General features: G+C 42.6%; 3 protein-coding genes and 1 long non-coding RNA gene across 10 annotated transcripts; 2 read left to right on the top strand and 2 right to left on the bottom strand.

Moving 5' to 3' along the window:
* The first annotated feature begins 52,826 nt into the window (after positions 1-52,826).
* On the top strand, positions 52,827-94,821 carry WDR48 (WD repeat domain 48). 4 transcript variants are annotated; one of them, XM_079115612.1, is made up of 20 exons: positions 52,827-52,894; positions 65,051-65,191; positions 67,597-67,675; positions 68,283-68,365; positions 68,480-68,609; positions 70,435-70,523; positions 70,895-70,996; positions 75,144-75,368; positions 77,186-77,260; positions 78,150-78,252; positions 79,460-79,557; positions 84,069-84,176; positions 84,490-84,586; positions 85,010-85,105; positions 87,190-87,295; positions 88,228-88,315; positions 88,971-89,006; positions 90,584-90,660; positions 92,001-92,193; positions 92,825-94,821. In XM_079115612.1, exons 1-20 carry the CDS (start codon positions 52,847-52,849, stop codon positions 92,918-92,920), a joined length of 2,070 nt encoding a protein of 689 aa, XP_078971738.1. In that variant the 5' UTR covers positions 52,827-52,846; the 3' UTR covers positions 92,921-94,821. The 4 variants fall into 4 exon arrangements, with proteins under 4 accessions (XP_078971738.1, XP_078971741.1, XP_078971739.1 ...); XM_079115615.1 differs by lacking the exon at positions 88,971-89,006 and adding an exon at positions 68,691-68,804; XM_079115613.1 differs by lacking the exon at positions 88,971-89,006.
* A 764-nt stretch (positions 94,822-95,585) lies between these two features.
* GORASP1 (golgi reassembly stacking protein 1) lies at positions 95,586-107,061 on the bottom strand. 3 transcript variants are annotated; one of them, XM_079115624.1, is made up of 9 exons: positions 106,930-107,061; positions 103,275-103,355; positions 102,586-102,789; positions 99,220-99,306; positions 98,953-99,083; positions 98,424-98,709; positions 97,598-97,748; positions 97,003-97,155; positions 95,586-96,760 (listed from the first exon to the last, which is right to left on the bottom strand). In XM_079115624.1, the coding sequence occupies exons 1-9, from the start codon at positions 106,990-106,992 to the stop codon at positions 96,492-96,494; spliced, it is 1,425 nt and encodes a 474-aa protein (XP_078971750.1). In that variant the 5' UTR covers positions 106,993-107,061; the 3' UTR covers positions 95,586-96,491. The 3 variants fall into 3 exon arrangements, with proteins under 3 accessions (XP_078971750.1, XP_078971751.1, XP_078971749.1); XM_079115625.1 differs by lacking the exon at positions 106,930-107,061 and adding an exon at positions 106,617-106,862; XM_079115623.1 differs by lacking the exon at positions 106,930-107,061 and adding an exon at positions 106,371-106,597.
* Positions 107,062-107,184: 123 nt separating this feature from the next.
* Positions 107,185-141,456, top strand: TTC21A (tetratricopeptide repeat domain 21A). Of its 2 annotated transcripts, none has more exons than XM_079115611.1 (29): positions 107,185-107,316; positions 108,441-108,570; positions 109,470-109,580; positions 110,357-110,502; positions 111,648-111,770; positions 114,596-114,753; positions 117,658-117,742; positions 119,307-119,405; positions 120,327-120,519; positions 123,226-123,323; positions 123,462-123,662; positions 124,368-124,497; positions 126,247-126,404; positions 126,632-126,847; positions 130,798-131,036; positions 131,954-132,026; positions 132,126-132,236; positions 132,558-132,696; positions 132,836-132,939; positions 135,473-135,661; positions 136,799-136,909; positions 137,521-137,602; positions 138,831-138,981; positions 139,204-139,365; positions 139,469-139,661; positions 139,750-139,974; positions 140,525-140,645; positions 140,807-140,874; positions 140,960-141,456. In XM_079115611.1, the coding sequence occupies exons 1-29, from the start codon at positions 107,290-107,292 to the stop codon at positions 141,035-141,037; spliced, it is 3,921 nt and encodes a 1,306-aa protein (XP_078971737.1). In that variant the 5' UTR covers positions 107,185-107,289; the 3' UTR covers positions 141,038-141,456. The 2 variants fall into 2 exon arrangements, with proteins under 2 accessions (XP_078971737.1, XP_078971736.1); XM_079115610.1 differs by having other exon boundaries at positions 110,357-110,523.
* Positions 110,533-124,352, bottom strand: LOC306646869. The gene is made up of 3 exons (XR_013759989.1): positions 123,748-124,352; positions 117,419-117,565; positions 110,533-110,899 (listed from the first exon to the last, which is right to left on the bottom strand). It is a non-coding gene; the product is annotated as an uncharacterized lncRNA (long non-coding RNA).
* Positions 141,457-144,179: the final 2,723 nt, after the last annotated feature.

Here is a 144,179-nt window from a genome sequence, read left to right as displayed (position 1 = left end):
GCGCTAGGCTCTGAACACCATCCACATGTCAGCAGGGTCTCACTCTGATGTCTCTTGCCCTGAAAAAAAAAAAAAAAAAAGTTGAGTGGCCTCAATAGCAGATTCAATCTCTGTTCAAAAACTTGAAGTGTGACTCTCACTTTCCTGTATGTATGTATACTGAGCTTTCACTAAATGATGTAATGCATCAAATGGGTAGGGGTCAAAGGAGACCTGCAGAAATGAGGACAATTTCTACCTTCACTCACTTAGGAAGACAGATATTATCTTATTGAATTCATTGTGGGTTGCATAGTGAAAAAAATCTTTCTAACACTTAATTTAAGATAAAGAATCTGTTAGAGTCTGGGATTTTATTAATAACCCCATGGCCAAAAGGAAGGAGAGGCAGGCAGAGTGAGCCTGATAACAGCATCAGCAACAAGAGAAATTTAGGAGCACCCAGAATGTGTTACAGAGAAGAATCTCACACACAGGATCTTCATGACAGTTAATTAACAAGGCTTGGAGAGTTTTAGCAACAACATCTAGGAGAAAACATTAAAATGTTGCAATCGCATGTCTACACAATAGTTTAACAAATACTATCAATAGGTGATTTTATAATGATAGAAATGGAAAAAGGATTACAAGAAGAAGCACAAGAGCAAACTTGAAGACCATGCCACTTTTTCTAAACACACACTAACTTTGTATTTAATCTTATATTTAAAGACTAGTCTCAACTTTCACTGTTATAACTGCTACACTTTCCTTTTCTTTTCTTTTTTATTTTTACAGACTGCATTTTGATTGTACACAAATGGGGTACAACTTTTCTGCTATACTTTTTTGAATAAAGCTTTTGACTACATGTTTTCTCAGGAGAAAAAGTTTTTTCACAATTCTGCTAATTAGAGACTCACAGTCTGTCTGTGCAATCAGAAAACAACACCAATGCCATATGCATAGGATGTTGGTATATATGTATGTATATATATACACACACACACATACATACATACATATATATAATTACTATGCACATATAACAAAATCAAAGTGCTAACAAAGAAAGGAATATGTGATAACGGTTTTATATTAAGAAACTGTAGTGTTTAAAGAAGAGCCTAAAATAACATTTCCTTCAGTACAGAGAATTAGAATCCTTGAATAATTCTTGTAATCAAAACAACTAAAGAAAGGATAAAAGTATTAAAAGAGGAACATTTAAGACATTTAAAAAGCTCTGATGATTCCAAAGTTAAATAGAAACAGAAACCCTTAGATGGGAGAGAGTGTCGGAAGAAGCTTTTACCTGACAGATCTCTGCCAGGCCCTGTCGACCCTATGCTTCCCCCACTCAGATATTGCAGAGGAGTGGGGGCAGGGCAGAAAGCCCAGGACCCATCTAAAGAGGAGTCCAGCGATAAGCACCAAAGGGCTACACCAAGAACGTAAGGTAAATGAGCAATAAAATGTGCCTCTGGAAGGCTACACACATCCTTTCTGGAGGAGTCACCCTGATTCAGACCTCAAGCAATTCTCACACAAGAGATTTTAATGAAAATTAGCAGCTCATGATCAAAATCACAAAGCATCCAAAGAAATAAATTACCACGAGTAAGAACCAGCCAAAGCAACAGACAACACAAAGACTTTAGGTTCTGGAATTATCGTTACAGAAAATTTAAAAACTAATAGAAAAGTTTAAAAATATGAGTGTACAAGAGACCATAAAGAATGCTCTCAGAAAATTTTAAAATGAAAAAAAATGCAACTTTTAGAAATGAAAATTTAGTAACCACTACTAGACATGTAATACATATGTCTAATGATATGTCTAATGGTAGATTAGACATAGTTGAAGAGAAAAATTAATACTCTAGAAGGTAAACATAAGGAAATTAAATGAAAATATAGCACGGATATACAAAATAATGAAAAATATATGTAAGAATGGTTAAGAGACATGAAGAATAAATTAAGAAGGTCTAACATAAGTCTAAAGGAATTTTCAAAAGGAAATAATAAAATAAAGAAAATATGATGTTTTATGATAATGTACATTTCCAGAATTGTTAGGAAAACACCTATCTCCAAATCTAAGAAGTTCAAAAAATCTGAAGTAAGATGAATTTTTAAGAAATTAATAACTAAATATGTAAGAGTGTAATTTCAGAACATCAAAGGAAACTAGATTGTGAAAGCCAGCACCAAGAAAACAGATCATGCTCCAGTGAATGGCAGTTTAATTGATGGCTGACATCTCAATAGCAATAAAGGAATCCAGAGAATAATAGATTAAAATCTCTAATGTACCAAGAGAGAGAGGAAAAAACCCAAACTGTCAACCTGACATTCTGCACTGATAAAACTATCTTTCAAGAACAACAGTAAAATATAGACAATTTCAGACAAAAACAAAGAAAAGTTTAATCACCAACAGATCTTTGCTAAAGAAAATTCTGAAATAAATACTTCAAGCAGAAGAAAAATTTTCCATCTGGAAAGTCTGAGAGACAGGAAAGGATGGTGAGTAAAAATAGAAGTTAATATGTGAATATAGCTAAGCAAACATGGACTCTAAAGTTCATAGTAATACTAACAATAAGAATATCTCATCTGAGGGTGAGAAGGCAGGCTAGAAATAAAATAGTGAATAAGAGAGGCTAATAAGTAAAGCATCCTCAGATACTTGCATTGTGTAATTCAGCAGGAAGATTAAGACGTTGATTGATTTTTGGACTACTGTAAGCACACTAAAGTAACTTGCTAAAGAAAAAGACATAGTGTATAACTCTTTCCCAACCAAGAGGGAAATTATAATAAGAAAAAGACAAGAATAAAAGAGATTGTTAAACATTATGCAAAGTGAAATAAGTCAATTACCAAAAGACAAATACTGTGCACATCCGCTCTTATGAGATAACTAGAAGAGTCAAATTCAACAGAGATAGAAAGTAGAATGGAGGTTGCCAGAAGCCATGGGGAAGGCAAATTGGGAACTATTTAATGGGTACAGAGTTTCATTTTGGAAGATGAAAAACTTCTGGAGATGGGTCTTCAGATCATGTGCATGTACTTAACAGTCTTGAACTGTATAATTAAAAATGGTTAAGGTGGTAAATTTTATGTTAGATGTATTTTACCACAACTTAAAGCTATTTTTTTAAAACCCAGAAAATGCAGAATAAGATAATACATAATAAGATAGTAGAAATATATCATATATCAGTAATCACTACAAAGGTAAGTAGACTGAACTCTCTAGTTACAATACTATCCTATAAAATTTAAAATAAAAATCCAGGCTCTGAGGGTGTAGCTCAGTGATAGAGTGCTTGCCTAACATGCATGAGGCTCTGGATTTGATCTCCAGCACAGCATAAATAAATAAATGAATAAAAATCCAAGGGGAAGGGAAAGATAGTGGACTGAAACAGACATTATTACCCTATGTACATGTAGGATTACACAAATGATGTGAATCTACATGGTGTACAACCATAGAAATGAAAAGTTGTACCCCATTTGTGTACAATGAATCAAAATGCAGTCTGTAAAAAACAAAAAAATAATTTAAAAACATCCAGTTATGTACTCACTATAAGACAATTAAAATACAAGCAAACAGAAATATTGAAAGTCAAAGAACAGAATTACATATACTGTCATAAACCAAGTTTCCATATTTGTGAGGATTATATCTCAGTTTTCACACACTCAGAATATCCCACAAGACACTTCTGAATGTGGCAGACTTTACTAAGGGTCTGGAGAGATGATGGCAGTGGCCTTTCATCACAGAAATACAAACCCTTTCAAATCCAATATTGCACCTCATTGGCTCCTTCCTTCTTCCTTCCCAACTCTCTCTAATGGCACCCACCGTCTCGAATTCTTCCTGCTTTCATGCCAAGCAATCTGGCTTTCTCCAGTCCCTCTACCCAAAACCCAGACCATACCCAAGCCCTCACACGCATTCAGAATAACCACTGGGCCTTTTAATTAACAAAAGCCTTCCTTCCCGGAAGATAGTGATTTATTGTTATGCATGGAACTGGGAGTAGCCAGGAAAATATTTCAATATCTAATACTGCTCAGTGAGTGGATCATTTGAAAGCAGTGGTTTCTAACCAGCCGTGAGAATCAAACCTCCAGCAAACTTCTCTACAGACCCTCTTAATTAGACCTCCTATGTGGATTTGGATCCACATACATCTCTATTAAACAGAAGAGAAAACATAAAAGAAATGACTGCTGCTGAGTATGTTGTGATCACTACAAAAAAAAAAGCCTGGGTTTCTGCTCCACTCTTGATTTGCACCAGCCTCATCCAGCTCTCATAATTTGCCTGAAATGTTGCCACAGTTTGTTCTCCGGTCACTTGCCTCCTGTCTGTCCTCCCCCTCCACCCACCCTGCACTCACCACTTCTGAGACTGTTCAGAAGATTTGAAGGTCTCCCATTAGCACAGAATAAGAGTTACGTAACCTGAATGTTATGTTTGGCTCTGAGGTGTTCCACAAGAGATCCTGTCGATGCAGGAATATTCAGAGGTGAAATGATGGGATTATAAGAGCTGTAACTTAATCAATCCACCGTGTTTTGAATAAACTGACTGGGCGATGACTGTAGGCAGGTGGGGCATGGCTGAAGGAGGTGGTCACTGGAGGCATGCCCTGGAAAGATGCATCTTCCCTGTGACCCCTTTGCCTCTGACTCTCACTCTCTGCTTCTTGACATGAGGGGAGCAACTTTTCTCCACTGAGCACTTGCCCTCTGATGTGGTGCCTCACCTTGGGCCCAGAGCAATGAAGTCCTCCATCTGTGGACTGAGAACTCTGAAATCATGAGCCCTAAAAAACTTTTCCCTCCCTAAGTTGTTCTTATCAGCTCTTTTGGTCACAGTGATACAAAGCTGACTAAAACATGGAACAACTAGCTGAACCCTTTAATGCCTCAGTTTCTGTCAACTATAGATAATTTGCAGAAAGTCATGAGTTTGATAAGAGAATGAAGAGTCGATGTTCAAAAAGCCTTTAGAACCTTGCCCAGGGCATTATATGTACTCAGTAAATGTAAGACATTACCACTTAGTGTGGCTTTGATTTTCTCTTGTTTTGATCATATCTCTCCACCCTACAGGTGAAGCTGCACAATATGGCCCCATCCTCACCTGCCTCTCTAGACTCACCTCCTACTGCAATCCACAATGGATTATCTCCATAATTCACAAAAATGCTGATGAATTCCAACTTCTGCATTCTGCTCACTCTGTAACTTCTAGTTGAAATGCATGTTTTGTTTTCTCAGCATTTGAATTAATAGATAGGCTATGGTTTATATTTTTGTTGTTTTGTTTTTGTTTTGTTTTGTTTCGTACTGGGGATTGAACCCAGGGGCGCTTACCCACTGAGCCACATCCCCAGTTCTTTTTTATTTTTTATTTAGAGACAGGGTATCGCTAAGTTGCTTAGGGCCTCTCTAAATTGCTGAGGCTGGCTTTGAACTTGCAATCCTCCTGCTCAGCCTCCCAAATCACTGGGATTATAGGTGTGTGCCACCCACATTCAACTAGATAGGCCATTCTTTAGTGTCATAACTCAAGTTTACTTCCTCTATGGACTTTCCTCTTCTTGACACCAAACTGTATTATGTCTACATCATATCTCACCAGGAATATTTCAATAATCAAACCACCCTTGGCTTCTCTCCACTAATATCACCATCTTCAATGCTTCCAGAAAATTCTTTCCCCTTAGAAAAGCAAGGTTTCATCAATTGCCCATGATATGCCAAGCACAATTAGAACCTTCTACCATATTTCATTGCATATGACCACCACCCACAAATTACCATCCTCATGGTCCAGACAAGGAAACTGATACTCTGTGAAAGATCACAGAGGTGGTCATTCAGGGACCAGGATTTCAAACCAGATCTGTTTCCTCCAGCACCCACACTCATCCACTACAGTCATCTTTTCACTGTGTTCACAATTTTTGCCAGTTCTGTCTACCACCTACATATTAACTATTTTTATTTATATAAAGTCCATTTTAATTTCAAATATAATTCTTTCAAAAATCTATCACTACTGTCCATTAATACTTGCCATAAATAAAATGTAATACTAAAAATAATTCAGTGACGATAACATGATGCAATTCAATTTTAAATGTAATAAGCCAGGATGAAAACAAACATCCTAATGAGGTTCACAGGCCCAGGGTGGTGTGGTCCTGGCCCCTTCCTCCAGCCTATCCCTTCCACTCTTCCCTGTCCTTTCTGATCTAGCCCACAACAGTTTTCTTTCTGCCCTTACTGCTTGCTGGGCTTCCTGAGGCCACAGGGTATTTGCATATGTCATTCTCTTGCCTAAAACTCTCTTCCCCATCACCTTTGCTAACTTAACTCCTTTCTACTCTTTGACATCAATGTATGAGTCCCTTCCTTGGGAAAATCTGCACAGGTCCCCTGACTGGGCAAATCCTTACATCCTCAGACCTCAGGGTACTGTGAGTCTCTCCTTTATCGCCCTTATCCCAGCATTGTTTTATATTTGTTTATGGGATTAACTTCTGTTTCTTTTAACAGATGATATAAATTCTGCCAGGGCTATGACCCTTCCTGGTTTTGCTCACTGTTGAATTTCCATACTTGAGCAGGGTGCCTTAATAGCCTTGGCTGAATGGATGAGTAAATAAGCAGTTTCCCAGATTTTTGAGGTATAAAAGCAGTGGAGACCTGCAATCCTTGAGGGTAACTTTCTGCTTCCCTATCATAAGTTTTCTTTAGCAGAGCCAGAACTGTTTCCTTTAGCCACAGCTGGATGTTGTTCTCTGGTTTTGCAGATCAGAGCTTTCTGACCTTTCTGAATCCTCTTCTCCTGCCAATTCCATGGTCCAATCTCTGCAGACTGGGCTCTTTCATACACATGAGATTGTAACCAACAGGGACTTCCACATGGAAAAATTGATTACACAACTAATGAAGTTTAAAATGGACTTCCATGAACCTTTTAAACTTCATCCTTCATAAACCACAAGAAATCTGGTCACTTCTCTGCCAAGTCTGCAATAGTGTTTCCTCCAAAATCTCTCCAGACTTTGTTTTCCCATTTCTACTGCCAATATTTAACTCTCCATTTTGTCGCCTGGCACCCAGACCCCTCCAGCCCTTGTCTACTTTACTTGGTTCTGTACACGGTGAAAAATTCATATATGAGCAGGTTGCCTCTTAGCAGAAAAAAGTAAAACAAAACAAACAAACAAAAAACAGATTTCCTAGCTTCCTACAAAATTCAAAAATTTCTATTCAACATTAAGGCCCTTATCAGTGTAGCCTCTAGTATGCCCACTCAATCTCTTGACTCGAAAGGGAGAAAGAGGCTCCCTGTTCTGTGGTCACACTAAGATTCAACCTAGGCTTGCAGATCCTCTGCATCACACCCACACCAGTCCTGGCCCCAATGACCAGGCAGGAGTGAAAGAGCAACTCAGAGTATGTGGCCATACTTGAGAAGCACTCGGGGGAGCAGATAGCACTTGCTCCTCAATGCACAAAAACAATGCTGGGATGTTGGGTGGCATCATTTTAGGCATGACTCTGTGGATGCACATGAAAGGATCTCTTTCTCCTGTCTTTGAGAAAATAAAAATGCCAACTCACCTTGAAAAAATAGAATCATTTACTTTACACAGATCCTAGAAAAAAAATCATGGAAAACTGCACTCAGAGAGAAGAATGGAAGAAACAAGGGGAAATCACTCACAGAGGCAAAGTGGTTTTAAAAACAGCTCTCCAGGAAGGGAAGTTAATGGGTGAGCAATCCAACAGAAGACCCAGAACCACGGCAGGCAACTGTGAGCCAGTGATCTCAGTCATTAACGGGAGTTTGAAGTTGCAGCTCCTACACAGTGTCACAGCGGGAGCACAGGCCAGTCACAGAACCCGTGTAAGTCTGTAATGCAGACTGCAAATTGAACACCATTGGAGAGGTGGGAGGAAAAGGAGCTGTATGTGAAAAGGTGTTATAAACTGTAGCCAGGCTCCAAGTGTACCTGCGCCTGGAAGTAAGATGTGGCCACTGAAGTCACCTGGGGGTAGTTTTTCCTGTCAGGGAGGAGCTCATAAATGGGTCAGGTTAGACCCAGAATCTTGTTCCCAGCTTGGGTGATTCAGAAGCATTTAATTTATTTAATAAAATAATTTTTAACAAATTGCTATCCAGGGAAGCCTCTTCCCAGCATCAGAATACCAAGGGAACCAAATTCATAACCAAGGGTTCACTTACTAGAGTGGAAAATAAGCCAAAGGGGACCATAGTCATAGACATATTATTTTTTAACCAAAACTTACACAGACCCTAAAATTTCCAATGCAAGGAAGAAGTGATCTGTCTCAACATCGGGGTACAAAATACACCCCAGACACAAGACCTCACTCCCTTGGCAATGGCTGAACCAACCCTGAAATTGGTTTTCTCTAATCCTCCTTCATCTACTCTGTAGGCTTCTACCCTCTGCCTTCACCTGTCACTAGTAGTTCACAGTTTCCTAGGTGACAGTGTATTTTACTTGGTTTTGGGTTTTCGTCCTAATCTCCCTAATTCAGAAAAATGCTAATCTGATCACCATGTGTTTATAAGCCTTCTCTGAACTGCACTTCTCATATATTATGGAAATTCTTATTATCCAGGAATATCACTTCCTGACCAGATGGACGAATTCAGTTGAACTGTCTCCCTTTGTACCTTAATTATGCTTTCAAGAAGTAGCTCAGAAGGCTGGAAAATATCATTCCTCTGTATTTGTCCTAAAGAATTAAAGTCATCATACTGTAGCAACACATGCATACCCACGTTTATAGCAGCACAATTCACAATAGCCAAACTATAGAAAGAAACTAGGTGCCTGTCAGTGGATACATGGATAAAGAAAATGGAATACATATACACAATGGAGTTTGATTCAGCGATAAAGAAAAATAAAATTATGTCATTTGTGGAAAAATGGATGGAACTTGAGAACATTATATTGAGCAAAGTAAGCCAAATTCAGAAGGTCAGAGGCAATATGTTTTCTCTCATATGCAGAAACCAAAGAGGAAAAAGGGAAAGAAAGGTTGGGGGAGGGTGACATATCTCATAAAAATTGAAAAGAGATGAATAGAGTAGGGAAAAGGGGTCAGGGGGAGGGGAGAGGGGAAGGAAAGGGGAAATACTGAAGAATGATATTGACCAAATCTTATTGTTATATTGTTTGCATGTGTGAATATGTAACAATAAATTCCACCATTATATAAAACTATAATGCATCAATTTAAAATGCAGGGAGAAAAAAGGTGGAAAATGTTTTAAATTTGGCTCCAATATGAATGTAGCTCTCTCAGCTGGGAAGGATGGAAAAAGTAGCCACATGGACACCGTGGCGGGCCAATGCCTCCTGACCCACCCAAGGGTTGATCTTTAGGAATCCATTTCCAGTTTAGTTTTTGGTACTCTTCATTCATGGTCTCAGAAAAGGGCAGCAGGTCATCTGATTTATGGCAAATGTTTGAGATAAAGTGCCACAGTGGCCATCCCAAGGCAAAATACAAGACTAGCATTACAGTAATCTATAGGGAGAATTCTAGTTCAAAGAATACAGGGAAAAGGGAGAGGGCCCATTCACTTTTTCTAGCTTTCCAATGGTGGAATGAAACTGACAGGGAATAAAAGGTGAGACAGCATTAACTCAGAACCAGCAGAATGAGCAAAGGCAGAAAACGAGCTGAGACCAAGACTAGACCCTGTTTGGAGCTGTGAGGTCCAAAAAGTCAATTGCTAAGGAAGAAGTGGTAGCTCCTGCTACCTGCTCTGTAGGACCACATCTGGACCACCGCATGGTGCAGAATTCCAGGTGCTTTTAATGGGTGTACATGGCCTTTGTTTCTGCAGAGCAAGAAGAAATTAACTTTGTTCCAACAAAGTGCACAAGACTTCCTGACCCAGGGAGACACCATTTTTTCTTAATGGTTTAATGGGGCCTGGGTAAACAAACAGTAGGCCACCCCCGACTTGAGTGGAAAAGTCTGAATTTATGTAATCCAGGCCTGCAGAGCTAATAAGACAAGTAGTGGGAGCTGCCATAAAGCTGCTACTTCCATCTGAACCTAAAGGGAGATGAAAGAACCCTGCAGATTGTTCCACTGGACTAAGTTTAAGAAAAGGGTTTATTAATTAAAGGAAGACAATGTCTCCAAAAGTAAAAAGTTTGCATAAATAATACAATAAAAGATATCGTGGTAGACTGGGGTTGTGGCTCAGTGGTAGAGAACTTGCCTAGCACATTTCAGGGACTCGGTTTGATTTTTAGCACCACATAAAAAATAAATAAGTAAATAAAATTAGGTTATTTTGTCCATATACAACTAAAAATATTTAAAAAAAAAAAAAAGATACAGTGGTAAAGCAGTATGTAGTTAGCTAAGATGTGTTACACCACACAGTGACAGCAGCGATGGCTTGGGAGGGGATTGGGTCAGAAGGAAATCAGGAAGTAAGAGCCCTGGACCCAGAGCCAGGATGATGGTGTGACCTCTACCACCAACTATGATCTTGAGGAAACTCCTTCTGGGCCTGGGTTTCCACATCCATGAAGGGTTGTAATTTTAAAAACCAGCAAATATTGAGAGCTTCCTCCATAAGTCAGGCACATAGTCAAGCACTTGATGTGAGTGACCTTCATTTACTTACCACAGCAACCTCATGAAGTAAGAGAAAAAGAAATTCTGACTTCTCTTCAAAAATCAGAAAATTTCACAATGTTGGACATCAGTCCCACACAGCAGCAATAAGCCAGAGCTGAATGGAGCAGGCTGTTTTAGTTGAGACCATTAGTCACAGACCTCACCGCTCTTATTATCACTTACTTTGTGATTCTGAGTGGTTCTTGAAGCATACACGTTTGTGGTTCCTGCATTAGATGGTCTCCGTGATTCCTCCTCCACCCCAACGTTCTTTGCTCTGTGTCACCGTGCCCAAGGTGATCAGGCCCTCCCTCAACATTTAGACCTCAGACACAGGGTGCGTGAACTTGGATGGTCCAGGTCAAGGACTCCAAAGAAGCAGGGGCATTGCAGCCAGGGAACAGTGCTTACTGTGCCCTGTGAAATGGAGTTTCAGTAGACACTAGGCCCTCTGCAGCCCATTCTCCACTGCATCAAGAACTTGAATCTCACCTGAAATGGGAAAGGAAGTGATGGAGGAATAAACAAGAAAATTCTAAAGACCCCAGGTCAAACAATAATCCTCCTATCCCAGAAACGAGACCAGGGGTGACCCAGAGGCAAATTACTAAACCCATCTGTGCCTCAGTTTTTCATCTATAAGTTAATAATGACCCCTACTTCTTATAGAGGTTGTGAGAGGCAAAGCAAGAATCTCTTTGGGTTCTAACGACTATCGAGTTTCTGGTCTAGTCCTTTGGCCATCATGGCAGTCTTGTGGGTCCCTGAAAGACCTCTTTTTAAAAAAGCAAAACCCATAAAGCCTTTTTCCGCTTAAGCTAGCATGTATTGGTTTTCACCCACCAGGAAGTTAGAAACAGAAGTTACTTAGAGATAAACTTATACATTATAAATCCTCAGTTCCCTGTGCTTTCTGAAACGTTCTGTTTCTAAATGGGCCTCTGGTGAAGATAATGATCAGTTCATTGATTTGTTCCCAGGAGGACAGGGTAAAGTGAAGTCCTGCTGATCACATTTCTAATTCTTTTTAGTCCCATTGCTTTGGGGAAGGTTTCTACCCCATCATCCTTCTCCAGCTCTCCTCTCCGACATTGTCCAAGCTGGAATTACTACTCATTCTTCAATGGAGAACCCTCCAATGAGGCAGATGCCCTATTCGTCTGGAGATCAGCATGTTCGGAGTGGCCTGTATCTGTATCTTCCTGACTCTTCAACATTGCTTTCCATCAAATGAACTCCCAGCCTTCCCATAATTGCTATTTCAGTTTAAATAGGAAAAAGTTGGATTCTGTTGCTTGCAACCCAAGAACTCCAATATGGAACCTCGGTGGTGAGGACAAGGTGGTAGATGATTTTTTAAAATGGGCCATTTATATTGGGTTTTCAAAATGACCTTTCTGAGGAGGTGAAATTTTTGCTGAGTTTTCTGTGAAGTATGGGAATAAGGTAGAGAATCTGGGGGAAGGAGTATTCCAAGAAAGTAGTGACAAATGCAAAGATCTTGAGTTGGGAGCATAGTTAAGGAGTAGTAGGAGGCCAGTGTGGCTAGAAGTGAGCAAATGAGCAAGAGAGCAGAAGGACATGAAAGCAGTTAGGCAAGAGCTGGACTATGTAGAGTCTCCAGGTTATAGTGGGTGATCTAGGTTTTATGATGTGGCATGAGCAGCCATAGGGCTTTAACACAGGCATGACATATTCCTATTTTTTAAAAATGTCTTCCTGGCTGACTGTTTTAAGAATTGACTGTTAGGGACAAGTGTAGAAATAGAAAGATCAGTGAGGACACTATACCAGGAGTCTAGGCAAGAGGTGACATGGCTTGTGTATGAGTTGTGACACAGAAGATGGGAGAAGACAAATTTGTAATATGGTTTTAAAGAAAATCTTCCTTAAATAATTTGCTAATGTTGGATATGAGGAGGAAAAAAGAATCAAAGTTGAGTCTTGGATTTTGGATTGAATGATAGAGCAAATGGATTTACCATTCGCCAGCATAGTAAAAACTGAGAGAGAGAGACTTGTCATTTAACAATCTGTGTGTCATCTACTGTTATATGAAAAATGACCTCAAAACAGTGACTTAAAATCACAATAGATGCTTATTGTCTTTCAGTTTCTGGGACCAAAAATTCTGAATGGCTTAACTGGGTGCTTCTGGCTTGTGGTCTCTCATGAGATTGCAGTCAAGATGTTAGCTGGTTGATCTTGGTTGGGACCAGAGGGTCTGCTCTGCTGATGGCTCACTCCTGTGGCTGTGCTGGCCACAAGTGGGAAACTACGAGTTCACTCAACCTAGACCTTTCCACATTTGGTTTAAGTATCCTACAAGTGATGTTGGACACTCAACTGGAATCTGCCTTACTCCAGTATGATATAAGAAATAATGCAAAGGCCACAGTGTCTTTTATGACCTAGCCCTGGAAGTTACACTCCCTTATGGCTACAAAGTCCTGTTGTTTACACAAGTCAGCCCTATTCCATGTGGGAGGGAACTTCTCAGGGGTGTAAATACTAGGAGGTGAGAATCACTAGAGTTGGTTTAGGCTAGGGTTTCAACTTCACTTCCATATTTAACCTCTCTGGGCTTCAATTCCTCCTCTCTAAAATGGAAGTTAGGAAGTCATTTCCACTTAATGAAGCTGTGGGAAGATTCCAGGAAAGCAAAGTTGTGGACATGCTCTGAGAACTTTACAACACGTAAGGATGGTCATGAAGGCCCCCTACGGTCTGTTCCCTGTGCCCCTCCCCTTGTCTTGGCACCTGGTAGACACACCCTGACTCTGTCAAAATAATTCTCCCAGCCCAAACCATTAGCTCTCCAAAGTCTCACACTGCTGCCTCCTCCCTCTCTAGTTTGCACCTTTCCAATAAAAGCATTGCCTCTTGATTACAGGAGAATTCTCCACCCTAATTGACTTCCAGGCATTAAAGTTTTACTGAGATGATCTCAGAGGCTCCCTGGGGAGCAGGGAAAGTGCCGAGCATTGCCGCCCTCAGGGCCTTGGTGCTTGTGAGAGTCTCCAAATCTGTTGGCTCTAAATTTTGACAGAGCACCTTCTGTGGACCATAAGGAGCAGCTTGAAGCAAGGGAAGCGCTCAATCTCCCTCCCAATCTAGGCACTGTAGGGAAGGAGCTGGCTCCCTGGCCTCTACAACAGGAGCAGAACCGACAGAGACATGGAAACCCTCACACCTGCATTGCTGTCCCAAATCAGTCCATGTAAAGCCTCTGTGGGTCACAAAGGAGTGAAAGGCCCAGTGTCTACCCTCAAGAGGTCAGTAATGCACTGCACCGCATTCTTCTAAGGGAAAGAGCTGCTCAGAAGGGGAAACAGACCAAGGCAGAGCCAGGCTTCAGGTATATGCAGGGAGGATGAGCATCTAGATTATTCCCTCCGTCAGAGGGAGCTGGGGACCATCCTCATATAGCTCAGAAAACTGCTTTAGGCCCATGATGCCAGGCTCACCTCTTGCCTTGAGCTTCCCCAACTTCCCACTCAATGCCTTGAGTTTGCAGAGATCACAAAAAGACCTGTAGATGCATTTTTTTTGACACCATGACATTTATATATATGTATATATGTATGTGTGTGTATTTATTTTTTATTTTTTTTAGGTTTTGGCAATTAAACCCAGGACAGTCTAACACTGAGCTCTATACTCCAGCCAAAATGCTTTGCAGTTTTTTAAAATTAGTTGAGAATTAATTTTTTTTAAAAAAAAAGGACAAAATTTATATAAAAAGAAACTAAATTTTGGATTTTTGGATTTCCTTCCATAAAACCAGAAGGCCTAGCAGTCGTAGGCCTGCATTTTCACCCAGCAACTTGAAGGCTGAGTCGAGGTTACCCCTTTCAACAGGACATGTGGCGACAGTTTACCTCTGTCTTTACCACAATGTATATTCTCACAACATTAAGGTCAAATGTCATTTCTATTGCACCTGTGTTATTGTTTGTTGTGTAATAGTTGTGCTTCCTGGTTGTGTCACCTGCTGGTCCTGGTGAACAGCTGAATTTGCAGTCCATGGTTTTGATTCCAAATAATTTTAAGTTGTTTCATAATTCTGTTCTCCCCAGGATCCTGGGATGCAGGAACAAAGTCCAACACATCCTTTGCAAACCACACAACCTCTAATGGTGAAGCTTTTCATTGAAGGCCTGATGAATTTATCTGTCATGATTAAGTTACAGAGCAAAGACTGGGACTTCACTCTATCCAGGACTGGCTGTAGCCACATCATCTGTGCAGTTCAATACTCAATCCTCCCCAAGAATGCTCTGAGCTTTTATGCCTCAGAACACGATACACAACAAGCTTCCTTCCCTGAGGCCTATAGTTTTACTACACATAACTTCAGATTTCTGTTATCTGCCTTTATATCCCTTTGGTTGATCTATCTTCCCCCCTTGACAGTCAACTTTCCATTATGTCTGTCTCCTGCTCATGCATATTATATGAATGGTTCATGTATCATTCAAAGGAGGAATCCCTTTACCTTCTACCTAATTTTTTTTTTTTATGCTGGAGATTGAACCCAGGACTGAGGGCTTTGCTCACATGCTCTACTACTGAGGACCCTTATTAGGCTCTCCATGTGAAAGTGACACAAGGTTGACATATTGGACACCTCATAGGAAGGGTGGTTCCCACTTAGTCATTTAAAAGCAACTTGTACAGAAATTAACTAATAGCAACTGTGCTTACTTATGAGCCAAGGTCAGTTGCTGGGTGAGAGCTGGGTAGGCTGCATCTTTACCAACTGATGGTGAGGTTTAGATTGTATCTAAGCCCCATTATAAGACCAGGGTAGGCAGTAATGGACATCAGATCAGCATACTACAGAGATACAGCCACATCAATGTTCATAGCGGCTCAATTCACAATAGCCAGACTGTGGAACCAACCTAGATGCTCTTCAATTGATGAATGGATAAAGAAACTGTGGCATATATATATATATATATATTACTCAGCTATAAAGAATAATAAAATGATGGCATTTGCAGGCAAATGATGAAATTGGAGAATATCATGTTAAGTGAGATAAGCCAATCTCAAAAATCCAAAAGACAAATGATCTCACTGATAAGCACATGATGACACATAATGGGGGGTGGGAGGGGGTAAGAATGGAGGAAGGAGGGACTGTGTAGAGGGAAAAGAGAGGTAGGTGGGTGGGAGGGGGTAAGAATGGAGGAAGGAGGGACTGTGTAGAGGGAAAAGAGAGGTAGGGGGTGGGAGGGGGTAAGAATGGAGGAAGGAGGGACTGTGTAGAGGGAAAAGAGAGGTGGGAGGGGTGGGGGGGAGGAAAAAATAACGGAATGAATCAAACATCATTACCCTATGTAAATGTTTATGGTATGCTGTTACTCCATGTACAAACTGAAACAACATGTATCCCATTTGTTTACAATAAAAATAAATTTAAAAAAAAGAGGGCACAGTAAGTCAGGATATGACTCTCAGCATACTGACAGTTAAATTAATAAGACTCAACAGGTTGGAATGAGACCCATCTGAAAAGGAACAGGAGTTCATTGCAACCTGATTATAACACTGCAATGATCTGAATTGTGACTCCAACTCAAAATTCATAAATCAAAGCCTGTGGTAGTCAATGTTATGTGTCAATTTGGTGCTCCGTGGGATGCTCAGTGTTAGGGTTTGAATAGGAGATGTCCCCCCAAAAGCTCATGTGTTAATGCAGGTATAGTCAGAGGTGAGATGTTTAGGTTGAGATCTGTGACCTCATCAGTGAATTCATTCATTAAATGGATTACTACTTTGAACTGGTGGGTTACTATAGACAGATGGGGCATGACTGGAGGAAGTAGGTCACTGGAGGCAGGCTCTTGGGGATTATATCTCATTTTAGACTCCTCACTCTCTGTTTCTAAGCTGCCTTGAGCTGAGCAGATTTCCTCTGCCATAGTTCTCACCATTATGAACTTCACCTCAGATCCTGAGCAATGCAGTTAACCGACCGTGGGCAGAGACGCAGAAATCAAGAGCTCAAAGTAAACTTTTCCTCCTCTCAGTTGCTCTTCTCAGTTCTTTTGATCACAATGATGAAAAGCTGACTAACAAACCCAGATTTAAAAATATTTGGGGATATGTCTGTGAAGGGGTTTCTAGATGAAATTAGTATTTGGATTGAAAGACTCAGTAGATTGCCATTCCCATTATGGGTGGGCGTCATATAGGCTGCCCGTGGCTTCAATAGAACAAGATAGAAGAAAGAGAAATCTACCCTTTTTTCACCCCACTGGCCTGCTTGAGCTCCTCTGGTTCTCAGGCCTTTAAACTCTGACTAGAATGGTATCAGCAGTTTTTCTGGGTCTCCAGGTGCAGACTGAAGATCGTGGGGTGTCTCAGACTCCATGATCATGTGAGCCAATTCCTCATAATAAATATATCTTATTGGTTCCCTTTCTCTGGAGAACAGTGATTAATACAAAGCCCCAGTTCTCCTCTATGACCATACATATAGGGCCAGTAAGGACATGATATGGGGTAGATAAGATTGTAAAGGAGGGCTCCTAATCTGATAGGGCTGGTGCACATACAAGAAGAGGAAAAGACACCAGTGTGCACATTCTCTCTCTCCTCTAGCCTCCTCTCTGCTTCCCAGGTGAGGCTGCAGTGAGAAGACAGTCACCTATAAGAAAACGCTCATCTCACCAGGAATTAAATTTGTTGGCACCTAGATCTTGAACTTCCAATCTCTAGAACTGTGAGAAATAAATTTCTGTTGCTTAATCATCCAGACTGTGATAATTTGTTACAGTAGCCTGAACTGAGTACTACTTTTATTTGTAAAAAAGAGTAGATGGACAGATTGGGTTTGTGCATAAAGAAAGTATAATCAAAAAGTGGACTCTAGGGATGGGATATAGCTCAGTGGTAGAGTTCTTGCCCCGCATATAGAAGACCCTGGGCTCAATCCCCAGCACTGAAAAAAAAAAAAAAAAAAAAAAAAAAACATGCAGAATCTATCAATTTTGAATCTAGCAAAAACATATTAGGTGCAAGAGGCACCTAGAAGTTAAAGCATTTCAATCTACTTAGAAAGTCTGTAGTAGCAAGGTGAGTGCATCTTGCTGTTAAGTTGCATAGCATCACCCATCAGTTACCCACTTAGACCCTTAACAGAGATCCAGGGTTTTAAGATTAGGTGGCTTCCAGGAAACACTTCCCTAAGGAGGACACTAGGAAATTGCCATAAGGATCTGTTCTCTTGGCAGTTTTCTTGCTCATTATAAATGAATAAATCAACATCAGCCTGATACAGGTTTTGAACTTGAAACTTTATTTTTGAAAAAACTGAAGTACTCAGAAGAAAATTTCCCCAGAATCCCACAACTATATGAACCCACCTAAAAGTATCAACATCCATAATCATTGCCTATAGCATATTACAAAGATGTTCACTAATTCTTCCCCTATCTGAATCTATACCCCATTTTATGGTAACTTTGTGCCTTCTCCAATTAAGAGGTAGAATCTATTCCCCTCATCCTTGAAACTGGGCTTGACCATATGACTTGCTTTGGCCCATACAACATTAGTAAACTGATGCAAAGAGAGACTCGAAAAATATTTGTGTATTGGCTGTTGCCATCTGTTGTACTTGGAATTCTGAGACCACTACATGGAACAAGCTTGAGGTAGCCTCCCAGAGGACAAGAGGTCCTGTAGAGAAAAACAGGCAGCCCAGCTGACAGCCAGGCAACTGCCGGACTTACCAGTGACATAGGTGATATGAGATCATCCAACTTCCAGCCAACCCACCAGTGATCACAGCAAGTCCAGGAAAAATCAGTCAAGCTAATTCAGACAAGAAGAACCAGCTGGCTTGACCACCACATTTTGAGGTACTTCGTTATATATCAAAAGCTAACAGACATGCCTCCTGTTGCTTTAGATGAATTCTCCATGGTCCTGCCTAAAGCCAGTCTCTCCACTTCTACACATCTCATCCCCTATCCTAAATCTAGAGACAGTTTCATAATTACTCTCTTCTCTCTTCTGCATCATAAGTGAGTCCCACTTCAATAAATCATTCCCATTAGCTAACAAGCATGCTGATATTCCATGTTTTAAAAAGCCTTTTTTTTACTCAATTTCCCTTGTCGGTTTCTGTTCCAATCTGTACTCCCTTTTGCAGAAAATCTCTTTTAAGGATTGCAAGTTCAAGGCCAGCCTCAGCAATTTAGCAAGACCCTAAGCAACTTAAAGAGACCCTGTCTCAAAATATAAAATTTTTAAAAAGACTGGGGATGTGGCTCAGTGGTTAAGTGCCCCTGGGTTAAATCTTCAGTACGAGAGAGAGAGAGAGAGAGAGAGAGAGAGAGAGAGAGAGAGAGAGAGAGGAGAGAGAGAGAACCTTCTTTAAAAGTTTGTCTATTCTTGCTATCTCCAATTCTTTTCATCCTGTTCTCTCTAAAACCCTATCCAATCAGGTTATTACCTCCACCCCTCTAACAAAACTTTTCATTTGAAGGTCACCAATGATGCTAAGTTGTTAAACCCAAAGCAAGTTCTCAGTTCACGTCTTCCTTGATCATTCAATAGCATCTCATGTGGTCCATCATTTGTTCCTGTTAAATGTAATTTCTTCTCTACACTTCCAGACCCCATACCCTTTTGTTTTCTCTTCTACCTCTTTGGCAGCTCCTTCTCAGTCTTAATTTATGGGTCCTAATGTTTTTCCCAACATCTTAACATGTGAATGCCTCCAGACTCCATCCTGAGCCTCTTCTTTATTTACCCCTGGTGATCTCATCCATCATTGTGGCTTTGAATACTCTGTCTGCTGATGACAATTTGTATCCCCAGTTTACATTTCTCTCTTAGTCTTGACACTCATATTTTCAGCTGCCTAGTAGAAATGAATGACTTTACACCCATCTCCAATTTCCCATTTCCAAAGATTCAGAAAGGGGTGTAAAGTTTTTTTTTTTTTTTTAAATTTCTGACTGCAGCATCACATATATCCGTATTTATTATGAACACAAATCAATGTCTGTTAAGGTCCATGTCTATGGACTGATACTTACAATTCAAGCTCTCCTCAGTTGGGACAATGAAGGTGTGTGCTGATGCAAGAGAACCCGATTTACAAAATAAAAACATTAAATGTCTATCAATAGAGAGGAGTAAATTTTCTTAATCCCCTTTTAAATAAGAAGGGATTCTTTGCTTTAGCAACTCTATCCCCTAAAAGGGATCTGCTATTTAAACTTCTCCCGTGTTTAATTCCTTAAAGGAACTGAGTTAGTGCAGCTAAAGCCATGTTCATAATCTCTACTAATCAAACATACAACCTATCTAAGATACTTTCATGCCTACTAGACCCTAAAAGTTCTTAAAGAGAATTAAGGAGTTGCTTAGACAGAGCCTATCTGAGAATAATAGGTGCTGGGGAAAGGTCACTTACAGTGAATCCACTTAAATGGGAAGCAACACTTTATAAGTAATGGTAGTGAGGTAACTCAAGGTTTTCTCTTAAAAAACACTAAAAAATATGAGAGTTCATTTTATTTTGTATTTAACCACATTTTTATTATAATCATAATTATGGACTAATTCTTAGGACTGGAAAATAAATCTAAACTTGTTTTTTATGTGCTTTTTTCTTTAAGGAAAAAAAGGTGTAAGATAGTAAAACATGGCATTCATCACCTCTCATTTGACCTTCACAGCAAGATTTTAAAGACTGCAAATTTTGCAAAATGGTCCTTAAAATCAGCAAGATTTTAAAGAAGGCAAATTTCGCAAAAAGGTCTTTCTCCCCAGGACCTCTCCTAACCCTTTGAATTCCCAATCATCCCCTTGTGAAGGTTCCATTCTGTCATTATCTTCGCTAATGTTCTCTTCTTCAGATGTAACCAGACAAACTCTGCCAGCCCCTCGTTTCTTGGAGGCTTCCTAATAATTATTGCACCACTCCTGCCCCATCGCTTTTATTGTCTTGGTTAAATCCTGCATCTGTTGAAATATGGGCAATTTCACTTTGCAATTGGTTGGCATAGTAATCACAGTGAAAGTGTCTGACATTAAGGTTGGATAGGAGTAGATGCAAGTGGTGAGCCGTAAGGAGGTGTGATGGGGACCAGCTTTATAAGGATCTGTTTGTTAGTGAACATTTCACGTTGGGGTGACCTTTGCTTCTCAACTTGCAATTACGGGTACTCCAGTAGTAAATACTCTGATAATGAGATTCCTTTGCACCCGAAAACAGGAATTAGCATTGCAGGGTCTGAGTAAAAGGACTTGACAGAAAGTGGTCAGCTGTAACATATGTGATGCTGACTGAAAGTGACCAAGGTCCCCTCAGGTCCTGGTTCCTAGATCTTGTAGGTTTAAGCCCTAAAGCTGTGATCAAAACTTAAAGCTAGAATACTGAAAAGATAAAGTAACACAAAAATCTGCTTTGTGGCTACTGCCACCTATTGAATTTAAGCTTAACTTGCAATGTTGTTATCACTGTAACTCACTCTAGGGAGCAATGCAATTGCACGTGGTCTGTGAGCTGTATAGGTTAGCTTAGCTTTAATAGGTCAGGGGAGATTTGTGAGAGCTGACCAGGCTTCAAATCCTCTACTCCTCATTGTAGTCTATTGAAAGGTCCTGGGTTTGAGTCTGATCTGGTTTCAACTGGGTGGAGTCTGACTCTGCACACCCTCAAAGCCTGAACACTAATGGTGAAATCCTCTCTTGGAAGATGGCTTGGTCTGTCCTTTGATTTTGCAGTTCTTTCCACGGCTGGCTGGCTCTTCCTCTTGGCAAACTCTTCTCTTGCAAAATCAAGTTCAAATGTCCCATCTAGAAGGATGTCTTCAAATCTCCCCAAGTTGTTCTCACTTTTCTTTCTGGACTTTCAGATCAAATTCTACTCAGTACTGTCACAACACTGGCCACACAAATCTTAAGTTATTCGATAGTCCATTTCCCCCTCTAGACTCATGCTGTTTGAGGACAACTGTCATGATTTCATCTTATTAGTATGTGTTCCACTACCTGGGACATTGAAGATGCTCACTAAAAAACTTATTACATGAGTGAACTCATACCATGATCATGCCAAATAGCCCTTGGTTTCACTGAATTTACACCAAATTCCCAAACTCAGTATTTTTTAAATGAGGTAAAATTCACACAACATAAAATTCACCCTTTTGATGACTTAAAATGTACAAATTAATATTTTATAAGTATACACTTGATTTTATTCAACTGACTGTTTTATTCAATTTAATGTATTTTGAATATATTTTATTCAATGTTTAGAAAAATATTTTGATATATTCAAAATATTGTGCAACCATTACCACTACTTAATTCCAAAACATTTTCATCACTACAAAAAGAAAACCCAGGACTGGGGATATAGCTCAGTTGGTAGAGTGCTTGCCTTGTATATAAGGCCCCGGGTTCAATCCCCAGCACCACCAAAAAAAGAAAAAAGAAAGAAACCCCACAGTTTAAGCGGTTGATCATCATCCTCCCAAACCCCTTGTTCTTGGCAACCACTAAACTTCTTTCTGTCTCTATGGATATGCTTATTTTAGATATTTCCTATAATTGAATCATGCATTATGTAGCCTTTTGCACCTGGCTTCTTTCACTTAGCATAATATTTTCAAGATTTATCTATGTTGTAGCATATATTGGTACTTCATTTTTTTTCTAAGTTTAAATAGTATTCCATTTTAAGACTATTAGTACATTTTGTTTATCCAAGTATCAGTGTACATTTGAGTTGTTTCTACTTTCTGGCTAAAATAAATAACACTTCTATGAACATTGTGTACAAGTGAACATATGTCTTCTTCTTTTAGGCACAGCCTAGAAATGAAACAGATGTGTTGCTATGTTTAACTTTTGGAAGAACCACCAAGCTGTTTTCTACAGAGGCTACACCATTTCACATTCCCACCAACAAGGTTTGACAGTTTCAATATCCCCATGCCTTTATAAACATTTGTTATTTTCTTCTTCTTTTTTTATTATAGCCATTCTAGTGGATGTGTAGTGTTATCTCATTTTGGTTTTGATTTGCATCTCTTTAAATGATGCGAGTATCTTTTCCTTGCTTTTTGGCCATTTGTAGACTTTCTTAAGAGAAATATCTTTGGGGTTGTTTGTATTTTTGTTGTTCAGTTGTAAGAGTTTGTTTTTTGCTTTTGCTTGTTTGTTTGTTTGTTTTCTGAATTCTGGCTAGTAGGCCTTTATCAGATCCTAAGATTTACAAATTTTTTCTCCAATTCTATGAGTTGTCTTTTCACTTTCTTGATAGTGTCTTTGTGGGTACGTGGTGTTGGGGATAGAATCCAGGAACACTTTATCACTGAGCTACATCCCCAGAACGTTTTGGTTTTTGTTTTTAGACAGTCTTGCTAAGTTGCCCAGGCTAGTCTTGAATTTGCAATCCTCTTGTCTCAGTTTCCAAGTCTCTGAGATGACATGTGTGTATCCCACCCAGTTTGACAGTATCATTCGATGAACAAAACTTTTTCATTTTGATGAAGTCTAGTTTATCTACTTGTTCTTCCATTCCTGGAGCTTTTGAGAATCTATTGCCAAAATCAAGGTCATGAAGATTTACACTCACATTTCCCTCAAAGAACTTTATAGTTTTCCACTTCTTACATTTGGGGTTATGATCCATTTTGAGTATATTTACAAAAATGTATTAATATACAGAATGTGTGAGTGTAGAGTCTAACTTCCTCCTTCTTCATGTGGCTACACAGTTGTTCTAGCACTATTTGTTGAAAAGATTATTCTATTCCCTATTGAATAATCTTGGCACTCTTGTTGAAAATCAATTGACCAGTTTTGTGGGACTGAGCCCTTAACCTAATGAATCTGCATTAACTCTACGTAGTTAATGTCAGAATTTAATGAAATTGGAAGACACCCAGTTGGTGTCCCCAGAGAACTGGAGGATTGCCCACACATTTGGTATCAGAAGTGTTCAGAATGAAGAAACAAGTTTTTCTTTTAAGGAAATGAAAGTTTTTTGAGGGTAAAATAATAGGATCAGGAATCACAATGGCTGTGGACTTCTTAGCACCAACATAGGAAGTTAAAGCACAATGAAGCAATGCATTCAAAATAATGAAGAAAAACATTTCCAAATTATTATTATAAATTCAGCCAAACTCTCCAGGATATGTGAATAGAATAGTCATTTTAGACATGCAAAGTCTAAAAAAATGTATTCTTGTCTATCATTTCACAGAAAGTTATGGCAGAATGGGGTACATCAGAACAAGAAAGAAGTCTTGGATTACAAGAAGCACACTATATAGCACAGGAGAGAAATGAAGAGAATCTAGTGAATATTAATGAAGGGAGATCCCAGGATTCACTGCTGAGCACCAAATGTAGAACTAAACCAGACCAGACTGAGGCAGTCAGAAGGATCTTTGATCAATTTCTTTTTAAAAGATTAAATTATTAAAACACCCAGTGCCTCAAAATACATTTAGACCAATAATTCTCTAAGTGAGGTTCAATGACCCTAGGGATCCCTAGAGATCCTATCAGGGAATTTTTCAAGGTCAAAATTATGTACATAATACTAGCTATTGTTTTCCTTTTAAAACCTCATCCTCTTACAAAAAAATGGTGGAATTTTCCAGAGGCTAAATGGCATGCGATACTACAACAGATTGAATGCCGCAGCAGACATGAGAAGCTAGCTGTCTTCTAACAGGCCCAACCTGAAAAACATGTGAAAATATACCAAAAAAATTTTTCACATTAAATTTGTTTTGTTTTAGAAAATAAAGTTATGATTTATTTTTAATGTTATTTAATGATAGCGTGTGTTAGTTTTTTGTTGCTGTGACCAAAATACCTCACAAGAACAACTTATAGGAAGAAAAGTTTATTCTAGGCTCACAATTTCAGAGGTCTCAGTCCATGTTCTGCCAATTCCATTGCCCTGGGCGCAGGGTGAAGTTGAACATCATGGCAGGAGTACATGTTGGAGGAAAGCTGCTCAGTTCATGGCAGTCAAGGAACTGTGAGAGAAAAATGGACCATGGACAGATACATTCCAAATCCACATGCCCAATGACCTACTTCCTCCAACCATGCCTTATCTGCCTATACTTAACACCTAGTAGTTCATTGAACTGTCAGTGAATCAATCCAGCAAGTGGATTAATCCACTGATGAGGTCAGAGTTTTCATCATTGCTTAAAAGTCCCACCTCTGAATCTTGCTGCATCGGGGATCATGCTTCAGCACAGGAGCTCTGTAGGTCATTCCAGATCCAAACCATAATAGCATGAAAGAGGTTCAATATTTTTAATGTATTAATAGGTAATTTTTTTAAATCCCTCAGTTTTAAATTCTACTTTGGTAAAAGCAGTATGACTCACATAATCAAGAAATTGGATGCTCCATAATGTTAAGAGTGTAAAGCAGTCTTAGGACCCAAAAGTTTGAGAACTGTTGACTTAGACTAACTAGTGAGGAGTATGGGTTGAAATAGTGTTGAGCAGACTGAAATAAACAACACAGTTAAGAACTCCAAAGAAAATATCAAGTTGAACAGAAAAAGAAAAATAACCATAGAACATTGTATGACTCAATTGAGCGGAGCCACTAATGTAAGTTGATATTGTCTAACCAAAAATATGACACAAACCAGCCACAGTGGCACACACCTGTTATCCCAGCGACTCAGGAGGCTGAGGTGAAAGGCTGAGACAGGAGGATCATAAGTTCAAAGCCAGCCTCACCAATGGTGAGGCCCTAAGCAACTCAGTGAGACTCTGTCTCTAAATAAAGTACAAAATAGGACTGTGGATATGGCTCAGTGGTTAAGTGCCCCTGAGTTCAATTTCTTGTACCCCACCTCAAAAAAAAATTTCACTTAATGGGGTAGATGTAGTGGCCAACACAGAGGGGGAATGAAAAAGAGGTTAATGTTTCCCCAACAAGTCCTGTAAAACTATTTGACTCTAATGTATAATTTTGTTAAGAATAAAAGCTAAAAATAGAAAAAAAATTAATACAAATAAAATTTTTGGCACTCTCTCTTGACCTCTACTTGGAGAACTTCTGCATTAACCAAAAGCTTCCCTGGAATAAGATCCTGGGACCCTGGATACATCACAGAGCCTGAGCAGCAATCTGTACACTGTAAACTTGTAAAAGAATGAATGAATGAAGAGGAACAAATAAAGAAGGTTTTCCCAAGCACAGGCTTTTCAAACTCTTTTTAGACCCATCACAGAGGCATGATCTAATTTGTTTAAGATTGACATGAGATGGCCAAGTCATTTCTATATCTTACAAATCTATATTTTTGCCTGTGGAAAAGAATAGTAACTGGAAAATGGAGTAGGTTCATTTGTAAGAGGTTGCTCCTTAATTTTTTGATTCAGAGACCATTTTCATAGTAAATTTAGGATTATAGATTTTGGTTTGAGAAATAGAAGGTGATAATCCATATTTGTCACCTGGGGGAGGGAACATAGGAGAACCACAGGGGTAGGATTGTTGAGCAGGAGTGTGCGTGGTTTGAAGAAAGAAAAAAAAAAAAAAAGCACTTCTGAGAACTGCTCATCTTGTTTATGAGAGCATGTGAAGGTAGAGTCAAGAGAGTGATTTGTGGTTCCAGCTCTGCTACTTGTTCCCCCAACCATGTACTTTGTCTCAATTTCCTGTTAGATAAAAGGCTGTACTTGATAGTCACTAAGATTATAATTAGCCTAAAAATTATTGTATGTTCTACCAACAATATTCTGAATTGCAAAGGCAGGTTAGACTGACCTAGACAAGGAAACCCTTTTATCCTTTAAATAAATATTAAAAACGTTTTGGAAAGAAGACCAATATTTAATTTGGGATTTGACATTTGCAAACTAAATAATATGGAATTCTGTTGATGGAACAAATTGGTATAGTGGGTCAGTTTCTTCATATGCAAACACCATGGTGTTTTTATTTGAGCTCCTTGCCCACAGCTTCCCTGCTTCATAAATTCCACTTGAGATGTTGTTTTCTCTTCCTGGTCCCTGTGTAGGTAGCAGTGCTTAAGTAATAAGCAATGACGCTCCTCTTGCTTTTTCTTAGATTCATTTCTATAGTTTCTACCGCAATTATGTTGCTTTACTGAGGATGGCTAAAAATGTACCTGCAGCTAGAGCTTGTAAAGGCAAGATAAATGCTTGATTAGCTGCAATTAGGGGTTCCTGAAAATAAATACCAGGTGACAGTTCGCACTATTCATCAAAGAGCATTAACAGAGGTGAGAGGGGGCATACTTTTTTCTTTTAAAAAAACAACCGAATGAAGAAAAGTCATCAATAATGCTACCATTTAGAGATAACTACCTTAGTAGATTGCATCATTAATAGTGTCTTGCAATCCGTTCTCTTGGCAGATGTAACAAATGAGACCTATTTCAAAAGCTTAGCACACAAGCTTTTACACATATAAAATTCATATTGCCATTAACTGGAGCTGTGGAGGAGACCCAGCTCCTGCTGGAGATGATGCCAGGGCAGAGAGGAAGAGGAAGAAATTCCCTGACTTCTTCCTTCTCTTACTCTCCAGTCTCCCAGTAGTGTCTCCTATTGGTGAAACTCAGCCAGAAAGCCAGTTGACAAGCGAGCCTGGGAAAGGCAGCCTGCAGTGGGCAAGCCGCAGACCATCAGCAGGAAGGAGAGGCACCTACAATTACAGAACCAGCACAGTCTGCCCCTTTGCTACTCAGCATCCGTTCTTATCCTTCTACCCATACTTAACTCTCATAAAACAACCTGATGCTTCTACCTTTATTTGTGCAACGAATAAAAGTATTCTCACCCTCTCCCCAGCAAGGAAAAATATGAAATCCCATCTTTCATATTATCCACATCAAGTCTAGGATCTCTAAGAGATGTGTCACCCATTAGGTCTGGTTTTGTCTCCTCATACCTGATTGTCACTGAATTAAAGTTGAGCACCACCAAAACTCCTTAGGCAAAGCCACAAGGAAAGGGCGGAAAGGCTAGGGATCACAGGTTTTAAAATATGTTTAACAGCCTCATTCCTCAACTTTGAATCTAATCACAAAGCTAGAGATAATTCTTACCACATCCTTCTTCTATTTCCTATTCTTTGTTACACCTGCCTCCAAGCAGAACTCTGACAGACTGGGATTCTTTACCCACTGAGGTGTCCCAAACTTATTCTTAATGCATCTCAGTACTTAATGTAAGATATAAAGCCACCTTTCTCTCCCGTGACAGGAATTTCCCACCTCCCAACGACCTGTCAATCTGTGTTCTCCCCGCCTCTCACGTTTCAGGAATTTCCGGCTTATGTTGCTGTAATCTTCCTGCCTCCAGCATTACATCCTAATATGTCATTGGTCCATCAGTCAGTCTGTAAGAATTCTCCTCCGCGATTGGTTCCTCTCAGCCCGCGAAATTCCTATGTCTGAGAGAAACCATTCGCCATTTTTCTCCTTTTTTTTTTCCCCTTCCCCTTGCAGACGTGAATTCGTCTGCGCAAAATAAAGGGTTCCTTGTGTGAGACCTGTATCTGTGGAGAGTTTCTGGGAGCTAGCGACGAACCATAACTGTGCCCTTTTTTTACCACCTAACACTTAATCATACTGATATTGGGGCAGTTGCTATTTTCCCCCTTTCACACTGATCTTTCCTATTGAGCATGGAAATAAAAGATGCCCAGTGAGTCCCTGATTCCACACATAGTCTTCTCTGTCCCCCTGAGGAGACATGGCTCCACTTTCATGGAACCATTGTTGGTTGTCTTGGTGGACACTTTCTATTCATGTTAAGACTTCTAGGCCAGAGGACGCAAGGTTACAGAAATAAGAACTCTTGCACGTGGGTTATTACTTGTGAGAAAGAGCTCTTCCTACTTCTACCCCTTGGTTCTCCGCCTGTGGAATTTTGCCACAAGAGAAAATGCAACATAAATGAATTGTTGACTCAAACCACATCCTGTAAGACACTGTCCTAACTTGGTAAGATGTTGCCTCCCAGCTGGTGCCATAATTGAGTCTTTAGTAGGACATTTCACTATTTTATCATGCCGGCTGCTTTTGGATAGAGGCTATTATATAGATATAGAAAATGAAAAAAAAAAGCAAAACAAAAAAAAAAAACAAAAAACAAAAAACAAAACAAAACAAAACAAAACAAAAAAAAAACCCAAACAGTGAGGCCTGAGAAATGGGAATGAAAAAGAAAATGGGGGGGGGGGGGATTCAAGATGGCGGACTAGAGGGTGGCTGCGTTTCGTGTTGCTCCAGGACTCAGGACTCAAGAAGAGGAGATATAGAGAGCCTTGGGACCAACTCAAAGCAGCCGGGCGAGAGTATCCCACTGGGCAGGCGTCCCGGACGGGGCAGGAGTCCTGGACGGGGCGGTAGCCCCAAAAGCAGGGATCTTTGCAAAGTAGAACGGCCGGCGAGGCGCCCCTCCCCCCGCCGGAGCAGTGATCGCAGACACCTGGGAGCATTGGAGAGGTGGCTGTTCACCATAGCGCTTGGACTCGGCGCAACCCACCCGCGCTCTGGGAGGCTGCCCAAAGGAGAAGGTGCTTGGTGAGCTGTTTGGACTGAACGTGACCACCCCTGAACACAGGGGGCTGCCCAGAGGAGAAGGAGAAATACGGGCTCGGCACGTCGCTTGGAATTGGAGCAGCTGCGCCAGGGCTCTGGGCGGCTATCCGGTGGAACAGCGTGGTGAGTGGTTTGGTCCCAGAGCATCCGCTCCTAAACATAGGGGGGTTGTCTGGAGAAGGAGGAGGAGCGCGGCGGGGTGCTTGGGCTCGAAGTGACTGCACCAGGGCTACGGGAGGCAGTCGGGACAAGAAGGTGCACAGTGAGTTCTTGGGACTCCTGACGCACCAGATCTCTGGGTGACTGCCTGGTGGAGAAAGTGGTGCGTGGTGGGTCACTTGGTCTTAGAGCGACCGCACGGAACAACAGGTGGCTGCCGGAGGAAAAGGCGTGTGGCGGGTCACTGGGACTCGGAGCGATTGTAAGGGGCTCCAGGTGGCTGCTCAGAGGAGGGGCCGCATAGCCAGGCGTAAAGTGCAGAGCAGGGTCCTAGACGGCTTCTTGGTGGAAGGACCCCACAGACAAACTGAGGGGCGGAGCGAAGGCTCCAGGACTGCAGGCAGCTTCTCTGAGGAGAGGCAGCCGAAGGAGATTCGTTTGCGAAGGGTGAGGCTTCCAGGCCCAGGAGGTAGGTCCGGGTCCCTGGGAACATTGCAGAAGAAGGCTGCCCAGCCCAGGTGGTAGTTGTGAATTGAACGGAACCCCTGGGAGGAAAACCGACCAGCGAGACCTCCCCACCGGGTGACTCCTCCCTGTTGGGTGAGGTTCTCCCAAAAGGACCGTAAAATCAGAGACACAGGCCCAAACTGGTCTTGCATCAGCCCACAACCTACTTCCCTTCTGGATGACCATTCATCAGCAAGTGAAGGTACCTCTGCCCACTAGCAGGGAATATACCCCACCAGAAGGCCACCACCCCTAGGGAGTCAGCTCCCTTGTGGAGCACTGCATTATCAACTTCCTCCAAGATTTCAGGCTACTGAAGACTAAGAGGGGATATAATAGAAATCTTCAGGGATATTACAAGACAATAGAGGAAATCTGCAATATCACAGCGGTCAACTGATACCTGAACAATATGAGAAAACAAGGAAAGAAAATGCTGCAAACAAATCTAGATGTTACATCAATGAAACCCAACGACAGCATGGCAGAAGAAATGACAGAAAGGGAGTTCAGAATGTACATAATTAAAATGCTCAGGGAAGCAAATGACGAGATGCAAGAGCAAATGCAGGCACTGAATGATCGCACCAATCGACAGTTAAAAGAGCAAATACAGGAAGCAAAAGATCACTTCAATAAAGAGTTAGAGATATTGAAAAAAAACCAAACAGAAATCCTTGAAATGAAGGAAACAATAAACCAAATTAAGAACTCCATAGAAAGCATAACCAATAGAATAGAACACCTGGAAGACAGAACATCAGACATTGAAGATAAAATATTTAATCTTGAAAACAAAGTTGAACAAACAGAGAAGATGGTAAGAAATCATGAACAGAATCTCCAAGAACTATGGGATATCATGAAGAGGCCAAATTTGAGAATTATTGGAATTGAGGAAGGCTTAGAGAAACAGACCAAAGGAATGAACAATCTATTCAATGAAATACTATCAGAAAATTTCCCAAATCTGAAGAATGAAATGGAAGATCAAGTACAAGAGGCTTATAGGACTCCAAATATACAAAATTACAACAGACCCACACCAAGGCACATTATAATGAAAATGCCCAACATACAAAATAAAGACAGAATTTTAAAGGCCGCAAGAGAGAGGAATCAAATTACATTCAGGGGGAAACCAATATGGATATCAGCAGATTTTTCAATCCAGACCCTAAAAGCTAGAAGGGCCTGGAACAACATTTTTCAAGCCCTGAAAGAAAATGGATGCCAACCAAGAATCTTATACCCAGCAAAACTTACCTTCAAATTTGATGATGAAATAAAATCCTTCCATGATAAACAAAAGCTAAAAGAATTTACAAAAAGAAAGCCAGCATTACAGAACATTCTCAGCAAAATATTCCATGAGGAAGAGATGAAAAACAAAGAAACAAATCAGCAATGGGAGGAACCATCCTAAAGGAATTGTCAAATAAAGGAAGAACCAAGTCGTCTCAAAATAAATAAATAAATAAATAAATAAAATGAACCAAATGACCGGGAATACTAATCATATCTCAATAATAACCCTGAATATTAATGGCCTGAACTCATCAATCAAAAGACATAGACTGGCAGATTGGATCAAAAAGAAAGATCCAACAATATGTTGCCTGCAAGAGACTCACCTCATAGAAAGAGATACACATAGACTAAAGGTGAAAGGATGGGGGAAAACATATCATGCACATGGACTCAGCAAAAAAGCTGGGGTATCCATCCTCATTTCAGATAAGGTGGACTTCAAGTCAAAACTAGTCAAAAGGGATAAAGAAGGACATTACATACTGCTTAAGGGAACCATAAATCAGCAAGACATAACAATCATAAACATCTATGCCCCAAGCAGTGGCTCATCCATGTATGTCAAACAAATCCTTCTCAATTTCAGAAACCAAATAGACCATAACACAATAATACTAGGTGATTTTAACACGCCTCTCTCACCACTGGACAGATCTTCCAAACAAAAATTGAACAAAGAAACCATAGATCTCAATAACACAATCAATAATTTAGACTTAACGGACATTTATAGAATATACCATCCAACCAAGAGCGAATACACTTTCTTCTCAGCAGCACATGGATCCTTCTCTAAAATACACCATATATTATGCCACAAAGCTAATGTAAGCAAATACAAGAAGATAGAGACACTACTTTGTATTCTATCAGATCATAATGGTTTGAAGTTAGAAATAAATGAAAGAGTAAAAAACAGAAGCTACTCCAACACCTGGAGATTAAACAATATGCTATTACATGATGAATGGATAACAGAAGATATTAGGAAGGAAATTAAAAAATTCCTAGAGGTAAATGAGAACAAAGAAACATCATATCAAAATCTTTGGGACACTATGAAAGCAGTACTTAGAGGAAAATTTATTTCATGGAGCACATTCAATAAAAGAAGTAAAAATCAACAAATAAACAACCTAACACTTCAGCTCAAAGCCCTAGAAAAAGAAGAACAGACCAACACCAAAAGTAGTAGAAGACAGGAAATAGTTAAACTCAGAGCTGAAATCAACGAAATTGAAACAAAAGAAACTATACAAAAAATTGACAAAATAAATAGTTGGTTCTTTGAAAAAATAAACAAAATTGATAAACCCTTAGCCACTCTAACAAAGAGAAGACGAGAGAAAACCCAAATCACCAAAATTTGGAATGAACAAGGAAATATCACAACAGACACGATTGAAATACAAAACATAATTAGAAGCTATTTTGAAAATCTATATTCTAACCAAATAGAAAATTTCGAAGACATCAACAGGTTTCTAGAGACATATGAATTGCCTAAATTGAACGAGGAGGACATACAAAATTTAAATAGATCAATTTCAAGTAATGAAGTAGAAGAGGTCATCAAAAGCCTACCAACAAAGAAAAGTCCAGGACCAGACGGGTTCTCAGCCGAGTTCTACAAAATCTTTAAAGAAGAGCTCATTCCAATACTTCTCTAAGTATTCCATGAAATAGAAGAGGAGGGTACCCTCCCAAACTCATTCTATGAAACCAATATTACCCTGATACCCAAGCCAGACAGAGATAAATCGAGGAAAGAAAATTTCAGACCGATATCATTAATGAACATTGATGCAAAAATTCTCAATAAAATTTTAGCAAATCGCATACAAAAATATATTAAAAAGATAGTGCACCACGATCAAGTGGGGTTTATCCCAGGGATGCAAGGTTGGTTCAACATCCGGAAATCAATAAATGTAATTCACCATATCAATAGACTTAAAGTCAAGAACCACATGATTATTTCAATAGATGCAGAAAAAGCATTTGATAAAATACAACACCCCTTCATGCTCAAAACACTAGAAAAAATAGGGATAGTGGGAACATTCCTTAACATTGTAAAGGCCATCTATGCTAAGCCCATGGCTAATATCATTCTAAACGGTGAAAAACTGAAAGCATTCCCCCTAAAAACTGGAACAAGACAGGGATGCCCTCTTTCACCACTCCTATTCAATATCGTTCTTGAGACTCTAGCCAGAGCAATTAGACAGACCAAGGAAATTAAAGGAATACGAATAGGAAAAGAAGAACTCAAACTATCCCTATTTGCGGATGATATGATTATATACTTAGAGGAACCAGGAAATTCCACCAGAAAACTGTTAGAACTCATAAGTGAATTCAGTAAAGTGGCAGGTTACAAGATCAATGCTCATAAATCCAATGCATTTTTATACATAAGTGAGGAATCCTCAGAAAGAGAAATTATGAAAACTACCCCATTCACCATAGCATCAAAAAAAATAAAATACTTGGGAATCAATCTCACAAAAGAGGTGAAAGACCTCTACAATGAGAACTACAGAACACTAAAGAAAGAAATCGAAGAAAACCTTAGAAGATGGAAAGATCTCCCATGTTCTTGGATAGGCCGAATTAATATTGTCAAAATGGCCATACTACCAAAAGTGCTATACAGATTCAATGCAATCCCAATTAAAATCCCAATGACGTACCTTACAGAAATAGAGCAAGCAATCATGAAATTCATCTGGAAGAATAAGAAACCCAGAATAGCTAAAGCAATCCTTCGCAGGAAAAATGAAGCAGGGGGTATCGCAATACCCGAACTTCAACTTTATTACAAAGCAATAGTAACAAAGACGGCATGGTACTGGTACCAAAATAGACAGGTAGATCAATGGTACAGAATAGAGGACACGGACACAAACCCAAATAAATACAACTTTCTAATACTAGAAAAAGGCGCCAAAAATATGCAATGGAGAAAAGATAGCCTCTTCAACAAATGGTGCTGGGAGAATTGGAAATCCATATGCAACAGAATGAAACTAAACCCATATCTCTCACCCTGCACAAAACTCAACTCAAAATGGATTAAGGACCTTGGAATCAGACCAGAGACTCTGCAGATTATAGAAGAAAAAGTAGGTCCCGATCTTCAACATGTCGGCCTAGGACCAGACTTCCTTAACAGGACTCCCATAGCACAAGAAATAAAAGCAAGAATCAATAACTGGGATAGATTCAAACTAAAAAGCTTTCTCTCAGCAAAGGAAACTATCAGTAATGTGAAGAAAGAGCCTACAGAGTGGGAGAATATCTTTGCCAATCATACTTCAGATAGAGCACTAATCTCCAGAATCTATAAAGAACTCAAAAAACTCTACACCAAGAATACAAATAATCCAATCGACAAATGGGCTAAGGAAATGAACAGACACTTCACAGAAGAAGATGTACAAGCAATCAATAAACATACGAAAAAATGTTCAACATCTCTAGTAATAAGAGAAATGCAAATCAAAACCACCCTAAGATTCCATCTCACCCCAATTAGAATGGCGATTATCAAAAATACAAGCAACAGGTGTTGGCGAGGATGTGGGGAGAAAGGTACACTCATACATTGCTGGTGGGGCTGCAAATTAGTGCAGCCACTCTGGAAAGCAGTGTGGAGATTCCTTAGAAAACTTGGACTGGACCCTCCATTTGACCCAGCTATCCCACTCCTTGGCCTATACCCAAAGGACTTAAAATCAGCATACTACAGAGATACAGCCACATCAATGTTCATAGCTGCTCAATTCACAATAGCCAGACTATGGAACCAACCTAGATGCCCTTCAATTGACGAGTGGATAAAGAAACTGTGGTATATATACACAATGGAATATTACTCAGCCATAAAGAATGACAAAATTATGGCATTTGCAGGCAAATGGATGAAATTGGAGAATATCATGCTAAGTGAGATAAGCCAATCTCAAAAAGACAAGGGACAAATGATATCGCTAATAAGTGGAGGATGACACATAATGGGGGGGAGGGAAGGGTTAGTGTTAGGGTTAGAGTTAGGGTTAGGGAGGGGGGCAAGTATGGAGGAAGAAAGTACTGTATAGAGGGTAAAGAGGGGTGGGAGGGGTGGGGGGAAGGGGAAAAAATAACAGAATGAATCAAACAACATTATTGTATGTGGATTTATGATTACACAAATGGTATGCCTTTGCGCCATGTACAAACAGAGAGGCAACATGTATCCCATTTGTTTACAATAAAATAATAAAATAAAAAAAAGAAAATAAAAAAAAGAAAAAGAAAATGGTACATTGATAGCTTTCCCAGTGTATTCATTCCTAGAAAGGAAGCCAAAGCATTGATTCTTCCCCAAATAAATCCTTTCCCAGTGACAGTACAAATGGGACTGAAAGAGATAAACACTGAACACTGACCCCAGACCCTCCATTGTCCTCCACATAAAAAGCAAATTTTCAAATTCTCACAAACGTTCATTAATTGTCACCCCTCAAAATAACCTGCATAAACCCAGTCCCTTTCTTTGTTCAATGGCTCATTTTCCACCAGGAAAGTGGGTCCATTGACACCACTTCATCCCTACATCCCCCGTTCCTGTGTGAAACTCTGTTCCTGAATAAACAGCTGAGATGATTTGTGAGGTTTGCGTTCTGCCTGGTCTTTTTGTGCTAACAGTGGGGAACATAGTAAGACCAGATGAGATCCTGTTTGTGCTTATCTATAGTACAATGACTCCTTTAGTTGGAAGCTTTGTTGTGTGGGATACCTTGATGATGACTAGGAACACCATAAGCCCAAGAATAATGCTGCTGATTGAAGCAAGATGGATGGAGGAAAATAATCCATATTCAGAAAAATATCCAGTGAATAGGAATAGGAAAGACAGTAGAATGCATCAGATGTAACTTTCCTATGTTCATATATAAATACATGACCAGTGAAACTCCACATCATGTTCAACCACAAGAATGGGACCCTAATTAGATTAAGCTATACTTTGTGTATGTATAATGTGTCAAAATACACTCTACTGTCATGTATATTGAAAAACAACAAATAAAAATTAAAAAAAAAAAAAAAGAAAAAAATCCAGTGAGGACAAAAGACTACTACTTAATGACAGAGTAACTTTAACACAATTGACCTACCACCAGGTGGTTGGCTGGTTCCCCAAGGGAATGATGCCATAGGGGTGGTTGAGCACTGGAGTGCTGGCCTTTGCTCTTGGGCTACTGCACACGTGCCAGCAGCAGTAGGCAGTCTGGGTATGGGAACGTCCATGCGACTAAACTCCTGTCCTACATTCTTGATGAACGCTATATACATGAATCCACTGAGAAAGTAACGGGGTTGATGAAAAAAAGGAGACTGATGCGTACCCTCAAGATAGTCATATTGTCTCTCTGATTATTGTGAGGCTCCACTAACGTGGACTCCTTCTGGTGAACATTTACATTGGACATAAATGCCCCTGTTGTGGTTTGGATATGAAGTATCCCCCAGAAGTTAATGTTAGATAATGCAGGAATGTCAGGAGTGAAATATTAGGATTATGAGAGCTGTAATCCCGTCAGTGACTTAATCTATTTGATGAATTGATAAACTGAAGACCTGAGTTGTAACTGTGGGCAGGTAATGTGCAGCTGGAGGAAGTAGTTGGGGAGGGGGCGGGGTGTGCCCTTGTCCCTGGCCTCTTGCTCTCTGAAAGGAAATGAAAGAAAATACAAAAAAAAAAAAAAAAAAAGAAACAGAGACTTTATTAAGCAGTGGAGGGGTTCATTTTCAAGAGGAAAATGGTGACTGGCTGCAACCAGGGTCTGAGTTTTACAGGGTTAGCAGGGCTCTATCATGGGAGGAGTATGTCAGTTACTTTTGGGGGCCTTACTTTTGATAGGCAGAGGAATTTTGGCGGGTAGAGGAATTGCAAAAGGTCAAAGTCCTTATTTCCTTTTCCCCCCAGCAGGTTGTAAGTTTCCACCTTCTTCACTCTCTACTTTCTGACTGCCATAAGCTGAGCACCTTTTCCTCTGCCCTGTCCTTCCGCCATAATGTTCCACCTCCTTGGGCCCAGACCTCTGAAACAGTGAACCCAAAATAAATTTTTCCTCCCCTAAGTGGTTCTTGTTGAATATTATGATCACAGTGATGCAAAGCTGACTAGCATGGTTCTGATACTCTGTGTCCCTCTTAGGTTCAATATGCATATTATCTCTTTATTTATGTATTTATTTCTATTTGGTATGGGGGATTGAACCCAGGGGCTTTACTGTGGAGTTACATCTCCAGTCCTTTTCATTTTTTTATTTTGAGACAGGATCTCAATAAGTTGCTTGGAGCCTAACTAGATTGCTGAGACTGGCTCAGTCTCCTGAGTTGCTGGGATTACAGGCGTGTGCCACAGTGCCCACCCGGCTCAAGGTTTAATTTTAAAGCACTCTCAGGAGAAACTGGTAAGGGAGTGAGGGAAACAGAGTACAAAAGAGAAAGGAGCTATGCAAGAAAGTGGTAAAGTCTAGCTTCATCCTGCTCCCACAGGGAGCTCTAAGGTATGCATTATAATGCAAAACCTGTCCATCTTAGTCAAGGGCTTTTACATCCCCTTTATAATCAGTTGTTGGCCATGGCCTGCCAGGGTGAGAAAAACAGCATAATTCTCATGTACTGGTAGGTAAGACAGCATCAATTGTTCAGGGGCAATCCCCTAAAGAAAGTCACAAGAATGAGGCATTGCCTGGAGCACCTGCATTAGTTCAGAGACATACACACAGACAGAATCTTCAAAAAGGATCTCATTTCTTGTGGCCTTTTTGTGTAAATCCAGATTTCTGTCTGGTATCATTTTCCTTCTGCCTGAAGAACACCTTGTGGTGTGTCATGTAGTGATGATGAATTTTTTCAGATTTTGTTAAGTCTGAAATGTCTTTATTTTGCCTTCCTTTTTGAGAGGTATTTTTACTGTGTGTAAAATTCTAGGTTCACAGTATTTTTCTTTCAGGAAAGAGAGAGAGAGAGAGAGAGAGAGAGAGAGAGAGCGCTTGCTGCTTCTCTCTGCTCTCTGACAAGTAAGGTTACAAGGAGAATATGGCCATCTGCAAACCTGAAAGCAGGTGTCATCAGACACCACATCTGCCTGCTCCCTAGTTTTGGACTTCCCAACCTCCAAATCTATGAGAACTAAATTGTCCTTAAAGGTTATAGGGAAGCCTACCACACAGGGGTTAATAGCTTGAATTCTTGACTAACAAAGTAGAGCTTTAAATCCCTGCTCTGTTATTTTCTGGTTATATGACCTTGGGCACTGTATTTAACCTCAGGTTCAATTTCTTCATTTGTAAAACTGAGATAATAATACCTACTTCATATGGTTGCCCTGAGAGTTAAAAGAAGATAATATATGTAAAGCCTTCAGCATATAGTAAACATTCAACAAATTTTAGTTAGAATTTTTATTTGGGGGATATCATGGATTTCTCTCAGTCAACTTTTGCTATTCAATTAGCACTTGAAAGAAAGATACTCTCAGTAGGTGCAAAGTTTGACCAGGAATGGTGGCACACACCTGTAATCCCAACACTCCAAAGGCTGAGGTAGAAGGATGGCAAGTTAGAGGTCAGCCTTGGCAATTTAGTGAGAACTTATCTCAAACTAAATAAGTCAGAGATTCAAGATGGCGGAATAGAGGCAGTCACGTTCCTGGCTGCTCCATGCCGTGAAACCAAGAAAGCAGACAGGAAGCTTCTCCGCAAAAGTGGGTAAACCAAAAAAAGAGGGAGGGGGAACTTCACTGGAACCTAAAATGATATTCAAAGCAGACTGGGGACACAGGAAGTTGGATATAATAAAGTAAGAAAAAAATCCCCAGCCACACAGCTGATGCCCCAGCTGGACCAGAAGTTCTAGCCAGAGATGTTCCTCCAGGAGCATAGTAGAGGCACAAGGGAATTAAAGGAACCCGCATTTTGGGGAAGCCAGAGGTGTGTCTGGGAGACAAGGACATTGCCCAACAAACCTGAAAGATGTGCTGCATAATATTTGTGTGTGGGGAAAGAAGCCCCCATCTCTACAGGCAGCTTGTGGAGGTCAAAGGAAGGAACCATTTTGCAGGGGTGGGGGAGCAATAGAGGAAAAATTCCTGGCAAACCTGTTTATCCCAAAATACAGGCCCAGTAAACACACACTGCACAACATAGAGTGTACTTAAGTGACCAGGAGAAACTCAAATGTGGAGAGAGGTTTACCCAGTGGACAACTGGTCATGGAAACCCACTTGGTTCTACCCTTCCACTTGCAATCTAACTGCTTACAGAACCAGCTTGGAGAGACACATCTGGCCAGCAACTTGAAAGGGCGGAGGCAGGAGAAATTGGAGGCTGAACCTGAGACCAGGAAACATGAGGTCTGCAGGTGATGTGGGGGACTAAGAATTGGCTCCCCCACCACACAAGTGGAAACCAGAGGAGATCCCTGGGGTATAGTCTTCCATTTTGAACCAGCAAGTACTGGGCCCTGGAGGTGTGCTGATTTAAAAATCTCCAGACCATAATTGGTCATAATTGGCATTTAGTGGAGAGCCTGGAGCCCTCCTAAGCCTAAACCGTCCAGCAGTCCAGAGGGTGGAGCACCACACTCCAGTAGACTCCACCAAAAACTGCTGAGAAAAGAAGCTGACAATATTTTGAACTCCAACAAAAAGAATTCTTTAATTTTTTGGGTTTTTTTCTTTTCTTTTTCTTTCTTTTTTTAAAAATTCTTTTTCACTGTTTAATTGTGACCTTAATGGTACATGAATATTTATAAAGTTTCTTTTTTCTTCTTCTTCTTCATTTCTAGCATTTTTGAAGCCAGATATTTTACATGGATTGTTTGTGGGTGTGTGTGTGTGTGTGTGTGTGTGTGTGTGTGTGTGAACTAGGATGTTTGTTCAGTATATTTTAGTTTTGTTTTGTATTCTTTTTTTTAATTTTCTTTATACATATTATTTCTCTTGTTTTCCTTGATTATTTCTTTTCTTCTGCTAACAATCTCTATTTTTCTCTCTTTCACTCTTCCTTTAATCTTTTACTTCCCTCATAATCATCACATCCTATATCTCTTCTGTTCTCTTCCTGATCACCTTTTAAAAAATGTAAACCCTTTTGCAAACTTGGTGTTTTTATTATAGGCAATAACTGATCATATCATTTCTGTTTATTGTGATAATATTGTAGATATCACAGTATAAACTGTTTGGTTTAATGTTGTATATTGTTTGCATTAGTTGCTGTTATTATTTATCTCCCCCTAAACAGTGAGGTACTGGAAACCTTCAGGGACACTGTAAGTCCACAGGGTATAAACTCTACTGCCTCAGATCCATACTGTTAGGTGGTAGACACACAAACAAAATAAAAAAGCAAGGGAACAAATTGCCCCAAACAAACCAAGATACTCCAATAACAGAATCCATTGACACCACAGTGGAAGAAATATCAGAGAAGGATTTTATAATGTATTGAGTTAACTGATCTGCAAAGTAAAGGATGAGGTACAAGAGCAAATACAGTTAGCAAAAGATCACTTCAGTAGAGATAGAATCTAAAAAAAAAGAGAGAGAGAGAGAAATTCTCAAAATGAAGGAAACAATAAACCAAATAAAAAATTCAATAGAAAGCATCACCAACAGACTAGACCACTTGGAAGACAGACCCTCAGGCAATAAAGACAAAATATATAATCTTGAAAACAGAGTTAACCACAGAGAGAAGATGTTAAGAAACCATAAACAGAACTCCAAGAATTATGGGATACTATGAAAAGACCAAATTTAAGATTACTGGGACAGATGAAGTTCGGGGATACAAACAAAAGGAATGCACAATCTTTTCAATGAACTAATATCAGAAAATATCCCAAACCTAAAGAATGAAACAGAAAATCAAATGCACGAGACTTACAGGATCCCAAGTGTACAAAATTACAACAGACCCACATCAAGGCACATTATAATGAAAATGCCTAGCATACATAATAAGAACAGAATTTTAAAGACTGAGAGAGAAAAATATCAGATTACATGTAGGGGGAAACCAATTTGGATCTCAGCTGATTTCTCAACCCAGACCCTCAAAGCTAGGAGGTCCTAGAATAACATGTACCAAGCTCTGAAAGAAAATGATGCCAACCAAGAATCCTATATCCAGAAAAATTAAGCTTCAGATATGAAGATAAAGCAAAAACCTTCCATGATGTTAAAAAAAAGAATTTGCAACTAAAAAACCTGCCCTTCAGAATATTCTCAACAAAATTGTCAATCAAAGGAGAAACTAATTCAAATTAAAAACTAGGAAAAAAAAAAAACCAAAATGAGTTGGTACACAAATCATATCTCAATAATAACCTTGAACATTAATGGCCTAAACTCATCAATCGAAAGACATAGACTGGCAGACTGCATTTAAAAAAAAAAAAAAAAAAAAAAAAAAAAAAAAGACCCAACAATATGCTGTCTCCAAAGAGACTCACAGACTGAAGGTGAAAGGATGGGGAAAAAATATTTCACTTACATGGACCATGTAAACAAGCAGGGATTTCTATCCTCATGTCATATAAAGTGAACTTCAAGCCAACTTTAATCAGAAGGAACAAAGAAAGACATTTCATACTGCTTTAGGGAATTATACATCAAAAAATATAACAATTGTAAGTATTTATGCCCCAAACAATGGAGTGGGTGTTTGTATATCAAACAAACCCTTCTCAACTTCAACAATCTAATAGACCACAACACAATAATACTGGGTGACTTTAACACTCTTTCAGTACTGCACAGATCTTCCAAAAACTAAACAAAGAAATTATAGAACTAAATAATACACTCAACAATTTAGACTTAACAGACATATATAAAATATTTCATCCTTCAATGAGTGAATGCACTTTCTTCTGAGCAGTGCATGGATCTTTCTCTAAAATAGACTATATAGTATGCCATAAAGCAACACTTACAAATACAAAATAGATAGATAGATAGATAGATAGATAGATAGATAGATAGATAGATAGATAGATAGATAATACCCTTTATCCTATCAGATCATACTGGAATGAAATTAGAAATCAATAATAGAATAAAAATATAAGTTACTCTAACAACTGAAGTCTAAATAATATGCTATTGAATGATGAAGGATAACAGAAGAAATCAGGAATGAAATAAATATACTTAGAGGTAAATGATACAACATATCAAAATCTCTGGTACACTATGAAGGCAGTGCTAAGAGGAAAGTTCATTGCATTGAGCTCATTCACTAAAAGAATAGAAAGTCAACAAATGAAAGACCTAACATTACATCTCAAAGCCCCAGGAAAGGAAGAACAAATCAACACCAAAAGCAGTGGAAGACAGCAAATAATTAAAATCAGAGCGGAAATTAATTAAATTAAAACAAAAGAAACAATTCAAAAAGTTGACAAAACAAAAAGTTGGTTCTTGGAAAACATAAACAAAATTGATAAACCCTTAGCCTGCTAATGATGAGAAAGAGAGGAAAAACTCAAATTACTAGAATTTGTGATTAAAAAGGAAATATCATAATGGATGCTATTGAAATACAGAAGATAATTAGAAACTATTTTGAAAATTTACACTCCAATAAAATAGAAAATCTTGAAGACACTGACAAATATCTAAAGACATATGACCTACCCAAACTGAATCAGCAGGACTTAAATAATTTGAACAGATCAATCTCAAGCAATGAAATAGAAGATGCCATCAAACGTCTACAAACCAAGAAAAGCCCAGGACCAGAAGGATTGTCAGCCAAGTTCTACAAAATCTTCAAAGAAGAATTAACACCAATACTTCTCAAATTATACCATGAAATAGAAAAGGAGGGAACACTTCCAAACTCATTCTATACCAAAACCAAACAAAGACACATCAAGGAAAGAAAACTTCAGATCAATATCTCTGAAGAAAAGAGATGCAAAAATTCTCAATAAAATTCTGGCAAATTGCATACAAAAACATATCAAAAATATAGTGCACTACAATCAAGTGGGGTTCATCCCAGGGATGCAAGGTTAGTTCAACATCCAGAAATCAATAAACATAATTCATTACAACAATATAATTAAAGGGGAAAATGATATGATAATCTCAATAGATGCAGAGAAAGCTTTTGACAAAATACATCACCCCTTCATGTTCAAAACACTAGAAAAACTTGGATAGTAGGAACATTCCTCAACATTGTAAAAGCTATCTATGCTAAACCTAAAGCCAACATCATTCTAAATGAAGAAAACTTGAAAGCATTCCCTCTAAGAACTGGAACAAGACAAGGATGCCCTCTTTCACCACTTTTATTCAACATTATCCTTGAAACTCTAGCCATGGCAATTAGATAGGAGAAAGAAATTAAAGGGATATGAATAGGAAAAGAAGAACTCAAACTATCACTATTTGCCAATGACATGATTGTACATTTAAAAGATCAACCAGAAACATTCTAGAACTAATAAATGAATTCAGAAAAGTAGCAGGATATAACAGGATATAAAATTAACACCCATAAATCAAATGCATTCCTATACATCAGTGATGAAACCACTGACAAAGAAATTAGGGAAACTACCCCATTCACAATAGCCTCAAAAATAAAAATACTTGGGAATCAATCTAACAAAAGAAGCGAAAGACCTCTACAAATGAAAACTACAGAACACTAAAGAAAGAAAAAGACTAGACAGAGGGGAGTGAGGGAGGGGAGGAAGCAATGGGGTCAGAATGAGAGTAGAATGAATTGGACATTACTACCCATGTGCATGTATAATTACATGACCTGTGTAACTCCACATCATGTACAATCAGATGAATGAGAAGTTATACTCCATTTATGTATGATGTGTGCATTCTACTATCACACACAACTAATTAGAACAAATAAATTTTAAAAATTGTTAAAAGGGCTGGTGTGTAACTCAGGGATAAAGTGCCCCTGGGTTAAATCCCCAGTATCACAAAATAGATAAATAAATAGGTGCAAGGTTCAGCGTTTTAGCAGGTGCCACGTGCTATGGTTTGGATTGTAAACGTCCCCAAAGACCCATGTGTTAAAGGCTTGGTTGCCAGCCTGTGGCATACTGGGAGATGGTGGAAACTTCAAGAGGTGGGATTTTGTGGAAGAAGTTAGGTCACTGGGAATGTGCTCTTGAAGGGGACATTGGAACCCCAAACGCTCCCTCCCTCTCTCTTTGTGCTTCCTGCCGTAATGAAATAAGCAGCCTCCTCTGCCACTCATACCTCTACCTTGCCCAGACCTGAAGGAAATGGGACCAAGCAACCATGAATGGAAACCTTCACAGTTCATGAAGGTTTCATGAAACCATGAGCCAAATAAATCTTCCCTCGTTTTAAGTTGGTTTTCTCGGGTATCTTGTCACAGTGACAGAAACCTGACTAGCACACTTTTGATCCCCAACTCTGTGTCCCTGTGACCCACGGACACATCTTCTGTAGCACCTGAGCATCATTCTGTTTCTCTGACTGAAGGTGCCTTAAGGACGGTCCAGCAGTGTCTGTGATTTAAGACCCTCAAAATCATTCTCAAACAGTGAGGCAGGAAATAAGGGTTACATACCCCAGCTTTGCCATCTCTTGAGAGATCGACGCTAAGGGACGTGTTGCTCAGAAAATCCCTGGAGGGACTGAGCTTCAGTCACACACAGGAGGAACCTGCTCTGTGGCATCCTGGATGGGCTTTTCCGTCCTCCTGTCTGCTCCTGTTCTTCCCCTCGAGCTTCCTGAGAATCCCTCCTAAATAAACCACCACGACCTCATCTCAGAATCTGCTTTCTGGAGAAACACAAACTAACACATATCTGAGTGTATTCGCTGACTCTAGAAATTATATTGTTCACATCTTCTAAGCCATGGTTCTCAAATCTCATTTTGTATTAAAATCAGCTGGAGAAGAATATACCAAATCTTCTGGAAATTGTGAAATTTAAAAAATTTTCAGATTTAATAAAGAGAGACTATGATTATTATGAGGGAGAGGGGCTACTGCAATAGTGAGAGAAGAGCTATTATAATAGGAAGAACCCTCTGACCCTAAGACTGGCTAAAAGATAAACTTAGGTCCCTTTTGAATGCAACAAGGACCAGTGGAGATTTAAGGCCACTGAGCAGGGGGAGAGTGGGTAACTCAGAGGAAACATCAGGGATAAGAGAGGTCTAAACTGACTCAGCAGGATTCTTGTTAAGGCTTGTGATAAGATGTTGAAGGTGGGGATGAGGAACTTGATCAGATATCCAGGGTAGTCAGATACTGACTTAGTAGTATTCTTGCTAAAAGGAGTCAACACAGAATAAGCAGATCAAAGACAGAGTCCCAGGTGAGGGCCTTGAAGACTTACTTACGAGAGCCTCGCTACAGCTAGGTCAAAGAGAGAGTTTTTCACACCCAGATACCCCTACAATTTCCAGAGGTAAGACAAGTCCTGAGAACTGGCATCCCCAATCTAGATTACCTGAAACCATCCACTGTCATGAAGGCCACTTCTGGGGAAGGGTCATGCGACTTGAACAGCAATGTAGAACAGAAACCCTGACCCCAGCCACACCTCTTCATGATAAGACAGGAAGATGGGGAACATTGACAGTCACTATCTTGCTTATCTGCCTGGGCTCAATAAGGTCTATTCCTCAACCAATGTTTGTAACACTGTCAGCAAACAGAAAGGGGCCCCATCTGGCAGGACAGATCCTCATTTACCTTTATTAAACCACCAGATTTGCCAGAGGATTGTTATTTGGTCTCTGGGGCCATTTTCTTTCCAAAGTTGACACCAAATTTTCAAAAATTCCTGGTTTTTGTCCAGGGGTTAGTGCACTTGAGATTCAGAACATGTCTTCTTCCATAAATTAGAAGCTCTAAAGGGTAGGTGGGAAAGAGAAAACAGCACGGGCATTCTGCTGTGGACCAATATCTCAGGCATATATATTTGGGGGCGGGAGGGACTGGTCTCTTAAAATTTAGTCCCTTAAAATTACCTATGACACTGAATCCCTGAAACATCTCATTAAAAAACAAAACAAAAAAAACAAAAACTCAGTCCCAACCAGACCAGTTGTCTCTGCCTGCTCCCAGCTGCTGCTTCAGACCCTGCCAAGGTTGAAGCAGAGCTTGGAGAGGTAAAGACATAGGACAGTTTTTCCTTAGTGGTGCCTTTGCAGCCTCTGGAGCTGGCACGTGATTGAACCTAGCATTTATCTTCTCGGGGTTTTCTTGGGTTCTTCTGGGAACGCCAGCTCTCTGGAACTCTTCTGAAGAGCATGATGCTTTCTACTCCCTGGCCCAGGTGCATCCCTCTCAGCTTTAGGTCAGGATGCTGCATGATGCTGATAACTGAGGACCCTTCATCTTCCCAGGAGGTTCTCTTGAGTGGCGCTTCATACAGATCCAGCCTGGATTTTTCCCCCATGTTTCATATCCATCTGGTCTACAGAAAAGCTTCACCAAACCCTCATTTGCCCCACTCCAAAACAAAAACAAAAACTGTAGGAGTACAGTCTGTTCCCAGCACTTTCATGGCTCCATCACCAAAGCAATTATTGTGGTTAGCCATTTCTCACCCTCTAGATTTGCAATCCACCCAGTTGTTCATTTGCTCAGTTCTCAGGATGGTCTCACTAAAAACCTACCTCATTATTTTTGGATAAGAGGACAAATCCCCTAGAGGGAGAAGAGATGAGGGTTCACAGCACAGATTATTTCCAGAGAAATCATTTCATCTTTCAACCCACACTCTGACACTGTTAATGTTCTTGAGTCTGTTAGAAGAGCTGGAATCAGTTCTTAGGGATACTCCCTTTGTTGATCTCTACGTGGGATCTTCTTACACTTATTTGGGTTGGTATATTAATCATATTTCCACCTCAGGTCAGACTGAGAGGGGAAACACTCTGTTTCGTAGCATTCCTTTAACCACCTATTTATGTATGCATCTCTGTGGATCTTCTAACAACTTCTTTAATTTGTCCTAGTCATTTACTTTAACAATGTTTCAATGCTTCCCTGTTTTTTTTGTTTTTGTTTTGCAGTGCTAGTGATTGAACGCAGGGCCTCATGCATATTAGACAAATGTTTTATCACTGAACTATATCCCCGGCCCTTTTTATTTTTCATTTTGAGTCAGGGTCTTGCCAACTTGCTCAGGGTCTTGCTAATTTGCTGAGTCTGGCCTCAAACTTGTGATCCTCCTGTCTCAGCCTCCCAAGTTTCTGGGATTACAGGTGTATACTACCACGCCCAGATTCCTGTTTTTAAATCAACTCCAAGTATACCTGTAAGATGAGTTTCTAGAATAGGAACTGCTTAGTCACTCTACAAAGAGGTTACATTAATTTACCCTCCTACTCAGTATATAAAATGATTTTTCCATATCATCTGAGCATAGTACTTTATTAGATTTTCAGATCTTTTCCAGTCTGTAGATGAAAAATGGTATTCATTTAAGCACGTTTTCTTTGTTATGAATGAGATTAAGTATATTTTTGTGCAATTCAAGCCTTTTATTTTCTTTTCCAGTAAGGTGCCTGTTCATGTCTTTGCTTAATTTTTCTATTGTGCTTTTTCGTATTTTTCATAGGAGCTTGCAAGCACTTTTTGTATTATGAAGGAAATTGGCCCTTTGTCATGTCTGTTGCAAACATATTTTCTTCTGGTAGGAAGGGGCAACCAGGAAGAGGAGGTTCAACACGAGTAAGTGTATTACAATTGGGCGGGTTCAGCTTGTAGCTGCCTCTAGAACCACGTCTCTCACATCTCCTCCTGCCTTCCAGATGCGATTGAGTCCTTACCTTCTCATTCATAGCGCTCAGCAATGAAGAGCTAATTGAAGTGCAAGAAAAAGGGTGCATTGGACAGTCACCATGGAAACTGCCCCTCCCACAGCATTTACCACTCAGAGGCTTCTGCAGGCATTCATGTACAACAAATTAGCCAAGAAAGATTTCCAGACTCGCAACCCGAATTTTAAATGCAGTTTGACAGTGTTTAAAGGTATAAAGAATGCCTGTGATTTCTAGTGGGAGATGACTGGGAAAAGAATTGTCTTCGGTTCTAGTTTCTGTGGCAGGATAATCTGCTGAGACATTACACTGTATTTTGTTTTCACAGTCATTTCCCTTTCTTCCCCATCTTCTGCTAATGATTGCCTGCTAGTTCGTAGTGTTTGCCAGTCGCAGGAGTGGTTTATATTGCTGGGCATAAAGTAGAACTCGTAAAGATCATCGCCCCTCTTGTTTTCAGTGAAAGCTCAAGTTTATTGAAGAAATTAAGCTACAAATCTGGGTGGGAGGCTGGGGATATAGCTCAGTTGGTAGAGTGCTTGCCTTGCATGCATCAAAGCCCTTGGTTCAATTCCCAGGACAGCAAAAAAAAAAGATAAAAAAAGAAAGAAAGAAAAGAAAATCTGTGTGGAGTGGGGAAGCAGGAAACCAATTCTTTAGAGGTCAGACAAGGCAGTGAAAGTAGGAAAGGTTCTGTAAGGAGTAAAGATCTGCAAATACCACTGGAAGGATCCACACTAGAGACACGACCTGGTCAATGGTAGCGGGTGCCCTTAGGGATGCAGGGTCTGAGACACTGGGATTTCTAGCCCTAATAAATACTTCCAATGGAAGAAAAGGCTAGTGACCTGTCACTTCCAAGACACCGAATTTCTGGGACACTGGTAACTTCACCCTAACCACTGTGGCCTAAGGACTGTCAGTGCTTTCCAGTGTGTGATCCTGAAATCTATGAATGACTGTATGGTAGGTTAGGGTGGCCAGGGGAATATTAACAATTTTCCATCATTTTCATTAGCTAGGAACTCAAAATTATATTCAATTGTAATCATTTAATATGACATTTAATTGGATGCATCAAAGTGGTGAAATAAAATTCATAATCACTGCATTTTTTTAAACTAGTATTTTAGGAAGCCTCAGTCAGTTGCACAAAAATCCCATCACACACACACAAAAAGGAAACATTTGTGACACACTTTTTATATCATTCTTATTTTGCCCACTTAATAAACCCAATACTCTCTCAGAATCTGTGGGGGATTGGTTCCAGGATTCCCTCCGTGGATCCTGGAGCATCCTTGGATGTTCAAGTCCCTTATAAAAAAATGACATAGTATCTACTTCTAACCTATGCATATCCTTTCATACACTTTAAATCATGTCTGTATTACTCATACCTAATAAAATGTAAATGATATGTAAATAGTAGTTATAATTGTTCAAGGAATATTAACAAGAAAAGTCTGTATGTGTTTAGTACAGTTGCAATTTTTTAAAAAAAAATATTTTTGATCTGAGTTTGGCTGATGTGTAACCTACTGATACAGAGGGCTGTACTTAAAAATGGAACCATTTTGCTTGTTTTATTTTTGCGATAGATTATGAAACTTTGTGGGAGAAAATAGGTTTCCTGAAAAGGTACTTTGATGATGACTTTTTATCCATGGGAAATAAGTAATAAGTGTTGTAAGAAATCACTTGTCACAATAAAGCCAATGAATTCCAAAATTGGGGATGGCCTGGATGGTTCTCTACTGCCCTCCAGTGGGAAAAATTAGAAGAGACAGTAACATTTCTAGAATGGAACATGGACTGACTGGTATTTTTCTAATGTTGGCATGTAAAAAAATAGAGATAAAAGAACTGAAGGCTATTTTCCTCCCAGGTTGTTCAGAAATGAGTGTACTGTTGAATGATGAGTCATTCGGCACTATGACTTCTTATTAAATGGGAAGGAAATTTCATGAAAGATTATTTAAAACAGGTTTTTCTGACAAGACCAAAAAAAGGCATACAACTTTTGACATAAACATCTTCAGCATTCTGAGGATCTACATTTCCTTACACAGTTTTGCTTTGCTTCTATGTAATTATTTAATGATGATCTTATAGTCTGTGTCATAATAGTATATTTCTTACCAGAAGATCATTAAAGAGCTAGCTATAAGGAGATTATGCAATCAATCTCTTCAAGAATTTGATTAATATCCATGATGACCTTACATTAAAAGGTTTACTTAGTTCTTCTTTATTACCTACATAAGTCTTTAAATACTATTCTATCTAAAATCCATTTTTAGGGCTGGGGTTGTAGCTCAGTAGTAGAGTGCTTGCCTAGCATGTGTGAGGCACTGGGTTCTATTCTCAGTCCTGCATATAAGTAAATAAAGGTTCACTGAAAACTAAAACAATATTTGTAAAACTCCAATTTTAAGATATCCAAATTAACATATTGCTGGCAGACAGTTGTGACTATAAAACAAGGGTCTACACAATTTCGTGTTCTTAAACAAATTTTCAAAATATAGTATTTCCTCTTAAAAATAAAAGCAAACAAAGTCATGAAAGCATTAATGTTTCCTCTTTGGTGAACTAAGTGACAAGTCTATAGTATGGTACAAAGACACAGCAGATTTTTCCTCTTTGTTCAGAAAATAGGTCAAATGAACACAGAGTCAGAAATAAGTACGAAAGTACCAAAAGAGTCTATGAAAAAAAGGTTTTTCTGTTTCTTGAGACTTCTTCCAGGCTGTAAAAGCAAAAGAGGTCAAACATAACAGAAAATTTAGCCAGGCCGGTGGCCCAAGCATGTAATCCCAGCAACTAAGGAGGTTGAGGCAGGAGGATAGCAAGTTTGAGGCCAGTCTCAGCAATTTAGCGAGGCCCTGAGCAACTTAGTGAGAACCTGTCTCAAAATAAAAAATTAAAAAGGGCTAGGGATAGGTAAATGGATAGAACTGGAGAATATCATGTTAAGTGAATAAGCCAATCCCAAAAAACCAAAGGCTGAATGACTGTTTGCTCTGATAAGCAGATGCTGATCCATTATGGGGGATGGGTAGGAAAGAATGAAGGAACTTTGGATTGTACAGAGTGAGGGGAGAGGTGGGGAAAGGAGGGATGGAAAGGACAGTGGATTGAGTGGGACATTATTATCCTATATATATGAAAAAATTTTTAATTAAAATAATAAAACTTTTAAAGAGCAAACAACAACAACAACAAAGGCTAGGAATGTGGGTCTGTGGCTAAACACCCCTGGGTTCAATCCCCCATAAGGGGAAAAAAAAAAAAAAACAACAGGAAATTTCAAGCTGATTTGAAAGCTTAAGTGATAGAGCACATTACATAAAACATATAATAAAATCTATTAAATTACAATACTTTGGTTATGTTTTAAAATAATAACTAAAACATACCAAATATTTCCTAAATACCAAATACAGTGCTAAGATTACCTCATTTAACTTCATAAGACCCATGTGAGATAGGTACCATTTTTATTCTTGTTTTACAGGTAAAGAAACAAGATGAGAGTTCATTAACTTGCTAAAACACATGGACCAAATTCTAGTGCAAGATTTAACAATAACAAATATGGTTTATTTGGAAGGAGGGGCCGTCTAGAATTCCTATTTACTTTTTAAATTTTCTACATTTTCTATTTCTTATATACGTGTTTTTTTTTTTTTTTTTTTTCAGAATGTTAAAACTTCTCATTTACACTATATAATGTATTGTTCAGAAATGCTTGGGGGGGCGGAGAGAAGAATGAAGGAACTTTGGATGGTGTAGAGGAAAATGGGGCAGGAGGGGGTGGGGGAAGAAAAGATAGTAGAATGAAACAGACAATATTACCCTATGTATATGTATGATTACATGAATGGTGAATCTACATTGTGTACCATAGAAATGAAAAGGTGTACCCCATTTGTGTACAATCAATCAAAGTGTGTCTGTAAAAATAAAAAATATTTTAATAAAGTTTCAAGCCTCAGAGAAAACTGAGCTACCATGTGCTCATAAGTATTTTGTGATAAAAGCATTATTTCTTTGTTTTACAGATCGATTAAGACCATGTGTGGAATCTCAGAGAAATTATGTGCACTACCAAAGGGCAAAGGCTGACATAGGACTTGAACCCACAGCATGTGAATAACTTCAGTCGTGGGAGGTTAACTGGAGAATACTCCAAAGATCATGGCACATTACCACCAGTAGACACTGATAAGGTTGGGGTTGGCCAGGGATTTCACCCACAAGATATGGGAATCAGCAATAAAGATGTCACACTTTTCATGCTGCCTAGGAGTTTTGGCTGAGAACAAGTGCTATCCATTCTTTCAGTGCTTTCCTTCTGCCTAATTGGGCTGTGGGAGAGGCACTGGGAAAATGGCGCGAGGCAAGGCCAGGTTTGGGAGCATCCACATGGAGCCAGTTTAGGATTGTTCCACACTCTAAAGAATGGCTTTACCTCCATTAGCTTATTCCCGCACTACGGTTTTGTTTTCAAGCACATCTACAGCACCAAAAGGCCACAGTCCAAACCAACTCCCAGTTTCTGGGAAGCCTATTACCTGCCCACCTTCTGCCCCACCAACCGCCCTTGGCCAAAGGGGAAGGGGCGGGACATCCGCCCTGTCCGAGCCTCTTCCGGAAGTTACGTAGGAGTGTCAACATGCAAGATGGCGGCCCATCACCGGCAGAACACGGCCGGGCGGAGGAAAGTGCAGGTATGGGAGCCCGACTCCTCGGCCTTCCGAACGCGGCAAGCCGGTCAGGGTCTACCTCCAGCGGGCAGATGCTTAGGGCCGCGGCCAGCTGGGGTGGTGGCTTGGAATGAGCGGGGCGGGACGCGGCCGGCAGTGAGGGGTGGGGCCGCGGCGTTAACGGCTAAAGGAAGGGGCGGGGGGCAGCCGACTTGGCCGCGAGGGCCAGTCCCCAGACCCTCGCGTGAAGGGTTCTGAGGCCGGTATTGCTGGTGTCCTCTGCCCTATAGGAGCGGGTGTGCGGGGTCGGGATGTGCTCCTTCCCCGCCCACCTGCCTTCCCTTTCCCTGCTTTTCTCCCAAGCGTCTGCCCTCGCTGGGGTGGGAGCGGAGGTCTTCCGGCGCTTCTAGGCAGGTGGGCGGCAGAAGAGTTAGCCGGCCAGTGCGGGGGCGTGGCGAGGCGGCCAACGGCCCTACCGGGTTTCTGCGGAGGATTCCGCACGTGGGAGCCTTCCCCTGGGGTGAGGGGGAAACACCGTGGGAATCTGCTCGTGTTCTTGGGGAACTTACAATTTTCGTTGTTTTGGAATTGAATTTCTTATTTAGCATCTTCATGTCAGTGTGCATCCTCGAATCGTTTTTTCTTGTTTCTGTCATTTATTATACATTGGTAAAGAGTTATCCCATCATACCATGTGCGATTTGTCCTCTCCGATTTCCTTTCGTTTGGACTATGTTTAGGAGTTTTTGTTACCTTTTATTTGTAGCAATACAGGAAGTAAAAGCCCTGTTACAGGTGTGTGCCGGCAGGTATATTGTATGTATTGACGATAAGATACATTTATTCATGAAATATTTACAGGGCACTTAGATTGGGTCCAAAGGGGGGAAAGGATTGAGAGGGTATACAAATCAGTAGCACCCAAGCTTTCTGTATAAAACAGAGCAGTATATGTAGTTCTACAAGTTGAAATCAATGTTTAATAGGACTAAAGGATCCTTCAATAAGATAATCCCAGCAAAAGGTTATAGGTCATAAAGTCTTCTAGTTCATGTCTTTGTCTTATTGATTCTGTTGATTAGTATAGTGTCCTAAGCACTCACTAGATGTTTAAGTGAGTGAAATTAGAGTCGAAAATAGCGTACCCTGTTAGGTGATTTCTATGTGCATTAATGACAGGATTAATCCTATCATACAAGCCAAATGGTCAGAATGTCTCATCCAGGCTAAAATGTAACTCAAAATTGTAATTTAATCATATTCTCGGATAGACTGTTCTGAGAAGGAAGGATAATCAGGTCTCTCAGTTTCTTGCATTAAGATTTGCAAAAAGACAACTGTAATAGAGCAGCATGAGGAAGATGAAAATTAACTGCAGCAGGTGTGGGAAAACTGAGTGTTTTAATAAGCTGAATGTGAGCCACTGCATGTATAATGAGGGAGGTGACAATTCTACTCTTCACTGATCAGAGTACAAAACTAGAGTTTGGTGTTCAGCGCTTTGTTCTTCAATAGCAACAGCAATTAAATTGGTGAAGTGATTTGAAACCATTTCCTATCAAAAGCATTTGAAGAGCTAAGATTAGCTTACTTAAAAGATTCAGGGAGCTTTCAGAATTTGTCCCCAAAGTATAGAACCAGTGTTAGAAGCCACAGGCATTGATTTCATCTCAAACTTCATTGTGCATGGAAGTGTTTTTTGAACTAGTGCATGTTCGCTGCAATAAAAACTCACTAACAATATACAAGTATAAATAGTAGTTGGCCTCCACTCTTCAAAGAAAGCTACTGTGGGCAGTGATCTATAATCATAGATCAGAGTTTCTCAACCTGTGCCCTATTGACATTTTAGTCTGACTATTCTTTGTGTGGGGTTGAGGGGGGTGTCCTGTGCATTGTGCATCTCTGGCTTCTACCCACTAGATGTAGCAGCACCTCACCAATTGTGACAACCAGAAATGTCTCCGTACATTTTCAAATGTCCCTTTGGAGGCAAAATTGCTGTTAATTGAGAACCACTGTCTATTACCTCTTCCTATTTCTGTATCTGACTTGTGTAATTTTTTACTATAAATGGAGCCATAGTATTTACTGCTGTCTTGCTTTGCCAAGATTTTAAATAAACATTTCCTTTGGCCCACAATTCCTTATTTAAAAATTTATTCTGTGTAAGTACATATGTTTAATCTGTCTGTACTTCAAGAGTGTGTATTATAGGAACATTGTCATTGTGGAAAACAAAATTAAATATCCAGCATTAGAAGCTGAATGTTTGCAGTTGTCAGACAAGTTATGGCATGAATGTAGGGAATTAAATTGCAATTGTTAAAAAGATCAGCTAGAGCTATATAATTAAAAAAATATATATTTGTCCAGAAGTCAAAAAAGCAAGTCAACATAGCATGGTCCCATTTACACAAAGGAAATAATGGCACTTTAAAAATCCAGAAGGATATTAACAGTGGTTATCTATTTGGGATTAGCTTATGTGGTTATGGGTAAGACAGGACATGGGATATCTTTTACTTCATGCATCTTTATATATTTTTCAACTTTTTACAACATTGTTTACTCTTATAAATTTTTTTTAAAAAGGTCTTTATGTTTTGTGAAAAGTATATATGGGTACTTGAAGAGGTAACTCTTTCTTGCCTCTTGGCTGTCTGTGCCTTAGGCCAAGAGACAGTAGCCCAGAACTCCATTGTTGAGTTACAGGCCAAAAGAACCTTTGAGACTTATAACATTGCTAAATAATCAGTGGAGAGGGATCCAAACATATTGCCTTTTAATTATCAGCACAATGAAAAATGAGTACATGCCCTGCCGTCTTCAGCTTCTAAGGAAATTGGAGGTATTTGGGAGGAGGGATGGAAATGTGACTGCTAGAAACATGATCAATCAAATATGTGAATTAAGGTATTTGATTCTGTTGGAAGATACCAAAAGCAGTTCTTTTCACTCACTGTAGTCCCTTAGTGTTATGGTTTTCCAGCCATCAAGTCTGTTCATTGACCCTCTTTGCCTCCATTTTTTCTCATATTATGGCCTCTTTCTTCACTTGCTTCAGAATTTCTTGGGGAAAAATTATACAGGATCACTAGTATTCCTGAGTTAGAAGCAACCACCGTACCCTACCATGCCAAGTTGATTCAAGAATATAAGTACTTGGCCTTCCATAACAGAAGGGTTCTTTGGTTGGAAATGACTCAAAATCTAACTTAACCAAGCTCACATAATAAAGGACATGTATTAAGAAGTAGTGCTAGTTTCATGCAAACCATGATCCAGTAGGCCAACTGACTGTACCCCAAAAAGTGATGTAAAGTCATCTTTACCATTGGGCTCTATGCAAGTTTTCCTCTCCTCAAACTCCCAGCTTTAGCCCTTCCCTCTTTGTGGCACGGTGGGTGCAACCATTTCAGACCTCATGTCCTTTCACCACATTATCCAGTATAACAGAGTCTCTTAATAGACCCTATACAAGCTCTTCCAGGGTTTGCTTGCTTTGAGGGAAATTCTGGAGGCAGAAGTGGGTAATGGGTAAACAATGAACAAATGTGTATTCTACCATTACTTACCCCTTTTCCCTGGCAAATATTTAGTCATTTCAGAGCTCAGTGTGGTCTTTACTCCTGCTTCTCAGTCTCAGTTCTGGGTTGGTTGTTCAGTTTTGAAGACTTTTTTCCAAGGAAGTAGAATGATGCCAAATCCTGGCTTTTGAAGGAGAAAACCTTCCAAATTAGCCAAATGTCTCAAGCGAAATACTTTTTTTTTTTTTTTACTCCTGGGAATTGAGCTGAGGGGTATTCTACCACTGAGCTACATCCCCAGGCCTGTATGTTTTTATTTTGAGACAGGGGTTCACTAAGTTATTGAGGCTGGCCTAGAATTTGTGATCCTCCTGCCTCAGCCTTCCCAGTTTTTGGGATTACAGTGGGCACCACCTCACTGGGCTGAAGTTGAATTATTTTTTATGTAAGATGAGTAATTAAAAATTCAGTACTAACATGACACCTTAGAACAGGAATTAGCAAACTGTCTGAAAGGGCCCAGATAGTAAATGATTTGCTCTTGTTATTTTTGTACTAGGGGTTGAACCCAAGGGCACTTGCCCACTGAGCTAAATCCCCCTTACCCCCCAACCCCACCCAACCCCTGGTCTTTTTATTTGTTAGTTTGAGACAGGGTCTTGCAAAGTAGTTTAGGCCCTCACTAAATTGCCGAGACGTGGCCTTGAACTTGTGATCCTCTTGCCTCAGACTCCAAAATCACTGGCAGATAGTAAATGTTTTAGGCCTTGCAGGCTAATCATATTTTAACCACTCAACTCTATGTGGTAAATGTTCAACCGTGCCATTATAATTTGAAACCAGCGTAGACAGTACCAAAATGAATAGGCATGGCTGTATTCCAGTAAGGCTAGTTTACAAAGATAGGACTTGGTCTGGGTTTGTCTAACAGACAGGTTTTTCCTAACCCCTGGTTTAAAAGAAACCATGTTAGAAGGCATCCTGTTTTTATTTGCAAGACTGCTTTTTCAAATACTTTAAAAAAAACAACTGAAATACAGGTACAAACAAGGTCCTGGCCTGTAAGATTGGACAGGTAAAACAGATGTAGGAATTTATTTTTTTTTTTATTTTTTATTTTTTTGCGGTACTGGGGATCGAACTCAGGGCCCTGTGCTTGCTAGGCAAGCACTCTACCAGCTGAGCTATCTCCCCAGCCCAAGAGATGTAGGAATTATTAATATTTGGCCAGTTTTTCCTGTAATGGGCTAAACAAAACTGATGGCTGGAAGTAGCCTTAAATGAGGGCTGTGCAATTCCATTAATAAGACATTGTAGAGCAGGTAAAACTAGTCTGTGATGAAAATAGGTCTAGATTGCCTGGGAATGGTGGATGCAAATTGGGAAGAAAATGAAAGAACTTTTTCGGGTGGTGTTAATGTTGGCTATGACTTTGAATGGGCTTGTATTATATAGGTGTGTTCATTTGTCATAAGTATCTATGGCACATTTCATTGAGTGTAATCTTACCTTAAAAATGATAAACAATTCTAGTTGGTGATATACATGCTAAAGTCTTGACAGAAGTGTTGTTGATGATGGGCAGTTTATTTTGAAAGGCATCAAAAAATATGAAGCAAATGGATGGATAGATATGTGGTAAAACAAATGTAGACAGTGTTAATTGAAGAATATATGTGGTGAATATGTGCGATTTAATTGTGTGATTCTTTCCATTTTCATGTTTTGAATTTTTCATAATAAAGTACTGGGAGGAAGTAGGCTTTAAAGATTTAAAAATAGTTAGATAGTGATTATCAGTGGAAGAGGGGAAAGTGAAATTTTTATTTATGGTGGTCAGAGCAGGCCTTGTGTGAGAAGCTGACTTTTCAGTAAAGGGTCTGAAGGAAAGGAGAAAACTGAAGAAAAAAGATATAGCCATACCACCACCTGGGAGAAGAGCATTCCAGTGAGATTATCAAACGCAAAGGTCCTGAGGTGAATGCTGGCCTGTTTGTGGACTGATAAAGAAGCTGTTATGGTTGGCCTGGGGCAAGTGAAACAGAAGTAGAAAATGAAATCAGAGAGGTGGTTAGAGGTCAGATCTTGTAGGGCCCTACACTTTGCAGTAAGCCCTGAGTGAGATGAGAAGCATTTGTTGGGTTTTGAGCAGAGGACTAACATGATGTATAGTAGTGCTCACCTCCCATATCTGCAGTTCATTTCTAATGTTAGCTGTGCTCAACTGCAGTCAGAAAATATTAAATAGAAAATTCCAGGAATAAACAATTTATAAGTTTTAAATTATGTGCTATTCCAGGTAGCATGATGCAATCTCATGCAGGCCCAGCCACCCAAGAGGTGGATCATCCCTTGTTCAAGGTATTCATGCCATTAGTAACCACCCATTAGTCATTTATTAGTCATCTAGGTTATCAGTATCTTGATCATCAAATCAACTCTCATGCTATTGTAATTCTTATTTTATTATTAATTAAATAACCAATTATTTTATAATGACCCCACAGCACCAGAATAGTGATGCTGGCAGTAATGCTTTCTTTAAGTGAAGAATTGAAAGTACAAACCTTATAGGTACGCATAGGGAAAAACAACATAGTATATAACTACTTGTGGTTTTAGTTATCCACGATTATCTTGGAATGCATCCCCCATGCATAAGGGGGGACTATTGTACATGTGTTTTAGTAGACTCAGGAGAACTTTTTAAAAATCCAGATGCTATGAGATAGTGATTCTAACCAGTGATGAGCAGGGATTGAATTCTGGATAAGTCTCAAATGTAGAGCTAGCAATTCTTGCTGACAGGTTTTGAGATAAAAAAGAAGTGAGGATGGCATCAAGGTTTTGAACTTGAGCAACTCGATGGGTGGAGTAACCATGAACTGAGAAGACTCAGGAATGGTATTTTGGAGAGAATTGTCAGGAGCTTGGTTTGGGGCAAATTCCAGTTGAGGTATCATTTAGAAATTCAAGTGGAGATAAGCTACATCCTGGAGGAGCCTGAGGGAGTCGCCCAGAGCATCCCATTTCCGAGACTGAAATGCTTTTAAGTCTCTCTCACTTTTTGTAAATGAACTTTTTGTTTATTCCATAATATTTTCATATTTGTTTTCATATTGTTTAGTTGCTATGGTAGAAAGAATGGGCTCCTAATCCCTGGAACTTGTACATATGTTAGTTACATGATCAAAAGGACTTTGCATGTGTAATAAGGTTCCAGACCTTAAAATAGAAGGATTATCCAGTGAGCCCTTAAAAGCAGAGGACTTTCTCCAGCTGGAGGCAGAAGGCAGAGAGATGTGACAGAAGAGAACTTCAAGGTGTGAGATGGATTCCACCCTCTGCTGCAGGAGAGGGCCACATGGAAAGGGTGAGAAGGAATGCAGACAACAGCTAGGAGCAAAGATGAACAGAGCCTTAATTGACAGTCAGCAAGGAAACAACACAGGGACCTTAGGCCTGCAATCCTAAGGAACTGAATTCACCCAACCAGGATGAGCTTGGAGGCAGGCAGTCAAAAGCATAGACTTCCTGGCCCTGGTCAGTTTGGGCCTGTGAAACCCTTGACAGAGGACTCACTTATGCTCAGCGTGGACTTTTTGACCTTCAGAACTGAAATAATAAATGGGTGTGTTTAAAGTTACTACATTTGTGTTGATTTGTTACAATAATGATAGAAAATCAACCTGATTACCTCTAAATAAAGTGGTGATCAAGGAGATATGTTTTTCTCATGGCTGTTTCTACCCTCTGGCATGCTACTAATAACTCTAGGGGTGTTTGGGTTTGAGATGCTGAGACAGATCACATGAAGTTCACTGAACCATCCATCTGATTTCTTGTTTAAGGTCCTAGATAATCCTTGAAGAAATTAACCACAGAGTGCTTACTGAGCCAGCTACAAATACTTACATTGTTATAAATTGACTGGATACTTGTTGCTGGGGCACTAACCTATTATTTGTTCCTTGTCAGAGTTCCTTTAATTGGTTCTTCCAAAATGCATTATTTCCTACTGATGACCTGGCTTCCCATCCCATTGCAAAACTCACATACCTTCCCCTATTTTTTTTAAGCAAATCATGGTGGTTGGATCTGAGTTCAATTTCTGCTTTAAGCTGTACTTTTTTTTTTTTTTTTTTTTTTTTTTTTGACAGTGCCTCCAGGCTATCAATATTTATTTGCAACTCTGTTTAAAGGCATTCTTCACTATTTAAGTACATTCTTTTTTTTTTAAGAAATTAGAATTTTATAGTTATATATAGTAGTTGGGTCCATCCTGATGAACTCATACATGCAGGGAAATCGATTTCAGTTTATCAATTTTCTTCCCGTTCTCTTTCCCGTCTCCCATTCTCCATCCTCTGCCCAAATAGACTTCTTTTGCTTGCCTATTAATTTATATTTGATTGTTAATCTATACGCTTGACTTTGAAGCTTTTCTGTGACCTTGTTCACTCAGTTATTGTTTCTTTCTCAGACCTCTTCTACTACTTTTTTTTTTTTTTTTTTTTTTTTACTTTCACCCCTTCTGCCTGCAAAAGCTTGCCTACATATTAGAGAGAAAAATTTCACTTGACTTGCTGTCATTTCTAGTTAACTCTTTCCCCCACGAGAATGCACTGTATGCTCAGCTTTTAAAATAGTGCCTGTCAACTTAGGGGACACTTAATCAATATTAGTTGAAAAAATTAAGTTCTGTTTTTCCTCTGTCTTTCTATATCCAGACTTTTCCAATGAATTTTAATGTGAAATGTCTTGGGATATATCAGTGTATATAATTTGTCTTCATTCTTTAATAACCACATGAGGTAATTTATTTAACTATTTCCTTAATAGAGATGTTGTTTCTATTTTTAGCATACTACATTAAAAATAGTAGTTATAAAATAGTAGAGAAAGTCTTATAAAAGTAAAAAAAAAAGACAAAGATATTATAGAATGCATAAAAGATGAGGATCAGTTTGAAAGTTTCAACGTCCAACTGATAGGATTTCCAGAAAGAAGAAAGAAAATAGAGATGATTATTAATAATGAATACAGGAAAATTTCCCAGACCTGAAGTACTGCAAGTGTCCACAATGAAAGGGCTTTCTAATTGCATAGCAAAATTAATGGTAAAAGGACTAAATGAGGAAATGTAACAAGAGAAAAAAACGGAAGAGCCTAAAAATATAGGGAGAGGGTATCCAGAAGAGAATGAAAATGAAGTCACATTAAAGTTGATTGAAACAGAAATCATTGAACTCACTGGCAGCAGGGGATGCTAGAGGAATTAGAGCAACATCTTCAAAAACCTTAGGGAATGTACTTTTGTTTTGTTTTGTTGGCAGTGTTAAGGTCAAACCCAGGCCTCACACAGCATTCTACTACTGAGCTACAGCCCCAGTTCTTTTTGTTTTATTTTGAGACAGAGTCTCAAGTTGCCCAGGCTGACCTCAAACTTGGTTCCTCCTGCCTCAGCCTCCCGACTAGCTAGTCTTACAGGCCTAGCCACTGTGCCTGGCCTTTCATGTTGCCTTTTAAGGTCCTGAGGCTGTACTTCGGCAAAACTGGGGAATGAACAAGGTGGAATCAAAATCCTGGGAATCATGACTCTAACCCCTGTTAAAAAAAGCAGCAAAGGTCGCACACACTGTGCCGGCGACCTGAAGGGTAAACCCAGTGTAGAGTTAAAATTTAGAGACAAAGACTCACTACTCTCAAACAGTAGGGAGTTTGGTTTTCATTACTATCTTTTAGTAGTGTTTGATTTTCTAAATACAGGGAAGAATTACTTTGATAATAAATTATACATTTTGAAAATAAAATGATTATGTCTGTTATAAAACAGACCATATAAAAAGACATAACTGAGTGAAAAAAAAATCACCATAATCCTGTCACTCAGGAATAACTGCTGGTATTTATTTCAAAATATATTATGTATTTAATATTTTGAAACACTTTCTCAATAGTGATTATTATGTACTATGTGTTGAATCATGCATATATCACTTAAAATATACTGTCTTCCTGAGTCAGTCTAGATCTACATCAACATTTTTAATGGTTGAATACTATTTTATAGGTGGGTGTGCCAGTTTATTCAACTAGGATAATTCTAATTTGTTTACATTTGTAATTACATATCCATAGTAGACATGTGAAGAAGTTATCCCAGACTTTGTTTGGCTAAGAATTACTCTGCACCTGGAATGACAGCCTTGATAATTATGTCATGCTCTGACCCTTGCCTGCAGGACCAGTCAGATAATCTAGAAGTCAGAAAATTAAGATTCAGATTTGCTACATAAGTCTCAGTTAAAGGCAATATGCTCCAGATAAGTGGCCTTGGAGTTCTAGAGAGAGGGATTGAACTTGGCATGGGGCCCAGAGAGAGAGAGATTAAGAGGCAGAACTTGACATTGAAGCCACCTTGGTTCCTGTGACTTTCCAATATGTTTCCTCTTGTATGCCAGGCACCATGGTGGAGACGGAGTGGTAGGAGGCGCAAGGCAGACAAGGTCCTTGCCTCTCAGAGCTTGTTCTAAAGGGAAGAAATCACAAAAATAAATAAATAATGGAGTGTGCTAAGAACTGTGAAATAAGTAGGATAATGCTGTCAGAGGGAATGGAATCGGGAAGACCTTTCAGAGGTAATCTTTCTAAGACAGAAAGGGTGAGGGCAAGCCAGAGGAGATAAAAACTGGGTATCCCTACGGGGTGGAAGGTTGAGGACTCTTCAGTAAACGAGAAGGTCCTGAGAAGGTCAGGGAAAGAGCTTGATGTGTTTGAGTAACAGAAAAGAGTTTAGGGTCACTAACATGAAAGAAGCTGAGCTGTTAGTTGGAGCTGAGTGTAAAGAATGCAGCATGAGAACCAATGAATTGAAGCAAATTTCTCTTTACATTTGGTTTAAAGGGAAGTGCCATGATTTGATTTTAAAAATGCCTCTTAAGTGATAGCTGTATTTTCTCCCCTTGAGCTCTGTTAGATATCCTTGTATTCTTATGTTAATTCTCAATTTTTTGAGAATTTTTTTGAACAACAACAAAGAATGTAAGCTGAGTTGAATAGATTTCAGTTGCAATTGCTTGCATCCAAAAGGTCAAGTTAAGAAAATTTCCTAGTAACTATTTGTGTATGCAACCCTGGCCCTTTCAAAGGATAAATTCTATTTTATTTATCCATTTGTCAGTTAATGGTCACTTGAGTTGTTTCTACTTTTTGGCCATTGTGAATATTGCTGCTTTGAACATTCTTGTACTTACAAAAGGTTTGACTTGTGTTTGGTCAAATGATCACCATCTTTCTTGTCATGCTGGAAGAGCCTTATTTATCTAGATACTATGTAAATATTCACCTGCCTTTAAAATTATTTGAATGATTATTTTATTAAATTTCAACTTTTCCATATAAAAATTCATTATGGTTTAAGATATGGAGAAGGAATACATAATTTTCCCCCAAAAGAATCATGAGCTCCTAAGATAAATTATTAAATACATTGCCTTCTTTGACTTGAAAAACTGTTTATATCAAAATAGAAAATTTATGATAGAAATTCCTCCTTCTTGTTATATGTTCCTATTATGGTACTCTATTGTAATTCCAGTAGCTTCATAATACCTTTCAAGATCTTTAAATTATACCCTGTCAATTACCGTTGTTTAAAAAATGTCTGTTACAAAAAAAAAAAAAAAAATTGTAGTTTATTTTGTCAACTTCTAGAAAGAACTTTAATGGTATTCTAACCAACATTGGGGTAAACTTACAGATTAGGCGAGAATTGCCAATTTTGATTCTTTTCATGCTGCAGTATTGCATGTCTTTATCCGATTTTTCTCCTTGTAAAATGTATTTATAGGAATTTATCTTGTATCTATTCTAAATGGTTCTCTCCCTCCCCCTGCCCTTATATTTTGAAATGGTTATTTTATTACATTAGAAAAGTTTTGCTTTTGACTATTAGCCAGTATATTGACTTTTTCTTAGTTATAATTCTTTTGGGTTGATTCTCATATGTTTTCCCAAGAAATAGACAGCGGTCACCAAGGATAACAAATTAAGAAAAAGCAACCCTGAGGAAAAAGTTGAGTTTATTAAAGGAACTCACAACTTCACATGGCGTTCTGCTTGTCAAATCAGGAAGGGCCTTTTTGAGGAAGCATATCATTTAAAGAGAAACCCAAAAGCTGTAATAGGAGATGGCCCTATTACAGGCAGAAGGGAGGACTTTCAAACAGGATGCCCCCTGTGCACAAGGGCCTGGAGCAAAAATGAGAGCAGGAATGATGAACAAAGCTCTTGAGGCTATGGTAAGGACATACATCAAATCATGACTTTTACCAAGCAGCTGGGTGTTTTTGAACAGAGGGGTTGCATTCCAATTTACATTTCCAAAAGATTACCCTATCTACTTTGTGAAAATGGATAAAGACAAACGAATAAAAGAAGAGTCCAATTAGGAGGCACTTGCAGTAATTTAGGACAAACCTGATGACTAAGTTAACTTCTCTGTTTAGCCCTTTAATCTTTAGAGTAAAATAAAATTTTTATTGGCTTGAAAAATAAGTTTTATATTGGAATTGTCCACTAGTAGGCTACATCTTTTTATTGCATGGCTTATAACATCATAAAAAGCATCTATTGATGTATATGTCAGGTTTCCTATGTTATTCGAGATGAAGTGGAGAAGTACAATCGGAATGGAGTCAATGCCCTACAGTTGGATCCAGCACTAAATAGACTTTTCACAGCTGGGCGAGACTCCATCATAAGAATATGGAGTGTCAATCAGCACAAGGTAAGGCAGGGATTAAGTTTGTGTTTATGTTTATGTTTAAAAATCTAGAATTTGTAAATTTGGGATGGTTTTTCCCTATCTTATGTGATGCCTTTTTTCAGTTTCTGATTTAATCTGAGCACTGAGTTTTTTAGTACACTCTATATTAAGACATTGAAACCAGAATTCTCTGAGCTTCTGAGAAAAATTACCCCCAGGAGACTTTCAGAAGTGTTTTAGCTAAGGCAAGGACTCTATAAACCAGGTTTGCTTTAAGAGCCCTTTGCCACAAAGGACCAATGATATTTGGCTGGTAGAGAGTGATTACTTTCAGCAGTTTTCCTGCTTCAAAGTCTGACCCCCAAAAGTCTCTTGGCAACCATACTTAAAAAAAAAAAAAAAAAAAAAAAAAGAAAAGAAAGGAAAGGTTTGAATATGCTTTTACATCATTTATGGGCAATATTGAACAAATATTTTATTTTCTTCATTTCAAAGTGATTGGGGTTCGAAATCTATAGGGCCCTTTCAGATTATATAAGATTAATATGAAACTCTGAGGACAGCATGCTCTTCTTCAGGAGTTTTAAAGACTGCTTTCTTAAACAGGGAACAGAATTTAAATATATGGAAAAATAAATCCCACATCAAATGGGATGGAACTCTTTTGGTATTTTACTTGAATACCCATATTGTGAATGTCAAAGAAAAGAAGATCAAGGAAGAAAAAGGAATATTTCCTGAGTTCTTAACTATGTGCCAGACACTCTTGGCACTTTTATCTGCCGTGATTCTAATTCTCACAGTAATCCCTCATGTCACCTCTTATGATTCATCTTTATAGGTGAGAAAGCAGCATCAGAGAAACCCATGGTTAAATGGCTAATAAGTGGCAGAGAATTAGAACCCAGTCTTACTTCAAAACCCTGATTCTAGACGTTGTGTTTTTAAAAGTCTATGTCTTTAGCAAGCTCTCCAGGTCTGATGTTCAGTGCAGAAAAAGATCTACTACTTAGTAGAGTTCCTAGACTTCAGTCCAGCAGGCTTTTAATTCTTTAGCCAGTGGAAGCAGTGGTGGCCCCAAGTCAAAAGTCAGAAAACTGTTTGACTTTTAAATGCACTTATATTTAAATTGAGATGTCACCTTACTGGGAATTCACAGTTCAAACAAATTAAGGAAAACTAATGTGCAAGAATCTGGAAATATTCCTAACCTGCCCTCAAACATCTTTTTTCTAGTCATCCTTTTATGACAGTATTAAGTAGCATCACTTTTCAGACATGAAGAGAGTTATTTTCTTTGCCCATGAAATGTCTCAAACTTGCCTGGTTTTGGTATAGGATGTAACTAAATACCGGTCTTTAGAAGGCCTCTCCTTGTAATTAATCCACATGAGGGGAACAAAAGAGTCTCCAATTACTGAATTGAAATGGTGACATGGACTCACTAAGTCTTTCTTCTCTGAAGGACTGTAGATAACATGAGGCAAATATTTCAAACTCAGAAGGTAAAAACAGCAGGAGGAGGAAACAGAAAGCAGAAGTGTTTGTCTCCCTTTGCCATGAAGCCAGACTCCTCATCATTTCTGCCCCTGCTGGCTGCTGTGAATCTTCACCACCAGATTCAGTTCTCCCCAGCCTGCAGATGTAAAACCCTTCCTGCAGCACTCTGCATCACACATAGTGCCTAGCCCAGAGCATAGCCTTCACCATCACAAGGCATCACAATTAAGTACTTATGCTGGAAACCTAACCTTTTTTTTTTTTTTTTTTTTTAATTAACTTTAAATCATTGTCTGTCCCTAAGGAATTCTGTTTGCTCTTAAAATAATATTTTTACTACCCACATAAAAATAAATAAACCAAATTATCCCTTCTGAACATTTACACAGTAGTGTTAAATAGTGCAAAGAGAAAGTTCACACATAATCCAATTAGTCCAGCAAGAGAGGTTTCTGTGGGTGTTTTGGAAGTAATACAAAGGAACACTTAATTCAGCCTGAGAAGGACGAATGACCATTAGGTGAGTGGTAATTCCAGATCTTAGCCTCATGGAAGAAATAGGATTGAGCCAGAGAAATAAAAAGGAGTGAGGAGGGTCAGCCTGGTAGAGCAAATTGGGCAAAGTTCAGGGACAAGAAACACCCAACTATTTCCAAGGAGATAAAGATCATCTTACATCCTGCCAGTGTGAGAGGAGAGTTAGAGTGGGAAACCTAACCTTTTGTTGCTGGTGAATATCCTAAACAAAACTGTTTCCATTGGTTTCTTTAAGCATCACCTGTTTGTAAAGTGTTACTGTGAATTCTGTTGTCATTTTTAAGACCGTAGAGCACCATGTTACATTAATTGAAGAATCTGAACAGATCTAGAATTTCTAATTATATTATTCTCTAATATAAACTCTTATAATTTTTCTTCTAATTCAGCAAGATCCATATATAGCATCTATGGAACACCATACTGACTGGGTAAACGACATTGTACTCTGTTGTAATGGGAAAACATGTAAGTATTTTTTTGGATTATTGAGCTTCCAAAAGTTTTTAATTCACTTTGATTTATTTTTATATAAACTTTTTCATTAAAGTATAAAATACACAGAAAAGTACACATACCTTGAGATTACAGCTTAATATAATTCAAGAAACACAAAATTGCCAGAAGCCCGCTTATGTCACCCTTTCAGTCATTGTGCCTTGCTCCAAGGTAAACACTCTCCTGTCTTCTGAACACCATACATTAGTGTTACTTGGATTTGAGCCCTGTAGCAATAGACTCATACAATATATACTTTTTTTTTCCTGTAGTCTTTTTGATACCTCCTTTGGTTTTTATTTTGGTAGGATCCATTTCTTGGTTTTGCAGTCTGAGAGAAATTTTTTTCTGTCAAATTAGTTGGGTGTTCACCTGGAACTTTAGAAAAGTTTGCCCTGCCTATTAAAAGAGTGTGTGTGTGTGTGTGTGTGTGTGTGTGTGTGTGACAAAAGGTAATAGGTTCTAGAGGGATCTTTGAAGAGTGTGAACATTAGTTTGAAATAATATTACTTTGTTGAGTTGTAAAGTTTTCATAATTCATAACTATTAAGGGTTTTGCTAATTCTTTGCCTCCTAGTAATATCTGCATCTTCTGACACGACAGTAAAAGTATGGAATGCACATAAGGGATTTTGCATGTCAACATTAAGAACACATAAGGTAAAACAGCTAACAGTTTTTAGTTTCTTTAATCTAATATTGAAATCTCAGCACTTTGGCTCATTTTTTTAATTGATCTACAGAGTAGATCATAGTATGTCTGTTCTATTACAGGATTATGTAAAGGCATTAGCATATGCCAAGGATAAGGAACTGGTAGCATCAGCTGGGTTGGACAGACAAATATTCCTTTGGGATGTGAATACTCTAACAGCATTGACTGCCTCAAATAACACTGTCACAAGTAAGGTGTTTGAAAAAAATTTCTTTGAAAGTGATCTGAGTTGACATAAATAAAGAATGGTTTATAAAACATCTTTGATAGGTTTGCATCGAGACAGTGGTTCATATTTTGAGAGTGCTTCTACCTACAGCGTTCTAGCCCCCAAGAGTATGATTGAACAACAAGGAGATAGTTCCTCACTGCAGTCTAAACATGGTAACTTCTCCAGGTGTAACCTGGTTATTTTTTGTACATGTGCATGTCTTAGCTCCCTAGCTAAAGTATAAGTCCCCGCGGGATAGTAAAGTCTGTCTTATCACTACTTTGTATCTCCCACAGCATTGCCTGGCGTAGACCGACAGGTATTTTTGAAGGAGGTGGTGATTACCTGACAAAATAGGCAGTTTTCTGATTTAAAAGTGTTATCATATATTAAGAGCTTTTGAGTTAATGGCCAAGATGGAAAGTACCCGGGGAAAGAAAAAGAAAGAAAATGTTTCCAGTGCCAGTTGAGAAGACCATTTCAGAGCAGCCCTAAAGAAACTAGCCAATTCCCGAAGAGCCCAGGGAGGATAGGGTGCTCTAGAGGCAATTCAGAGACATTCACAGCAGGTTAATAGTATGGCTATTTAATCAAATAATAGATCTTAGACTGTCAGTTTAGACTTATACAAATCTAAATTTGAAATTCAGCATCATGCTTGCCCCAACCTCCTAGAACCCTCTAGGCCAGATGTCAGAGGGGACTGTAGGAGCACATTTTTAACATAGCTTGGAGGTTTATGTTCAAGACATGGACCTGGACTATCTGGAACTCTACCTTTTAGGTCCAGCTTGTCATGACTCAGTGGAGTGCTCATAGTGACTTAACCAAAATTGGTCTAATGTAACCTAGTATGTGCCAAGAAGGGCAAGTCGGGAGATTGGTACATATAATTCCTTGAATATCATTTTACCCACCAGGAAATATGTAAAGATCTAAATTCTGTGCTCCCCTTGTTCCCCTTGATTTTTTTACCTGTACACCCTCTCAGTAATTGAGCAGCTAGTCCTTGCTGGGAGCTGTCCTGTCAGTAGGCTCTGTCTATATGTGAGGCCTTCCTCAAAGAGACACTAAAGAGGAGGGAACAAAGCAGTTAAAAGAGAATTGTCAGTAGGTCAGAGACTAGGCTTAGTGGATACAGCTTCTGTTGTTGCTTTGTCTTGCTTAGAACTGTTTAGAGATGATACCACAGATTTTTTTAAGATTACAGAAATCATACTAATAATAGTTAACATTTATTGAATACTTATAAGTAGGCATGTATTAATTCTATTACTGATAACTTCTCAGTATGTTTATTTATTGAAGTATTGTGATCATACTATATAGATAATTTTATATGCAGCTGTTTTTTCTTTGGTAATACTGAGTTTTGAATCATAGGACATGAACATGATTCTGCCATTAAGCATTACCTTGTTTTTTGTCCAAATTGGTGTGTGAAAATGAAATTTTTGTTTTGATTTGTATTTCCTTGAATAATAGTGAGTTTTTGGGCATTTTTTCCATATTCATTGGCGTATGTATATTTTTGAAAATGCATTATTTATGTGGATGGTTTTTAAATAATAGTGCAATTCAATTTAGCATATTGGGCTTGTGTACATTCAAATCTCTGAGAAAGATATGAATTTTGATAATGATACTATGGTTTAGAATTATCTCCATTATAGGTAGATTTCTTTTCCTTAAAGTACTCATAAAGATAAGATTCTCTAAATTGATTAAACTTATAATTTTTGCTGACTAGTAACTAAACAGCTGATGATTTTGTTAACATTTAATTCCATTTGTCCTCAATAGCTTCTTCTTTAAGTGGGAACAAAGATTCCATTTATAGCCTGGCCATGAATCAACTGGGAACAATCATTGTATCAGGGTCCACAGAGAAGGTAAGGGGAAGCTTAAAGAATATGTTTGAACATAAGAAACAAACCAAAATAATTGGTTTATTTTTTTATTGTAAATAACATTAGTAATCATTAAATATTTGGGCTGTGGTTTTTGCTTCAAGAATACTAAAAGAAAGGTGTTATTTGAATAAATGAGAACATAACTCTATGAGTACTGTGTACCTGGTAAGGTGGATGGGGAGGTTGTATATCTTCTGACATTAGAAAGGCTTCTTTCCTAAGGTTAGGAGCCATTGACTGAAGCAGTATTTCCTTCTCAGAATTTCAAGGTCATATAAAAAATGTCATCAGTTATTTAAATTTGATTGTGTTTTTATTCAGTTTGTGTAATATTCTCTTAAAATTCACAGGTTTTAAGGGTATGGGATCCAAGAACATGTGCAAAACTAATGAAGCTTAAAGGGCACACAGACAATGTAAAAGCATTGCTGTTGAACAGAGATGGCACACAGGTATGCAGTTTCACAATACTAATGACCTTGTCAGAAATATCCCTGCTTTGTATACTATTGCATAGGTTGATTTGAACCGAAACCACACATATAAATTGTGGCCTAATTTTTAATCTTGAAAATTTTTAATTACAAATATACTGGTCTGCATTTAAAACTATTCTGTTTGCATCACTTTTAATAAAGGCAGAACAAGAATTTCTTTAGAATAAGACAAGTGTATGTAATTATGGTGAATACAAGCTAAAATAGCTAAAAATGTTACCTGCATAAAGCAGAAGGAAGCTTTGGTTTTGAAATGTTTTACACTATTGTATTCTGTGGGAAACCTCACAGTAGTCTGATTTGGGCAGATTTCATCAGTTGACTATGTAGTCTGTAAGTTTAATTTCCTAGCGATGTTTAGAGTCAACATTTCAAAGAAAACACATCAGTAATGTTTGAACATTAGCTTTGTTGGCTATATACTTTGTGAATTAGAAATCTGAATTAAAGATTAGAGCTGAAACTAATGAAATAGAGAGTAAAAAAATAATAATACAGAGGATCCATATAATGACAAGTTGGTTCTTTGAAGATAAAATTGATAAATGCTTAGCCAAACAGAATGAAAGAAAGAAGAGACCCAAATTAATTAGAGATGAATTTCAGACATACTAAAATCCAGATGATCAGGAGGGACTACTTTGAAAACTTACATTCCAATAAATTAGAAAATCTAGAAATAGACAAATTTCTAGACACATAATGACCTCCCAAAATTGAACCAATAGAATTTAGAAAACTTAAACAGACCAATAATAAGCAATGAGATTGAAGAAATAATAAAAAGCCTTCCAACCAGTAATGAACTCTAAGCTGAATTCTCCCAAACCTTTAAAGAAGAACTAATACCATTGTTCGTCAAATTATTCCGTGAAATAGAAAGGAGAGAGGCTTCATTCTATGAAGCCAGTATCACCTTGAGACCTAAATCAGATAAAGACACATCAAGGAAAGAAAATTGCAGACCAAATTCTTGATGAACATAGATGCAGAAATCCTTAAAAATTGGTAGCAAATACTACTATTTAACCACACATTAAGATTATACATCATGATCATGTTAGTTTCATTCCAGGGATGCAAGGATGATTCAACATAGCAAATCAATAAATGTAACTCACCACATAAGTAGAAGCAAAGATAAAAATCACATAATTATCTCAATAGATGAAGAAAAGGACAGCATTCAGCACCTGTTCATGATAAAAACACTGAAGGAAGTAGGGATAGAAATAACTTACCTCTATGTCATAAAGGATGTATATGACAAACTCAACATCAAAGTGGTTGGGAGGAAAATAAAAGCATTTTCTCTTCAGGAACAAGACAAGGATGTCAACTCTCCTCACTCCTATATAACATAGTACTTGATATTTTAGCCAGAGCATTTAGGCAAGGGAAGAGGAAAATAATGGGTACAAATAGAAAAAGAAGTCATATTATCTTTGCTTGTTGATGACAGTCTAATATCTGGAAGACCAAAAAGCTTCACCAGAGGACTTCTAAAATTAATAAATTCAGCAAAGTAGCAAGATATAAAATCAGCATACAAAAATCAATAGCTTTTCTATACATCAGTAGTGAATCTGCTGAAAAAGAAATTAGGAAAATAAATCATACAGAGAATAAAAGACCCAGAATTGCCAAAGCAATTCTAAGGATAAAACAATGCTAAAGGCATAATAATACTGGTTTTAAATTATACTGTGTACCACAGAACCATAGTAACTAAAGCAGCATGGTTCTGAATTAAAAGTTGTTGCTCTTTGTAATCCTCATTTAGGAAGCTGAGGTAGGAAGATTGCAAGTTCAAGGCCAGCTAGGGCAACCTGGTGAGACCCTGCCTTAAAATAAAATGAAAAGTTCTGGAGATGCATTTCAGTGGTAGAGTGCCCCTGTTTTCAATCTCCAGTACTGCCCCCTGCAAAAAAAAAAAAAAAAAAAAAAAAAAAAAAAAATGGTTGCTCTCTGTTACTCTTTTGTAGTCTTAGAATACTTATGACCATCAGAGATTATTTTTGTACCAGGATTAACAGAACTCTGTTTCCTCTTCTACTTACAGCTGCACACTCAGGGTTTGGACCATATCATTTATCTGTTGCAAATTGCTGAGGCAGTGAGGACTTCAAGCAATCATGATTGTCTGTCTTTGCCTCTTTAAGTTGTTAGACTTTACTTTCTACAGATATGTGGCCTGGGGTCTGAGGGATCAAAGCTTTACTGATTGTATTGCTGCTTCAGAATAGCACCTCCTCAGGGAATGGGAAGCCCCTCCTTGGCTCCCACCCCATAGGATGCCACAGTTCTCCCACACACAGGTTGAAGGTCTGCTAGTAAAATTTCCTTGACAGTTTGATAGTCTTTCGGTTCCTTGTAAAGTAGTTGAAATAGGAGACAACCCCTGATACTCCTAGCAGTTTGTAGATCTCTTAGTATATGTTTATTTAATTAAGCCTGCCCAGACTTCTAAAGGCCCCTTAAAGTCACAAGGCAGACCCGTAAATCTTTAACATTCCCCAAAACCTCATCAATGCAAGCACCTTCCAAATCATGAGGGCTCTAACAATCTTCTTTGAAGCTCTTTGCTTCCTTAATTTCATACTCTAGCATCAGCAGTTGCTTACTCCTTGGGGCCATTCTTTTTCCCAAGGAAATGAAGTTTTTATCCTCTTTGCAAGTCACCACAGTAACTGGTCCAGAACACTAAGCATGCTAAATGTGGATGTGGGGTGGCTAATTCTGCCTATTTCTGTTAGATTCAGTGTGCTCAGCCCTAATTTGTGTGCTGTCAACCTCTATGTTGTTGACTCTTCAGAGCCTTCAGAAATTAATGTTAGTTCACTTGAGGCTCAATTGGGAGGCGTACAAGGTCACAGAGAGTGAGTGGTAAGCCTGGAACTAGATCTTGCTTCTGAGTCCTGTCAGTAGGAACTACAAGACTTGGCAGGATGTTAAGAATCTGGGGCCATGAGAGAACGAATGAGACAGAGATGTGACTTCAGGTCTCCGAAAGGCTTGTTGACCTAGTGCAGTGTTTGTGAAGTTTAGGGTGCGTCGGAATCGCCTGAATAGTCTGTTAAACTCCACTACCTCACATTAGGTCTGGATGGGACCCAAGAATTTACTTTTTTTTTTTTCTTTTCATTCAAGGCGAGAGAAGGAATCTAAAAGATTGTACAGAATTCTAAGAGGTCTGATCAATTTTTTTTAATTGGTTCTTTTTATATATGATATGCAGAGCTAATCCAAAATAAGGTGAGGGTAGTAAGAAGATAAAAAAAGAATAGAAGAAAGATTAGTGGAATAGATAAAGGGGAATGAAGGAAAGGGAGGAGGAGGGGTGGGATAGGGAAAGATAGTGAAATGAATCTGACATAACTTTCCTACGTACATGTATGAATATACCACAGTGAATTTCACCATCATGTACATCCACAAGGCACTGATTTAAAAAAATAACTAAGTAAATAGCAGAAAGATCAGTAGGCTAGAGGGAAGGGAACAGGGGGTGGGAGGAAGGAAGGAGAAAGGAAGTACTGAGGACTGAATTAGAACAAATTATATTGCAGGCTTTTATAATTATGTCAAAATAAAGAATTTACATTTTTAACAAGTTGCCAGGGAGACTGATGCTGCTGGGACCACTGCCATTTAACTTCAGCTGTTTTTACAGTCCATCTCCCTGCTGGTTGTGGTGTTGTACACATATAACCCCAGCTATTTGGGAGACTGGGGCAAGGGTTTGGCAAGTTCAAGGCCAGCCTAGGCAATTTAACAAAACCTTAACTCAAACAAACAAACAAACCCCCCTCCCTTAATAATAGATACTCAGAACAGGAATTGCCTATAGGATTTACTAATAAAATCCAGGTGGCTAGGTAGAGAATATAAAGGCAGTTTTGCTCAGCAGTATCCCCTGCCTAGGCATGCACTGTTGGCCTTTGGTCATTTCAGACTGTTGTAGATGCCTGTCAGAAGCCTTTATCAGAGAGAAAAGTTGTTAGATATGTGTGTTTAACTAGAGTCAGTGGAGCACCAGACACAAGGTACAGAAAGCAAGTACTTCTTAATGTATGTCTGCCTGCCTTTTGTTTGTTTGCAGTGCCTCTCTGGTAGTTCTGATGGAACAATTCGTCTTTGGTCCCTTGGCCAGCAGAGATGTATAGCAACATACCGAGTCCATGATGAAGGTGTTTGGGCTCTGCAAGTCAATGATGCCTTCACACATGTATATTCTGGAGGAAGGGACAGGAAGATTTATTGTACTGACTTAAGAAACCCTGATATTCGGGTGCTAATTTGTGAAGAAAAAGCACCAGTACTCAAGGTATGTCAGACATTGTAGTTTTACAATTAAGGTTGTTAAACTTATCAGCCAAGTACACCAAAGTCTGTGTTAAAACATGAATCAACTGTGGGGTTAGACAAAATATCTTTTGTCATAGATAAAACTTGACAGGGAAAGGAAGAGTGGGTGGAAGAGTGTCAGTCAGTGTTTGTTCCAGCACTGGCGGGTCAGTGCTGGAACAGTAAAACAAAAGTAAGTCACCTGTAGAAGAAATTGTGAGTTCTCAGGTTTGTCAGGGTTGCACAGCCCTCCCAAATTCTAGTGCAATTATCTCATACTTGCTCTTGTACTTGCCTTACTGTCCTGACTTGTCCTTAGAAGTTTGAGCAGTTAAGGTTACTTTGAGCAGACGGTAAATCAGGGGAGGTCTGGGAAATGTCCGTAGTTTCAGGAGTAAAGAGGTGAACAAGTATTCCTGAAGGAGAAAAGAGAGCAAGCTCCTTCCTACTCCACAAGTTAATCACCTCAAAGCCATTCTTATGATCAAGATCTGTGATATGGGCAAAAGGAGACCCGAAATAGATGGCACACCATTATGATCAAACCAGTAATCCTTTAGAGAAGCAAACAGTTGAGGCTGAACTGGAAATAATACACAGTGTGTGGACAGACAGCAGGTTGATGGAGAGAGAAGCCTGGAAGAGAAATATTCTGCCAGACTCTCTTGACTATGGAGAAGAGACTAAAAGAACTTGGCACAAACATAACCATGTATTATAAAAAACAGTAATTACTTTGAACTGAGATGAATTCCTGATAGCCAGGAATCTAGCCCTGTTTCTATTGCTCTAGAACTATACTTTCCTAGTATTGGGAGAATAGTGAATAAATGTAAAGTGGTTGCACTTGTGTAATATATAAATGCACATAAGGTTGTTTATATGTGTACAGCACTTTAAAAATACAGAAGGATATGTGGTAATCTGTTCCTGGGTGTCCCATTCTTAAGTAAGGGTACTTGTCACTTTTGCTTTGCAGTTAAAATTTTTTTACTACATTTTCAAAGAAAAAAGAAATATATTTCCTTGTTATTAAGAAAGAACATAAAAACTAAGGTAGCAAAAACAAAATTATTAAACGTTTTCATTATTTTGACTGTATCCATTTAGGTCCCTCAAATTAACCACACTTAAAACTTTCAGTCCTAAATAGAAAGAATCATACTCTGTGTATGTATAATTTGCTAAAATACATTCTACTGTCATGTATAACTAAAAAGAACAAATTAAAAATTAAAAAAAAGAAATGATAGGCATCCATATTAGAAAGGGAGAAGTAAAATTATCTCTGTGCACAGATGATATCATCTAATATATTGAAAACCCCGAAGATTCTGTCACACCAAAACAAGAAGAAAAAAACCATTAGGACTAATAAATGGAACAAAGTCACAGGATACAAAATCAATGCATAAAAATCAGTTAAGTATCTACGCAGTAAGAGGGAACAATCTGAAAAGGAAATTTTGAAAATAAATCCATTTACGATTGTGCCAAAAAGAATGAAATACTTAGAAATTAGCCTTAAAAAACAGAAGGGAAAAAAAAAAAAAAAAAAAACAACTTTCAGCCACCGTTTTCCTGAGAAGTGACTCCTAGTACACTTTTATAGGACTATGAATTCCTTTACCAAAGAGAGTCCTTATTCTGGTCATCTGAGCTTTTAACATGTGCCCTGTGTAGTGAACATGCAATTGTTAGAACAAATGAGTTGATATTTAATAGCGTGTTAGCTGAGCCTGGCGATTCAAAAGAGTCAATCTTCCTCGAAGCAGTATTTCTGTGCTTTGTTTTCAGATGGAGCTTGATAGATCAGCTGATCCCCCTCCTGCAATCTGGGTTGCAACAACTAAGTCTACAGTAAATAAATGGGTAAGTGAGCCACTGAATTCCTAGCAGAGGTCTGTAAATACATGACTTATTATCATGGACCTTCCATGTACCAGTAGGCAGTGCTCAATGTGACCCTGACTCATATTATGTCTCTGAGAGTGGCAAAAACCTGAAAGCCCCTATGAACCTAGGTGTGATCCTGAACTTTCTGAAGTTACTAGTCTAAATAAAGCCGTGATACCTTTGTCATGAGCCAGGATACATGTCTGATATGCTTAGAACAGGCTCTGTTGCCGATAAAGCCAGTATTAGTACAGCTTCCAGCCTCATAAGGCTGCACTGAAAAATAGGCCATCCAGGTACCAGCAAGGCAGATCCTCATCAAGATTCTTATTTTTCTACATGTTAAGAGAAAGCAGAAAATTGTGCTTTCAAATTTATGTCCTTTTGCTTCGTAACATGAAGAACAGGGATAAAAATGGAATAGCAGGGATAGAAGTCATTTAAAGTACCATTAACTTTGAAATCTTAAAGAAAATTGAAGTTTTCTTGCATACCAGACTATTTGGGGTTTACAAAGGAAAAGTTGTTTGTATTTTTATTTATATTCAGGTCAGATTCCCTTTCAGAATACTTATAAAAAGTATTATTTATCTTGTCTAACTTTCCTTGTGCCAGTTTGTGATCAACATAATTTTACCTGGAAGAACATTCCTTCTTTTGTACCTAGTTTTTTCTCCAATAAGATGATATTCCCTCCCTGATATTTATTTTTTAATGATGGTACTATGGCTAATATTTTTTGGTTGCTGTAGTAGTTAAGTTTTCTCATTTGCTTGTTCTTTAAATTTATTTTTCTTGCCACTTAAACAGACTTGCAAACCATGTAAAACAGAAAATGATTAAACAACAAATTTTGTTCCTTTAGACATTGAAGGGAATTCATAATTTTAGAGCCTCTGGAGATTATGACAATGACTGTACAAATCCTATAACTCCCCTTTGTACACAACCTGACCAGGTTATTAAAGGTGAGTAAGAAGACTGAAAGGTATTATACCTTTTATTGAAGTTAATGATAGTTACTAAAAGATTGACAAGAACAAAGGTAATGATCTTTCTGTAAATTTAATTTTGATGTATGCAAAAGACTACGTATGATGGGTTTATTTTTTAGTATAAGAAAAAGTTACTTTTAAAAATGCTATTTAGTGACTAAAAAATGGGCTTTTTGAGTTTATTAATATGTATGAATTGTACATGTTAATGGGGCTCAGTGTGATGATACATGAATGCAGCAAGCACTGGTCAAATCTGGTCTCCTTTTCCACCATCATCTGCCCCTAATCATCTGCCTCTAATAATCACTATTCTATATCTGGGTCACCTTTTCTGTTTTAACTTTTATATGTAAGAGAACATGCAGTACCCCCCTGTGTCTGAGTTATTTTGTTTACATAATGTCTCCAGTTCCATTAATTTTGCTGCAAATGATAGAATTTCATTCTTTATGACTGAATGATATTCCATTGTGTGTGTGTACATCTATAGCATACCAGAGAGATGACCTGTATGCCCATGTTTATGGCAGCACTATTTTCTTGAATTGATTTTTAGGCCCAGCAGCAGAATAAACAGGGTAAAGCCTGTAGCCACTTTGTAAAGTATACAGGGTTTAATGTTGTCTTTTGGCATAAGTCAGAAAAGACAGACGTAGCCCTCAAATTCTAATACTTCCTCTGGTTGTGGCAAAAAGCAGAGTGTGTTTAATGTGTTAGAGCTTGGGATTAGAATCCTAGGTGGTGCCTTTATCTTTTGTTCCTAGATGTTCACACGCCTACCTTTAGAGTAGGGTAGCCATGTAAGAGGTAAAAGAGAAGGAGATGGGGACCAATTCAGAGATGAACTCTCATTTGAACTTTACTCATGAATAAAACTGTTGGCTCTCAAAATTTTCCATTGGTAGTAAATGGCCCCTTGAAGTGAAGAGTCCTTTAATCTATATTCTGTTACTAAATCAGACAAATTTTTTTGTTTATAAATTCAAATAATGAAACATAAATAACTGATTGACCTTAAAGTACCTTGCGTATATTATATAATCTTTGGACTTGCCTTGTCCTTTCTGATAGCTCATACAGCTAATGTTTCTGTTACATGCCAGTTAATAATTACTGCCACACTATAAATTTAAATATGGAAAGATTGTCTCACTAATTGTGTTTTTTCCCCCTTTAGGGGGTGCAAGTATTATTCAATGCCACATTCTTAATGATAAGAGACATATATTAACCAAAGATACCAATAATAATGTGGCATATTGGGATGTATTGAAGGTAAGTATCTTTTTGAATTAAATATAGCTTGTTGGATCATATACCCCCTTTATATTTCCTTTTACATATATGATAATCAAGACAAAATATGTCAAGTTTTAGTAATACCTTACTTGGGGGGTAGATTCTTAATATGTGAGTGTTACAGTTTATCTTTTTAAGCACCTATCTGAAAAGAACTATTTTCTCTGATTAGTGTATTACAGATTGTGTTATATGCTGCCTTACCTTAAAATGAACACTTTTGAAGTTTTTCATTGTTTACACTGTTTGTTTGACTGGATAGTTCCTTAGTGTTAGAGAAAGGCTGTCCTATGCACTATAGAAGGGTTTAGCAAGAACAAGAATTTAAAGGTATCCTGTAGATGGCTCATGGAGGTAGGACATTTCAGGAAGGGGAGGGAATGACCAGAGGTATTGAGTAGGAAAGGCACATGCTTTATTTAGATCAAGGTAAACAATTTTGTTTATAAGGGAATGGTGGAGGTATAAGGATAAAACATGGCACTTAGGTCATTTCCCAAAGAGAAGTTGCAAGTTCCAGAGTTGACCTTTCTCTGGTATCCCTAGCCTCTGTCCACTAAATGCCAGCATTTCCACCCCCATCCAAGTTGTGACAGGCAAAATTGTCTCCAGATATTACCAAATGTTTGGAGAGAAAGAGGAAGAAGAATACAACACAACCTCAGGTTGACATCCACTGGGGTGCACAAAGTAGGTTTGACTCTTTCTTTGGATTTACAGCCTTCACTGTGCGTGTCAGTTGCAACTTTGGGTCACATTGGCCTCATCCTCTGGATAGCTCAAGTGCATTAAGTTGTTCACCCACATTCTAAATAGCACTGAAGATTTGGTAGACAAATTGAAATTGATTTCCTTTGAAAATTCTGCCAAGTGTCCCTTAGGGTTTTGTGTATATTTGTTCAACAAATATTTCCTGGATTGAGTGAGTACTGTGGCAAAGAACTATGTTTTAGCACCATAAATGATGGAAGAGTGGTAGAAGGGATTAGAGAAATGAAATGTGAAAACCTTAAAGAATAAACAAATCACACAAGAGCCTATGAACAAGGCAGTTACAGCTGGGTAAATCATGGTGGGGAAAGCACTTGAAAAGAGCTTAAAGGTATCCTGTAGATGGCTCATGGAGGTAGGGCATTTCGGGAAGGAGAGGGAATGACAGAGGTATTGAGTAGGAAAGACACATGCTTTATTTAGATCAAGGTAAACAATTTTGTTTATAAGGGAATGGTGGAGGTATAAGGATAAAACATGGCACTTAGGTCATTTCCCAAAGAGAAGTTGTAAGTTCCAGAGTTGACCTTTCTCTGGTACTCCCTAAAGAATCTTAGATAATTTTAGAGAAAGAAGATACCATGTTCATAATAGTAGTTGTGTATATAATGGGAAATTGGAAGCCAGAAGATGGTTGTCTTAAGCATGATGATTTTAGGATCCAGGGGAGGATACAGATTTTGGGTATATTGTAAAGGAAGAATTGAAAAGATCTAGTGTTTTAGCTAAGCTCCTTGTTAATAAGGATGGATGAGAGATTTACTTAACTTCATGATCTAAAGAATAAGATGAGCGGGTATCTTTGTGGGAAAAAGTAACTTGTCTCTGAGTAGAATCTTTGGCCTGACCACTGCTTTTCCTCTAGTGGGGCAACTATGTGGGAGGTCCATTGTGAAACAGTTGCTGGGTGAGCATGACTTCCGAGTAAGAGGCCTTAGTTACTTGACTGGAAAGTTTAATTGAGGCCAGCACCAAAGGTCTGATTTGTTTTTCTCTACCATAGAGAAACACTTTTCAGAAAGATAGAGATGCATATTTATTTCAAAGGGATCCCATGGTGATTAGGAGGACCCAATACATCTTTAAGGAAATCATCAGCAGAATTTCTTGACTCCTGCCTTTGATACCCCATATGTCTTATGCAGCCCAGCACCTAATTATCTCCCCAACATCCGAGAGAATCTGATCAGGCCGGCTGCTCTTTTGAGATTGACCCATCCATTTTCTGACTCTCTCGTTACCCACTCTTGGTCTTGTTAGCTGATGCTTAAGTAGGGTCTTCCTATCTGAATAGGAGAAAGTTTTACTTAGATGGGTATCTGAGCTAGCATGCACTGTGGTTGGCATTTCTGTGTACCTTATAGCGTCCTATGTCCAGATATTAGACCGTGGAGCTTTAATGTCAAGTGATTGGGTATAATAGGCATGCTATTAAACAGTGAAGAGAAATTAAGAGTGTTTAGGAGCAATAGAGCTGCCTTCTAATCTTGACTGTGCCAACTACTAGCCAAGTGATCTATAGACATAATGAACTCTAAACCTAGGTCTCCATTCCTAAAATGTGTAGGTACCTATTTCTTGATGATGTCAAGGAGATGTTGAGGAACTATTTATTTAGCACAGTGCCTTACATATACTAGTTTAGGAGACTGTTGTACTAATACAGGTGAAAGGTGGTATTTGTCTAAACTGGGGTGAAAATAAGGGGGATGGAAAGAAATGAGGCAGCATGAAGGAGAGGAACAAGCAAGGTGAGTCCAGATTGAACAGTTTGGTGGGTGAAAGTGATAGTTGGAATATAAGATGGAAAGTGGGTTGGAGAGAGAGTGACATACTGAGAGGGTGGATCTGAGTGAATATGGGGTATCTGGATGAGAGTGCCTGGTGGGCAGAAGCTGTACAATCTAAGGTATAGCTTAAAGAACTGAGCTGGATAAAACAGGTCAGCAGTTAGCAACGTGTAGATCACAGCTGCTGTCATAGGAAATGCAAGTTTCCAAAAGCCATGACTGGACTGAGAAGAGAGTGAACTCAGTCATCACTCTTGTCAGGGATGTTGGGAAAAGGAAGCCATGGAGGTGTGTGATAAAAAGGGATAAGAAAGCCAAGAGCCAATAGCAGCTATATTTCAGAAAGGAACTTGTAACCACAAGTGGCATCAGCCAGCTGAGGGTTTATTTAAGATATGGACACTAACATGCATGTTGATTTAACCAATAAAGAGGGTAGTCTTGGGGGAAGCCTACAGGCACAAACCAGATGGAATTGGTTTAGTAATAATTGGTAGGTAAAAAAAGGAGAATTTGAGTGGAGATAATCTGAAGAAATTTGACTTTGCAGCGAATGGGGGTACAGGAAGAGGCAGTAGTAGAGGACTAGGGATAAGAGGGCCAAGGGAACGTTTTGTTTGCTTAGGGTTTTGGGCGTTTGGGAATTTTTAAGATGGAACAATTAGAGTACGTTCCACTGCTTATGGAGAGAAGCCACTAGACACATGAGGAGGTTGATGATAGTACAAGGTCCCAAGAAGTAAGAGGTGAGGAAAACCAGAGCACACCCAGAATGGACGCAGCTTTCCTTGCACCAAGGAGAATGGTGCCAGAAGGCGAAGGCAGTTCTGTCAAGGCTTTCTTTTTTTTTTGAAAAGGAGTTGGAGGCATTTGCTTAGAGAAGTCGGGGAAGTGGTAGGGTCCAAGATGGGGTGACAGTAGAGATTTGACTGACTGCTGCGGAGAGCTGACTTTGGAAACAGAACAAAAATCCCAGGTAGTAATAATGGTCCAGTTGAGGTTGGCAACTGGATTTTAGTGGCAGTATAATCAGGGAATCGAGAGGCCAGCAAGTCATATGCATTTTCCATGGAGATGTGGATATTGCCAAGATGAAGGCAAGAACTTGAAACGGGCTGCAGAACGGCAAGCCAGGGCTCGGGTCTCCAGTGAATGAGACTGGCTGTGGTGGCTGCTAGGGGAGCAAGGAAAAGGTACACAGTTTACTACAACTAAATGACATGGGTATCAGAGAAATAGTGTTTTACACAAAGGTGGTGAAGTAAGGGTCTCTGTGTGGCCCTGGGGAGCCATGGAATGTGGAGAGTAAGTAGAGTCTCCCTTTGAGAAGACGACTGATGAAGTGGGACCCTCAGCAAGTTGCTGCTGAGTTGCAGATGGAGGGAACATTCCAACATGGTTCAGAATTGAAGTGAGCTGTAATTGGAAATGCCACTTGGTGGCAGAGGAAGTTAAGGGGATGCTTTTGGGGAGCATACCTATTTAAGAAATTAGAGAAGGAATAAGGAAGGGCTATAATGGTCAAGAAAGAAAATTCAAAATTATTGCCTTCATCAGCTATTTTCTGAAGGTTACTTTTAGTAACTTATTGGTTACTTGGATTTTTTCTCTTTACCCTCATTTGACATTGCTTCCAGATAAGTGGTGGTATATTACATCAGTGTCAGAAAAAATTAAATTACTGTTTCCCCCAAAAAAGAATATTTTCTGGGTTTTTAATAAAATCTTTAGTAGCAGCAGATAGTTATTTACAGGAAAATGCCTTAAGATTCTAAAATAACTGGCTACATTTTTTTCAAAATATATTTTGAAGTCTGTTTCATTTAGACAAATGTGAAAAAATTATAAAATTTCGAGTAGCAACATAAGAATCAAATCAATTCATCAATTAATATTAATCATTATACTTTCTTTTTTAATGTATAGGCATGTAAAGTTGAAGATCTGGGAAAAGTGGATTTTGAAGATGAAATTAAGAAAAGATTTAAAATGGTGTATGTGCCAAATTGGTTCTCAGTAGACTTAAAAACAGGGGTAAGTTAGTGATGGATCTTTGTGTAATTTAAGACAGTTGGAGATTTCCAGATAACTCATAATTATTCTTTGTTCAGAGTTATGTGTTTTTAAATGTGAGAAAAGAGTTCCTTATATGAATACAAATTGCAGTTTAAATGTCTTTGGTATCTCAGTAAACTAAACTGTAGTCGCACTGAAGCACAAACACATTTTGGTTCTTGAATCTATGGCTTACCACTTTAGCCAACTAGTACAAATAAATAAAGGTTTAGAGACTTATTTGAAGAATATATTCAAGTGGAATGCCATGAACAGTTTTTTCTTTTGACAGATGCTGACTATTACTTTGGATGAGAGTGATTGTTTTGCTGCTTGGGTTTCTGCAAAAGATGCTGGTTTCAGCAGCCCTGATGGTTCAGATCCAAAATGTGAGTTAAGTGCCTTTCCCTCTCTTTCTCCTTCCATAGGAGAAAGCGCATCTGTGTTGGTTTTTGCTATCTATTTGTCTGTGTACAGAGTCCCTATGTTTCATCAATTATGTCATTGGTCAGCATTCTAAGAATATGGCATTTGGAAATAGATGCTTAATGTATATAAATACAGTTTTAGTGGCTTAAGAATGGCAACTTAGAATAGCCATGTAAAATATCTATTTGCCTTGTATCATCATTACTCTTAACATTTTAAGATAAAATTTTAACAGGTTTGACAAATCTCTTAAGTCTCAATTTAAACATCATGGGGATGGTTTAAGAATTTAACATCAGAATATTTTTATTTCTTCTATTTCTAGGTTATAACTAATTAATTCTCTTTTCTATTATTTTTCTTTTTAACTAACTTTTTTGCAGTGAACTTGGGAGGACTTTTACTCCAGGCACTCCTAGAATATTGGCCTAGAACACATGTGAATCCAATGGATGAAGAAGAAAATGAAGTAAACCATGGTTAGTGTCTTTATATTCAGAATATTGATTAAGAGTTTCACAGGACCAAAGGTACTTAAACTATTTGCTAAAACGTGACATAGTAAATATTTATGGTATGTTCAATTAATTGTCTCCCCTTCTGCATCTCAAGGTGGGAGTGTCCATCCAATCTTAGCTGAGACTGAGATTACAAGAGAGCAGACCACCGTGTGGTGTGGCTTTTAGTGAGTGAAACTGCTCAAGATAGGTAAAAGTACAATACCCTTTATACATGCAGGTAACCTTTGCCTTAAAACTAGGTACCCACCTTAGCAGTCTTATTCCACAAATATTCCTCACAGTGTATGTGACCTGAATTTACCACCCAGACTAGCTAATTAACTATACCAGAAAGCCAGGGTTGTCTTTGCTCAGTCATACTTCACATGGGCCTGAAATGTTGGTATTACCTAGCCTGAGATCTACCTGATTCTGACTCAACTCACTTTCTAATTCAGAAGTAGCAAGGTAAGTGAGTGTGTGTGAAGAATTGATGTCACTAAGAACACTCAAAAGGCAATGGCAATCACTTTTTGTGGGCAGCAGAGGAGAACATATTTTGAATGTATGCATTTGGCTCAGTTTGATTAAAGGAAGGGGGAAGAAAGAACTTAGAATTTCACATGTCATATGTAACCCGCAGCTGGTTGAGGAGTCCTTGAGTTCCAGCTCCTCAGGTTGACTCTGCTGATGCTTCTCACCAACCACCAGGAGTGGGCAACAAAGGCAATGGCGAGTACCACCTTATAGGGACTTCATTCTGGCTGACAGATTGAGCCATAGTGATTTGAGCAATTTAAATTTCTCAGAATGATGACATGCTTCATTCCTCTCTGAAAACCAGTGTGCAGGTGTCCCTTTCAGAGAGTTCACTGACCCCATCCATGGAGGCTTTTCTCTTCCATTGCTTGGCCCACTTCACTCCCTGTCATAACTGTACTATGAACTGGAAGGTAGACAGACTAGTAGAAGATCTTTCTGTAGAGGGTCAAGAAAGCTAGGTTCTGGTTTGAGCTCTATCACTTGTCAACTATGCAGCTCTGAGCAGGTTATTTCCAGTTAGGGTGATCTCAGAGGCTCAAATAAACAGTAAGAATCAAGCAATCAAAAAACAGCACTTCTTGGATCCAGGCTGGGGTGGGGCAGTAAGGAAGAAATCATCAAAACAGCCCACATCATTCTTAGGATCAGGCTGTCGGGGTAAAGGCAGGGCAAAGGCTGCCCACCTCCTCTCCCAGAGCTTTGGGCCCTGCATGCCCCACCTGTCTGGTATCTCCTGTGACACCTGCACCCAGTCAGTGGACACTCTGGCATGATTTGGAATATGCTTTGTGAGCAGCCTGAGTATTCAGAGGCCCTGAGCAAGGTGCAGGGGCTTAACATAGATAAACAGGCATGGGGGACCCTCTCCTGCTAGGGCTGATGTCCTGGTAGGACAGAGAGCCACTTACATAGAGCATTCTGAGGTCAGAGAGAAGCTCCAGAAGTGCTGCAGTATTGCAGAGGGTTAGCTCACTTCCAGTTTATTCAGAGATATCCATGAAAGAGGTGGCATTTAAGTCAAAAGAGTACAAAGAAAACAGAAGTCTATAGAGAACAATAGAAGTGAAATTACTGGACTCGGGCATTTTGTCACTGATACTTCTGTCACTAGCTAGGGCTGCCACTGAACCTAATTTTTTTTCCCAAAGAAATTTTACTGAGGTTGGTTTTCTACCAAAAACCAAGAAGCCAAATACAGGTCATTTATAAACAGAAGACCTAGACTTCCTTGTGGCTGAAGTAGCTGATTATGTTCAAAATAGAATATCAAACATTGATCTCTTCTTTTATGGAAATCCTCCAGAGTGGTCATTTCTCATGAGGTACACCACAAATTGCTGTGTTTCTTATTTTCAGGAATTTAACTTTTGTTTTTGACTTTTATTTCTAATTCTGACTGACTTTTAAGACTTTTGACTTTAAAAATCTTACCATGCTTGAAACCTGTGGAAGTAAGATATTTAGAGTCTGTGTTTCTAGCTTTAACTCCGGATCCTGACACTATCTGCATGTTTTCCTAGTCAATGGGGAGCAGGAGAACCGAGTGCAGAAGGGAAATGGATATTTTCAAGTACCACCACACACACCTGTGATCTTCGGTGAAGCTGGAGGCCGCACGCTATTCAGGTATGGATAAAGAAGGACCAGAGACCTTGCCTGGGAGAGTGTCCCTTTTGCTAAGAAGTATTGGCTCAGATGGATATTAGAAGTTATTTATTACTAACTTCTGTGAATGTCAGGAATTTGGAAGTTTTTTCATCTTCATAAGATAGTTGACCATCTGATGCTGGCAGACCACATTCTGTCTGAGGGAACCTCTCTGGGATGAGGTCGATACCCTGCCTCCAGGCAGCATCTGTGGTGGTTTCTGCAGGAGACTCTTAGTACTTGTTCTTCCTTTGCCAATATGATTGCCAGGGTCAGGGAACCGATAGCATTCACCAGAAGTCCTTGCCCATAGGAGATCATCAGAGTAGGCCAGGCAAGGTGACCTGGGCTACTCCAGAACTGATGTGACCAGCACTGACCTGACCTCGGATGCTAGTCAGCTCTTCGTGAGACCCTGCAGAGAAGGGCTTGTCCCTCCAGGTTGCCAGCAGGACTGTGATGGACCCAAGCAGAGAAGTTCACTAGTGTCCTCTGGGTTCCAGAAGTAAGAATGCTGATCTTACCCTTGAGCCTAGCATTCTGTCCCTTTAGTTTGCCTTCCTAAAAATGATCACCAAAATATCCTGGCCCCTGTTGCCTATGAAGACCTATGGCACTGGCAGGGGGCCCTTTCCTGGTTGCTGTGCTTACACCCAGTTGTCTTATTAAACCCCAAGGACTTAAAGAAGCAGCTGTGCTGTGTGCCTGGCCTCAGACGCTAAGGGCCTGAGTGTTCAAGCCAGTTCCCAGGTTCACCTGAGCCATGTGCTGACTGTGCTTCATTTCCTCAGCTGTCAAGTAGGGGTTGCCCTCAGTGAGACCTAAGCAGGTTCCTCCCTCTAATGTTTATTGATATTGATTTTGTCATCTGCGCTTATTGTGTTACTCACTACCTGACGGGTTATGTTTAGGCTGCTTTGCCGAGATTCCGGGGGTGAGACTGAGTCGATGCTTCTCAATGAGACAGTGCCACAATGGGTAATTGACATCACTGTGGATGTAAGTGTCCTTCACTCCCATTTTGCCCTTTTATTTTTTCCAACTCATGAAAATAAGAACTGCTTTAGATAATATGATCTTAAACTTAATAAAAGTTAGACTGCCGGGTAGAATCCCATCTGCTTCCCTACAGTTCCAAAGTTGCAGAAGTATTGATAATTATTTATTTATTTCTATCCTTATTGGATTTTAGTTATAACAATATATGCTTGTTTAACAAAATATTAAGTGAATGAAGTGAAATGCCCATCTCTTCTCCCCTCACTCATCATCCATTCACTCCCTACCTTCCTCCCAAAGGTAACAACTGTTAATAGATGAATGTAGAGCTTTCAGTACTTTTTTTCTTTGCATACACAAGTATATATTATTTGTGTGCATATATGTGTGTATAGTTCATTTTATTTTGCACAAAATCTCTTTAAAAACTGTTCTGCAACTTTTTTTCACTTAAAAGTATATCATGAACATATTTTCATGTCTGTACTTATGGATCATTCCCTTTTGATGACTGCATAGTATTCCATTGTGTAAATGTACCGTGACTTACTTAATCAGTCCCGATTAATGGACATTTGGGTTGTTTCCAATGTTTTCTATTACAAACAGTGCTGCAGTGAACATCCTTGTACATATATCTTTGTGTACTTTTTAGGATAAATTCCTAGAAGTGGAATTGCTGGATCAAAGGGTATGCACATTTTAAATTTTGATAGATATTGCCAAATTGCCCTCCACAAGGCAGGCTTTACCAGTTGACACACTCACGAACAGTGTATGAACATCCATTTCTCCACACCCATACCAACACTGGATACTTTTAAGCTTTGCTATAAGATAGGCATATGTCTCACTTTTTCAATGCAGATTTTTTTTTTTTAAATTTCATAGTGAGGTTAAGCATCTTTTCATATTGGCCATTTGTATTTCTTCTGTGAACTGGCTGTATTCTCACTCATTTTTTTGTTGAATTGTTTGTCTTTCTTATTGATAAGTACAAGTTCTTTATATTGAATATTAACCCTTTTGACTATTCTTTATGTCTCTCAGTTAAACTTTCACTTTATTCTTGGTGTCTTTTGCTGGGTGAAAAGTTCTAATTTTTATATAATCAAATCATTCCTTTATGTACTGAGTTTTATGTCTTATTTAGGTATTTCCCACTCCAGAGGAGCAAAAATTGTTCTCCTGTATTCTCTTTTAATACCTTTATGATAATTTTCTTATGTATAGATCTTTAATCTATTGGAATTTATTCTTGTTTGGTGCATAGTAAGAACTCTTTTTACAAAGGTGTAGCCAGTGTGCCTGCACAATTTATTGAATAATCTGTCCTTTTTCTACTAATTTGAAATGCTATCTTTACTGTGCACTAAATTTCCATATACACTTGGGTCTGTTTCTGAGACTATCTTATGTACTATTAACCTGTTTTGTACATTGCTAAGCCATATGAAAAGGGATTTAATCTCTAGAATGTTTAGAAATTTGCTTTGTCCCAGATACACCTCAAGAACTTAAAGCCAGTGTGACCCTGACGGCTGCTCTGTGGTCTTCTCTGTGTCCGAGCTGTCCCTACACTACTCCTTCCTTTGGGTGTAAAACTAAGCTGGAATGCATTACTGACTGTAGGCCTGTGGCTCATACCTGAGAGGACACATCCAAACACTATGACATGGAAGCTCGGAGGGGATTCATACCCCAAGAAAAGATGGCCAGATGGTTTTGTCCTTCATTTGGCATGAGGTTTATTTCACGGTAGACGCCCAGGTTGTTGGCCATGTTTCCACTGTTTCTCAGACCTCGCCGTGTCAGAGGCGAAGGCAGTGGGAGGGCCTTGCCGCCCTTTCATGGATGCTGGCCCACCTGCGGACATCTGGCTTGGCTCAGAGGTAACTGTTGTGGGGTTTTATTGAGACACTTTTAATGTAGAGTTAAGATTTTCGTTTATAGGCCTTAAAAAATTAAAGTTTGTTTCCCTTTAATACCTTGTACTATTATTTAAGAAGAGCCACACTACAAGTTCATATTGCCACTAATATTCCACATAATTTGTCTTCACATATCTTTTATTATAAAACTAAATATCATATTTTTTCTGATAAATTTTCTGTAAGGCTGACTTAGCTTAATAATTTATTATAAGTTATATAGAAAGTCACTCTTAATTGTAAAATAATTATTTGTGAATCATGTTTTCCTGTTGACAGCATTTTAGTTTATCAGCTAATGGAAACTATTATACCTTTTTAACTTTTAATATTTCAGAAAAATATGCCCAAATTCAACAAAATTCCTTTCTACCTCCAACCTCATGCATCATCAGGAGCAAAAACCTTAAAAAAGTAAGTAAATGTAGGGCCGTGTGGTTCCTTGATCATTAGATCAGTTGATGGAGAGAATGCTTTTTCCTGGTGATTGCTTTATAAGAGGAAGCAAGTGCGAGGTCTGAGGCTGGTTTTATGATGCTGATGGATTTTGTCTTGCCAAAATTCAGTTAGGTACCCAACCTGTGTATACTAACTGCTGTCATAGCTACAAAAGGAATAATGAGAGTGGGGAAAGAAAAGAGTTTTCAACCGGAGGCTTCTTTATGAACTTGGGATTTGAGCTGAACATACAGGAGTGGGTAGAACTTCAAACAGTGCAGGACACAGCTCAATCAGCCCTGTGGAGCAGGAGCATGCTCAAGATTTTGAAAATTGGTATGAGGAGGACTCATTGCCTACAGCACAGGCTGGAGGGGCAGCAGGGAGTTCTAGGAGGTAAGTTACAAAGGCAGTGAGAGATTTCATCAGCAGCGGATCTAATGCCAAGCCACAGATGCATGCAGTGACCAAACACCAGAAATTTCTGAGAAAACTTGAGATGTGACTTAGAGGGAAGCTCAAAGCAAGGTGACCCAGGAGAAGAATTTTAGTCATCTAGAAAATGGAATGCTGAACTTGAACACTATGTATAGTCTAGGAAGTAAAATGAACTAGGTTGCTAAAAACGGTTAACAGAGATTTTGAAACTTCCACTGAGGATAGAATAATGAGTATCCAGTGACCCATCAGACAGCTTCAGTAATTATCAATATCTGGCTAAAAAATCTTGCTCCATCTATACTTCTACCTACCTTTCCACCCACCTCCCTGAAGTTCCAGGTGGCTTTTAGAGTTTAAGCCTTAACTACTCAGTTTAATGCCTATTGGCTGATGTCAAAGATACAAAAGTATGTTTGGGGATGGGGGCACTGAGGAGTCTGGTTTGGGACATCCAACTGGAGATGCCCAGTCTGTAGGCTTGTGTTCTCGAGGTGGGCATTATCTCCCTCAGGTGCTAGTTGAAGGTGTGGCAGTGGAGGGAAAACTGAGCCCCAAAAGTGCTGGGCCTGCATTCCTTTCTGAGTCTTTAATTTGCCCATGCTTTGGGAGAGAATTTAAGGGAATAAAACCCAAAAGGTTGTTCTGCATGTTAAGTTTCAAGAACATGTGCTTACTCAGTCTCATTTAGCTACACATAATGTGTACCTTTGGGACCCTATAGAAAATCTTTTGACAATTCTAAAACTGGACTAAGGCAATGACAAAAAAAATACTGATTTATGTTTCTGTGGTATGTTTTAACAAAGGAAAACAGTGTGGAAGAGATAATATCTTGTGGTTTTTCCTGATGTCACAATATTCCATTACCTTTACAGAGATAGACTGTCTGCTAGTGATATGCTCCAAGTCCGGAAAGTAATGGAACATGTTTATGAGAAAATTATCAACTTGGATAATGAGTCTCAAACCACTAGTTCTTCTAATAATGAAAAACCAGGAGAACAGGAAAAAGAAGAGGATATTGCTGTGTTGGCAGAGGAGAAAATTGAACTTTTATGCCAGGACCAGGTAAGTATTGAGGACCACAGCCCCATTTTTTTCTAGTGCTGATGCTCAGAAAGTTACATAATTGTGCTGTGACTTTAGTCCCCAGATCTCTTGTTTTGGGGGCGTTCTGCCTTCAGAGAATCTCTGAGGAACCCTGGTCTTCCCCGCCTATCTGTGTGTCCCTTTCAGAGGGGTTCTTCAGCCCTTCCTAAAGCTCCTGTTTACCTCGGGGTGGTTTTCAGTATAGGGACACAGATTTAAAGACACACGTAGACAAATGTGAATGTGCGAGTAGCTTTTTTTCTGACAAGCAAAAAACAAGGTTGTCTTGATTCGCAGAGCAGCATCTGTTGTGTTTAAGATGTGCTGAGGCAGTGGGTGGAGAAATGATGGGACGGTTTTAAATCGAGATACACTGCAGGTGCTTCCTCAGGGGAAGGGCTGAGAGGTGTCCTGGCAGAGCCACAAAAGATACACATCTCACGGTGCCCAGTTTCCCGGCTGCATGCATGAGAGCGGTACTAGCAAGCGAGGCCACCAGGCATGGGGAAGGAGTGAACAAGCTGTGCCCTCAGGTAGTGAGTCTCAGTTATGGATGAAGGTTTTAGATGTTAGAGACTGTGAAGTTTTTAATATATTCTTTGCTATTCAGGTTTTGGATCCAAATATGGACCTTCGAACAGTGAAACACTTCATATGGAAAAGTGGTGGTGACCTCACCCTCCATTACCGTCAGAAGTCCACGTGAAGGGTGGGCTAACGCTCCTGGGTATTCATTTACTACCTTCCTCTATGGCCCCAAGAGTAGTCCTAGGAAGCCCACTGATCCCCAACGGGAGCAAGACTTCTAATGGCCGATTTGGTATGGACCGAGATTATCTTTCAATTGAAGTGACTAATTGAGATGTAATATAGAAACCAGTCTCCACGTGTAGATTAAGCTGCCCCCAGGGAAGCAGAGTGCGAGAGCAGAAGAGCCCCAGGCAGACTCTGTCCTGAGAACTGATGACAGGCCAGTGCAGACTTCGCTTCCTCATTTTCTTTCAAGGGACCTTACCTTTTGTGTGTTAGCACTTGTTAGAGAACATCAGTAGGGCCACATCTGTCACTGTGTTTCAATTTCAAACCCACAAGCTCTGGAACTTTTCCAAGAGTACATTCCATTCATGCAGTACCTATGAAGGCTTTTTCCAAGTTTGTCTAAAAAGAAAATCTATCGTTTTCACCATTTAAAAGTTATTTTTAATGGAAATTTGCTGTTGCACAATTCGAGAGCCAGCCCACTTCATAATAAATGATTGACGTTGGGCTCATTTTTAATATTGCATCTCAGATATGTTTGTGTAGGTAGATCTGTTGCAATTCCAGGTGCTGGATTACAGCACTAGGACTTCTGGGCCTAGTTAATGCAGCCGAGCTTAGTTGCTGCACCCCTGACACCCTGGCTGTGCGGCAGCCCCTGGGAGGCGCGACTGTTCACACCTTCCTTCAGCGTCTAGTTTTATTCATGGGCCAAGCAGCTGAGACCACAGCTTCCTGCTCTGGGTGAACAGCTTGACACCATCAAAATAAGACCGTGATGAAATTTTAATTTCATTCAAATGCTACCTAAAATTTATGGTGTCACAGTAAAGGGATATCATAGTGAGTTGGTTTGATATTCATATCTGGAAAGTATACATATTTGTTTTTCCAAAGTTTTATATGCAGGTTTTGTTGTACCTGTATCCAGATCTTCTTTTCACTGTTCTTTCTAACAATCTAAAGCTTTCATAGAATCATTTGAATCTTGTACAGAATATAACTTATTGGGGATAAACACTTCAACTTTTGGCAGAAAACACTTTGGATTCTTCCCAAGGTCATTTGTATTCAGCATAGATCAGTGGTCCACCCCCATAAAACTACATAAGATGAGCCTCCTTGTACGAAGCCAGAAGCACAAGTGCCTTCAGAGGGCAATTTATTCCAGTCCAGTTGCCTCCCCAGCTTGTGTGTGGCCTGTCCCCACAGTAGCAGGGACTGGGGAGGAGGGTGGGAAGGTTTTTTCTTTTCTACATCTTCACAGGTTCAGTTGGGGGCAGATTATGGACCAAGGTCCATACCTTACAATTTGAGATATTCTGATCCGCACAACTGCAGAGACAGGGTTCCCTCACTGCTGGTCAGCTAACTCTGGAAAGTGTACCTCTTGCACCTTGAGGAAGTGAGCAGAGACACGGCCACATTTCCAAGGAGCTGAGGTGGTCTTTATCCTTTCCTCAGAGCAACCGGCTTCTTTTTTTTTAAAATCCTTTCTATCTGTTGGATACAACAGTGCGCTTTTGGTGCACATTTTTTAGCAATAGTTGTGAACTAATGGCAAAAAAAGAAAAAAAAAAAATCATTTACCAGCCTTCAGTTGTGTTTGCACGAGGGGCCTTTGTGCTAACAGACTGGGTTTTGCTGGGTCATTTTGCCCCATGTGCTGAGCCTTGGGTGGCTGTGTTCCCTCCCTGTTGTAGATCTGACCCCCAGCATGGTTATATTATTTTCTTTCCCCTCCAGTTACACCAGTAATACAGTTTCCAGAAAATTTGAGTCTGCAATGCCAAAAGGGTAAAAATCTGTATTTCACAGTTGTATAGAATAAAGGCTTTAGTTAAAATATTTCAAAGTGTAGTACATATTTATTTTTTTCACTTGTCATTTCCTTCTTAGCAGATTACAGAGAAACTTCTGGCTTCATATTCACCCTGGAAATAATTAGCATTGATACCATTTTATCCCCCAGTTTATAGGGGAAGAGAAAGGAAAAGGGAGGAGGAGCCGTAACCTTCCAGTGAGGGCAACTGTGGTCAGACTGCCAGGCTACAGAACTAAGGGAAGCTGGCCCCAGGACAGTCCTGTGGTGGTTCTGTTCTACTTCCTGCATTCCTACAGACTGACACTGGGCTCCCAGACAATCCAGGGCACAATGCCTCACTGTTCTGCAGACTTATCAGCAGCTCTGGTAGGCTTGACAAAGGTTGGCTTTAAATATAGTCACAGTGCTTGAAACTTAATGTTTGCTAATTTGGGGCCCTAGTTCCTCCATAGTTTGGTCTCTGCCCCCCAGTCCTTGTCCTGTAGGCCTGACAGAACTGAATTTCCTGTACTCACCATCCTACACATATTATACAAATGGAGCTGTAACAGTGAACCTATCAACTAGGTGGAGGCTAGAAGACAAGGCCAGAGGCAGCTTTCACGATAATTATCAAGGACACAACAGTGTGGGAAGTGAGGGACTTGGGTCAAAGCAGCAGAGGATTTCAACTGATGGAGTCATCCCCTTCTGCAGGAGCTCAGCAGGGTAGACCGACCGACTGCCTTAGCCTCCAAAGGCACCTGGGGGTGGGAGAACACTGTTCCCACATACAACAGAAAAGGACATCTAGTGAGGTGGACTGAGGGTTTGCATAGGACGGTGAGCTTAATTTGCAACTTTTATTCATTACTGGGACTAGGTGCTTTGTCTATTCAGAGATCACTGTGTAAGCTGGGGAGCCTATAGGAGTTGCCACTGGGATACTAGATGTGTGGCATGTAGGCCCTGGGGAAGAACAAATGTGGTGCAAGCATAGCTGGGTCTCTGCGAAGGGCCTCGAGTTTTCAAACCCCACCACCCCCAGGAGAGGCGAGCATACTGCCTTTCTCCTCCAGCAGTGCCTAAGCCAAATGCTGTACTGTAGCACAAGGATGAGGGCACATAAAGGAGTCATCAGTGATGGAGACTGGGCGGGTAGAGCCCTGGGCTTAGGTCCCTTCCTGTGCAGATGGGCTGGCTGGGCTGTGCAGGAAGGATCATGGCAAGCCCTACAAAGCATCAGGCAACACCTGACACAGCTCCTTCCTCCCTCACCCTGGATCATGTCCAGACCCTGCTGCCTCCTGGGCAGCCCCAATGACCAGAAAAGACTGGTCCTGAGGGCACATGGTCTTCTCCCACTATCAACTCAGCCTTCATTTCCCACCAAAGCAGCAAAGAATCCCTCCTTTCCTATCCCAGCTCCTGCAGAACATTAAGCTGTGGTGCTGCCCCCAGCCCTCTACCACCTCAAAAGGATTTGCTTGAAAGCCTCCAAGCTAGGACCATCAGACAAGAGTAAATGCTGCAAGGTCATCTCCTGGAGACCCCAAGGAGGCTCTGAGAAGAAATAAAGCTCCCTGCCAACAGAGGCCCTGGCACATCACCTGGAGCTACAACCAAGGAAGTAGAACATACAGGGCTAGGGTCAGACATGGAGCTTGGTTGCTTGCCCACATCTGGACCTCATGAAATGTCACTAGAGACCTTATCACAGCTCTGGTTGTAATTCTGGGGTAGAGATCTGAGCCTGGCTGGCTGGGCCCTCAGCCTCTGCCCTGCAGTCTGGGCTCTCTGTGATTGCAGGCTCCTCCTCAGCCTGAGCTTCCAGCAGCTCAGCAGATAGCCCATCTTCTGGCGAGGCTGCAGAGGTGAGGCTGTCAGGAAGAGTCAGCTGAGGCAGGTGGTCTGGCTGGGCCTGGACACCCGGACTATCCAGGAAGGAGACTTCAAACTCTGACCCAGACCATGTGGCCTCACCTGAAACACAAGGGTGGGGCTGAGGAGGAGCCGGAACCTAGCACCATGGTACTGGGTACCGTGATGCCCAATCCCTCACCTCCTTAGGCTTTGATGGGGGATAGGAGATCACGTATATGAGCTCCTGTGTGGCTGTATTCCACCCAATGGGCAGCCTCTAACTGACCCAACTGAGGAATTTAGGGCAGACTCCCAGCAACCTGGGGTCCTTCCCAGAGGCTTCAGAAGGGGAAGTCAATTACCACCCCGCTCATGAGAACTGCTGCTGGAGCCAACATCCTCTGGTCCTGAGTTCGAGATGGCTGTGGAGGGCAGTGCTGTAGAGGAGGGCAGGCTGGGCCACACGCTGGCATTGCTACTGTCTAGGAGGGAAATGCCTGACACGTCCAGGAAACCTGAGGAGGGAAGACAGTTCTTTGCCAGCACAAAACCCTGACTGCTGGCAAACCAATACCCTGGGTTCACCCTGCCCTGTGCCTGGGACATCTATCTCTGGCCTAGCCTGTGAGACTATAACATCCTCATTTCCTGGTGATGTCATCCAACCAACTCCAAGGAGGTTTCCCACGGCATTTTTCTGAGGAAAAGGGCCTAGGGCTGGGCATCATGGGGGCAGCTCAGACCCTGCCCCATCTCCAGTCTGCTCTGTGACCTGAAGTAGGCCATCTCTCTTCTCTGAACTAGACTCCCCACCCACGCAACGGATTAGATGGCGTGGCACATGTGAGGTATGGTCAGCAGGCCCTAAGGAATGTTTTGGCACTACTGTGAGCCTCAGCCCACTTCAGCACCAGGGGCTGCAGTTTCCTCAGCCTCCTCTCTGGGCCTGCCCAGTACCTGGATCCATGACTCGCTGCACTGGAGGTGGAGGCTGAAGAGGAATCTCCATGGAATGCGGAAGTCCCCCAAAGTCTGGAGCACTGTGGCTGGGACTTTCAGGCCTGGGGAGCTGTCCGTCCATGAGGGAGCCAGGTACCTGTAACAGGGCCTAGGGGCACCAGGGAAGAAGGAATAGGAAGGGGACCATCAAGAGAGTGACTTGAGGTGGATTTCACAGTCCAGCCTAGGTGGGAAGCAAATGGCTTTGGTAATCTGCTCTTTCCTCTACAAGTGATGTGAGGTCAGGTCAAAGGGCCATATCCACACAGAGGGGGCATTCTACCCATGCCCTTGAGCCCCAGGTATCTACTTGGTTCCAACATATTTCCCCTGCCCTCGGTGACCAGAAGGGAGGGCCTTCTTTGAATAGAGGTATAACTGGAAAACATCCCAGTACGCCCCTGGTACAAACCTCCGTGCCCAAAGTGTCCTCAACCCACTCATCAACCACAAAAGCAGGGCCAGCACTGCCATCAGGTGCCCAGCATGCCACAGCCTCCTGAGGCACAGAGCAAGGCTCTGCCCATCTCTAAGTCCCAGTTTCCCACCCATGAATGTAGATAACAACCAGTGGCTCACCTGAAGGGACAGGAGGGCCAAAAGTGATTTGATTATCCCAGACAGGGCACAGAGTCCCAGAAGTATGTGGGTCTTCCAAAGGCACAAGGGTCTCACAAGAATGAGGTTGCTAGGGCACCCCAAGGGTAGCTTCCAGAGTGTTTTTCTGGGGCTGGCAGGCCCCTCTGCCCATATAAACTCCCCTCTTGCCTCGGCTGACACATACCTCCATGTAGTCACTCTGCCTGGAACCCATCTCCAGGCCAGAAGAGTCCTGGGGGGTGGGTCCAGGTGGCGGGGCACCAGGTAGTGAGGCATCAGGTGGCAGGGCACCAGGCAGTGGGGCGCCAGATGGAGGGGTGCCAGGCAGTGGGGCACCAGGTGATGGGGTGCCAGGCAGCGGGGTGCCAGGTGATGGGGTGCCAGGTGTTGGGGCAACAGGTGGCGTCTTGTGGCTGGAGGGCTGGGTGGGGATCCGGTGTAGATACCCGTAGCCGATACCACATCCCAGACTGCCAAATACCAGAAACAGTCAACTCAGGGGGTTATCCACAGTCACAGTCCTCCCTACCTTTACCACCCCCTCCTATGACCAGCAATTAAGGAGCTGGAAAGGGCACTCCGAGGCTAGTAGTCAGCCTTGGAGTTCCTGGGCCCAGTGCCCAGTACTCCTCCTCCAGGGAACTCTGGAAGTCCATGCCTACTAGGCAGGCCCCACCCACCTAGCCCTGCAGCCCTCTGACCCCAGGAAGTACCTGCCCTCTCCACCCCAGGCTGCATTGGGAGTTACAGTCACCTCCCGACAGGAGTCAGACTCGGAGTTATAAACCATCAGCTTCAAGGGCTTCCCCTCGTGGGACTCGATGAGAGAAAAGAAGTCTTCAGACTATGAGAAACACACAGCAGCTGAGGCCTGTTCCTGGCACTGGTCGGGAAGCCTCGCAATGATGCTTCTTATGAACACCACCCATCTCTCCACACCCCATCCATCGCTTGGGAGGGGCAGGCCATGGGCTCCTCACCTCCTGGAGAATCTGGTCTGAGCCAACCACATAGTCTGTGTAGGGGCGCAGGCCAGCAAGGGCAGCAGGTGAAGAGGGTTCCACATCCTGGAGAAAGAATCACAAACCAGCAGCCTTGCCACTGAGCTGAGAGAAGAGGCAGGAGGTAGTACCTCTTCAGGTAGTGAGTAGGACACTTGTCCTCTGTTGTCAAGCAGGACTGCAAGCCCAGACTCCCTCACCTCATCCCAAGTCCCCCAGGCCTACAGCCTGCCCAGCAGAGGGCAGCACCATGGCATGATTCAGCACTTGGCTCTGGAATCTGACCCTGGGCTCAACTCCTGGCTCCAACTGCTAGCTGTGTGACCAGAAAGGAATTACGGAACCACTCTCAGCCTCAGTTTCCCCACAATTCAGAATAGGTTTCATAGGGATGCTTAGAAGATTAAAGAAATACATATAAAAGAGAATCACAGACTTTAGGACAGCAGTCCCTGTTTCTCCCTTACTAGCAAAGCAATAAATCATCTTTTTTCTTTTGTTCAAAACTGTGTCCTCATTATTAGATTGGCATCTGGAATAAGGACTGAGATTTTGGCAATAAATTTGGCACCCTAGATGGGACCTGAGAGCAGCCCTTGCTCCAACTTTCTTGATCAGGCTTCACCTTCAAGTGACTCCCAAATCCATGAAAAGAATACAAGATGACTGGTGAAACTGTCTTGCCTGGTGTTTAAACTCAAAAACATGATGAACGATGCAAAAAAGTGAAAGGGCCAAGGAAAAAGCAGCCAGTATTTTGGCTTTTCAATCTAAAGTCATCCAGGATTCAAAGAATGACAGGACCCCTCTCTGGGCCCTGCACCTCTGGAGCCCCAGGTTGCTCTGCTGTGCAAGGGCTGAAGAACCCTAGGGAGGACTGGCTCCTGAACACCCAGAAATGCTTCCAGTCTTCAGTAGCCTGATGCATGAGAGGTATATGACAATGAGCTTCCAGTGTCCAGCAGGTGTCTCAAGATGGAACTTGCCCCACCTAAAGGTGGGAGCGTCCACTTCTGGGATAATCCAAGATGGCCACACTGGCTTACATGAACTGTTGACATTCAGAGATGTGGCCATTGATTTCACTGAAGATGAGTGGAAATGCCTTCAGCCAGATCAACAAAACTTATACAGAAATGTGATGTTAGAGAATTACAGAAACTTGGTCTTCCTGGAAAAGTGATACTGAGAGTAATGGAGTGATATAAAATATTGTGGCCTACACATATAAGAAGACACAGATGAGAAGCCCGAAGTTCAAGGAAGAAGCCAAACTTCAAAATGTTGATGCAGACGTTTCTTAGCAGAAAAGGTTTTTCAGAAGCTTAGATTTATTTCTCCTGTAATCATTGAATATGTACTGCCCTATGTTTATCATGTTTTCAAATTCTTTAAAATCTTCTGTTTGTCTACAGTGATGTCCAAGTTCATTTAAATTTTCCACCCAAACTGTCCTTTGCTACTGAATGTTAGCATGCTCTAAAAGATTTTCTGTTATTTGTGATCTCCAGGTGATAATGTGCATTTTTGGAGAATTCAAGGTCAAGCCATTTTAATAAATTAATATCCTAAAGCAGTTTAATATTATTCATATATTTATTCATTAAATTCATTTACCTGTGCTTTTTATAAATAAATACTTGTTATGGATTTTCTCTGAAATGAAAGTCAAGCTTCACAATAAATGTTCTTTTGTGGTATGTAGTGATAGTTGCAAACTGTAGTTATATGAAAGCATTTGTAAATAATATATCTATGGTTGGTTAAATTTTCCTTTCCTTTATTCTTTCATTTTATAGACTATATTTCATGTTGTAGAAGATGTTTCCTCACTTCAGATAACAGTGTTTTATTTTTGTCTATATTTTATGGATATATAACAATTCCCATTACTTCATTAGGACATTGTTGAAATTAAGATACGCATGATTCTTGTTTCTATTGACAATAAAATTTTATATGCTTTTACTTGTTTGTATCAATAGTATACCTCTTTAAATGAATTTTATATTTTATCCAGATTGTTTTCTTTCCTGTATATGTACATAGTAATGTAATTTTTTTATGTGAATGTAATAGGGATAGAATCCAGGGGTGCTCTAATAATGGGCTACATCCCCAGCCCCTTTCCATTTATATTTGGAGAGAGGTTCTCACAAAGTTTTTGAGGACGGCATTAAAATTATTACCTCCCTGCCTCAGAATTACAATAGTAATTCTGGATTATATGCATGCCCTTTGTATATATATTCATGATTTTTTTCCTTATTTATAGGATAAGTACCATAGCATTTTAAAGGTACCTTTCAAACATTTTACAATTCTTTTTACTTTTACATGTTGTTTGTAAATTTAATTGTGATCAAAACCAAAAACAATACTTGCTCTTTCACCCTATCAAATTGTCACATAATATATCTGTAGAATGCTTACATCTCAAAAATCAATAAATATATTTCCATGTTAAAAAAAAAAAGAAAAGAAAAGAAATACATGTGAAGAAAGAAAACCACACCTTGGCCAGAGTAAGTGCCAAATGCATTGCTGTGCCTGCTGAGGCACGCGAGAGCCCTGGCTGAGGGCTGGCGCTGAGGGCAATGAGCGAACCTGGTACGAGGATTGCGCTCTCCCTTGGAAAGCTCTACCACTCACTCCCAGCCTCCCAGTCATCCTGAGAAATGCAAAGACATCTGTACCATCAGGCACATTTTTATTCGTGGGTAAACCTCTGTGGGCAGGCTGCAAAGACAGGCTGAAAAACCTGGCTAGTCTCCCCCAAGCAGCCAGGGAGCTATGGAGGAGGCGAGAACACAAGTGAGCCAGCTTCTAGCTCGGGCACCTTCCTTCCACCACACCACAGGACTGTGTACTTGAGAACCTGGACACCAGATGAGCACAGGTGTCCGGTGCACAGTAGCTACAATCTGACAGCTCAGCCACTGAGGCGTGCTTATGTATCAATTAGCTATATAACAATAAACCAGAAAAATCACTATAAATCTAATCTATCTTGAGAGACAGACTCGCAATAGCGACAGCACTCTGGCAGTACAACCACCATGCCAGTAGATGGTATCCCCACCTTTCAAAATAAGACACTAAGATGCAGAAGGTAAGAAAGTGCCCAAAGTCACAAGGCCAGCAGGAAGCAGGGTCCGCAGTTCAGGTGGTAACGAGCTGCCCTCTCAGGAACTGGAACACCAGGAGATCCCACACTAAGTCCCCGAATAAACCACTGCTGCTGGCCTCTGGCCCATGCCCCGCCCATTCGATCCTGGCCATCCAGCCCCTGTGTGCCTACCCCACCCGTCCCACCTCCTCCCAAGCACCCCACCCTGTACTTACCAGCACGTGCCACACGTGCTCACTGGCCCTGCGGAAGCTGCAGAAGCGCACGCTGGCGCCCAGCAGGCCCTGTCCGCCCCACATGTTGCTGGGCACCACCTCCACCTCGCGCACCTTCATGGTCTTCATGTTGAACACCTCCAGCTTCACGGGTTTTTCTACATTGGCCTTCAACAACGCCTTCAGCGTGTCATTCTCCTTGTTCTGCAGGGGCAGCAGGGCTGACAACACGGCCCCAGGCCCCACCCCCCCAGCCCCAGGTCAGGCCCCTTGGGCAGGTCAGGGCCTAAGATGGCACAAGGGCCTTGACGGCCAGCAGCCCGGGCAGGGTCAGGTGCCGGATGAGCAGGAGCAATGACTAGGCCCGGGCTTCACAGGCCAGGCTCAGGCCTGTAGCCACTGCGACGCCACCACCCAGCACTCCCAACCCTTCTCCCTCAGCCTGCCAGAAAACACAGCAAAGCAAGCACAAAGCCTCCCGGGTCCAGAACACCCCATACTGTGCTTGGCCAGACACCCCACACCCTCAGACCCAAGGGGGAGGCTCCTGAGGCCTTGTAGCCACCTCCAAGAGTCCCTCTGTCCCCAATGACCCTGGAAAAACAACAGAAGCAGAGGTAGACTGGGCCTCCTGTGGGACAGAGGGACGCAAGCACGCAAACAAAGCAGAGGTAGGGTGGGGACCTCACCAGCCGCGAGTGCCCAATGGTGATGATGAAGTCAAAGTAAGGCTCCAGGCCTGCCTGCTGGGCCGGTGAGTTCTCCTGCACCTGTCCCACGACAGAGGCCAGTCACTGCACCAACCCCGAGTTCAAGAAGCCCCCACCCAGAGCTGACGAAACAGCTCCTTCTGGAGAGCGTTCGCCTAGCATGCGGAAGGACCGCGGTCCGAATCCCTGGCCCCTCAAATGAGGAAAAAAAAAAAAAAAAAAGAAGCCCCCAGTGGTTCCCAGAACCACTGCCTCTCCTGGTATATCACTACCCCAGTGCCCTTGAGAGCACACGTGCTTGGCATTGTCCAGGTCCACCTCTTCCCCTTTCTCTACCTTCCTGGCTGCAAGCTTTCCTCTTACGAAAATGGGTCTGTTCCTGATCATCATCCACAGATGCTTCCAGGGACACCTCACATGGAGACAGGCTGGCCCAGGCCTATGGCAAATGCTGCCCCTGAGGGCTGGGCTGGGACTGGCGGCAAAGCCAGAGGGGGTTATTAGAAAAGTTTAGACATGGACAAAGGACCCCGATGTCCTAGGAAAGCAGGCAGGAAAAATACAACGAGGGCTGTGCCCAGAAACGGGGAGTAGGAAAGGCAGCCTGTGGCTCAATCCAGCAAGTGACTGAGAGCCACTGAAGAACACTGGGAAGGAGAGCAGACCACAAGGGCAGGACTGGGCTTGACGAGCCTCCCCAGCAGCCTCACAGTACAGCCATGCAGGAAACCTCCTCCCTGAGCCATTCCCAATCCCAGGATGCTCCCTAGTCTTCTCTGGACTCCCCAGCTCAATATGTTCCCAAAAGTACAGCCAGGCCTTACAGAGCCATGCTAACACAACATGGCCTTTGTCCCCAGGTCCTGAACTCTGAAGGGAGGCCTTTGACTGTGGACACTTGATGATCTCTAGGGTTGGGTGACAGCCAGGCCTCTGTGTCCTAGGACTCTTGTAGTCTCAGGCTCTTGAGGTCTTCTGCTGCCCACCAACCCCTCCAGTCTTGGATTCCCTAAGTCGAAAGGGGGTCCCAGACAGTCTGCTCAGAATAAAGTGCTGAGCCTCTGGGTTAAATCCAGTTTGCCGCTGGTATCAGTTCTCCCTACTTTCCACCTCCAGAAGTGTCACAACTTCCAACATGGACCCAGCAACCTTAGTTGGCCCAGCCCAGAGGGCAATCTGCTCATAGACCCTGCTTCAGGAAAGCTGAACTCTGCCCTCTATCCCTTCAGGAGCTTTTGAAAACCAAAGGACAGGGCTACTTTGGAGGGTGCGCCTCCCTGAGCAGGATGACTTGCAAAACACTCCACCTCCCCTCAGGAAAGGCCATGCTACCCTCCTCAGCACTGTGATAGCCGCCCTCATCATTAATGAGGTCTGACATTCAGCACCCCAGTTCCCAGGGTTGGTGCTCCCCTAGCCCACCCTCCCTGTGGGCCTGCCCTCTGCCTGCTAAACTCCATTTCCCTCACCATAGGCCTTGTCATTGTTCATTGGGTCCACAGCTGAAATCATCTATACTGCTACCCACTGCACCCCCTTCCTGAAAAATCCACTGCCCCTCCAACCAGCTCTCCCTGAAGACTCCCAGCACACCCCCCCTCATGTAGCCCCACAATGTGTGCCGCTTTTCATAACACCCCGTCCTATTCTTCCCCACCAGGGAAACCTCATGGAATGAACAGTGATGGCAGCCTACATACTCACCCAGCCCCAGCTGGCAGGGAGGGTACCACCTCACCTGCTTTATCATTCAACCATTTAACTAACTCCAGGTTAAAATGAGAAAAAGGGCTCAGTCCCTAGGAAATCCAACCCAGAGTCCTCCCCTAACCACTGGCCTCTAACAGCTATTTCCCTGTGAATCCTTCCCTACTATAGGCTTGCTGAGGGCAGGGACATTACCAACACGCCTGGCACATGGTGAGAATACCAGTATTTATAGAATATTGCACACTTGTTCAAGTTTTAAAAATATAAGCAGATCGTGTTACCTCTCCAATTAAAACCTACCAAAGGTCTCACATTTCAGAACAAAATCCTGAATCTTCCGGACCGCATGCAAGGTCCTACACAGCCTGGCCTCCTCCTGACACTGGTCATTTTCCAAAAATACTGGCTTTACCTCCATGCACTTCCTCAGACACAGAAGCACAACCCACCTCAGGGCCTCTGCACTGCTGGGACTTCTGACTGAAATACTCTCTCCTCAATATCTATACTGTCTACTCTTTACTTCTCACTGAGACATTTGTCCAAGTATCACTTGAGTGGTCTTTCCTGACCACTCTATAAAAATGGCACCAACCCATCTCTCTTTAGCCTCTCATAACCTGCTTTATTTTCTCACTAGCAATTATTACCACCTACCATATATTTTTCCTACGGTCTTCCTTCCCTCCAAACTGGTATTCAAATGTAAGTGCCACAAGAATGGATAGGGATGCTGTCTATTCTGGTCACAGCTTTACCTCTGCTGCCACAGAGTAGGTGCTCAAAAGCATACTTATGTAGAGGATGACCTCCGATCCTTTGACCGCTTCCTCCTGTCCCTCTGTACTCCTACCATCAAACCATGGCTTCCTTCCTTGCCCACATCCTGAATTCCTCTATCTTCCATCAAACCTGTTCCAAGACTGTCCTGGCTGGATGAAGTCCACTGTCTGCCTGTGTGCTAGGAAAGCCATCCTCAAGCACAAATCCTGTCAATGCTGGGTACTCAAAACCAGCCTGGCTTTCCTGTTAGAAAAGCCCTCCCAAGTGGCACCTGGTAACAGAGCCTCCCTTCAAAGCAGAGACCACTCAACAGCCAGGCACCAAATGGCAAACTTGCCTGTCTATACCCATCTCTTCATCCATCCTTTACAAAAGGGTAAGTGTGCAGGGGGTAAGAACCGGGGACAAAGACCTTCCTGCCCGTCTCACCTCCATTAGAGCTCAATCCTAAATCCCCATCTAGCCAGGTACCCCGCTCCATCTTCACTGTCCTGCAGCTGGCTCCTCCAGACTTCCTGGCAGGGGCACCTAAAGACCATTTTCAGTCCCGGCCTCCCCGGCCTCCCCTCAGGGTTTCACCACGTGGGCGCTGGCCTCAAGCTGCAAACGCTCTCCGAGGCTTATGTGGCATTCTCCTGGCCTCCTGAGCCCCATTTCCCTGGCTAGTTAACACTGGTCCTCGCTCCCTTGTAGCCCTCTCGACAATGAGACGGGCGGCAGGCGGGCCGGGCCTGCAAGATCGGCGCAGGGGACCAGTCGGTCCTTGAAGCTGCTGGATCTCCCTGGGTCAGCACAGAGCACCGCACACACAGGTCATCACCAATGTACCCTGAGTGCATCAGAGAGTCCTGCTTGGAGCCGGCGCGTTCTTCACCCGGAAGAATGCCACTCCGGGTAGCACCACACGGAACGCCCCCACTTCCTGCACAGTTGGCATTTGGGGCGGGCGCCGAGCCCCACGGCGGCAGCAGAGGGGCCGGAGCTCGGAGTCCGGCGATGCCACTTTGCTCAGGAAGCTCGCATCCCACAGCTGCAACACCCGGGCCGGGACCTCGCGTCACCAGCCGGCAGGTGACCAAACGCGCGGACGCGTCGCAACCGACGCACCTCCAAGATCACCAGCGCCCCGGGGCCGACTCACCCCATGCAAGTGGAAGCCCTCGGCGCCGCCCGCAGGCTGCTGGGCGCTGGCGCCCAGGCCCATGACGGCGGCTCCGTGCGACCCCGGCGTCCAGGACCAACACCGACCCTCGGGAAGCCCGGGTGCCCCTACCCGGATTCGCTCCCTCGGAGCTCGACTACCAGAGTCTTGTCACGTGGTGCGCCGTGCTCCGCCCACTCCCTACGCCGCCGCTCTTAGCAACCGGCGGGCTGCCGGGTTGCCAAGGACGCTCGCGCCTTAAACTTGGCAGCCGCAAGAGGCGTGCCCAGGACCCTGACCCTGGAATCCGGCTCCGCACCGCCCTGCCAGGGCCGGACTCGGTGCCGCGAGTGGCCGGAGATGAGCAGCAATGATTCTTCTCTCATGGTGCGTGGCCGGGCTGCTGCCCGACAGCTCCTGCCCGGTGACCCGCCCTGCTACTCGCGGCCCACGTCTTCAGCCGCCCTTCTCGGTCCCTCTTAGGGAGGCCCCGTCCTATCTTGACTCACTGTCCTTAGCGAGCGTCTTAACTCCATTGCCTTTTGTGCATCCTGAGCCCCAAGTTAGCGCCCACCACCCGGTCCTGTCCCATTGGGGCCCCCAAACCAAATCATTCCGTCTCCACGGTTTTGTCATCTCTTCTACTTAACCCTCTCCAACCACCACTCTCACCTCAGTAGATGCTACCACCATTTGATTGCCAGCCTTTAATCATACCTCTTCCCCTTACCTATCTCCCAATAATTTCAATCAATAATAAATGTCAGCTCCTAAATGTCCCCAGGGTTCACCCACTTCTTTTATTTATCTCTTAGCCCAGGGTCACCACTGTCTCTCTCCTGGTCACCTGCAATAGGCTCCCTCCAGTCTGGTTTCTCTGCTTTGGTTGTCTTCACTAGCAGTGCCCACTACCACACACAGAGCCAGTATAGTTTTTACAAAAACCTATATCTTAACACATCTCTCCCCTACTAAAAACCATTCCAACTGCTTCCTGTTTATTACCCTTAGGATGGTGTCTGGGTTCTTTCATATGGCCCCCAAGGCTCTTACAATCCTGCCACATTTGTACCCAACCCTAGCATACATAAACCTTAGGGGACGTGAGACTTAGCTCTGAACTGTGAAAAAATATAGATAGGATTATGCATAAGATAATGGGTGTAAAGCCCTTGAACTTGTAACTATAACTATTGGGATAATTTTTCTTAATATTGGTCCTCATTCTTTCTCTTTTATTACTCTCCCAAAACAAAGCCAGGATTGAATTCCACATCATATTTTAACGAGAATCTATTGGTAATCCACAAACACCTGCAAACTTCTTGGGGGAGCTGCATGGAGCTACACTCAGGGCTGCTGAGGGACTGGATGAGGCCTGAATGCTCCTCTTTCTCTTCCCTATGACTAAGGGAAAGTAGGGGATGGGGAAGGGAACCAGTCTTATCACATCTGGGTCAGAACAGAGAAAAGGGACTGGACCTTGTACAACTGTGTCTTCCTCCTCACAGGCTGGGCTCATTTACTATAGCCAGGAAAAGTACTTCCACCATGTGCAGCAGGCTGCAGTTGTGGGTCTGGAGAAATACAGTAATGACCCCGTGTTGCAGTTCTTTAAAGCCTATGGAGTCCTCAGGGAAGGTAAGGACTTAGCAACATTGGCGTTCTGACCCCAGGCAATAACCCAGCTCTATCACTCTGGCCACACCTGGATGCCTACTTATATCCTAATTATGTCCCCATGGAAACAGTTTTTCACTGACTGTAAGACTGAGTTTTCCAGGTTATTTCACAGAAGCATATGTAGTCCATATCTAGTTGACCCTTGAGAACTCAAAGGGCTCACTAATCCCTGCTCTGCATCCCAGTTTCCCTATCTGCAAAATGAGCGGTTGGAGAGGTGACTATATTACTATTGATCTAATTCTAGACTTGGAAACTGAGAGCCAGTTGTGCAGGAAAAGGAGGAGGAAGTGGCAGGTGGTGGGTATAAGCAGAAACAGTTCCAGTGCAAGAAGAAGAGTGAGCCTCATGCAGTGCTGACTTGCTGACATTCTGCACTTGATCTTAACCAAAGGCTGAGAAGCAATTCACTGATAACCTGGAAGTGGTCCTGGCTGAGGGCTGGCAGAGCTGCCCATGGCCAATGTCAGGGAACATAAGGGATAAATGTAATTGGTGGTTCTTGAGTAGCTAGCTGGGAATGCCCTGCTTGAGGTCATTCCTTAGAACTGACCCCAGTCAACAGACCCAGCCTTGCAGGCATCCCCCACTAGAGCTTGCAGGCCATCTCTCAGCTCCAAGATCTTTCTGCCTCTGGCAACCTGGACCATGATGCAGGCAGCCCTTGCAGGAACTTCAGTCACCAGGGAACTCAGGCCACCAGATACCTTTCAGACCAGTTAGTCCTCAGATTCCAAGTAAAGACAGATGGTACCAAGTCATGGGTCAGCCCTGATAGGGATTCTGTGCATCTGCTAGAGTCTCCTGCCTTTGAGGCTTGGAGTCTGAGAGCATAACCAGATGAACTCTCTTTGCAGAGCGCATCCAGGATGCCATCAGTGACCTGGAGAGCATTCGAAATCACCCAGATATATCCTTGTGCTCCATCATGGCCCTCCTTTATGCTCACAAATGCTGCGAAATCATCGGTGAGTGCAGCCACACTCAGCAGGGCTTGGCCTGGCAGGGAAAGAAGCCCACTCCAGAGACACCAACCCTCAAGGGTGACTGTGGAGCTGCTGCTGGCCAGCAAGGAGAGGCTGCTGCTGTCTTTCCCTGGAAGCCTCAGAGGAGACCCCATGCCTGGGTACCATTAAGTAGGAACAGGCAGAGAACATGATGGTGGGAAGGGTCCTCCCTCCAGGTCCCAAGAGTTGGGAAACACCCTTCTTGCCTTTGCCCTTTCAGATCCTGTCAGAAAAATCAAGCCAACAGGGCTAGGGATGTAGCTCAGTAGTAGAACACTTGCCTAGCATGAGCAAGGCCCTGGGTTCAATTCCCAGTACCACCACCAAAAAAAAAAAAAAAAAATCAAAAAAATTAAGCCAATAGAAGTAATCCTACTCCTAGTCTCCACCTCTCTGGAGTCAGGAAGAAGTTCCTGGAGAGGCTACAAATTGCCATTTTCCTGCGCAGAATGGCTTGTGGGCCTGAGGCCAAGGATTCAGGTTTGGTCTGTCTAGTCAACACATTGTCCAGAGCAGAAAAGATAAATGTCGGAGCAAAAAGTCCTGACCTGGACAACCCCAGTGGCTTTTCAGCGGCAGGTAGGGTTGGTTCCCAGGCCTTAAGGCTGGCCCATAGTCTGCTGCATACATGGAGGGAGATCCAGAGTGTCCAGAGGCAGGGCCCCTGGTGACCCCTGTAGAACTAAGTATGCCTCCCCATCCTAACTCAGCCTCTTCCTCCGCTTTTGGATTTATAGATCGAGAAGCCATCCAGGAGCTGGAGAGCAGCCTGAAGGAAGTACGCAGGGCAGCCCATGAGACAGCCCTGTACTACGCTGGCCTCTTCCTCTGGCTCACAGGCTACCATGACAAAGCCAAGGAGTATGTCGACCACTTTCTGAAGGTCTCTCATAGCTCCAGAGAGGTACCTACCTTGAGCATCATGAGGCAACATCAAAGAAAGCAGTATGCAAACGCATCACAGCAGCCTGGCCCTTTATTCCCCTCAAGGGACCTGGAGCTGGGGAGAGGCCACCCCAGGCACCGACAAGACCTCAGGTCTCACAAGTACACCATCCATGTTTCTGACGTTTAGAAATCAGATTTGTACCCACGAGTCCAGATTTCTTGGTTCTTTTGAAAATCCCGTGAACTGGCCGCGGCTGTTCCCTGCCTGTGGCTATACACAAAGCACATGGCTGATGCGGCATGTCTGTGCTAATGGTGGATTCCAAAGTCTCCATTAGGCCTCGCGTTCTCAGCAGGGTTGATACCAGTTTTCAAGGTTGTGAACACTGGTTCTTAGAGGAGAGAATGAAAAACAATTCTTACCCTATGTATAAAACACAAAACACAGATATGGTGTATTTGTGCTATTAACATTTCTCAGAGGAAGAGGGGTCCTGAGGAACAAGAAAACGGAAAAAGAGAAACTCTAGGCTAGGCCTTCGAGGGAGACTTCAAGATAGGGTTCTTCCAAGGGCCCCTCCAATTCTGCTTCCCCCACCCGACGCTCCCCATCTGCCAGGAGAGGCTGAGTGAAGGCCGATGTGGAACCGGTCAGGTCCCCGAGGTCAGTGTAGCTCTTGCTCACCCATGCTGCGGACACGCCCAGGCCTTAGGTGCAGAGCCAGGCCCAGGCTGGTCTAAAGAGTGGAGGGACCAACAGTGGCCCTGCCCATGCCCTGTGATGGGGCCTGACCCCAATGTACAGTAGGCAGGCGATGGCAAGACAGGTGAGGGACCTCAGGAAGGGGTGGTAGAGAGCAGTGGGGGTGCAAGGAGGTCAGGCCTCCTACAGGAAGGGTCTCCTCAGCTGAGCTGTAAGAGTAGTAGTCAATCAGGTGAGTGGACTGGGTTGGGAAGCTGGTCTGGTAGGGCACTGCAGGCAGTGGGGACAATGTGAGACCTGGAAGAAATGAAAGCAGCCTGCTCTCAGGTCTGTACATGGCTATGCCTAATCCCAGAACATCGGGAGGCAGGACACCACCAGGTAGGTCCAGGCTGTGTAGGACCAAGGACTCATCTTTCTTCCTGTTCTCACCCCAGGGCTATGTGCTCAAAGGCTGGGTGGAACTCACCTCGGATAAACCTCACATTGTGAAGAAATCCATCAAGTACCTCGAGCAAGGAATTCGGGACACCAAAGATGTGCTGGGGCTGATGGGAAAGGTAGGCAGAGGGCAGTATCCCTGGCTGGTTCCCTGGAACCAGAGACCTACCAGGTAACCTCAGGCCAGACCCTCAGTCTCCAGATGCCTCATCTGGTGGCTGAGAAGCAGAGACGCAGAGAGGGTTGGTAACCAATCTAGGGTCACACAGCAGCCCAGGGCCCACTCCAGATCTCACACTCCTTCCTGTTCCATGTGAGCTTCTGCCTCATTCTGCATGGGTGTCTTCTTGGGGACACTTTCCAGGGTGTCCTCCCTGGGCTCACCCAGGTTTTCTTTCTGTACTTCTTTTTTGGTTTCACTCACCTCCCCTTTTCTCACATGCTTCTTTACTCTTCTCATTTCACCCTTTCTTGTCCCACCTGTTAAAGTCACTTAGTGGCCATAAGAGAGGTATATACTTTACATTTTGCTTTTTCTAATTTTAATTTAAATTATTTCTTTTTTCTTTTGTGACCCTCATTGCCTCAATCTTTGAGGAAAAAAAAACCTGCCATCTTATTCTCTTCTATTTGTTCATATTTTCCTTATAAAATGAATTTACTCATAAAAAAAAAAAATTAAGTCTAAAGCTGGACATAGTGGCTCATGCCAGTAATCCCAGTTACTCGGGAGGCTGAGGTAGGAGAATCTTAAATTTGAGGCCAACCTGGGCAAGTTAGAGAGATGTTGTCTCAAAAATTAAAATAAAAAGGGCTGGGGATATAGCTCAGGAGTAGAGTACCCCTGGGTTCCATCCATTGCCAAAAGCTCAGTCCTTGTCCCGATGCCAATTCATTAATGAAGACACAGTTTTGAGAAAAAGGAAAAAGGTCTATTGCTTTGCTAGCAAAGGAGAAACATAGGGGACTCCTATCCCAAAGGCTGATTCTGCCCATCAGCAGGAACCGGCTTTTAAAGAGTTGATTCAAAGGCCACATTCCACGGGGTCTCTGCTGGAGTTGTAATTCACTTGTTAATTTGGGAGATAGTCATTTCTGAGATCTTCTGATGCCATCCCCAAAGTCTTGGATCCTTCCTTTTCTATGGTGGGTGTGTACTCAGGGACAGATAACTCTGTCCAGAGTGGGGAAGAAAGTGAATCTGTTTCCCCTGAGATTAGGGAGGGGGAGAGATTAGGGAGGAGAAGGAAGCATATCCATTTTTAAGAGAAATTGCAGTGTCAGAGCAGCAAGGGTTATATTCAAAGCGTCAAGTAGACCACTGTTACCCATCCCCAGGGCCAAAAACCAGCAAACAAAAATGAACCCAGAAGTCTGAGACAAGCCGACAAGAGGACATGCTTTGCACTATCACTGCAGTGCCTCATGCTGACACGTGGATCTTTCTATGCTTGGATTAGGGTGTGCCCCAGGCTGCGTTCTGGGGAGCAGGAGCAGTGGAGACTTATCAGGGAACACCCTAGAGGCCACCCCTCTCCCGGGGTGGGGGAGGGGAGAAAATTCACAGCAAAGACCTCAGCCAACCCCTGCCCCAGGAGCCCTGGAGCCAGGATGGCCCTGCAATGTCCCCCACTAGGTGGCTAGACACTGGATGTAGGCTGCCCCAGGAAGGGGTATAATCCACAAAAAGGAAACTCCCTTAACTGTGGGTGACCCCAGGATGGACACTCCACTGAGAGCCATCAGCTGCCAGCTCTCCTGGTCCCAAAGGGATATCACGCTGCATGCTCTGTGGGATGGGAGATAGTGTCGTTAGGTGCTAGTCCTAGTATTAGCATTAATTTCTTTTTCTTCCTGTAATATTCTGTCATAGGCAAATGTCATTTTGAACATCTATATCAAGCCATGCCCCCTTATGTGGGCATAATGTAATTTACTGACCCAGTTCCCTTTTGTTTGGATTTGGGGGGGTGGGTACTGGGGATCGAACTCAGTGACACTTGACCACATCCCCAGCCCTATTTTGTATTTTATTTAGAGATAGGATCTCACTAAGTTGCTTAGCACCTTGTTTTTGCTGAGGCTGGCTTTGAACTTGCCATCCTCCTGCCTCAGTCTCCCAAACTGCTGGAATTACAGGCCAGAGCCACCCATGCCTGGCTTGTTTGGATATTGAGATTGTTTCCAGTTGTACATTTTAGAGCACTGCAGTGAACACATGCATATGCAAATCTTCCTTATTTAGAATAATCCTCTCTTGGTCTTAGAGAGAAGTGTGGGTCTAAATTAAGCCAACCTTTCAGAGTCCAGTTTCAAGTCTTTCAGAAGCTTTTGCCCTCTGGCCCTCAGGGCACCTGTCATGATTCTTCCCAGAGAACCTGGTGGCTGGTGCTGGCCTGCAGAGGCCCTGACCCCCAATCCAACAGGACTTACAGGAAAAAAACAAAAAACAAACAAACAACAACAACAAAAAAAAACACAGCCTTGCCAGGAGGGAGGTGCCCACAAACTTTAACTGACTCTGAGTTGTGAACTGGGCCTCAGTGAGCACTTTCCAGTGATGAAGATGAGGACAGCAAATTCAGGAACAATGGGCAATTTGTGGAACTGGAAAATGCCCGTGATCTTAGCTCTCCCTCTGGGGGTGAACCTCCCACAGTTTTGCCCTCTGCCAGGCCTGCGGAGTTTCCCAAGCTTGGGGCTCGGCTATCTCCTGGGAGCCCCTTTGCCTTGCCCATCCTGGAAGCTAGGACCATCGAGAACCTGTTGCTGCTCTGAGTAACAACTTCCTTCCCAAGGGTCTCTTAGGGGCCGGTCCCTGGACCAGGGCCTGAGGACTCACCGACCCAATGGAGAGGACCCATAGCCCCTTGTGTCAGGCTCCATCCTGTCTCCATCTGACACCTGCCTCATGACCGCGACTCTTCTCTCTGGTTTCCCACAGGCAACATACTTAATGATGCAACAGAACTACTCCGGGGCCCTGGAAGTGGTGAACCAGATCACAGTGGCCTCTGGGAGCTTTCTGCCCGCCCTCATCCTGAAGATGCGGCTCTTCTTGGCTCGTCAGGACTGGGAGCAGGCGGTAGAAACAGGACACAGGTGAGAGGAGGAGCTCGCTTACACAACTTCCTAAGCCAGGGGCGCCGATATGCTCCTGTCTTACAAGGAAGGTAAATACCACCCACAGAAGAGTTAGAAATAGTGATAGGATCACACTGGAAGGTGAGGGACAGGGAAGACTGGGGTAAGCAAACTAAATACAGTCATCAAGGTATAGTGCCATGGCCTGTGGCCTAGGCTGAATAAATCAAGGAATCAAGGTCTAAGCTTATCATTTAGAAGAGATGTAGAGGGATCCATCCAAAGGACCAAGGCAACATGAGTTACAGGGTAGAAAATAGTTGCCATGCGGCATGGCTGTGGAGTGGGACCTGGGACTGTTGTATTATTAAATTTTTTAAAGCTTTAATGCTATACTCTAATAAAAAAAAAAAAAAAAAACTTAAGGGGGAAAAAATCACTGGGCTCTTCAGAGGATTTTAGAGGTAGACAGGGTCTATACGCTGGAGGGCAGAGTTCTGGAGCTACAGGAACTTGTGGGAGCCAGATTCCCAATATGGCGACCTTGAAGCACTGCAAATAGAAATGGAGGTGAATTAAGGGGAAGGAGGAAGAAAGGGAGGCTTTTGGAGGATGGACTTTCCTAGATCACTTAAGATTGTCTCTTTAAATTCTAGCACTTTTTAACTGTTGTTAATCACTGTAATTTTTACATGTATGATCCTAATTTTCTCCCTAAAAAGAGTTAGTGGACCGTGAGTCATCACCATGAATTGTCATTAGATGATGTGGAAATACAAAGAAATTCTGTAAGAAAAGAAGGCCAACAAGCCTCCTCCTGCCCTGTGGAGGGCGCTAACCCTCTAATGATGACTGGAATTTGAGTTCTAGAAAGGTGTTGGCTGCCGACCAAAAAGTGGCACAGGAGCTACAGTACAATGCCTATATAGACCCTCAGCTCTCTCAACACCTGGCTGGTGTCTTGGCAAGAACTTGCTTTGGTGACTTGGCCACGGGCCAACAGCTTACTTGGAAGCACCTGGCTGAAGGCCAGACTAGGGGAGGGGCAGGTGTGGCCTCCCTCACACTGGCCTCCTGTGCTCAAGAGTGGAAAGACAGGTTGATTGAGTCCAATGCCCTGGCACCATCCCCCAAGGAAGCTTTCCCAGCTAGTGGTATCCACAGATTTCTCTCATTGTTTTTAAAACTCTACTTCATCTAGATGTGTTTCCTTTCATCCCTAATATTATTTATTTTTCTTTGTTTCTTTTTTCTCTTCATCAACCTTAAAATAGTTTGTCTTTTTTATTAGTCTTGTTAAAGAACCATCTAGATCCTGTTATATCTTTGTTTTTTTAATTTATTGTTTTCTGTTCTTAACTTTATTACTTCCTGCCAACTACCTCCTGTAAAGTTACTCTGCTGTTACTTTCTAACTCCTGAATTAGATGCCTGGCTCATCCTTTCTCAGTCTTACCTTAAAATACATAAATTAGGTCTGTGGGCTTCCCTCAAAGTACTGTTTTAAAACTGTCTACACAGCCGGGCCTGGTGGGGCCCACCTGTAATCCCAGTGGTTCGGGAGGCTGGGACAGGAAGATCACAAGTTCAAAGCCAGCCTCAGCAACTTAGTGAAGTCCAAAGCAACTCAGCAAGACCCTGTCTCTAAGTATAATACAAAAATGGGGTGGGAGTGTGGCTCAATGGTTAAACACCCGTGGTTTCAATCCCCAGCACAAAAGGAAGGAAGGAAGGAAAGAAGGGAGGGAGGGAGGAAGGAAGGAAGGAAGGAGAGAGAAAGAGAGACCTACATATTTGGATGTGTAGAATTTTCAGTATCACTTGCTTCTAATTGTCACTCTGATTCTCCTACTCATAAGTTATTTAAAAGTGTGTTGTTTTCTTTTTAAATTTTCAAATGCATAAGGTTTGCTTGTGTTCAGAATCAGAATGGTTAGAACTCTTTGAATGTTGGTTGTGCCCAATCATATTGAAATTTTGTATAATTTGAGTAACCCTCAATTAAACAGAAGGACATTCCTTGACTAGGCTGAAAAATAGGAAGTTGTCTATAAACAGAATATCGAAGTCCCCACAGTATGTTTAGAAGCTGTACCTTCACAATGACACCTGACCAAATCCAAGTTTCTCTTTCCATCTTAACCATAGGCTGCCCCCACACCTCAGAGCATGGTACCGTGGTCAGTTCTAGTTAGTCAGAAAATGAATGGGTTTCCATAACAAAGACACCCCCAAATACACACTTACTCTAAAAGGTGATTTCTCTCTCAGGTGAAAACTTGGGTGGGGGTTCATGGCTGGGATGGAGCAACTTTGTTTGCTACCAGGCCCTCCTCTCTGGCTGCCCTGCCATTCCTAGGATGTTGTCCACATTCCAGACAGCAGAGGGGGGAAAGAGCAGAAAGGGAAGTCATGCTGCCAGAGCACAGCTGGATACCACACACATCACCTTCATTTATGTCAATTAGTCACATGGTCACAAATCTAAGCTGCATAGGGACCCTGGGAAGTGTAGTTTTTATTCTGGGTAGCCATGTGCCTGGTTAGTTTGGGCGTTCTATTATTTAAAAAAGAATCTGGGGATGTAGCTCAGTGATAGAGCACTTGCCTAGCATGCAGGAGGCTGTGAGTTCAGTCCCCAGTACCTCCAGAAAAAATATAAAAGAAATTGATATTAACTTACCCCTGTAATTCCAACAACTCAGAAGACTGAGGCAGGAGGATCTCAAGTTCAAGGCCAGTCTCAACCACTTTCTGAGACCCAGTCTCAAAAATAAAAAGGACTGGGGTTGTAGCTTAGTGGTAAAGTGCCCCAGTTTAATACTCAGTACTGCCAAAAAAAAAGAGAGAGAGAATGGATACGAGAAGACACTCAGAAGCTGCCAGTACTCTCGATTCATGTGGCTTTTCTTCCTATTTCAGAATCCTTGAAAAAGATGAAAGCAATATTGATGCCTGTCAAATACTAGCTGTGCATGAGCTTGCAAGAGAAGGAAACATGACCACAGTAAGTTGTTTCGAGACTCAGAAGTTGATCCTTGAGACAGGGACAAGGAAGAACCCCTTGTAACTCACCCCATCCCCAACCCACAGCCCTGGAGGGTACCTCTTGGGTCTCAGCATTCTTTTCCCCAACCTATTCCCATTGACTCCTTGGGTAGTACAGCTTAAGAGTAAGGCAGCTTCTGGCAGTGAGGTTGATACTGTCCTGCCACCTGCTACCTGTGGGCTCGGGCAGGTATCTCCACCTTGGCAAGCCTCAATCACCTCATTTGTAAAATGACATAATTCTGCAGAGCTGAGAGGCTATTTGAAGGACTGAGATGAGATGTGGGAAAGTTCAGAACAGTGCCTGGTGTACTGGAATAATTCGATTCATGTTAACTGCTAGTAGAAGTCATGGTATTGCCATCTTTTTAGGGACTGGTTGGAATCACTCAAACAATAGTCGGGACTTAACTTACTCCTAAGCCTTGTATTTTCCCCTAGAAACCAAATTAGCCCTCAGATGCAGTCAGAAATACCTAGAATATGAATAAAAATGCAATTCTCAGACAGGGTCTTAATTCAAAAAAGAGTTTGGGTTTTTACCCCAGACATTATGTTCTGAACAAACAGAATACATTGCCTTGCGGAGAATATGGCAAAGCAAGAGTCTCTAAGGAGTCATAGTGGGAACAGGAAATGACCAGTTCCTTCTGCGCAGCTCTGAGATTGTGGGTTTTGTGGGGTTGAGTGAGATAGAGGGGCAGTGTGGATTTAGGAGGAACCCTGGGCAAGGGCCCTGGCACTCTCTCTGTGGGGAGCAGGAGGAAATGCCATCTGGGCAGGAATAGGTGTCTCCTCTGCTACTGGACAGACCTTCCAGGCCCTGGCTTGAGGGTTGATCACCCCCACCTCAAACCCTGGGTCTGCCCCTCTCTCCCACCAGCTGCCCAGTTCTAGACCTGCCATGCTCACCCACCAGAGTGAACCCACACCATCTCAGGTTTCTCTGGCAGCACCGATTTGCAGATGAGAGCTAAGGACCCCCTACTCCTGGATGGGGAGTGGGCAAAGGATTCAATGGAAAAGCTTCAGAATCAGTCACCTGGCTGGCAGAGTGGCCTCGGACCAATTGCCTTTTATCCACTATACTGGAAAGTTTGGACAGTGGCTCTGACTTCCAGGGTTGTTGGGAGGGTTCACTGGAATGACAGGCACCAATGTGGTGACTCATGTCAAAATGAAGAGGGTCTGGGCCCACCCAGGTGGTTTGCTGTGGCCTGGCTGCCGTGAGGTGGACACAACGGGACTGGCCCTGCCTGTCTCTGTGGGGCTGACAGGGCAGCTTCTCTTCACAAACTCAGGGCAGAGGAGCAGGCATCTCCTGGGGGAATAATATTTCCTAACTCTCCATCTGTGGGACTTTGAAATAATTCTGTGCCTGGGTCACCCAGTCCAGTTTCATGTTGGGCCGAGGCACAGGTATTGAATCTCCCAATTGGTGTCAATGTGCAGCCAGGTGGAGAATCACTGCCCAACTCTAGTATCACGTGTTACCCTCAACATTGTCTGTTTTGTCTCTGCAGGCTGCTGGTCACGTTAGAAATCTGATTAAGGCACTAGAAACGAGAGAGCCCCAAAATCCAAGCCTCCATCTTAAAAAAATTATTGTGGTTAACAGACTGGTAAGAAGGTTGTCTCCTGGTTTCTTAAATGGCGTTTGTCTCTGCTCTTCCTAAAAATCCAGGCTTCCCAGAAAGCTCCCTGGGCACCCTACCACTCCTCCTCCAGCTCAAACTTGGCCTTTGAGGCTGGTGGCCTCTGACTGCTAACCTGACATGTACAGCCTGTCTGTACCCTTGGCCCAGGTGCCCCAGAGATGCTATGAAGAGCAGGCAGATGGGCCTGAAGCGATTTTAGAGTGGCAGCACCCTCCTGGGGACAGAGGGTGTCGTCACAGCAGTTGTTCAGGGCCAGGCCAGCTCTGGCCCAACACCCGTACTCCTTTTATGGAAGTGACCTGGGAAGGCTGGCCTGCCTAGGCCTCTCCAGCATCACCAAAGAATCTGTGTCTTTATCAGACCCTTCGACTTCAGAATGAGATTTATTAGAAGGAATTGTAAGAACAAGGACAGCTCTGGGGCCTCAGGGACCAGAACTGAGTTGCTAAATGCCACCAGGTCACCATTTTTCCATCGACATGTGCATCTGATCCTTTCAGGCTTGTTCTCCACACATGACAGGGAACCTGGTGAATTGTAACCTTTGGAACCACTTTCCACCACTGGACACAAAGAGCTCCTCTCCCCCAGCTTTAATTTTTAAAAAACCTCTTGGTGACTCCTTGGACCAATTTACTATGGCCAGACAGGGAATGGGTCCCATGGGAAACCCTGTGGCTGCAGGCAGGTCCTGCAGAGGTGGCCCATGGAAGGTCCTTTGGGAGATGGACAGCTGCATTAACACAGATACCTAGACACAGGGCACGTCTTGGGCTCTCCTGGGCCTACCCAGCCCTGCCAAAATGTCCCCCATACTTGACGTGGCCTTGCTCAGGCAGGCTGGACTGACTGGTCTCCTCATTCACAAATGCCTCTTCCTTGCAGTGTGGGAACCACCAGGCGATTCTGCAGCTAGTGAGTAACTTCATTGAACGCATCTTCATGGCCAACTCACCCTGTGCCCGTGTGGCCACAGAGCTGGGCTATCTCTTCATCCTGCAGAACCAAGTGAAGGAGGCCTTTCTGTGGTACTCGGAGGCCATGAAACTGGATGAGAACAGCATGGCTGCCTTGACAGGTCTATGCAGGCTGAGCAGGGAGTTGGGTGGGAGAGTGGGTGATGAGATCCCAACAGGGCGGCCTCCATGGGTCCAGAAAAGAGGTGCTGGGAAGCATTCGCCCAGGGGGTGTGTGAGTATATGAGGGGTGCCTTTCCATGGACATACTAGTATAGATGTGAGAGGCACAGGGGTGCTCAGGAGTGTCACCAGAGCCACTCTGATCCATGCCAGACCCCCGACATCCACACCCTGGCTCTCCTGGAGGACTGGTGGCCTCAACCTCATTCTTGATGTCTTCTGCCTCTTCTCAGGCCCCACGCCCAGTGTTGAGACATTCTGCTTACACCCTTCCTCTGGAGGTCCCTGAGCTGGAAGACCACCAGTGAGAGTAGTTTTGAGAATTTTACTTCCCCATCTGTCCAGATGCTGTTTTATATCCTTTATGTAAATGTCAAGAGCCCCATTTTCGTTTTACACACTTTTTAAAAAGCCTCAACCCTGTGGTCTCCGTAAATTCTGAAGCAGCAGTGTTTGGTTAAAGTGAGGAGGCTGTGTGGTCCCATGCTCCAGGCAGCTGGTTCTCGACTGGGCCCTGAGGAGCCGTGTATTTGAAGGCGCGTCATTTCTCTCTCAAGTACGAGGTTCTCATGTGCATCGCAGTTGTCAGAGGAGTTGATCTTGACTTCTGGTTTAATGTGTCAGGCTAGCCCTTCAAATCCATGCCTCTCTTCCATCCCCAAATCACAGTTTAAAAAATGAGACATTTAAAAAGATAATGAGTCAATTGCAGCCCTAGAAACAGAGAGAGATGTGTCTGATAGATCAGAAACGTGAAGATCATCACATTTCTAGATGATGGAAGGCAAATGGCATCAAATACATGGATTCCGAGCAGGTCTACAAACCTGTATGCAAACATAGGCAGAAATGGTTCAGCTAAAGAGATTAGTAGACCAGCTTTTCCCAGAGAGCTCCAGGTAAAACACCACCACCAAAAACGCTCAAGCTCGGGGCCACCAGAGCTGGGTGTGAAAGCATCCCATGGGGCAGTCGGGGAGGTAGTGGGAGGATCATTGGAACCATCCCCCATCCAGAGCCTGGAATCAAAGAGGCTCTCGTTGGGTGTTGGGGCAGAAGGGAGAAGAGCAGTGCTCCATTTGACTTCCAATCATCATCGGGGCCATGAAGGACAAAAAGATCTGACTGCTGGGCACATAGGCAAAGTCCCCTAACATTCCTCCAGCAGGCTGAGTTCTCCACTTCTTCAATTAGGGAGCACCCAGCAGGCAGCCAGAGGGAAGTGCATGGTCAGATGTCCCACTCACCCAACCCACACCTACCCACTCACAAATGTCCTGAAGTCGCTAACTTTTCTGGCCTGTCTGTAAAAATCAGTGGCCTTAACAATTTAGGAAATCTGTCCAACAGTTAATACTCATCAGTCTAGCCCTGTGTATAAATCTGCTAGTCTGAAAGAGGGCTGGAGTGGAACATGCAAATGGTGGCCATCTGAGGAGCCAAATTTGGGCCTAATACCCAAAGACATTTCCCCCCAAAATGCCTTCAGTGTTTGAAGAGGCTGTTGTTGTCAATAAAGAAAGAACACACTACTCTGAAAAAGGTACAGAGAACTAAAAAAGAGTTGCCTAAAATTTACATCAGGGCAAAGTGAAAAATTCCTCAGACAGCCAAGTAGTGAGATAACTAGAACTGAAAACTGAGGTGGTGGTTAAGAAAACAATCAGGAACAAATACACCAAAATGGCCAGGAAATACCTGGAAATGAAGAATAGCAGGGACAGAGGACATCAAATATATCACAAGCCAGGCATGGTAGCACAGGCCTGTAATCTCAGCTATTCAGGAGGACTAAGCAAGAGGATCACAAATTCGAGACCACCCTGGGCAACTTAGAACCTGTCTCAAAATAAAATGAAAAGGGCTGGGATAGCTTGTGGTAGAGTGCTTGCCTAGCATGTGTGAGGACCTGGGTTCCATCCCTATCACTAAAAGAAAAAAAAAAAAAAAAATATATATATATATATATATATATATATGTGTGTATGTATATATATACATCTATATCTCCATATCACAAGACTGCAGTAAGGAAGTCAGTTGGCTTGAAACCAGCACTGACTGGAATAGACAGACAAATGGGACACACAGACTGGATTTCAAACTGGTAAGTTGTCCAGTAATTCCAGGTTGGACATCTGGCTTTCCAAAATGAAAGACATATACGTAGGTCTTCATCTCATACCACACTCAACAATAAATTACATTTGTTGGACTTTTTTCTTTGATTTTGCAAGGCTAGAGATCAAACCCAGGGTCTCACGCCTTCTAGGCAAACACTACCACTGAGCTATACCCTGAGTCCCCTGAATACATATGTTTGAGTTGTGCACATAGGTATGTATATATACATTAATAACAAATATTTAGAAAAATATTTTAAGGTTTATACCCCAAATTGCTAATTGTGGTTATCACTAGAGATAGTCTTAATGGTGGAGCTGGGGATGTTTCTCTATCTTGCCTTGTCATTTCAGTTCTTTCCCATGAGGACATATTGCTCTGATACTTGTGGGGGTGTTGGGAAAGATCCCCTGCCCCGCAAAACCTTTCCTTTTTACTGTCCCTTTCATGCCTTTTGACCGGATGTGCTGCTGGCTCTGCTTCCCAGCTGGCTGCTCATCCTTGTTCTGTCCTATTAACAGGAATCATCTGGTGCCAGATCTTAAAAGGCCACCTGGAAGAGGCTGAGCACCAGCTGGAATTCCTGAAGGAGGTGCAGCAGTCCCTGGGGAAGTCTGAGGTCAGAGCTCCCCGGGGGCATGGCACACTCCAGGGTTGCCTCTCTCACTCTCCTTCCATCTCCGGTTTCCATTAGAGGGCCGCCAGAATGGCCTGGGCCTCCGCTCTGCCCTCCCTGACTCGGGCCTCTCTCCCACAGGTGCTGGTTTTCCTCCAAGCCCTTCTGGCCTCCAAGAAGCAAAAGGGGGAGCAGGAGGCCACGGCGCTTCTGAAGGAGGCAGTGGAGCTCCACTTCTCCAGCATGCAGGGGCTGCCCCTGGGCCCCGAGTACCTCGAACAGCTAGACCCCCTCTTCCTGGTCTGCATCGCCAAGGAATATTTGCACTTCTGCCCCAAGCAGGTTAGGGGAAGGCCCATCTTCACGGTGGGGGCCAGAGTACAGGTATGGTGCCCACTTGAGGGATGCAGGGTGGGGGGGACCTTACCTGTCCAGCTATCAGGACAGTCTGAGCCTTGGGCCATCAGGGATCCCAGTGCTTTTCAAACTTGAGCATGTGGCTCCCAGCTCACCTAGGAGGTTGTTCCAGGGCAGATCCTGACGTTCCAGGTGAGGCCTAAAGTCCTGCATCTCTAACAAGGTCCCAGGGATGCTGAGTCAGCTGACTCAGGACCCACTCCTGGAGGAGCAGGGCACTGGCCATGCACCTGCTGTGTCCTAGACAGCACTCGGCTCCCCTCTTCCCAGAAGCCTTCTAAGAACAACGTCAGTCTGTACTCGTTTGACCTGCTTTCCCTGCCATACAGGATTCCTTGTGGGCGAGGATCACATTTTTACAAGTCTTAATATACCCCCTCCCCCAGTGCATTGTAATGAGTCAGTCAACAAAAATTGATTGAGTGCATTACCTCGGACCTGGGGTTACAGCAGTGAACAGAACGAAGTCCCCATTCTCTGGAATTTGTGCTCTAACATCAGATGGTACAGGGGGATAATCAGGAACCATGGAAGCAAGTAAAATTCCTCTACTGAGGGTGTTTCTCAGGGCTCCAGGAGTCTCTCTTAGAATGGGGCAGATGACACAGCCAGCCACTCATGTTCCTACAGCCCCGGGCACCAGGCCAGATTCTGTCTCCGCTTCTTAAACAAGTCACCGTGATCTTGAGTCCTGTCGTGAAAGCAGTCCCAGCTATGTTGGAACCCCTGTTTGTGATGGCTCAGGTCAAGTATCTTTCAGGTAGGTCCTGGAGGTTAGGAGGAGCCTTGTGTCTTCTCACATCTGTTTGTCTACTCGGAACTGGACAGGGCTTCTGCCCCTCAGGTTGTGTCCACATGCATAGCCATGCTGTACACACACACCTGCCCTCCTGGCCTGCCCACTCAGCACAACCTCATTCCCCAGTACCCTTTCCGGCCTCCCTAACCAGCAGAGATCTCTCCCACTCAGGCCTTTTGCAGATTACTTACTTGATCTGTGCAGGTAGTACCCATGAACTTCTGGAATACAGTAGTACTCCAAATAGACAAAGAGTCCCTTATGACTTGTCTAGTAAGAGGAAATACAAACACCTGAGCACCTGGTATTGTTTGTTAGAATGTGACATGCTATGGAGGAAAGTAAAACAAAGAAGCGGGTGTTGGTGGGGATCAGTGTGAAAAAAGTTGTCAGGGAAGGCCTGGTGCAGAGGTGGGGCCCTGGACTGTGAGGCTGCCCTGCCAGCTCAACACCCAGACCCTGGAGAGAGAGGCAAAGAGAGGGAGACACTTTATGGGTGTCCTGTTGTCCTCACTGGACATACAGCCATCTCCCAAAGTACTCTTTGGTGGCCTTTCACCCCATCCTGTCTGCCTGAAAAACCAATCTGGTCTTGTGGGCTTCTACAGGATCCAGGACACAGTACTCTGGCCATGTATCTGTCCTCCAGCACTACATTGTGTGGGGTTCACTCTGCTGAGAGCTCCCTGTCTTCATCCTTGATCCTCTCATGATCATCTGGGTGCCAGATTTACCCACAGCCTCAAGGTCTCCTGGGTTCAAGTCCAGTGCAGGAGTACTCCCTCAGGGGTGCTAGCAACCACCAGCTGGTCCCAGCTGGTTTGGAGCCCAAGCAAAGTCTCCAGATGCTTAGGTTGCCATGGTGACCTCTTTCCATTTCCACAGCACACAGGAGAGAAGGGAGTTTGGAATCCAGAAGCAGGTGTATCCTACCTACCCAAGCAGGTTAGGGACTATGTCAGAGACTATTGAGGGACCTGGCTGCAGAGGGAGGAAGCTCCCTACCCACTTGCAGGCTGCAGGGAGATCCTTTGGCCCCCTAGTGCCAGGGGATTCAGAGATCAGGCTCAGGAGACTGGTGGGTTTGCACTTCAGTGTGGTCTTTGTCCTTTTGGGCTGAGTGGCTTACATCACTGGAGCCCCCTAGTTCCTACACCTGAAAGGCAAGGATCAGAGTTGGGGATATAGCTCAGTGACAGAGTACCTGCTTAGCATATCTGAGGCCCTGAGTTCCATCTCTAGCACCACCAACCTTGCAGGTGATACCAACCTTGCAGGGCCACACAGATGTTAGATTAGACTTTCCAAGGTGTTTGCACGGGTTGAACGTAGAGCAGGTGCTTCATAAGCTGTGACTATCATATTTGCTCTTATTATTAGCTTTTGTTCTGCTCTTAGTTGTGGGAATTGAGATTTCCATTTTCCCCTGAGCTTCTGGATGGAACAGCCAAGTGACTTAGCTGTCTCCAGAGGGTCACAGAGGCAAGGAAGGTGTTGGACTGAGATTTAAGTGTCCTGGCTTTTGTCTGGGTCAAGGCAAAACTGTAGTTTTAATTTTGGAAGAAACCTCTGAAGCAGAGCAGAACTGGGTAAATTGCCCAGTGTAGGTGTTTCCAGGAAACCACACATGCGAAGTTCATCCTGCTTCTACCTGTTGGACATCAGGTCCCCCGGGATCCATGTTTGCAAAGCTTTGTCTCTGATTTCCAGGGGAACTGGAGAATGCCCAGAGTGTACTGCAGCGATGCCTTGAGCTGGACCCCACATCTGCGGATGCCCACCTCCTCATGTCCCAGATCTACCTGGCTCAGGGCAACTTCGCCATGTGCTCCCACAGCTTAGAGCTAGGAGTCAGCCACAACTTCCAGGTGGGGGTCCTCTGTGCTCTGCTGCCCACTCAGCATCCCAAAGCCAAACTAGCTGCAGCCCCCACTTTCCTTGAGAGTGAGGCAATCCTAGGGGCCACCTGCATCCCTCAGACCTTCTGCTGCCTACAGGTGGTTCTGTGGCTTCCTGGCTCCTGTGGCTTTCGATGGCTGCCGTGAGCAGCAGCAGTAGTGAACTGGAGCTCCACACTCTGTTTTGCTCCTCCTAGGTCCGAGACCACCCCCTGTACCACTTCATCAAGGCCAGGGCCCTCAACAAATCTGGAGACCATCCAGAGGCCATCAAAACACTGAAAATGATCATGAAATTACCAACTGTGAAGGTGGAAGAAGGCAAGAAGTTCCGCGGGTCCCCCTTGCACCCCAGAGAGCGGGTGTCTATCCTGCTGGAACTGGTAGATGCCCTCCGGCTGAATGGGGAGCTGGTGAGCAATGCCTTGCTGTCTTCCCTTGGGACTGGGGCAAGTTGGAGGCCCTAGACCAACCTGGGAACTAGCTCTTTGATTCTCTGATGTTTGCTGGTGCTATCATTTGGTCCCTTATTCAACGGGGAGCGTACCTCTCCCATTACCTAAAAGGCTGCAGTGGCTCCCATTGCCCTCAAGGTAAGTCCAGATCCTACTAGGTCCTGCATGATCTGGCCCCTGTCTGCCTCAGCATCTCCATGAGAATCTCAGGGAGGCAGAGCACATAGACTCAACAGGGCCACCAGCAATGGTTGTGTAGATTGGGTAGTACACTGATGCAGTGGATGCCTGTCACACCATAATCTTCATGAGCTATGTCTCCTTGTTTGAAGTTTTGTGGTACGCAACCTGTTCAACCATACAAAGCAGCCCTGAGGCCTTGGAGGGTCTGGCTGGACAGAGACAGAAAGCACCTGGGTATCCTCAGCTGGTCCATGGGAGCAATGGGGAACACAAGAGGCAAGAGCAAGACCTTGGGGGAACTGGACTCTACATGTTCATTTGACCTCACAGGCCTCCAGCCTCACCAGCTCATAGGAAGGGGTCTGACCAGGACAATGACTGTGATCCATCAACTCCTGGGCCTCTAGCCTTCTCCTGCAATGATTCTGGTACAGAGAGGGATCTAGGCCTTTTCTTTTTAAAGATAAAAAAAACACTGGACTAGGGATGTAACTCAGTGGTATAGTGCTTACCTATCATGCACAAGGCCCTGGATTCCATCTCTGGCATCGTGGGGGTGGGGGGAATTGCCTTCTTCCAAATATGCCAAGAGAAACAAAGGAATTAAAAGTAGAGTTCCACAAAGTTAGGTAACAGTTACATCCAAGAATAGTTATTCATTCAGTCACTCATTCAGCTGACAATGCATCCAGTAGCGCTGGATGGAGGGGAGAGTGGGGCATGCAAGTGAGAATCCTTGAGGTGCCTGCATTACTTGAGCCTTAATAAATTGGGAGCGTGCACAGCCCCGGGAAAAGCCAGGACATTCCTAGAGGATCCCAGTTCCAACCCCTGCAAGAGGGAATGATAGATCAGACAGACAGCAGCCAACACAGGCATAATTGGTATTCCTAAAGAAGGCAGAACAAGCTGGGCATGGAGTCACACGCCTGTAATCCCAGTGACTCGGGCAGTTGAGGCAGGAGAATTGAAAGTTCAAAGCCAGCCTCAGCAACTTAGTGAGGCCCTAAGCAACTTAGGGAGACCCTGTCTCAAAATAAAAAATAAAAAGGGCTGGGGGTGTTGGGGATATGACTCAGTGCTTAATCACCCCTGTGTTCAATTCCTGGTACCAAAAAGAAAGAAAAGGAAAAGAAAGGAAAGGAGAGGAGAGGAGAGGAAGGAACTGGAAAAGTAGCAAAGATGTAATAGGAGACAACTTCCTTTAGGGAAGATGTGAACCAGAAAATTGGACTCTTTATGTTGGAAAAATTATAACAAAATCGAGACTAAGAAATGTCTTTGTAGAACATCCTAAGGAAGTGGTGGGAATCAGTCGTTCACAGTGTGAGTAGAGCCTTCTGTGAACATCTAGGCCGAGAGCAGTTCACTCACTGTGAAAAGAAAGTGCCCCCCACAGTCTCTTAGCAATACTGGATTCAGGAAAACAATAGAAATATGTTAATAAATGCATGGGAAAGGGTGTCCCTCAGGGTGTCTTTCATGTGTAAAAGTAATAAAGGACACTAAAATAAGGAATAACTCAGGAAGTGTAGTGTTAACTACATGTTTCTGAAAAATCTACTTGTAGATATAATCCAACCAACCAAGCTATGAAATAAAATGAAGTCTTTTTTTCTGAGTGAGGAAAAATTTGAAGTATAACAGGATAATAATTCAGCCCAATAAAATATAGAAGTTATCTAAATAAGTCTAATTACATTTAAACAACAGGTAGTTTTGACTCTAAGCCAGTATAATGGCTAAATTCTTGAAATAAGAGCTATTAAAATAGCAATAGTTGCACTATGATAATCACAAGAAAAAGTTAAAGGAAAGAGAGGGAAAAGAAAAGAAGATGGGGAGAAATAGAAGCATACTAATTTCCTTCTTTGCTGTACTGTAAATTAAACCCAGGGTGCTCGGCCAGTGAGCCATACCCCACACCCTTTTTATTTTGTAACTTTGAAAAAGGGTCTCACCAAGCTGCCCAGATTGGCCTTGAACTTGTGCTCCTCCTGCCTCATCCTCTTGAGTCTCAAAGTAAAAAACTAAACAGGACTCAGGATGTGGCTTAGTGGTAGAGCACCCCTGGTTTCTATCCTCAGTACCCACCCCCCAAAAAAGTGGAAACAAAATAAATTGACAAGGAGCCCAAGAACATACATCTATGACAATGAAGTGAAGTAAATGTATCTATGAAATAGGGTTTTCTTTTCTTTTCTTTTTTGGTACTAGGGATTGAACTCAGGGGCACTTGAACACTAAACCACATCCCCAGACCTATTTTGTATTTTATTTAGAGATAGAGTCTCACTGAGTTGCTTAGTGCCTCACTTTGGCTGAGGCTGTCTTTGAACTTGCGATCCTCCTTCCTCAGCCTCCTGAGCTCCTGGAATTACAGACATGCACCACCATGCCCAGCGTGTACCTACAAGATAAAAAGGATATTTCACAGTGGTTAAAACAAGCAAGCAGTGAAACCCACTCTAAAAATGGAAAGGCCCAGAATAAGAAAAAAAAAAAAAAGACGGTATAAATATACAGGATAACAGAAAGCAGAGCTTGAGATGTAAATGTCTGAGAAGGTTGAATTCAAAGCAAAAAGCACCAAAATGGATATATAGAGTAACTCAATTGACCTTTATGTTCTGATTACCAGAACATTAAAATATCTTTGACCAAAAGCAGGAAAATATGAGCTGTGCCCATAGTTCTCACATAGGAGGGAATTTCCACCCAATTTTGAGGTACTATAGACAGGCAGGTTCTTAGAGATGGGGGTTCTTGTACCCCCAAGCTAAGTAGGCGCCTTTCTCACCATCTCACCAAGAACAGTGGCCATGGACCTTCAGAGGTCCTTCCCCTTCTGCCTCCAAAGCAGCTCCGCAGGGCATTGCTGTCTACCTTCTCCTTGACTTTGGTGTGGTTGTGGGATCCTGGAGGCCAGGTGCAATCAGTCAGTCTGGGGTCCCAGTGATAGGGCAAGGTCAGTTGGTCTGGGGGTCCTGGCGGCAGGGAGCAGTCAGTCGATGTGAGGGCCCCAGAGGCAGGGAGTGATCTGTCGGGCTGAGGGATCCTGGAGACAGGGCTCAGTCAGTCCAGCCAGGGGTCCTACGGGGCCTGGCTGTTGTCTTAAAATGGCGGCAGCCACGTGTAATCAAACGTGTAGGTACGGTGACAGAGAACTTCCAGGCAACAGCAGGCAGCTGGTGCTCCACTGGCGGTTGGCGATCAGTTTGCTGACTGTTGTCGGATGATTGGGAGGTGAACCTCGTGCATTAGGTGATGGATAGGTGTAAGGCAGGTGATGGATCGGCCAGAGGAAGGCAAATGGCAGATGATAGACACCTGATAGTGAGCAATCTGCACTCAAAAAAGGCATCGATATGCTGGCAGACTGCAGGTGATCACAGCAGACAAATGGGGGTAAACACCAGGGGATCGATAAGCAGCAAAAACCGCCTCACCAAGAAACAGATATCCTCTGCTTGAAACCAGAGTTATGGAGCGACAAGGAACACAGCCTCCCTCTAGTCCGCCATCTTGGATCCCCCTTCTCCTTGACTTTGGAGTAGCAGGTCTGCTCCTGGCTGAACCCAGCTCAGACTCCATGTTTCATTCCTTTCCCGGGGCAGGAACGGGCAGGGTGACTGCTTTAAGTTTCCCAGAAGATTTCAGGTATTGTCAGGCCACCTGTGGTGGATGACACCAAATGGAGGGTCTATTTGGTTTCCATGTTTTAGCATGAGGCCACCAAGGTCATGCAAGATGCCATTAATGAATTCAGTGGTACACCAGAGGAGATCCGCATCACCATTGCCAATGTGGACTTGGCCCTGAGCAAGGGCAATGTGGACATGGCACTGAGTATGCTGAGGAACATCACGCCCAAGCAGCCCTGGTACATGGAAGCCAAGGAGAAGATGGCCAGCATCTACCTGCACACCCGCAAAGACATCCGCCTGTACATCGGATGCTACCGGTGAGTCCCAGCAGCAGCAGTCACAGCTTCTCCTCTGGTGGTATCTCGGGGTGTTTCTTTCTGATTGTAGTTCTTCAACCTGAATCTCCAGAATGTGTTCTTGGAGGGCATTGATCAAAATATGGAATTTCCCTTGGTCAGCCAGCTCACACTACAGATGAGTTCTAAGGAAACAGAACTGATAGGCCCTTAGCCCTGCTGGCCTCCCGCCCCCGGCACCCTCACGTGGTTCACATTCTGGTGGGAAACTGGGCCTGGCTGCTAGAGCAGACAGAAGAAACCATGGGAGCATACTTCTTCCCTGACCCCTGGTTCTGCCCGTCCTTGAGAATATATCCAGTGACTTGGATATGACCAGTGTGGGCTGGTTGAGGACTGAGAAGCCCAAACCTCTGTCTCTGTGTGACTCGGTGTCGGGACCTCAAAGGTACCTTCCTTCCCCAGTACCTTTCTTCAGACAGAGCTTTCTCTCGGCAGTCGTGGGAGTAGGGGTGGGGTGGGGAGAATGCTGAGGGTGGAGTCGGGAGGGTATTCAGCAGTGAGAAATGAAGGAACAGGAGGGTGGCCTGGTCAGATGAGAGTTTTAGAAAGAGCCTTGTGAGGCTGGGGATGTAGCTCAGTGGTAGAGTGCTTGCCAAGCATGTGCTAGTCCTTGGGTTCCATCCCCAGCACTGAAAAAATGTGTGAGACAGACAGACAGACAGACAGACACAGAAACAGAGTCAGAGACAGAGAGAGAGAGAGAAGACTAAAAGCTTTTAAAAGGCAAGGAGAACCTGACTAAGGTAGCTAGCACAGTGCCTCATGCACAAGTGGATTCTGGGTAACTATTTGCTTGAATCAGTAGCAAAGAGGAGATGTAGTCAGGACTACACAGGATGCACAGGTCTGAAAGAAGTTTTGGGTTATTCTTGCAGGGAACTCTGTGAACATCTGCCGGGCCCCCACACCAGCCTGCTTCTTGGTGATGCTTTTATGAACATTCAGGAAGTGAGTGAAGGGCCCCACAGCCTTGCTAAATAGCTTCCCCCGAGTCTCACTTCTCCAGTTGGAGAGAAGAGAAAGACTCCTGGTTACTTTCCCCACCAGCCTGAAAAGGCCCTGGAGGTCTATGACGAGGCCTATAGAAAGAACCCACACGATGCCTCCTTGGTCAGCAGGATTGGGCAAGCTTACGTGAAGACCCACCAGTATGCCAAGGTCAGACTGACCAGCAGCAAGGGTGGAGGAGGGTGCATGAGTGGAGGGCTCTGGATGGGAGGAGGATGGCTGAGCCCCATCCCAGCTCCCTGCTCCCACAGTGTCCCTTTGGGATAAGATACATGAGGGGAGATATCGGGAACACCCGCTACCACCTGTGCCTGCTCCAGCTGAGCCCTGTGCCATCTGGGAGGCCCTTTGCCTCTTAGGCTTCTGCATTCTGAAGGGGCACACTGAAGTGGTGGTCGCCAAGGGGAATGTGGTGTCAGGCACTCCAGTGCAGAATGAGGCCTGAGGACTTCATTTCCTGTTTGCTCTAAGGCAATTAATTATTATGAGGCTGCCCAGAAGATTAGTGGGCAGGACTTTCTGTGCTGTGATCTGGCTGAACTGCTACTGAAGCTAAAGAAGTTCAACAAAGCAGAAAAAGTTTTGAAACAGGCACTCGGCCGTGACTTTGGTGAGGCGGCATGCTAACCCCCCCTAAATATTTGGAGCAGGCATACTGCTCCCTGGTCCTTCCCCATGTTGCCTGGAGTCCTAAACACCACCAGCTTCCCAGGGGCCACTGAACACTCATTTGAGTTTTCTTTTCACAGCCAAAGACTTCCCATCCATGATGAATGATGTTAAGTGCTTGCTTCTGCTGGCAAAAGTTTACAAGAGCTATAAAAAAGAAGATGTGATAGATACTCTGAACAAGGTAATTAACCCTGAACACTCAAGCTCTTTCTCTGCCATTTCCCAATGGTGGCTACAGAATAGGAAGGATAGGGCTGCAGATCTGGAAGGCCCCACATCTCTTTCTCAAAAGAGGCCTCGACTTCACTTCTGACCTTCACCTTCCGTTTATTTCCCCAACAGTCATGCTCTAGGCTGGGCTGGGCTGGGCTAGGGAAAGCTGAAAGTAAGGTGGTGACTGTCCCCAAGTATAGTGGCGAAAATAGTAATGACAATGATTGCAGCTTCCATGTATTGAATACTCTATGCTAGGTTCTGTACTAGGCCCTTTGCTTTCTTCTTTAATTTCCACTGTGTCCCTTTGGGATAAGTACTGTGACATTTCCACCTAAAGATAAGGCTCAAAGAAATTCAGATATATGCTCAAAGTCAAGTACAGATGTCCCTGACTTAGGAAGACGTGACTTGCAATCTTACAACTTTACAATGGTGTGAAAGTGATAGGCATTGGACTTTGAATTTTGATCTTTTCTCAGGCTAGCAATTATCTGGTCCTGTTCTCTTAGGATGCTGGACAGTGGCAGCAAGCCACAGCTCCCAGACAGCCACTCTCGATGTCCAGGATAAACAATTGATACCCTACAGGGTACTCTGTTGCTAAGCTAGGATGTCAAGTAGGGTAGGTGTATTAAATGCATTTTCAACTTTTTCCCACACTTTCTATTTGTTCATTGTAGCTGTACATAATGATGGGATTTGTTATTACATAGTCATACATGCACACAATGTAATAATATAATTTGGCCAATATCACTCTTCAGGACTACCCCCTCCCTTCCCACCTCTCACCCCTTGGTCCCTTTCCTCTACTGTTCTCCCTTTGATTTCCATGAGATCTGTCCCCACCTTCCTTTTCCTTTTTCTTTTCTAGGTTCTGCATGTGAGAGAAAGCATACATCCCTTGACCTTCTGAGTTTGACTTATTTCACTTAACATTACAGTCCCTAGTTTTATCCATTTTCCTGCAAATGATATAATTTCATTTTTCTTTATGACTGAATAAAACTCCATTATGTATATATACCGCATTTTCTTTATTCATCCATTGATGGACACCCAGTCTGGTTCCATAGTTTGGCTATTGCAAATTGTGCCACTATAAACACGGGTATGCATGTAGTATGATGACTTTAATTTTTCACGATAAATACCAAGGAGTGGCATGTCTGAGTCATATATGTCTGAGTCATATGGTGATTCCAAGTTTAGTCTTTTTAGGAACCTCCATACTGATTTCCATAGTGGTTGAACTAATTTGCAATCCCACCAACAGTGTAAGAATGTTCCTTTTTCTCTACATCCTCACTAGCATTTGTTATTATTTTATTCTTGATAACTGCCATTCTGACTGGTGTGAGATGAAATCTCAGTGTAGTTTTGATTTGCATTTCCCTAATTGCTAATGATGTTGAACTTTTTTTCATGTATTTTTGGTCATTTGTATTTCTTCTTTTGAGAAGTATCTGTTTCATTTACTTGCCCACTTATAAATTGGTTTATTTGATTTTTGGTGTAAAGTTTTTTGAGTTCTTTTTATATTCTAAATATTAATCCTCTGTCAGAAGAATAGCTAGCAAAGGTTTTCTCACATCTTGTAAGTTCTCTCTTCATAGTCATAATTGTTTCCTTTGCTAAGCAGAAGCTTTTTAATTTGGTGCCATCCCATTTATTAACTCTTGGGACTTATTTCAGGGGTTCTTTTGAGAAAGTTATTGCCTGTGCCTATATGCTGGAATATTGATCCTACATTTTCTTTTAGGAGTTGCATAGTTTCTAGCCTAATTCCAGGGTCTTTAATCCATTTTGAGTTGTTTTTTGTGCTGGGTGAGAGACAGAGGTCTAGTTTTATTCTTCTACATATGAATAACCAGTTTTCCCAGCACCATTTTGTTTAAAAACCTGTCTTTTCTCCAGTGTGTGATCAGATAACTCCAGAGGTGTGAATGTGTCTGTGGGTCTTCTGTTCTGTACCACTGGTCTATGTGTTTGTTTTTGTGCCAGTACCTGGTTTCTGTGTGAAGAATATCATCACTTTTTGATCAGGATTATCTTGAGTATGTAGATTGCTTTTGGTAATATGGTCATTTTAACAATATTAATTCTGCCTATCCATGAACATGGGAGGTCTTTCCATCATCTAAGGTCTTCTTCAATTTCTTTCTTTAGTGCTTTCCATTGTAGGTCTTTCACCTGGTCTCCTTGGTTAGACTTAGTCCTAGTTTTTTTTTTTTTTTTTCTTTTTTAGGCTATCATGAATGGAATTGTTTTCCTGATTTCTTTCTCAGTAGTTTCATTATTGGTACATAGGAAAGCTATTGATTTTGTAGGTTGATTTTGCAACCTGCTACTTTGCCAAATTTATTAGCTCTAGCAGTCTAAGAATATTTGAGATGCCCTGTCTAACATTACTAGCTCTGAAATATGAGCATGGGAATTTCTATGAACTGGCACATTGGGCTCCGAGTTTCTGATCTTGACTTTATTGGTTTCTCAAGGCCTTGGACCTCCAGTCTCGGATACTGAAGCGAATTCCACTGGAGCAACCAGAAATGATCCCCTCCCAGAAGCAAATGGCAGCCTTCATCTGTATCCAGTTTGGGGAGCACTACTTGGCAGACAAGGAATATGCCAAGGCAGTGCGTTCTTATAAGGATGCTCTCTCCTACTCACCCATGGACAATAAGGTGAGTGGCCCCCAAACAAGACCCTGCACCTTCTGTCCAAGCAACATGTTATGCTGAGTTCATTGACCAGGCGCAGAAGCCAGTTTCTTCTCTGAAAAGCTGCAGTGCGAAGGTCATGGGACCCCAGCAGCCACAGCCTATAGGATGAGATAACTGCTTTAGTCAACCTGGACCCTCACCAGCTGCAGCTCTTGGGAGCAAGGCTGGACTGGGGAAGCCATTGCAGAATGTCATGTTAGTGTGGCATTTTCCAGCCCCTGTTGGGGGCAGGGAGTTGATGAGGGTTGTGGCTGCCAGTGTTGCTTGGGCATGAAGCCCAGGCTAAGCTTCCAATTGGTTTTAGGGTCACAAGGGAGGTGTGGTTCTAGAAAAAGTCATAGTGACTGGAGTTCACAGTAAGAATAGATACAAGCCAGGTGTGATGGTGCATGACTGTAATCCCTGTAACTCAGAAGGCTGAGGCAGGAGGATCACAAGTTTGAGACCAGCTTCAGCAATGTAGCAAGGCCCTAAGCAACTTGGTGAGACCCTCTCTCAAAATAAAAAAAAAAAATAAAATAAAACTGGGGATCTAGCTCAGTGGTAGAATGCCCCTGGGTTCCATGCCCAGTACAAAAAAAAAAAAAAAGCTAAGAATAGATACAGAGCTTAATAACGGATCCATTCATTCAATTAATATTCACTCAGTTAACAGGTACCTAATATATGTCAGGTCCTGTGTGAGGCTTGGAGAGGTGGGACAAGATGTGGTCCCTGCCCATAGATTACTGTTGAAAAGTGGGGACAGATGAGGCGGCTGTGCTGTATGCGCCTACATGAGGATGCAGGCACTGTGGGAATGCAGAGGAAGGGTACATGGGGCACGGAGGGCTCCCCAGGTGAGGGAGTTTGGAGCTGAAGCTGACACTTGAGTTGGTAGCCCAGCCCCAGCTCTCAGAGGGTAGTGAGTAAAACCAAGGCTGTGGCTGGAGTATTGGGAGAAGGAGAGGGCCAGAGACATTATCCCAGAGGATTTGGGACATCCTCTGAAGGCAGAGCTGAAAGAAGGGTGGGGGAAAGAGCTTTCAAAAACGACCTCAGTCAGGGTTTTCCCGCAGTGTTCACTTGGTTAGTTTATTATGTCCAACCTTGTCGCAGGTGATGCTGGAGCTGGCACGGCTCTACCTGCTCCAGGGACACCTGGACTTGTGTGAGCAGCACTGCACCACCCTCCTGCAGATGGAGCAGACCCATGAGACCGCCTGTGTGGTAGGAGGCCCTGGATCCCTTCCCTACCCTCCCAGGGACCATGTGAGGAGGTGTGGTGACTGCTTCCTCACTACGAGCTCAGATGCCTCACCGGCCCACCTCTGAGGAGCTTTGTGGCGGAGACTTGATGCTGCACCTGCCACCTACTCCACCTTTCCATAGGAGGGGTGGGCTGGCCGGCAGGGGGCAGCAGCCTCCTGGCCAGTCTAAGGGGAGGGGGTGCAGTTCTCTCTGGGCTGGGAAACCACACCCTCGGTAGGTGAAGGCAAGGGTGGGACAGATTCTGGGGCAAGTGTGTGGAATAGCCCTCCCCGGTTCTGCCTGTCCTCTCCCTATCACCTGGACTTCTTCCAGGGCCACCCCAGGGGCAGAGACCAGGCCCCTGCAGAGCAGAGGAAGGAAACTTTGGCAATCCTCACCTTCCGGGTAGGGGCCTTAGGGGCTGGAGGGCCTTCAGCCCTGGCAGTGGCCTCTTCTCCCAGGGCCTAAGACGCTTCCTCGGAAGTCTTTTTCTACCTTCCCTCTTTACCACCCCAACATTCCCCAACATCCCTGCCTGCCCACATAGAACTGCTCTCAGGAATTTCAGAGCCTTGAATGTTTCCTGATAGATGATGGCTGACCTGATGTTTAGAAAACAGCAATACGAAGAGGCCATCAATCTGTACCAAGAAGTCCTGGAGAAGGCGCCAGGTAATCCCATCAACTGAGAAAGCCTGCATCAGTTCCCACCCAGCAAGCACTCTCTCCAAGAGGGCGGCTGCTCCCCTCCTTCCTGCCCAGGCAGAGGAAGCCCCTTCCTCTCTGATTGTTCCCAGAGAGGCAGGAAACTGATAAAGACCCAGTGGAACGTGCCGGCCCTTCCCGAGTCCAAGGGGCCAGTTCCTGGTCCCAGGCACTTGGCACTGAACCCAGGACAGCCTGTCTGTCCCCAAATCACAGTCACTGGGGCTCAACACAGTCCCCTTCTGAGTTCACAACCCCTTGACAGGAATTAGAAATTCTCCCACTGTGTAGCTCCATTCCCACTCACTGCAACATAAAATCCCCTTCTTGCTGGGGAAGGCGCCAAACCTGAGGCTTTAGCCAGAGTTTGGGCAGGCCCAGCACAGTCTACCCACGGGACCAGCAAGTCCAAGACAGAAGTCTGAATCCTGGTCTACCACGTACTAGCATGTAACCTTTGGCAAGTTACCCTCTGTGCTCAGTGTTCTCCTCTATAAAACAGGGACAGTAAGAGTACCTACTGCATCCTGTAGCTACTATATATGTAAAGCATCAAGTGCCAGGTACCATAGTTAGCTGCTGCTGTGTGTGTGTGTGTGTGTGTGTGTGTGTGTGTGTGTGTGTGTTTGTTACTGGGGAATGAACCCACGGCACTATACCACTGAGCTACTCCCCTAGCCCTTTTTATTTTTTATTTTAAGATAGGGTCTTGCCAAGTTACCCAGGTTAGCCTTGAACCTGCAATCCTTCAGCCTTAGCCTTCCCATTAGCTGAGACTACAGGCATGCACTGTGCCTGGCTTTTATTACCTTATTTAAAATTTTAATTTTTTTTTTTTTTTAACTGAGGTTTGAACCCAGGGACACTTTACCAGAGGTACATCTATAGGGTTTCACTAAGTAGCTCAGGGTCCCACTAAATTGCCGAGGCCACCCTCAAACTTGTGATCCTTCTGCCTCAGCCTCCCAAGTCACTGGGATTACAGGCATGCAACACCATGCCCGGCTATTTTTATTACCATTATTAAGCATAATTATTATTATTATTCACTCAACACTGAAAACCAGATGGGCAGTGTCTACTGGCTCCCTAGAGGCCCTGCATCTCAGCCTGTTCTCCCTGCCAGTCCAAAGTGCCCCTGCCTGATACAGCTATTGGCCACCACAGCCTAGAGATTTCTGTTCTCTTATTTTAGACAATTTTTTTGTCTTGAATAAATTAATTGATCTGCTATGGAGAAGTGGCAAACTTGAGGAGGCACCTGCCTTCTTTGAATCGTCCAAGAAGATGTCCAGCCGGGTACCTTTGGAGCCAGGGTTCAACTACTGCACAGGCATCTTCTGCTGGTTAGTTGGGTGTGGGCATGTTGAGGGGGTGCTGTATGCTAGAGACCCTCCCTAGCAGACATTCGAAGATCTTGCTCAGTCTCAGAGGAGCAGAAGTTCAGCCTCCAGGCTAGGAAGCCGGAAGACCAGCCCCTGCTTTGCAGACTGAGTGGCTCCTGTATATCACTGCACTCTCTGGACCTCAGTTTCCCTAACTGATTCTCGGTGTTTCCTCCACTACAGGCACATAGGGCAGCCCAATGAAGCCTTGAGGTTCCTAAACAAAGCTCGGAAGGACAGCACTTGGGGCCAGTGGGCCACTTACTATATGGTACAAATCTGTCTGAACCCAGACAATGAGCTTGTGGGCGGAGAGGCTTTTGAGAACCTGATGACTGAAAGCAAGTAAGGATGTGGGTGTGGTGGGGGCAGAGGTGGAAGGCTGGAGAAGGCAGAGGGAGTCAATGGGCACACGGTGCTATGGCGCCCTAAGTCCCAATGCCTGCAGCTCCACCAACAGAAAGGAATTGGAGCAGCACGGGGTGCGCACGGCAGAGAAGCTGCTGCGTGAGTTCTACCCGCACTCGGCCTTTGGTCAGGCCCAGCTGAGGCTACTGCAGAGCCTTTGCCTGCTGGCCACCAGGGAGAAGGCTAACGTGGAGGTGGCACTTGGTACCTTCATCGAGATGGCACAGGCCGAGGTGCGCCAGCTTGGGTGAACCCGTGGGCTGCCAGGCAGAGGACAAGGGCCAAGGCGCACTGACAGCCCACGTCCCACCCCATGTGCAGAAGGACAACATCCCTGCCCTGCTGGCCATGTCGCAAGCCTACATGCTGTTGAAGCAGATTCCCAAGGCACGCACGCAGCTCAAGCGCCTGGCCAAGGTCTCGTGGGCGCTGACCGACGCTGAGGACCTAGAGAAGAGCTGGCTCCTGCTGGCGGACATCTACTGTCAGGGCGGCAAGTTCGACCTCGCCTCCGAGTTACTGCGGCGCTGTGTGCAGTACAACAAGGCAAGGCTGCCCTCTGAGGACGTAGGGGTCCAGGAACCACAAGGAGCTCTGTGAGGGATGCTCAGGCTTCAGGGACAGCAGAGATGCTGAGCAGGAACTGGATGGGAAAACGTGGGTGTAGAGGGGCATGTGGGCAACTATCCAGGATTGGAATGAGGAGCACTAGTGATAAAGTCCAGGCAGGGGGTTGGACTATTCCCAGAGGAGAAGAAAAACATGGCATGATGGCATGGTGGAGAGAGAGAGAGAGAAGCCATTGGTGGGGCCGAGGGGGTGCAGAAGTACAGTCAGGCTGGAGGGATGTCTGCTGGATCTGAGCACACCACTAACCAGACTAATGTGACAAGAGGGCGTCTCCAGCTTTGGAGTGGCAGTGAGGGGGCCACATGGTTAACCCCTTGCAAAGGCGAGGGTGCCCCATGGGTCCCTGTGCCACCTGGGTAAATGCAGCTCACCTCCCTCCATTGCCCACTTCTGGTCCCACCCCCACGCTACGCCTGGGCACTGGTGGCTTCCCCTCCTCAGAGGCGCTGACCCACTTTCCCTGCAGTCCTGCTGCAAGGCCTACGAGTACATGGGCTTCATTATGGAAAAGGAACAGTCCTACAAGGATGCAGCCACCAACTACGAGCTGGCCTGGAAGTATAGTTATCATGCCAACCCCACCATTGGTAAGGCAGCAGCCAAGGTGCACATGGGCTGGTGTGGGAGGGAGGTCAGCACAGGACCCGCAACCTGACCCCAGAACTCAAGGCCTGTTCCCTTGCTATTGGGGGAAGGGCTCCTCAGGTAACGAGGTTGCCAACCTCTATGTGCTCCTTGACCCCTACAGGTTTCAAACTTGCTTTCAACTACTTGAAGGACAAGAAATTTGTGGAAGCCATTGAAGTCTGCCACAATGTAAGCCACCGACATTGGCAGGGAGGGGCAGTGGCCAGGACAGGACCCCTGCCTGATGCTGCATACCCCCTCTCTCCTGGTACAGGTCCTCATGGAACACCCCAACTACCCCAAGATCAGAGAGGAAATTTTGGAAAAAGCCCAAGGGTCCTTGAGGATCTAGCTGTGGTCAGAGGGGCTTCAGACCAGTGGACAATTAACCTTGAGCAGTTTCCTCTAGGTGGGTGGGAAGTGGGTTGTTGGACAAGAAATTCAGAAAATGACATATTCTTCCCTATTTCTGTACTGAATGTGGTTTATTTGGAATCATGTCTCAACTGACCAAAGAGGCAATCCAAAGCTTTGCTTTTTTTTTTTTTTTTTTTTTTAATAGGGATTGAACCCAGAGGCGCTTAACCCCTGAGTCAGGTCCTCTGCCCTTTTTTAGTTTTTATTTTGACACAGGGTCTCACAGGACCCCACTGAATTGCTGAGGCTGACTTTGAACTTATGATCCTCCTGCTTCAGCCTCCCCAGCCACTGGGATCACAGGCTTGCACCACCACAGCCGACTCAAAGCTTTTCAATTTTAAGGCACAAAAAGATATTAACTGGCTTAGCTTTTGCTCACTGGCCACTTTCTAATAGGCCCCAGTACCAGACTTTTATACCAGTTTCTTGAAGGGGCAGAGGGGAACAAAGAGGGGACTTCCAGTAGAATGGTGGTTAAGAAAACACACTATAACTTTTTTTTTTCCTTTTTTTTTTGTACTGGGGATTGAATCCAGAGGCACTTTACCACTGAGCTACATCCTCAACCTTTTTCATCTTTTTTGAGGCAGGGTCTTGCTAAGTTGCTGCGACTGGCCTTGAATTTATGATCCTCCTGTCTCAGCCTTCTGAGGTGCTGGGATTACAGGTGTATAGCACTGTGCCCAGATCCTGTAGCTATTTTTAAATGCCTCCCCACTCCTGTCTGGTTCTCAGTATTCTGGAGCTAAAGAAGCACTGTTCCTCCCTGCTATGCTACCAAGTGAGTCTCCCCTGGGAATGGGCTCAGGATACTCTGGGCAATGGACCCAGACAAGAGAGTCAGGTATAGAAAGACCCCAGAACTGAGGCCCTGTGTGAGGGTCTGCAGATTGCAAGGGCTATTGTCCCAACCTGACCATGCATCGTCCCCACCCACTCCCCAAGTCTTCACCTAGCTTCTGCTGATCCTCACCAATTTGGGACAAATCAGATTATTCTTGCCTGAAATAGGGAAATACATTCCAAGAAAAAGTAATACCCACTTTAGCATTTGTAAAAGGTGCTATCATCTAATGCATCCCCGGAACCCTTTTAATGCCTGAGGGGGAAAATGCAGTGGCCCCTATTCAGATGAATAATGGAATTGTAATTGGCAGGAGGGTGACAGAGGTCACCTTTGCTGTGCTCCCAGTACCACTCTTCCTGTTTTTCAGGATGGCAGTAATGGGTCAGTCCAGCCTCGGGGGAAGTAACTCTGAACTGGAAGTCAGGAGGCTTAGGATCTCCCATGTGACCTCCCCAAGTCCCCTCCCGTCTCTGGTTCAGTGTCCCCATGTAATGCAAGACATTAGACTAGATGTTTCCCAAATTTTGGTACAACTCTCTGCCAGTGCTGTACAGCCAATATTTAATTAATGAATGTATTTATTTGTTTTTATAGTGCTGGGATGGAACCCAGGGCCTCGCTTATGGAAGGCAAGTGCTCTATCACTGAGCTACACACGCAGCCCTTAGTTTAATAACTATGTGTTTATATACGTTTATATGACAAAAGAATAACTTGCACAACAGACTCATGAATTCATGGAAATTGTTGCATAGGACGAGTCTTAAGTATTAAGCATATTGCTTTTTTTGTTTGTTTTAGAAAAACATGAAAAAGGTTTATTTAGTGAAACAAAAGTCATGCTCCAGATGTGGGAAATAGACCACCTCCCAAAGAGAAAAACAGCCAATATAATCGACTTAAGAAAAATATTCAGTACAGGTAGAAGGCTGATATGGTAGAGTTTGCGAGAGAAGTTGTCCAGTGACTAAGGTTTGGGGTCACTTTTAGAAAAGTGTCAGTTGTCCTTGATGGTTGCCAAGCCTTCTTTTTATAATGTAGTACTGGTCACGTGCAGGGCTTCTTGGTGAGTTAGCAATCTGGAATGCCCTACCCAGGTTACTACCATCTTTCCTGTAGGAAAATCCAGAACCTTTTCCTGTGACCTGTTTTACAACCCAGTTTTGTTGGGACAAGTTTGAGATGCAGGTCTGTCTGTATGAAGGATTAGGTATAAAAGGAGTGTGCATAACCATAGTTTTATGGCTATACAGCATGTTATCTCCACATATTGCAAAAACAAAAAAAACCCCAAGATGTGACACTATGACCCTAGATAGGAATGGGCAGGCCTCAGTCATCATGGGCTGAATCCATGGAGTAGGAGCTTTTAGGAGCTTCTAGGCAGGGCACTGGAGCTGCTGGATAGTCAGAGATCATTCAGAGCCCTTGGAGAGACTCATATTTTGGATCATGCATGCTGAAGCAATCTGTAAAATCATCTACTGCCACCACTGAAGGGAGAGGAAGCAGCACAACTGAATGAACTAGGGTACTGTACCCTGGGAAGCCTAAGGGCTGGCTGTCTTTGGCTAAACTGGTTACAAGGACATGCTGCCCCACCACAGGCCAGACTCCAAGCCACGATTCTTATAATGGCCACTGATTATGTGGTCATGCCTATGCATGTCCAGAGGCAAGAGACAAGATACCTGAGGGATGGTAGGACTGGCAAAAAAAAAAAAAAAAGGGAGGGGGGATATAAAGACAAAAACATAAAAACAGAATGAAGTTGCAAACACTGGCTTGCATGTTGCAGGCACTCCTCCAAGTGTTTTGCATATACGAACTAGCAAGCTAATCAAGGGAGCAGTGTTCTTTGCACAGTACTGAGGACACCCGGGTACAGAGCACATAATTTGCATAGTCACCTCCCTAGGTAGCTGGGACTCAAACCCTTCACACTGGGTCATGTTCATGAGTGAGCCCAGTGCAGACAGAGGCAGAGGATTAGACCACAACAAGGGTCTCCTTTGGTGAGCCCCCCTCCCAGCACTTGTACAAAGCATTACCATCTGTAAGCGGGAGGGTGAAATGCCTCCCAAGGCTCCCAGACTGAAGCTCCCTGGGGCAGGGTGCAGCCTGCCTTTGGCCCACCGCCCACTTCGACTGCTGGGGACAGGTCAGACAGGTCTGGCTGGTGCAGATGGATGAAGCTCTGCAGCTTCTGAGCCCATCGCCAGATCAG

The sequence above is a fragment of the Sciurus vulgaris genome (genome assembly GCF_902686455.1).
Source record: "Sciurus vulgaris genome assembly, chromosome: 16".
Lineage (NCBI taxonomy): Eukaryota > Metazoa > Chordata > Mammalia > Rodentia > Sciuridae > Sciurus > Sciurus vulgaris.
This window is presented reverse-complemented; position numbering and strand designations above follow the sequence as displayed.

Bases quoted from the DNA above. Each gene is read 5' to 3' on its own strand.
- WDR48 (XM_079115615.1), top strand. From the start codon at position 52,847: ATGGCGGCCCATCACCGGCAGAACACGGCCGGGCGGAGGAAAGTGCAG. The intron at 65,192-67,596 runs GTAAGGCAGGGA...CTTCTAATTCAG, and splicing joins GGAGTGTCAATCAGCACAAG to CAAGATCCATATATAGCATC. The intron at 78,253-79,459 runs GTGAGTAAGAAG...TTCCCCCTTTAG, and splicing joins ACCTGACCAGGTTATTAAAG to GGGGTGCAAGTATTATTCAA.
- GORASP1 (XM_079115623.1), bottom strand. From the start codon at position 106,442: ATGGGGCTCAGGAGGCCAGGAGAATGCCACATAAGCCTCGGAGAGCGT. The intron at 102,790-103,274 runs GTGAGGTCCCCA...CTGCCCCTGCAG, and splicing joins CCATTGGGCACTCGCGGCTG to AACAAGGAGAATGACACGCT. The intron at 99,084-99,219 runs GTGAGGAGCCCA...TGTTTCTCATAG, and splicing joins CAGACCAGATTCTCCAGGAG to TCTGAAGACTTCTTTTCTCT.
- TTC21A (XM_079115610.1), top strand. From the start codon at position 107,290: ATGAGCAGCAATGATTCTTCTCTCATG. The intron at 109,581-110,356 runs GTGAGTGCAGCC...TTGGATTTATAG, and splicing joins CAAATGCTGCGAAATCATCG to ATCGAGAAGCCATCCAGGAG. The intron at 139,366-139,468 runs GTAAGGATGTGG...CAATGCCTGCAG, and splicing joins AACCTGATGACTGAAAGCAA to CTCCACCAACAGAAAGGAAT.